General features: G+C 39.1%; 2 protein-coding genes across 2 annotated transcripts; both read right to left on the bottom strand.

Moving 5' to 3' along the window:
* Window positions 1-6,251: 6,251 nt before the first annotated feature.
* Window positions 6,252-9,900, bottom strand: TMCO2 (transmembrane and coiled-coil domains 2). The gene is made up of 2 exons (XM_030327524.1): window positions 9,658-9,900; window positions 6,252-6,615 (listed from the first exon to the last, which is right to left on the bottom strand). The coding sequence occupies exons 1-2, from the start codon at window positions 9,898-9,900 to the stop codon at window positions 6,301-6,303; spliced, it is 558 nt and encodes a 185-aa protein (XP_030183384.1). The 3' UTR covers window positions 6,252-6,300.
* Window positions 9,901-17,011: 7,111 nt separating this feature from the next.
* On the bottom strand, window positions 17,012-104,174 carry RLF (RLF zinc finger). Its single transcript, XM_030324371.1, has 8 exons — window positions 103,915-104,174; window positions 70,507-70,661; window positions 69,347-69,428; window positions 65,703-65,835; window positions 58,424-58,626; window positions 40,306-40,442; window positions 29,882-30,023; window positions 17,012-22,135 (listed from the first exon to the last, which is right to left on the bottom strand). The coding sequence occupies exons 1-8, from the start codon at window positions 104,149-104,151 to the stop codon at window positions 17,492-17,494; spliced, it is 5,733 nt and encodes a 1,910-aa protein (XP_030180231.1). The 5' UTR covers window positions 104,152-104,174; the 3' UTR covers window positions 17,012-17,491.
* Window positions 104,175-111,826: the final 7,652 nt, after the last annotated feature.

Raw genomic sequence — 111,826 nt, 5'->3', positions numbered from 1 at the left:
AGCGGAGAGCGAGACTAGGCATTCTTAGTGCGGGATTTGGGCCCATATTGGGGTGTTCCGAGTGCAGACCTGTTAGACAGTGGGCGGTAGTGATGATATTTGCGTTTAAAGATGTCGCCTCTGCCACCCCACGTGAAGGCGGGGTGGCATCTTGCCTAAGAGTGTCCTGGAACAAAACAAGGCGTGGGTTAAAAACACCTGAACTGAAAGAGCCTTACTTTCCTTAGGGACCAACCCCTGTCAAAGCCCAGTGCCATGTTTATCTTGGGATTGAGAAGTGACATGTGGTCACGGGGGCGCCTGTTAACACATTTATTTGACTTGAAAAGGGAAATTTTTTTCTCCCCAAAGAGAAGCCTAATTTGGTTAGTTGGTTTGTCAAAGAGACTGGCGTTGCTAATTTGCATAATTATTATTTACAATAAGTTGAGCTAAATCTGCAGCTGCAACTAAAATATATTTAAATTACAGTAATATTGTAATGCTAAAGATGTGTTGAAATTAACAATATCTCGAATTTCCCAACTCTTCCTAAATGCCTCGAAGAGAAAAGTAATCAGTATAATTAAAAATCACTTGAGAAAGTGAAGGACTCTAATGACTGGATAACAAGTTCTTTTGTTAGATTGTTTCCGGGTTTTTGCTTGGTTCGCTTTGCTTTTAACAGAATTAGTAGTAGGTCTATTTGAACTGCCCGCTGAGGAAGGAGCACTCTGACTTTTGGCATATCACTCAGAAGAAAACCAAAGAATTGATCGACAATTCTGTAACAGAATTACCAGCATTCCCTCGTGAGTCATATTTCTTGGCACTGTATCTATGAAAACAAAAAAGAAAATTGAAGCAAAACCCTGTTAATCTAGCAGTAAGAAACAGTCATTTAGATACATGAATTAATTTCTGGGGAATCCCCATCTATCTCACTGAGAGATGTGTTTCCAGTAGAATTTTACCTTTTATATTTATGTACTATCAAAATTTATAATCATGTCATTTTGAGCAGCTGTATATTAAAGATAATTGTAATATTACTCAGCTCAGAATAACTCAAATACATAAAGCCATACAATTACAAGGAAAAATGTTTTTTAATTTCCCTTGATACATATTTTTATCACCAATAAGTGATCAGTAAAAGGTTTTTGAAATGTAAAAATTATTGTCTTTGGATAACATTTTATGGAGTAAATATAATTTAGAGATGAAAGAACAATATAGAATTACCAAATATTAAAGAGCTCATGTGTAATTTTAAATGGATGATGGTGGTCACTAAATTGTAACATAGAGTCTGTTGGATACATTATAAAAAGTGATTTGACAGTGCTATCTTAAATTGTCATTATTTACAATTTGCCAGAGTTTACATTCATTGCAACTATTTAAATTTGTGATCGAGGGTCCCTGGGTGGCTCAGTCGGTTGGGCATCCCTTTGGCTCAGGTCATGATCTCGTGGTCTGTGAGTTCAAGCCCCACGTCAAGGCTCTGCGCTGACAGCTCAGAGCCTGGAGCCCACTTCAGGTTCTGTCTCCCTCTCTCTCTACCCCTCCCCCACTCACACTCTGTCTCTCTCTCAAAAATAAAATAAAAACATTAAAAAAATTAATACATTTGTGATGAAAACTTTAGCCATCAACTTAAAAATATGAGGGGATAAACACTTTTTCAAAATTCCCTGTCCCTTGAGCTATCATTGCCACGCCCTCTTTGTTTTTCTTGCCTTCACCTGTCTGGGTTCATCTAGCTCCATCCTGCTGCAGTTTGTCCAAAAGCCTCACGGAAACTCCCGCCAACCAAATGCTGTGACTAAAGCAAGCACAGGTTTAGAATCAGGCTGCTTGATTGCCAGCCACGTTTGCACCACATATTGGCAAATTACTTAACCTCTCTGTGCATTGGTTGCTCATCAGTGAAATGAGAATAATAGTACTTACCGCCTCCTATTGTGAAGATCAAATGAGAAAAATCATGTAAAGCTTTCAGCAATGTATACGGCTCTGAACAAGTGCCTTATAAAGACTAGCTACTCGGGCACCTGGGTCCCTGGGTCGTTCCGTCAGTTACGTGTCTGACTCTTGATCCCAGCTCGGGTCTTGATCTCAGGATCATGAGTTCAAGCCCCACAGCTCGGGTCTTGATCTCAGGATCATGAGTTCAAGCCCCACGTTGGGCTCTGCACTTGGCGTGAAACCTACTTTCAAAAAAAAAAAAACCAAAAAACAAAAAACAAAGCAGGGGCACCTGGATGGCTCAGTCAGTTAAGCGTCCGACTCTTGATTTTGGCTCAGGTCATGATCTCACGGTTTGTGGGATCAAGTCCTGCATCTGGCTGTGTGCTGACAGTATGGAGCCTGCTTTGGATTCTTTCTCTCTCCCTCTCTCTCTGCCCCTCCCCAGCTTGTTCCCTCTCTCTCAAAACAAAACAAACAAAAAAGACTAGCTACAGGCTCCCCCAGCTCGAGAGAACTGCATCACAGTGTTATCTGTCACCATGTATCTGAAGAAATGGAGGAACAGGAAGCTGCTAAGAGGTTGCTAAAAGTCAAGACTGGAATTCGCTCATTCATTCAATGAATACTGAATATCTGCTAAGTATTAGGCATTGTTTTGAGTGCCTGGGATATAACAGTGAACTAGACAAAACCCCTTTCTCTCCTGAAGCTTACGTTCTTAGTAGGCTGGGGTAGATAGAGGGGAAGACAGATTATAAGCAAACGCATGACAGTAGAAGTGGAGGAGGTGATAGGTACTGTGAAGAAAAAGCAGGAAAAGGGGGCTATACTATGTTGGCATGAGGGGCACCTTCTTTACATAAAATAAGCAAGGAAGACCTCTCAGATTGACAGTTGAGCATACACCCAAAGAAAGTAAGAGAAGAAGCCACATAGGTATCTGGGGAAAGTGCAGAGACCCTAAGGTCAGATAATGCTTAGTATGTGAGGAATAAGAGGGTGTGGAAAGAGGAGAGAGTAAGAAGGAGGGTGAGGCAGATCATGTCATCAAGCACAGTCCTTTAGACAAGAACTTGACTTCTTCTACTCAGGGTGAACTAAGAAGCCATTGGAAGGTTTTAAGCAGAGGACTAATGTATCTTTGCCCTCTGTGTGGAGAATAAATTGAATGGGGACACAGATGGAAGCAGGGAGTCCAGTTAGAAGGCCATTTTGAGAATCCAGGTGAGAAATGATGGGGGCTTGGACTAGGGTGGTAGCAGTAAAGGGAGAAGTGAATTATGGAAAGTGAATCCTTTCCTACCCTGTGCTGAGAGATAGTGTTTGTAAATAGAAGGGTTGGTGTGTGTGAAGACTGAAACGGGAGCCTCCCAACAGGCTGTCGTCAGGGTTTTCCCAAAGGAGGCAGACTGAATGTGGAGGGGAAGGATTCTCCTCCCTATGGAGTGGTGGAGGATAGTTGGTCTAGCCCAACTGACCTGAAAGACAAAGTAGCTCTCAAGCCCTTTCCCCATTTTGCCTTGATTTTCTGCTCGCCACACATCCAAGTTTCCTTAATTGATGCCCTGGACATAAGTACTCTGGTCTCAAGAATGACCCACTCCCCACACTGGGAATGAACACTTGGTATCAGTCTCTTGTGACTGTGGTGTGACCCACACACCCTTTCTGGAGAGCTGAGAGCCAGAAACAAGGTGATTCCATCAGTTTCTACCACACCGTGCATCCTCATACAAGCAGCCAGCCTGTTTTATCTTTTACATCTAGATCATTCTATTCTGTCTCCCATACGGACTACCAAATCTATCTCACTCTCCTGTCTAAGAACCTACAATGACCCATTTCCAACAATATGGTATGACCTTTAAGGCCCTTCATTACATGACATCAGTCTACTCTTCTGGGCCCTTCTTCTGACACTTTCTTTGAAATACCCCAGAAAAGTAACTGAAACAAGATGACTAGAACTATGTAGGAAGATACTTAAATGTGGACTGTGCAAAAATGGAGATAATGACTTCAATTAAAAAAAAATTTTTTTTGGGGGGCGCCTGGGTGGCGCAGTCGGTTAAGCGTCCGACTTCAGCCAGGTCACGATCTCGCGGTCCGTGAGTTCGAGCCCCGCGTCGGGCTCTGGGCTGATGGCCCGGAGCCTGGAGCCTGTTTCCGATTCTGTGTCTCCCTCTCTCTCTGCCCCTCCCCCGTTCATGCTCTGTCTCTCTCTGTCCCAAAAATAAATAAACGTTGAAAAAAAAAATTAAAAAAAAAAATTTTTTTTAAAGCAGTCTCCTATCCAACATGGGGCTCAAACTCAGGACCCCGATATCAAGAGTCACATTCTCCACTGACAGAGTCAGCCAGGTGCCTTGAGACTTTGACTTTATTTAAAAGATTGCATGGAACTCTTTAAGCAGCATAGTGAACAAACTCCTCACCTGCACTAACAGATAATGCATACTTGGTAACTTCCGTCTGTTCTGTTCACCACATCATGAATTTTTTTTTAATGTTTATTTATTTTTGAGACAGAGCATGAACAGGGGAGGGTCAGAGAGAGAAGGAGACACAGAATCTGAAACAGGCTCCAGGCTCTGAGCTGTCAGCACAGAGCCTGACGTGGGGCTCGAACTCACAGACCGCGAGATCATGACCTGAGCCGAAGTTGGACGCCCAACTGACTGAGCCACCCGGGCGCCCCCACCACATCATGAGTTAAAAAAAAAAATGTAATGTTTACTTATTTTGAGAGAGAGAGGGAGGGAGACAGAGAGAGACAGTGTATGAACAGGGGAGGGGCAGGAAGAGAGGGAGACACAGGATCTGAAGCAAGCTCTAGGCTCTGAGCTGTCAGCATGCACTGACATGAACTCACGAACCATGAGATCATGACCTGAGCCGAAGTTGGATGATTCACCGATTGAGCCACCCAGGCGCCCCACCACATCATCAATTAAAGCTGATCTGAGGATGAAGTTAGTGTGTCTTACCCTGAAGCCCAAATCCTTCATTGTAGCTTAGAAAATAGCCAGTGCTTTAGCCATCCTGAAACTCTCCTTCTCCAGCCAAGCCACCCCCTTTTTATATGGCTCTGTGGTGATTCACCAGCAGAAATACCTTCCATTTCATTGTCTGCCTATGTAACCCTTTATGGGACTACTCAGATGTCACTTCTTCTGCAAAGCCTTTCCTGGCCCTACCTTGTATTTACTAACCTGTTTTTACACTGAGTACACTATGCTGTGAGGTCTCATTTTACAGAGGTTGCATTTTAATGCCAGTGCACTGGAAAAAACTTATGATCAAAATTACCCTTGGAAATCCCTTAGGAAGATGCCAGCTTGGGAGATTGTTATATCGTATCCTGTTGAACAGCACAGCCAGTTTTTCTCCAGGATGGCCATAAATCACTGCTGCTTTGTTTGCCCAAGTATTTCATTTGGGTGGCAGAGAGTTGCAAAGTATTTCAATGACTGTAATCACATTTATTGTGGCAAAAATGCACACACTATAAGGCTTGGGGAATCTGAGACCCACCCACTGAGGGGATGATTTACTACCATCCCTCCCTCCGTGGGCCCTCCTTCCGATGGGGGGGGGGGCACACCCATCAAGTGAAATGGCAGGTAGGTGCCTCCTTCCCTCCCTGCCTAGATGGGATTCACATAGGAGAATTCAGCTAAGTTCAAGTTGGTATAACCCCACTGTATCACATATAACTACTTGTTCTGAAATTAACTGCCCAACCAGCCAAACTGGGTGCTCCTGAAGCACTCAGGACAGATTCCCAAGGGTTATAATGCTTAGCCCAGATTAAGTATCAATAAAAGTTGGATAAAATTATAGTGTCCTTTATGTCCACCCCACCCTTGTCCACCTCTGAGTAATTAATGAACACAGATTCCCAGGCCACATTATTTACCTTTAGACCAAACACCAGCACAAGAGCCAGCCTACCTCTACAGGACAGTCCACACCATTGCCCTTCAACAGCACTTTCTTGCTGTTTTTATCGTATCCAATCCAACCTCTTCAGCGTGGAACCCAAGGTTGCATCCCTGACCCACTTTCCCTTCTTTTCCCATCCCACATATTCCGGTTTGGTCATCCTTGTCCCAATATGCCTGTTTATGGTCTCCAGCCTACCAAGTGACATCAGTATCTCAGAGACATTTTTAACGACGACTATACCCCACATTACCCCACCGCACACGTCAGTAGAAGCTGGGCCCTAGTGAATAGAGAGCCCGTCCTTGCAGGGTAATTTCAATATAGTTCTCTATCTTTATTGATATACCACCACACACATGAGGGAAAAAACAGTGCTTTTCTGGAAGAGATTGGAGTCCGTCACATTTCAGATGTGGAAGTAAATCCTGATGCGGGCAAGGGACTCTGGCAGTCAGAGCAGCTGCAGTAGGGCTCAGAGGAGCAATCCCTCTTCGTGGCAGTTTTGTGGGAAATGATCATCCCCTCCAGGTCCTTCACTTTGTTTTCCACCGTCTGAAGTTTTTTCAAAATTCTCTCTTGCAGACCCAAGGACAGGAAGAAGTTATTGTCTTGACCCGGGAGAGCGTTCCCTTCTGGGTTGACCAGCAAAGCCTGAAAAAAATCTGTGCTCTTCTTGTAAAGTTTGTAGAGTGTGATGATAAACAACAATATTTTCTAAAATAAAACAACAGAAGTTGAACGTTACTTGTTTATTCGCACGAATGCCTCAGTTTACTAACAGAATCAAAACAAAAACCTAACAGTAACAATAATCCCTCATCCCTACGCCAAGGCTTCTGTTTAACAAAACACCTTCACATCTTTTTTGTCTTTTGATCTTTACCACAAAACAGTGATACGCAGGTCAGGGATTATTATTTGCATTTAATTAGTGAAGATGATAATAATAGATATCATTTACTAAAAATTTGTCACAGGCAGGGATCTGTGCTAGGAGGGCGTTTTGCCTATGCATGACCTGTTTATGTAGAAAAAAACCAGAACTGGGTAGCCATTTAAATACCTTCCAGTTTGGACCCTGCCATTGTCCAAGGTCGTATACTTGGGAATGGTAGAGCCAGGACTGAAACCCAGGAATTCTGATTTCCGTGTAGGTTCCCTCAGGACACAGTGGTCTGAAAAACTAGGTTTCCTGGTCCTGGGGGAAAAATTTTTTTTTTTTTTCAATTTAGCCTACCTTAACTTTTTAAAAAAAAAATTTTTTTTTAACGTTTATTTATTTTTGAGACAGAGAGAGACAGAGCATGAACGGGGGAGGGTCAGAGACAGGGAGACACAGAATCTGAAACAGGCTCCAGGCTCTGAGCTGTCAGCACAGAGCCTGACGCGGGGCTCGAACCCACGGACCACGAGATCATGACCTGAGCCGATGTTGGCCGCTTAACTGGCTGAGACACCCAGGCGCCCCTGGGGGAAAATTTTTAATGATCTAGGATAGATTCCTGTCAGGATAAAAAAAAAACCAAACAACCAATCATCTTTCTTCCTTGTTATGATAACTGGCCCTGTTTATTGAGTACTTACTGCGTGCTGAGCTTTACATACACAGTATCTCCTTTAACCCTCACTACCACTCTTAAGAGAGGCACTGTTAGCAAACCCATCCTACAGATAAAGGAAAGTGGGGTTTTGGAGGCTGGTTGCTGTCAGTCAACACAGCAAGCGACAGAACCAAGGTTTGAGCCCCCGCGGTCAGACTCCAAAGCCCTTGCTGTTAACCACTTGTTATACTACCTCTTTTTCTTGGCTGAGGTGTCCGGAGGGCTGCGGGTTCATCTAATTGAGCTGAACATTAACCAGACAAGAGCAGAACCCAGAATTATAGAAAACAGTTTGGGTTTTTGGCCTTATATTCTTCTATTAGCTAACTGAAGTGCATGTATACACACATATCCCTGTTGGGGATTTACGTTAGTTAGATTACATTAAATGAGATTTTGGAGATTTGAATTTGGCATCCTAAACGTTGGGTTCAAATCTCAGATTTGCCAGTTTTTACAGTCTATGTCAACTTGGTTCAGTGATAACCAAGTTCGCTTGCCTACAAAATGGAGGTGATAATGAAAATGAAACCTCTATATGAAAACAACCTCTATCCACTTCATGTTATTGTTGGGATTCTAAAAACATTTTGACTAGGGGCTTCTGGGTGGCTCAGTCAGTTAAGTGTCTGACTCTTGGCTGTGGCTCAAGTCATGATCTCACGGTTCATGGGTTCTGCTTGGGATCCTCTCTCCTTCTCTCTCTGCCCCTCCCCCGAGCACACTTTCGCACACACATTCTCTCTCTCATATAAACTTAAAAAAAATTGGGGGGATCCTGGCTGGCTCAGTTGGTTAAGTGTCAGACTCCTGATTTCAGTTCAGGTCATGATCTCATGGTTTATGGGTTAGAGTCCCCCATTGGGCTCTGCTGACAGGCAGAGTCTGCTTAGGATTCTCTCTCTCCCTCTCTCTCTGCCCCTCCCCTGCTCTCTCTCTCAGAAACAAATAAACATTAAAAAAAAAAAAGAAAGCATTTTGACTACCTTGTAAATATAGCTATTATTGCTGGTGATAAAACTATGAAGTTATTATTATTGGTGATTAGAAGTATGTAAAATCCTCAATGTTTCTTACAATCCCAGCCAATTATGCTCCTATTCCCCAGAAGAATCCCTGTTTATTGAGTCTGATATTGTTGGGTTTTTTTCAATGATTTATTTATTTATTTATGTATGTATGTATGTGTGTGTGTGTGTGTGTGTGTGTGTGTGTGTGAGAGAGAGCGAGCATGAGCAGGCAGGGGTGGGGGGCAGAGAGAGAGGGAGACAGGATCTGAAGCAGGCTCTGTGCTCTCAGCGGAAAGCCTAACGTGAGGCTCAGACTCATGAACAGCAAGATCATGACCCGAGCCGATGTCAGATGCTCAACTGACTGAGCCAGCGAGGTGCCCAAGCCTGATATTGTGAAAACAAAGAAATAATGAAAATATCGGTGCCTAATGAATATACATGCCTTGACATCAGGTACAGAGCAATGTCACAGTAAGAACGCAAAGCCAAACCCAAGATCCCAATTATCCTTGCCATGCCTATTCTATGAAAAGGTACCCCCCCCCCCCATGGGGCGCCTGGGTGGCGCAGTCGGTTAAGCGTCCGACTTCAGCCAGGTCACGATCTCGCGGTCCGTGAGTTCGAGCCCCGCGTCGGGCTCTGGGCTGATTGCTCAGAGCCTGGAGCCTGTTTCTGATTCTGTGTCTCCCTCTCTCTCTGCCCCTCCCCCGTTCATGCTCTGTCTCTCTCTGTCCCCAAAATAAATAAACGTTGAAAAAAAAAAAAAAAAAAAAAAAAAAAAAAAAAAAAAAAAAAAAGAAAAGGTACCCCTAATGGTGTCAGGCACATAGTAAAAACTCAAAGATGAATATGTGATCAAATAAGTTTGAGGTTAAGCTGCCTTCTCAGTTTATAAGCTTGTTTCATCTGTTTTATTCTAAAACAGGCCAAAAACCACTGTGAGAGAGAGAGCGCTTTATGCTCGAAACCTAACTGGCAAAAGTTTTTAAGGATAACCTAGTTTCAACCAATTTCAGAGATTAGGGTTCATCCTTTCCTCATCTGCATGGTCTTAGAATACAGGTATAGCAGCAATGCGGGAGAGAACTAACCAAGTTTCAATTTCTAACTATTTAAATTCCTCTGGAACAAAAGAGTATGACCTGAATTGACCGAACACTTCGTTTCCATAAGATATATACTCCTACTCCCAACAAAAGCAAAAAAGAAATCCCCAGGATAACTTGCACAATTGGAGCAAGGGTATCTAGTACTCCAAAATTTGTTTGCTGAGGTGGACTAGTCTCTCCCAGAAGAGTTGCTTGTAGCCACTTCCTTATTGAGCTCAGAGAGAGATATTCTACGAGGTTGTCCCAGACAGAAGATGAGGACAAAGATGTTGACATTTTAGTAAGACAGCAGCTCCTGGAACTACATGTGCAGAGGCTTCAGGAACCTAGATATGGGCTAGGGAGCGTGGCCTTGGAGCTGAGGTGTTCTGGAGCCATTGTGAACTGTACATTGTGATGTCACTGTTTCAAAGGTCAGCTTGCTTCCCACTCACCCGGTGAACTTTCTCACTCAGAACCAACCAGCTACTGGCCTGGATTTTCGGTTCAGTCATACTGCTTTCTCTGATCTTTGGCAAGTTCTAGCTCTAGCCCAGCACTGTCCAATCGAACTTTCTGCAATGATGGGAATATTCTATATCTGCTCTGTCCGATGTGAATAGTGTGGCCAAGGAATTGGATTTTACATTTTATTTAATTATAACTAGATAAATTTAATTATTTAGCCAATGTGGCTAGCGGTCACTTTCTTGGGGAGTGTAGATATAAAACGCTTCCAACAATACACTGAAGAGACAGCAATTATTAACTGAGGTTAAGTGGAGATTTGAGGATCTAAAGAAAGTTTTCCTGAAGAGTGAATAGTTTGCTCTTTAGGGATTAGGTAAATGTGGAGGGGGGATATTACTGGATCATTTTGTAGCATTCCCTTTTTTCACATGTCACTATTGTTTAGAAATTGTGATCTTTGGGAAGACTTTAAACATATTTGAGCCTCATTTTGCTCATCTCTTTACAGATGGGAATGCCACATCTTTTGCAAGGTTTATGTTAGAAACAAATGATATCATTTTCTAAACACTTGGTAAACAGTAGCGTGTTGTACAATAACTTAAATCACATGTTATCAAAACAATTATTTATTGGCTACTACCTATGTATTTTCAGCAAGGAGGTATGAAAATACAAAATGTATGGTCTGTACCTAAAAAACTTACATGAAAAGAGTTCACACACAAGCGTATGAACTGTGAGATCAATTGTGAAGACAGCCAAGAATCCAAAAGTGGGTTTGCACCAAGAAGAGGGAGAGGCAGAAAAAGGAAGAAAAGGGGTCAGTTATGACAATTTTTGGAAAAATATTGTGTGATGCTATTCCAATCTGCTCGTTCTGGTCGAAAGGACAGCAAGAGGGAGGCCTGGTAGAGGCAAGAACTGTTTTGTTCTTGCAAGAAGGGGAGGTAAGGCAAGTTGCTTGAGGTGCCAGAGACACATCCAGAAGACGGAGTCCAGAGTGCCGTTGGAAATGTACTTGCGTCAGGATGAAATGATCTACTGGTTCAGGAGTGACTGCTATTGATGTTAAACCCACAGTCTCCTAGTGACTGAACGCAAAATCTTTTCTAGCAAGGAATAAAAGGGACTCAGATAAGACTTTGGATTTGGCTATTAAAGGTTAAAATAGGTCAGAAACTATTAAAGAATGCCAATCAGAAACTTTTTGGAGAAAGATAGGGCTGTGACAACTAAATCATTGCTTGAGAATCTCTATACTAGCTTAGACCCCCTGTTACATGGCACCTCTCACTTTGCTTTCAAAGCACTTAACACAATTATAGTTATTTGTGAAATTTTTGGTTTCACATCTGTCTTTCCTATTATCAACTTGAAGACAGGGACCATGTCCCTTTTATTGACTACTGTATCCCTAGGGCTTGGCACATAGGAGAAGTCTAAATATTAAGTGAGGGGTGCCTGGGTGGCTCAGTCTGTTAAGTGTCCAACTTCAGCTCAGGTCATGATCGCACGGTTCATGAGTTCAAGCCCCGCATTGGGCTCTGTGCTGACAGCTCAGAGCCTGGAGCCTGCTTCAGATTCTTTCTCTCCTTCTCTCTCTGCCCTTCCCCTGCTCACACTCTTTCTTTCTCAAAAATAAACATTAAAAACTTTTTAAAATAAAATATTAGATTGGGGCGCCTGGGTGGCGCAGTCGGTTAAGCGTCCGACTTCAGCCAGGTCGCGATCTCGCGGTCCGTGAGTTCGAGCCCCGCGTCAGGCTCTGGGCTGATGGCTCAGAGCCTGGAGCCTGTTTCCGATTCTGTGTCTCCCTCTCTCTCTGCCCCTCCCCCGTTCATGTTCTGTCTCTCTCTGTCCCAAAAATAAATAAACGTTGAAAAAAAAATTAAAAAAATAAAAAAATAAAAAAAAAAAAATATTAGATGAATGCAAAGTCCCCTGGAAGAATTCAAAATATCTTTATGGCCTACACTGTTCATTCATCAAGTGCCTATTACCGTATCTGTGCGCTTGTTTGGGTAGAATCCTTTTATTTTTATTTTTATTTTTTTAAGTTTATTTGAGAGAGAGAGAGGGAAAGAGAGAGAGAAAGTGGGGGAGGGGCAGAGGGAGAGGAAGAGAGAGAGAATCCCAAGCAGGCTCCACACTGTTAGCTTATATCCCGCTGCAGGGCTGGAACTCACAAACCATAGATAATGACCTGAGTCGAACTTGAGTTGGATGCTTAACTGACTGAGCCACCCAGGTGCCCCTGGATAGAATCTTTATAGAGTAACTGTTAAGAGGATAGGCGTTTGGGAATACAATGGATCTGGGTTAAAACTTTTGGCTCTCCTATTCACTAACCTTGTTACCTTGAGCAAATTACTTAACTCAAGCCTTAATACCTTGTGACGTGGGGTAACTTTTACCTTGTAGGCCTAGAGTGAGAAGTTGAAAATTTGTGTAAAAGAATAAGCTACCCATAGAGGTAAGTGCAACTATTATTTGTAGTGACATTTACAAATGCAAGGTATTGTAAATCTCCATAGTATAACATACCTTAAAAGAACCTAGTCCAGGGGCACCTGGGTGGCTCAGTCGGTTGAGCGTCCGACTCCGGTTCAGGTCATGATCTCGCAGTTCGTGAGTTCAAGCCCCGCGTCGGGCTCTGTGCTGACAGCTCGGAGCCTGGAGCCTGCTTCGGATTCTGTGTCTCCTTCTCTCTCTGCCCCTTCCCTGCTCATGCTCTGTCTCTGTCTCTCAAAAATGAATAATACATGTTAAAAAAAATTAAAAAGAACCTAGTCCAAAAACCCATTTATAGTTTGACTCCCTTCTTAGACACCTGAACATATCCAAAGATGAATTATCACTATGCAAGACATCTCAGCCCACATTTTTAATTTTTTTAATTTGTTTTTTAATTTTTTTAAAATGTTTATTTATTTTTGAGACAGAGAGAGACAGAGCATGAATGGGGGAGGGTCAGAGAGAGGGAGACACAGAATCTGAATCAGGCTCCAGGCTCTGAGCTGTCAGCACAGAGCCTGACGCGGGGCTCGAACTCACGGACCGAGAGATCATGACCTGAGCCGAAGTCGGCCGCTTAACTGACTGAGCCACCCAGGCGCCCCCCACATTTAATTTTTTAATTTTAAATATTTACTTTTGAGAGACAGAGGGACAGAGCATGCCAGCTGAGCTGTCAGCACAGAGTCCGACGCGAGGCTTGAAGTCACCAGCCGTGAGATCATGACCTGAGCTGAAGTCAGACACTCAACCGACTGATCCACCAGGCACCCCTCAGCCCACCTTTAGATAGTGTCATCCATCCATCTATCTACTGGGCCAGCCATCAGTCACTTCCACATCAGACTGTATTAAGACTTTTTGACTTACATGCTGCAATTTATGAATCACGCAGTGCCTACTTTTAAACCTTCAAAAGGTTCTTCATTGACTTTCAAACAAAATCTGAAATCTAGAAGCTAGTTACTTGGCACTAAGATATGGTTGCTGCTTACCTATCTATCCAACCTTCTCTCTTTTCCCTTTCCCATTTTTTCTCTCAGCATGAGCTATACCAGACTTGTCAAGGTCATGAACACACCACAAAGCCTTTCCACACAACAGGATTATCCTCTCTGGATAATTCCTATTGATTCTTCAGGTTTCAGTTCAAACATGGCTTCCTCAAGGAAGCTCTTCCTGGCCTTTTTTGTTTTTTGGTGGGGGGGGGGGGGAGGCTATCGCAGCCACAGATTCTTCTGTAGCACTTTATGTAGTGTTTTGTTTATTCTCTTCTTTACTAGACTCTAATCACCATGATGCAGGAAACTCACTGCCTCATGTTCATCGCTCAGGAGCTAGCAGATAGTATGTGCTTAGTGAATACTTGGCTATAGCTTTCCTGTACCTCCAGTCTTCTTTTCCAGGCTAAACCTGTCGAATACAGGTGTACAGGTTTTTAAATCTCCTGACTATCCTGCTTCCCTTCCTCAAAGTGGTTCAGACCTCCAAAAGCAGTCTGTCACAGAATCTATTCGTGCAGGTATAGACCAAGCAGGTCAGACTAAGGCAGGCCCCTCTTTCCAGACTCAGCTCTACATAATGGGAGGCTTTGCCTCTGAGTCAGCATATAAAACCAGGGGTATCACAGTTTATTGTGGGGTGGCAGGTGGGGAGAAGGGATTGGGCAACCTTTCAGAAGTTTCTCTCTGAGAGAAACATGGACTTTTTAACAGTTTACAAATTACTCACTGAAACCATATGAACCAGTTTTCCTTTTTCCTCAAATGAGAAAATGTCAATAATAGATGTATGATTGGCATTGGATTTGCATGACCTTTTACTTACATTTCAAACTTTATTCTCCATTATTCACTTTTACAAACCATATACTCAGTTTAATTACAGAGCTAGGGTGTTTTTGGGACTTTAAATACCACCTGCAACCTTCTAATATTCTTCCTTCACATTAACTTCCCCTCCCTGATACCTTCCGTCAGATGAGATTGGAAACTAGGCTCCACCTATTCCTAGCTTTTATCAGCTAGGCAAAACACTTTATTTCTATCTTTTTAGTTGCCAAATAAGGGTAACTGTACCTACTTCATGAACTTACGAAAATTCAACAAGATAATTTTATGTAAAGTGCTTTAAAAAAGTGCAATTACCCTGAATTCTCACAGTGCTTTCCACTTTGTATTCTAGGCCACTGCTTCTCAAATTTTTCTGTGCCTATGAAACATCTGGAGATCGATCTTACTAAAATGCGATTTGGGTCCAGAAGCTCTGGAGTGGGACCTGACATTCTCCATCTCTAACAAGCTCCAGGTGATGCCCACGCTGCTGGTTCACTTACCACACTTTACAACGTTTAAAGCTACCCCAGCCCTCACATGAAAGCTCCACACCGCCAGATGCCTTGATAAATTTACTTTACATTTTTATCTTTTAAAGCATCTGAAACCATCACTCAATATGTGTGCACTTAAATATTTGGTTAATAACTATGACTATGTCCTTGGCAGTGCAGGGCAGAAGTAGGCAACCTGGGACTAAGAGACGATAGGTTTGGGATGGAATACTGTGAATACTAATCAAAAACTTTCTTTTCCTTCATTTCCCACTCCACTCTCTCACACGTGTTCATCAACATGGGGAAACACTGAAGTAAGAGAATTCTGGGTAAAAGGACAGAATGAAAGTGTCTGGTACTCTGAACTTCTACCCATTATTTAGGGGGCATTCTTGACTTTAAAAGGGCTTTGAAAACAAAGTCAATACTACCAGGTTTGTGCTAGCATTGGGACAAATCCCAAAGACACATCAAGTAAAAATGACAGTATGGAAAGCTAGAAAAATAACTGTCCGACCTTCTGTATTATCATAGAACTACACATGCTGGGTTTGACATAAAACGTGGTCTTATTAAAAAGTCAAATAAAGATGCTCCAACTGGAATAGAAAATAATCTTAGGATGAACCATTTAGGCTTGTACTTGAAGCAAACTTTCAATAGCGTTCAACTAGGGTTTGGTTCCACTACAAACGGACCTACTTGGCCCTTTCTGGGGGTAGAAATTAGGAGTGGTCGAATGGATGTAGTTCAGTCTTAAGCAAATTAGCAATCTTCTCTTGTTCTGGGCTAAAAATGAAGCCGCCAGCTGTTTCTCATGCTCAGATCACAGAAAGTGACCTGTCAAAATATCCCATACCTCTTCACTTTATAGGTGAGGAAACTGAAGCCCACAGAAACTAGCTAAAGGTCCCAAGGAGTCAGTAGTAGCCTCAGCCTCTAAGGTGTTCCACTGTCCACTGTTTCTGCCATTTTTTTCTTTCAACAGATGCTTATTTGAGAACCCTATGGTTACCTACTAGGATCTGAACCAAGAAAGCACTCAGGCATTGTGTGTCCATGTGTGTGTGTGTGTGTGTGTGTGTGTGTGTGTGTGTGTGTGTGTTCTAGAGGTCAGAGAAAAGGTCTTAAAATCCTAACGACAGACATAAGAAAGGGATATTAGGAGTGTCTGAGTCACTTCATTGCTAGCTGATGAAACTCACTGAGAACTTCACAAGAACAGAGAATAAAGCTGCTGTATTTATAAGAACACACTGCTTTGTCATTAGACATACAGGGCTCATAGTCCACTGAGGTTCAACACATCCAAAGACCAAGCTCACCTTGGCTTTCCATCCTCTTCCCCAAAATTCATTTCTTCCTTTTGTATTCCAACCTCAACTGGACGCATCACTACTAAATCGGTTTTGCTCAAAACGTTTTTTTCACCATCCAACCCTCTCTTTAAATTTCATCTCCTCTTCCTTGTGCTCCAACTGATAGTATAAACTCTCATCAGGTTTGCCTCAGTTACTTCAACAGTCTTAATATCTACTGTTTCCATTCTCAGCCTCTCAAATCACAATCATTTTAAGACATCTACAAATTGTTATTAATTTAACATTGCAATTAACGTCATGTTATTTTGTTCAAATCCTTTAAAGCCTCTCAGCTGCCTACGGACTCGAGTCCAAACTCAATAGCATTCATGGTTGGGTCCTTGCCCATCGATCTCTACAGTCATCTCATCCACCCCAGTGCTTCCCTTTCATTGCAGCCTACCACATTCTTTGTAAGTCCCTGGAAACATGACTGCATCCATCTATGCCCTTCATGTTCTCCTTGGTATTCTTTCTATCTGGACAGCCGCCGGGCATCCTCTTTTGGGAGCTATCTTGACCCTCAGAGCTAATTACTCAATTTCAGAATTTTCTCTACACAAAAACTCTATGACAACAGTCATTCAGAAAGAAACTTGATCTGAATGGTTTGGTTAATAAGAAACGAGAAACTACTGGGGTAAAATATAAGTGCACATTCCAGAAAATGCCCAGTGCAGTTTCAGTTAGTGTATGGTATGAAAACTCATTATGAGTAAACAAGAAATGGGTGAAAAATTGTAATTTATTGAAACTCAACTCAAAAAATATAAGATGCTGTAGTGTACAATATATTACACAAAGCACCCTCAGGTGCACATTCAAGTCAAGTAAGAACTCCATATCCCTTTCCCTAGCCCTCCCACCCTGGGATCTTAGTATTTGTTCCATATACAATCATGCACACTTAATTTGAAAAAGGAAGCCCCAATATATTTTGATGTATTAATTAGCACCAAACAAGAGTACAGTTCCATTTCTTTTTTTAATAAACAAAAACAAAAACAAAAAACCCCAATCAATAAACCAACTGGAGAGCTAATGGACTCAGCCAATACTGCTGACATAGATATTATACATTCATGTAAATACACAGCCTATTCTACCCTAAACAATGGTGTGGCTGGTTCGCAGCCTTTGTTCAAATTGGCAATTGTCCCCATGTTGCAGTGTTGGAGCCAGTCTGTTTCTAAAACAAAATTGCTATTTAGGAACTTCCTACACAAAGCTCATCTGTCTTTTTTGTTGGAAACAAGTCTAAAATTGGTGTGGAAAACTTAGATCTTTCAAGGACAACCACTGGCCGAAGATAATGAAGCTGTTTTAAGGCAAGCTCTCCACAGTCTGTTAATGCTTTGTCCAATACAACCCTCAGGTTTTCCAAGGAAGGAACTGTTGTTGTCTCAGCTACTATCAAAGGTGGGATTGCAGTCAGGTTCTCATGAATTGCAGAGTCACTGGAAGAATGAGGTATGTCAACTTCAGGGTCATTGTCATTCACCATATTATTTGCCATAACACTCCCTGTTAAGTCATTACTGGGTTGTGAAGAATTATTTAATGTTAAGTGCTCCGAAGGTTCCCAATCATCAAAATCGTCTTCTTTCTCTTCACTTTCCTGAATAAATTTCAGAAATGAAGATTCAAATCCCATAGGTTTATAAGTCTTCAAATCAAATGACCTGGGCTGCGGATGTTTCCTAAAATTCTCTTTTGGAACAGGGGTTGAATTTTTTACAGTGTTTTCTTGCCCTGAACTTGGCTGCCCAGTTTCTGAGTCTTTGATCCTTGGTAAAGGCAGCTGGAAACTCGTGAAGTAAGTCCCACTCTCAGTCCCACTAGGATTAGGTATGGAATTTTCTATTTTACAAGGAGGAGGCTGAACTATATTACATTGTTCCAAAGAAGTGGTTTCTGAACTATGGTTACATTTCAAAGTTCCTCTGTAGAGGAGAGTATCTGCATCAAAAACTGGTTTGCTTTCTGTACATCCTTTCTGACCTCCATCCCTTTCGCCTGGATGAAGGGAATCTGTGTTCTGGACAGGCACGCTGTCACCTGGGGAATGGCCGTGCTTTGTGTGCTCTGATTCACAGCTATTTTCTTCTTTCTTTATATAGGGCTCTGCTTCAGAAGGGGGCTCCTCCTTAATTTTGGTACCATACTTCACACAAACGACCAGGTTTTCCATCTGTTGCTCTAAGTAGGCACTACTCATCTGATGGGTGCGTTTATAATGCCTCACTATGCTGCTTTCCAACTTCACCACAGATAAGCATCCTTGAACCATGCAGGGGTACTGTGTGTGCTCAGACTGTTCCACACACATATGGAGGGCTTCAGCTCTTGTTTTAAAACTAATCGGAGCCTTCTTTTCTTTGATTAAACTACATTTTTTAGCCTTAGCATTAAATGATCTCCTGGTAGTCTGATGTTCATGCCCCTGAGTGAGAGCTGTCGGACACACCTTTTCACTCCTCAGTAGCCTTTCATTTGCCACTTTCTGACTTCTAAATAGATCATCGTAATAGTCCTTATGTCGGTAATATACATGTTGAGAATAATTACTGCGATGGGTGAAAATCTGGCCACAGCCATTAAGATCACAATGAATTTCATATTCTGAATGTATTTCTCCTTCAATATTATGCTGTTCCATCAAGTGGTGCTTCAACTTGCTGAATGTATAAAAAACAGCAGGGCACTGAGGCTGGTTACAGGAAAACCTTGCTGCAGATTCAGCTTCGGAAAGCACTTTAGGCTCTTCAATATGATCTAGGTTATGAGAGTCACTACAGTGCTTAGCAAGAGCTTTGGAACACAGGAAGCGTTTGTTACATTCCTTGTATTTGCAAGCAAATATCTTTTTACATTTGACAAGTTCCCTTTTGGTTCTTGCTTTGTCTTTTTCTAAACATAATTGTTCTTTGTTGTACTGATGTACAGTTCTGTAATGACGAATCAAGCCTTTTAGATTAGTGAAGGAGGAGTTGCAAGTTTTATGGATACAATGGAATGGTTTGTGGTACTTATTCAAAATATAGCAGAGGTTTCCTTTAGCAACAGTCCTCCTGCTACCTCTTCCCTCTCGTCCTTCTCGTTCTTCTCTATGGCTACCCATGGGTGATGAAATATCAGATGTTTTACTTTCTGTTTCTTCACAAGACGACTCCAAATCTGTTTCTGAACTGCATTCATCCTTTTTAGAGTGACAGTGTGGCTTCTCAGAGTTACTGCTGGGGTCACCACCGAGTTCTGTAGAGCAATCACCTTTCAATCTGTCTACTGAGCATGGGCCTTCATGATCACATTTTTCATTATCTAGTAGTTTGTGAGTGACTCTGTCACTGCCAATTTGATGTTTATTTTTATAATGAATCCTAAGGTGTGTTTTTCTTGTAAATGACCTTTGGCAAATATGACACTGGAATGGGGAATACCGATGTTGAAACATGGTTAACTGAAGGACTTTTTCTTTTGAGTAATTGTGTTTTTTAAGATAATGCATTAACAAAGCCTCTCTGGTCACAAATTCATATTTGCATCCTTGAAGCTCACAGAAAAAAGGCTTAGCTGCCAACTGTGCAAGGTACTGACTTGGCATGTTCTCGTCTTGATTCTGAAAATTAAGGTCGGAGATAGTAGGTGAAACCGACTGAAGAGACTTAGCACCACTGGATGGGTACCCCTGCAATGACCCTGAGAATGATCCATGCGTTATTGAGTTTTTCAAGCTTAAATGTTTCAAGCGTAACAGAAGTTCCAACATGGTATCCTCTGTACACGGCCTCTTAGAAGCACAGATAGAAGCTTCTGAGGAATAACCTTGATATTCTCGTTTGCATTTAGTATGAATATTGTGGTCTAGACCTTCATCTGGGGAGTCACTGTTTGTATCTGAACTGGGTTTAGGTTCTGCATCAAACTTTTCAGTTGCTTGATTGTGTTCATTACCCCCACAGGGAAAGAGATCTTTTGTCTTTATCTTTTTGGGTTTGAAGTGGTACGGATGGACCTTGCGGAGATGCTTTTGCATCCCTCTTGCATTTTTGTACGTGGAACCACAGCCATCAAAACCACAGGTGAACTTAGTCCCATCAAAGCAAACTGCCACATTGGAACATTTCTCTTTTAAATTGGAGGGCACAAAGACTTTCTCATGAGATAATAATATATCCTGCATTTCCGAGTGATCCAGTGTATCAATTAACTCTTCATTCATGGAAGCTGAAGAGCTATGACTTAACTGATCACTAGAATTACTGTCACTGTTTTCTTTCAGATTTTCTGCAGTTTCTATTTGAGAACTAGCTGATCCGGCACAGAAAAGAAGATCCTCGGGTAAATGTGATTTATCAGTTTGGTCAAGTAGATGGGGCTGATCAATACAATCTTGCTTTTCACCTGGTGCAGCCTCCTCAAGTTTCACCGATTTCTTCACATCTCCATTTGAACTTTCAACATTATGCATTGAGAGGTGATCCTGGTATTCAATTTTGGAATAATAGAATTTTTTACAGCCAACAAAGTTGCATGTGTAAGATGCATCCCTAAAGTGTTGTGCTTCATGGTGGTAAAGCTGTCCCAAGTCACTGAAAACAATATTACAGCCATTTAATTCACATTTATAACGCAGATCATCATGTTTTTGTTTATGGTTAAGTAGTTCATTCACTGATCCGAACCTTGCATAGCAATCTATAGATACACACATATAAGGTTGAGGACCACAATGCACTTGTTCATGCTCCCGCAGGTGAAAAGCAGACATGAAATGTCGTCGACAATAAGTACACTTCTCTCTTCTATTTTTCATATCCAAGTAGTGCTTGGCATTTTCATCATTATTTTGGTGTTCAGCTTTAAGATGCACACTTAAGTATTTAAACTGCTTAAATACTCGGGAACAGTCTGTGCCAGGACATGGGTACAAATCTCTGTCTTGCAGGTGGCAATCTTCTAATTTGCTGAATGTGACGTATTCATGAGACTCTCCTTTGGCTTGTTCATCCAATGATTGGTTTTGCTCCAGGGTTGCAGAGGGGCTCTTGGGACAAATTCCCTTCTGAGAGCCTTTCAACAGTAATTTCTTTCTAGAACGGTCCCTTCTGCTTGGTGGCATTTTAACATGCTCCATCACATGAGGAACAAAAATTTCTTTTCTCTTGAATTTTTTAATACAAACTGGACAGGTGTAAATTCCATCTTCCATATGCATCTTAGAATGATGAAGAATCCTGGCCTCTATACATTCCCGCTTACACAACAAACAGAAAAATTTATACTGAAGCCACCTCTGGTATCTTTCAGAAGAACCAATGGGTTTTTTGTCTCTTTTCTCCTTATGCTGATCTGTCAAATCTCTTCTTCTATATTGTTTATCTTCTTTACCTTCCTCATAGTCACTGAGAAATGACTCTAAAACGTCTGTGTCATTAATAGACATTTCATAGCCACTTAGATCATCATCAGAATCTGAGGCCTCTTGTCCTAGCAGTTGGTGGCAGTGTCGTTTTAAAGTTTTCCAGTCCCAAAATTCAGGATCAAAAGGCCAGTGGGCCTTTAAAGCTAGTAAGAGCTCACATCGGAGAGAATTTGGAACTGGTGCATTTTCTTCATCAAATTTTTGATCTGGTTGCAGATACAGTTCTTCCAACATATTAAATCCATCCAAACTAGGTTCAATTAAGAATTCTGTAAGCTGACAGGCTCGTCTGACCTCTAAATCTTCTGGTAAAAGACAAGCAATTGTTTTGCAAACTGATGCCTTCATTTCCTCATCCTCGCTTGATCTGAGTTGAAGAGCTCTGACACATAGTAAAATTGACACTCCGAGACCAGTGTCTTGTGCCTGCAAGACAAACAGGGGTGGGGGGGGGGAGTTATTACTTTTTCATTATGAAGTATTACCTAACTTTCACTGGTAAGATACATACTTCTCGAACCTTTTAGTGTTCTTAAATTTATCTTTAAACTTTCTTCCTCCAAGTTACATTTAGATCCTTCTCCTTTTTAATTTTTAATTTTTTTTTCAACGTTTATTTATTTTTGGGACAGAGAGAGACAGAGCATGAACAGGGGAGGGGCAGAGAGAGAGGGAGACACAGAATCGGAAACAGGCTCCAGGCTCTGAGCCATCAGCCCAGAGCCTGACGCGGGGCTCGAACTCACGGACCGCGAGATCGTGACCTGGCTGAAGTCGGACGCTTAACCGACTGCGCCACCCAGGCGCCCCTCCTTTTTAATTTTTTTTTTTTTACATTTTTTTTTTTCAACGTTTATTTATTTTTGGGACAGAGAGAGACAGAGCATGAATGGGGGAGGGGCAGAGAGAGGGAGAGACAGAATCGGAAACAGGCTCCAGGCTCTGAGCCATCAGCCCAGAGCCTGACGCGGGGCTCGAACTCACGGACCGCGAGATCGTGACCTGGCTGAAGTCGGACGCTCAACCGACTGCGCCACCCAGGCGCCCCTCCTTTTTAATTTTTAAAATGATTTATTTTTGAGAAAGAGCGAGAGCGAGCATGAGTGGGGGAGGGGCAGGCAGAGAGAGAGAGAGAGAGAGAGAGAGAGGAAGACACAGAATCCAAAGCAGGCTCCAGGCTCTGAACAGTCAGCTTAAAAGCCCAACCTGGGGCTTAGACCCACGAGCCTTGAGATGATGATCTGAGTCGAAGATGAACACTTAACCGACTGAGCCACTCAGGTGCTCCAATTCTTTTTGCCTCAACAAGCAAAGAAAGGACTGGATTAGATGTTACAATGTACATTTATAGTGTCCAACTTTACAAGACACTGCCTATTAAAGCACTGTCTAACCCTCAAGGAATTTATTTATATGCCAAATGTATAAATAATAAAGGTACATGAATTCAAAGGAAATCAGGATAAATAAGGTCACTGAAGGATTCAAAAAAAGAATTGTCTTAAGCTGGTTAAGAAGGACAGGGCTTAAATAAATGGGTGAAAAAGGAAACAGCTGTATAAAACTCGATTTAAGAAATTCAACTGTCATGAACAGCTGCGTGTTTTCAAAATCTCAAGGCTGAAATGATTCTCCCTCTTTTCTCCTAAAAGAATTAGTACTTTATAGCTATAGGTATACTCAATCTCAAGCTTCCCATGGGAAAAACAACAAAAACTTAAAATTCTTTCTATATAGTGCCTGGGTACTCGGTTGGGTGTCTGACTCTGGCTCAGGTGATGATCTCACAGTTTGTGAATTCGAGTCCTACGATGGGCTCACTGCTGTCAGTGCAGAGCTTGCTTCAGATCCTCTGCCTCCTCCCCCTCTACCTGCCCCTCCCTGGCTTGAGCTCTCTCTCAAAAATAAGTAAACATTAAAAAAAAATCAGGAAAAAGATCTGGTCATATATGATACAAGGCATACAAGAAGATGACTTACGTGAGAGGCTGAAATGGAATATGAAAATACTATGAGCAAAGAAAAGTAGGATTGTATGGCAGAGTGGCTTAAAATGCAAAACATAAAAGTTTTTTAAAAGTAATTTCTATGCCTAAAATGGGGCTCAAACTGATGACCCCGAGATCAAGAATTGCATGCTCTAGAGACTGAGCCAGCCAGGTGCCCCAATGGCATAGATTTTTGAGTCAGACTTTTACTGCTTTTGAACCCAGCTTCACTGCAGTGACAAGTTCTTAATTCCTAAGCTGTAGCTGCCTCATCTATAAAATGGAAACAGTAGTGGTAACATTAGATTTTCCTCCTAACATTGTTATAAAAATGAAATAAGCAATATAAAGCGATTACTACATTGCTGGCACATAGTTAGTATTCAACAGAATACCATGTAAAATAACAGGATAAACTCTACTCTTCAAATTGATAATCAATTTGTTAAGCAATTATACTGTGTTGAGCATCATTCATTCTAAGTTCTAGGAACACAGAGAAACAACTATCATCAATTTACAGAACCCTACCCTTACTATATTTTTTTTATTAAAAAAATTTTTTTTGGGGCGCCTGGGTGGCGCAGTCGGTTAAGCGTCCGACTTCAGCCAGGTCACGATCTCGTGCTCCGTGAGTTCGAGCCCCGCGTCAGGCTCTGGGCTGATGGCTCAGAGCCTGGAGCCTGCTTCCGATTCTGTGTCTCCCTCTCTCTCTGCCCCTCCCCCGTTCATGCTCTGTCTCTCTCTGTCCCAAAAATAAATAAACGTTGAAAAAAAAAATTAAAAAAAAAAAAAATTTTTTTAATGTTTGTTAATTTTTGAGGGGGGAGGGGCAGAGAGACAGGGAGACAGAATCCAAAGCAGGTTCCAAGCTCTGAGCTGTCAGCACAGAGCCCGACATGGGGCTCAAACCCATGAACCACAAGATCATGACCTGAGCAGAAGTCAGATGCTTAACTGACTGAGCCACCCAGGCATCCCTGAAACCTTACTACAGTCTAGGCACTAATCCAAATACTATTTTCCCACATTATCCTCATTTTATAGATAAGAAACCAAGGCTCGGAAGGTTAACTGCCCAAAGTCACCAGCTAGTGAGCAAAGGAACAAGGATTTAAACTTAAAGCTATCTTTGTGCATAACCTGAGTTCTTAACCAGTTTACAACCTTTATGAATTCCAAAGCTTGATATGGCTATATCCTATGTGCTCTTCATACACTATGTCTGCCACTCTTTGTTCCAGCTACCTGGTTTAAAATCAATTTAGTCTTATCTTCAAAATTCAGTTCCACATTTCATATCCTATAATTTATTCACTACTCTTTTAACAAGTAACTTCTTGGTATATCTGTTTAGAATGCATAATGGTATAAAGTCTGTTTTTTTGAAAAGTGCTCTTAGTGATTTTGTACATTTTACCATTTCATCCAGATTGGGCTATTTAAGAAAGAATGGACGGAGCCTGGGTAGCTCAGTTGGTTAAGCATCTGACTCTTGATTTCAGCTCAGGTCATGATCTCACGGTCTGTGGGATCAAGTCCTGCGTCTGGCTCCACGCTGAGGGTGGAGCCTGATTAAGATTCCCTCTCTGTCTCTCTGTCTCCCTCCCTCCCCCGCTAATGCACTTTCTCTCAAAATAAACATAAAAAAAAAAGAATATTCTTTGCAGTTTATCTCACTCTTCCAAAAAGAATAAAACTTGTTGAGAACCTATGAATTATTTTAAAACTTACCTGACCCTCCAAGACCTCTGTGCTCTGATTTACAAATGATAATCATATCACATTACGCAATTTGTCAAGATACCCATGGTCCAGTCCTGACTCTGCTGCAACTAGGTTTACAATCTTTACAAGTCATACACCTCTAATTTTCAGCTTCTCTATTACTAAAGAGAAGGAATTAAAATAGACAAAGTCATGTTTTGCAAAACAGTAAGCACTAGATGTTCCACCAAAAAGGGCCATATGGCCAAATAAACTGGATTCAAGTTTCTTGAATGTTGCCCTCTTTAACTTCCACTTCAAAATATAACCTCATCTACGTTCATTCATACTATTTTTAAAGTCTAACAACTCTAAGCACCTTTATTTTTTTAACCAATTAAGTAATTAATTAGAGAGACAGCATGCACGTAAAGGAGTGGGGGAGAGGAGAGAGGGAGAGAGAGAGAATCCCAAGCAGGCTCCACGTACAGCACAGACCCCGATGTGGGGCTCAATCCCATGACCCTGGGATCATGACCTGAGCTGAAATCAAGATCAGACACAGCCAACTGAGCCACCCAGATGTCCCTAAGCACCTTTAAATGATCTGGTTTAAGCTCTTCATTTATAGAAAATGGAAGCCCAGAAAATAAAGAGGTACTATCACAAGGCCCTCTCCATTATACACTGTTGCCTTCTGCCAAAGACCTAATGCCCACACAAGCTTTTTAGCATCATTAACCTGTTCCACCCCAAGGACTAAGTCATTGGTTATAAGCGGTCTCCCAATATCCTTTGCCTCTTCTGCTACAAAAACAGAATGCCTGGTTTCTATCTGGTTACAAAGTAACCTGAAATAATAAATATATCTCCTGTCTCCCTTGCAGCTACATGGGGCTGTGTGTATTAGAGGGGATGAGGAAAAGGTGTTATCATGGTGTGGTTTGCCTCCCCACTCCCAGTGCCCTGCTATCAGGAATGGACATGATAGCTAGGATTGGAATAGTCAGCTTTTAGAACATGAGACGGAAACTATGTGTTGATGGCAGACAAAAAGGAACCTGGGTTTCTGATACGTGGAACCAATAAAAGCAACCTTGGCCTGTCTGCCTGGATTATCTACCTACATGAGAAAAGGAAAAATTTCCACTTTCTTTAGAGCACTACTATTGTGGGATATCTACTACTCGCGGCAGAACTAGATCCTAACTGATACAGGTTAGATCCATCCCTCTTTAAAAACCCAGAGGTGAGTCTCTCAATTTGAAGGGAATTCTCCACTCACTGCCTTCCACCTACCAGTCCACATCTTTTCTACCCTTTAGGCCAGTTATCATGAATGATTATAGTGGAAAGTACCTGAAATGAGGATTAAAGAGGAATGGGTCTGGTTATGTAGGTGGACAGCAAATTCCTTGGTCTGTGTCAGAAACCCACTTTTTTTTTTTTTTTAAAGTAATCTCTATGAACTCACAACTCCAAGAACAAGTCACATGCTCCACCAAGTGAGCCAGCCAAGTGCCTCAGAAACCCACTTTCCCTAGTCCTCTAGCAGCTTTCCCATTTTCTGTGGTTCCTTGAGGTAAGCAGAATTCCAAAATGACCCTCACTTTTGTATAATCTCCTCCATTCAAGGGTAAGTGGATCCTGTAAGTATAATTCCTATGATTATGTCATATGGGAAAAAGGACTTTGTGGGTGTAATAAAGGCCCCAAATCAGTTGATCTTAAAACAGGTGGATTACCTAGGTGGGCCTGACCTAATCATTCAAGCCCTCTACATCTAGGTGTCTGGAAATCAGATTTAGAGAAGGTCAGATTCAAATTAGGAGAATTTCTTAAATGTCTGCTGGCTTAAAAATGCAGGTATGGAAAGAGGATGGCTTCTAGTAGCTGAAAACAGGCTGCAGCTGGCAGCCGGCAAAAAATGAGGGCTTTAGTCTTACAACTGAAAGGAAGAGAATTCTGTCAACAAGAATGAGCTTAGAAGTAGATTTTCCACAGAGCTTCCAGATAAGAACACAAGCTGGCAAAAACCTTGATTCCACCTTCTTGATACTCTGAGCAAGAAACTTGGCCACACTGTGCTACATTGTGTCCTACAAAACTGAGCTAACAATTGGGTGTTGTTTTAAGTGCTAGGTTTGTGGTAATTTGTTATGCAGCAATAGAAAACTAATACTCTCCTTAAAACTTACAAAATAAAACTTAAAAAAATTTTTTTTAGTGTTTATTTTTGAGACAGGGAGAGACAGAGCATGAACAGGGGAGGGTCAGAGAGAGAGAGGGAGACACAGAATCTGAAGCAGGCTCCGGGCTCTGAGCTGTCAGCACGGAGCCTGATGCAGGGCTTGAACTCACGGACCGTGAGATCATGATCTGAGCCGAAGTCGGACGCTCAACCGACTGAGCCACCCAGGCGCCCCTAACGTTTATTTATTTTTGAGACAGAGAGAGGCAGAGCATGAACAGGGGAGGGGCAGAGAGAGAGGGAGACACAGAATCCGAAACAGGCTCCAGGCTCTGAGCTGTCAGCACAGAGCCCGATGCGGGGCTCGAACTCACAGACCGTGAGATCATGATCTGAGCCGAAGTCGGACGCTCAACCGACTGAGCCACCCAGGCGCCCCCAAAATAAAACTTTTTAAAGGCCAATTCTAAAACTAATGAAAAATGTTTTAATGTTTATTTTTTTTTAAATATGAAATTTATTGTCAAATTGGTTTCCATACAACACCCAGTGTTCACCCCAACAGGTGCCCTCCTCAACGCCCATCACCTACTTTCCCCTCCTCCCTCCCACCCCCCATCAACCCTCAGTTTATTCTCAATTTTTAAGAGTCTCTTATGGTTTGCCTCCTTCCCTCTCTGTACCTCCCCCCCCCCCCATGGTCTTCTGTTAAGTTTCTCAGGATCAAAATAAGAGTGAAAACATATGGTATCTGTCTGTCTCTGTATGACTTATTTCACTTAGCATAACACTCTCCAGTTCCATCCACGTTGCTACAAAAGGCCAGATTTCATTCTTTCTCATTGCCAAGTAGTATTCCATTGTATGTATAAACCACAACTTCTTTATCCATTCATCAATTGATGGACATTTAGGCTCTTTCCATAATGTTTATTTTTGAGAGAGACAGAGACAGAGAGACAGAGCGCGAGTGGGGGAGGGGAAGAGAGAGACTGAGACACAAAATCCGAAGCAGGCTCCAGGCTCTGAGCTGTCAGCACACAGCCCGATGTGGGGCTCGAACTCACAGAATGTGATATCATGACCTGAGCTGAAGTCGGATGCTTAACCAACTGACCCACCTAGGCGCCCGGCACGTTTATTCATTTTTGACAGACAGAGAGAGACAGAGTGTGAGTCAGGGAGGGGCAGAGAGGGAGACACAGAATCCGGAGTAGGCTCCAGGCTCTGAGCTGTCCGCACAGAGCCCGATGTGGGGTGCGAACCCACAGACCACAAGATCATTACCTGAGCCAGTCAGATGCTTAACCGACTGAGCCACCCAGATGCCCCTAAAACTAATTTTTAAAAATAACACAAGTTCGGTAATTACTTGAACATGTTCTTTCTGTGACAGGAGATACAACTTCATTCACAGTGATTAGAAATAATTATCACCTAACATATCTGACCATGAATTTACTTTTTAATAACTGTTTTACCTTTTCCTATCTTCACTGGAGAAGACCAGACCAACACATTTCAAATAAAGTATAGGATATAGATGTTTACATTAAAGGAGAAAGGATGTATCAAAGATACAACTGTGCCTTGGCTTTAGTATAAACAATCCTTGGATGTTGTCAAAGAAGTAGCCCATGAAACATAGCCATGAGCCATTACAGCTATGGGTATATGGAGAGCTCAGTCATGAGCAGATACTAAAAACAAAACAAAAACAGGGAACAGTATAAGATTTGTGCTGAATCTCTAAGCTAATAGTCTTCTATATCTATAGGGCTCAACTCAAAAAACAAGGCTTTATATATAGCACTTCATTTCATTTTAGGAAATATTTACTTCCTAAAAATATCTAACTTGTTTCCTGTTGTGCACAGATTATAATTTTTGTATAGCTAATTCTGGAACTGTTCTATTATTCCAAAACCTAGAAAATGTATTACTCTATTCTTAAGGAAAATATAGTTATATTTTCTTCATTTTTAATAATTATGTTAATATGCAAACAAACATGCTTGCATAAAATATAGAAAACTGTTCTAGGAAAAGTAGATATAGGGTAGTTGAGGTTATAGCCCAGAAACATAATCTTCCCTTCCTCCAGTCACTTTAAATCACTATCTTCCATTAAGAAAACTGTGGATTCTAAAAGGTCAATCTGCAGAAACACCTAGGTACGTCCAATTCCATAATCTTTCCTCGTCTAAAAGGAGTTGTCTGAGAAGTAATCTCCCCACTCATTTCTTCAGTTCTAGGACAATCATCATAAAAAGCAAAATTACTCACTTCTGTTTGTATAACTCTAATCAGGCAAAACAAATGCTGCTGTGTTTTAGCTATGACACCAAACTGACGACAGCGCTCCAAAAAAGTGTCTAAAGATGGGTCAATTCTTCTCTGCAGTTTACTCCAAAAGAGAGTCAATTCCCTATAAAAAGAAAGATTAAGGTAAAACATTTAAAGCAACTGGTATTTGCTGTCCACCTCCCCACCCCACTTTGGTTTGTAAAGATAAATTGATAGTGAACAGAAACTAGAAGAAAAAAAAAACTGTCTACATTCCCTATTGGGTCCTCTCAAACTGGTAAAATCGTTAAACTCTATCCTAGTGGGCAGAGATCATGAGACATCCCGACACTGCTAACAAAATGTATACAACTAATAAATATTCTAACAGTACACTTCTCCACTTACCTGGCCCTTTCTAGCTCTAAAATGTCATGAAGCTACTTAGGCATGCATTTTGGAATGTTTAAATATTACTAATAAAATTAGCAAAATGGCACTTTTAGAAACAGCTAAGATACGAGAATCTTACAAATATTCATTATGGAAACAAAGAAAGCTTGAAAAGAACAAGTTAATTAAAGGCACTGAATGGGTTAAGAGAAAAAACTTTTTTTTTTTTTTAAAGTTCATTTATTTTGAGAGAAAAAGACAGAATGCACGAGCAGGGAGTGGCAGAGACAATCCCAAGTAGGTTTCACGCTGTCAGCACAGAGCCCAACATGAGGCTTGAACTCACCAACCGTGTGAGATCATGACCTGAGCCGAAATCAAGAGTCTGACGCTGAACCGACTGAGCCACCCAGGAGCCCCAAGAGAAAATTCTCAAGGAAAAGCACTAGTAACTCAAAAATGTCCAGGATAAAAATACTAATATGAATGCAAGGGAAGTTACTTAGTAAAACTAAAGAGAATGTTACCACTGTAAAAAAGTGACTCTTTTCTGTACACTGCAATACATACTGTAATTATTTCTTAAACAATTTTCACAAAAAAGTATTATTTTCACAAGCCAGTTTTAGAACACTAATATCTTACTGCTATTAACAGACTATTCTAGGAAGCTGGGTACAAATACAAAGCTTAATAAACGAACATACCTCAACAGATTGAAAATAAACATATTTAACAGAACTTATTTTATTATACTTTATTTAATTTAATTAATTAATTAATTTAGAGAGCATGTGTGTGAGCAGGAGAGGGGCAGAGGAAGACAAATCTCAAGCAGGCTCTGTGTTCAGCACAAAGCCCAATGCAGGGCTTGATCCCATGACCCTGATATCATGACCTCAGCTGAAATCAAGAGTTAGTTGTTCAACCAACTGATCCACCCAGGCACCCCTATTGTATTTTTAAAGAAGTAACTAGGATTCTCATATGGTGAAATTCTTATATACATACAAAACTTGCCTCAAAGATCTAAATGAATATACTCCTTAAAAGATACATGATTAAAGCTTTTAATATTTAATGATGGCAAATTTGAGCTATGATAAATAAAATTAACTTAAAATGCCTTTAAGTGTTTGTCTTTGGTGACTAGTGTTGCTTTCCTAACCAGGAAAAGTAAAAAATTGAGACAGGTCAGCTTTGAAAATAGCTACTGGCTAGGCAAGTAATTGGGGTGACTGTTCATTTTTTTAACTCACAAGATTGCTGGGCACCTGGATGGCTCAGTCAGTTAAGCATCCGACTCTTGGTTTCGGCTCAGGTCATATATGATCTCATGGTTCCTGAGTTTGAGCCCTGCATCAGGAATATCTACTATCTAAAATACGTCAACTAGCTATTAGTTTAAAGTTAGGCAAATCTGATAAAGTGGTAAGAGGCAAGTTGAGTATTAAAGCCTCTTAAATAATTTTTTTTAAGTTTATCTATTTATTTTGAGGGAGAGAGAGAGAGAGAAAGAAAGAGAAGGAGTGCAGGAGGGGCAGAGAGAGAATCCCAAGCAGGCTCTGTACTACCAGCACAAAGCCCCAATGCAGGGCTTGAACTCACGAACCGTGAGATCATGACCTCAGCTGAAACCAAAAGTTGGCCACTTAACTGGTGAGCCACTCAGGAGCCCCTCAAATAACTTTTAAAATATATATCAGAATGTTTATGGCCTGATTTATTCCAAATTAAATATTTCAAGCTATAGTTATTTTAATTCCAAATAACCATGATCAAAAAAGGGTATTTTGTTTTTAAACATACTTACACAATTATGATCCAACAATTTAAAACTACCACTCATTACCCAACCAAATATACAAATTTGCCTGAAAGCAAAACAACCAGCTCATGAAAATGCTACCATGTCATCCATTCAAATCTGTACACTGGAAAATGGAAACCACCAATAAAATAGTAACTCAGAACCTGTTGGATCATACATGCACTGGGACAAATATCAATTACTATAATGGTACGATTTTTTTAAATGGACAACCATTAAAGAATATACTGAAAATGATTCCACTGTATAGATGCTTCCAATTAGCCCACTGCCTACTTCAAGTCAACAAATTATATACAAATTCATAAAAACTGGAAAGGAAATTTAGTTCTATTAATGGTAGGAAACATACTTCAGCAGAGATCTAGCTACCATGCAAGAACTTTAAACTACACTGGGTTTCTGCATATCAGGAAGCCCAAAGTCCAGTCAGTATGTCACACGGTTATCTAGAATTCAGGCATTGTGGAAATGAGTCAAAGAAAACTTTGTGGCATTAAGGGATGACCATCTTTAAAGGTGGCTCCTGCAGATACAGTATGTGATTCTCATGACCACTTTTTACTTCCAACAAAATTCGGTTAAATAAAACATATATGGATATGTGGTCTTCGTCAGGTACTGAGGACAACACACACATTGACCCTGGCATATCACAGTCTAGCCTGGGAGAGAACAGGCATGAGATTACATCAAAGAAACACAAATGTACAAGATTTTTTTATACATATATTTCGAGAGAGAGAGCACATAAGCGAGTGTGGTGGGGAGGGGCAGAGAGAGAGGGACAGAGGATTGGAAGAGGGCTCTTCCTGATAGCAGCGAGCAGGTGGGGCTCAAACTCACGAACCATGAGATCATGACTTGAGCTGAAGTCAGATGTACAACTGACTGAGCCACCCAACATACATTAAACTCAGATCTAAGAAAGCAAAGGTCAACCTATCAAATACTTGCTGAAAGCTTTGTGTGGAGGTTTAAGGCTCACCTGTATGAACTTTATTTGTTTAATGTTTATTTACTTTTGAGAGAGAGAGGCACCCCTGTATGACCTTTAATTTTTTTTATATTTATTTTTGAGACACAGCATTAGCGAGGGAGGGGCAGAGAGAGAGAGAGAGAGAGAGAGAGAGAGAGAGAGAGAGAGAGAAACAAAATCCGAAGCAGGCTCAAGTCTCCAAGCTGTCAGCACAGAGCCCAACACAGGGCTCGAACTCACGAACCTTGAGATCATGACCTGAGCCTAAGTCGAACGTTTAACTGACTGAGCGACCCAGATGCCCCATGAATTTTAATTTTTTTAATGTTTATTTTTGAGAGAGAGAGAAGAGAGAGAGAGAGACTACAAGAAGGAGAGGGACAGAGAGAGAGACAGAGGGGGAGACACAGAATCGGAAGCAGGATCCAGACTCTGAGCTGTCGGTAGAGCTCAATGAGGGGCTCGAACCCACGTACCATGAGATCATGACCTGAGCCAAAGTTGGACGCTTATCCAACTGAGCTATCCAGGCACACTGAACTTTATTTTAAAAGCAGCAGTAGTAATTACACATCTATATGTACACTGTCCCATTCAAAAATGGTTATCTTTCTTATTTGCTTGGCTACTCTAATGGTATTATCACTGCAGACATCTATAGGAAACTCATTCCTCCAGCACATCTTTGATTTTTGCAGAGCCAAAATTCTTTTGGGGCCATGGTTAATTAATAAGCTGAGTAATATACCTTTTGAGATCAAGCATATACATGGTGGCTGATTTAAAGTAATAGGATATATTTTATTGTGGTTTGTAAGTATCTCTAAAGGAAATTTCTTTTTTTTTTCAACGTTTATTTATTTTTGGGACAGAGAGAGAGAGAGCATGAACGGGGGAGGGGCAGAGAGAGAGGGAGACACAGAATCGGAAACAGGCTCCAGGCTCTGAGCCATCAGCCCAGAGCCTGACGCGGGGCTCGAACTCACGGACCGCGAGATCGTGACCTGGCTGAAGTCGGACGCTTAACCGACTGCGCCACCCAGGCGCCCCTCTAAAGGAAATTTCTAAGAAAATTAAAAAAAAAAAACTTTTGGGTAACAGTTACATAGTTAACACTTCAAATACTATCTTCTGTGATGACCACATTCAAGAATGATACTTCCGATAAATAAATTCTAGTATATGTGTTTAAAAATAAGTGACTGCTTTTATCAGATTCCAACTTAGTCACATGTTTTACAGAATCCCTAAGTTTCAAATATCCCACTCCAATATCCCATTAGCAAAACAAACACCTATGAAAACAACAGAAGGGGTTAAAAAAAAAAGATTCCAAATTTCAAAATTTTAGATTCTATTTCTCTTTAAACTGCTTGGAAGAAGCTTACTTTTACCCAAGTGTGAAGTGACTAAATATTTTCTTTCCTTTACTCATTCTAGCTCCTCAGGAGGCCAACAAGAGGGAAATCCTTGTTAATCCCTTCCTGCTGCGAGGAGCAGCATTAATCCTACAGCTGCTAACATCCTTGGAAGGGCTAATGTGTCAGAGTAAAGAAAGGAAGAAGAATAAAGCTATAGGTCACTCTAGAAGGGAAGCTCTATTAGGAATATTAAAAGAACCGTGCGATTATAGTTTTAAAATTACTTTATAATCAAGAAAAATCTCAAATGACCTAAACTTACTCCTCGAGGAGCTAGAAAAAGAACAAAGCCCAAAGCCAACGGAAGGAAGGAAATGAAAAAGATTAGAGGAGAAATAAGTGAAATAAAACTAAAGAAACCAGGACGTGGTTCTTTAAAAAATGCAACAAAATTGATAAACCTTTAGCCAGAATCATTAGAAAAAAAAGGAAGATGCAAATAAATCAGAAATAAAAGAGGAAAAATAACAACCTATACCACAGAAATACAAAGGATTATACAAGATTATGAAAAACTGTATGTCAACAAACTTGATAACCTGGAAGAAATGGATAAAGTCCTAGAAACATATAACCTTCTAAACTGAATCAGAAAGAAATAAGAGCATTTGAACAGACCAACTACTAGCAGTGAAGTTGAATCAGAAATCAAAAAATTCCCAACAAACAAAAGTCCAGGACTAAATGGCTTCACAGGTGAATTCTGTCAAACATTTAAAGAAGAGTTAACACCTATTCTTCTCAAACTATTTCAAAAAAAAAAAAAAAAAAAGGAAGGAAAGATTACAAATCCATTCTACAAGGTCAGCATTACCCTGCTTCCAAAACCAGGTAGACACTACACAAAAAGAAAACTATAAGCCAATATCTGATGAACATAGATGCAAATATCCTCAACAAAATATTAGCAAACCAAATCCAACAACACTTAAAAAAAATTAGTCACCATGATCAAGTGTGATTTATTCCAAGGATGCAACGTGATTCACTATTCACAAATCAATCAATATGATAGGTCACATTAACAAGAGAAGGATAAAAACCATGTAATCATCTCAACAGAAGCAGAAAAAGCATCTTACAAAGTACTACATTCACTCATGATAAAAACTTTTCAACGAAGTAGGTTTAGCAGGAACACACCTCAACATTAATTAAGGCCATATATGACAAACCTACAGCAAACATCATACTCAATGGTGAAAATCAGAGCTTTTCCTCTAAGTTCAGGAAGAAGACAGGGATGTCCACTCTTACCATTTTCATTCAACATAGTTTGGACATCCTAGTCACAGCAGTCAGATAACAAAAAGAAATAACAGCATCCAAATTGGTAAGGAAGAAGTAAAATTTTCACTATTTATAGATGACCTGATACTATATACAGAAACCCTGAAGACTCTACCAAAAAACTACTAGAACTGATACATGAATTCAACAAAGTCACAGGATACAAAATTAATATACAGAAATCTGTTGCATTTCTATTTTTTTAAAATGTTTACTAATTTAGGGGCGCCTGGGTGGCGCAGTCGGTTAAGCGTCCGACTTCAGCCAGGTCACGATCTCGCGGTCTGTGAGTTCGAGCCCCGCGTCAGGCTCTGGGCTGATGGCTCAGAGCCTGGAGCCTGTTTCCGATTCTGTGTCTCCCTCTCTCTCTGCCCCTCCCCCGTTCATGCTCTGTCTCTCTCTGTCCCAAAAATAAATAAACGTTGAAAAAAAAAAAATTAAAAAAAAAAATGTTTACTAATTTAGAGAGAGAGAGTGTGAGTAAGCGCATGCATGCATGCACGCACAAGTGGCGGGGGGGGGGGGGGGAGGGAGAGAATTCCAAGCAGGCTCCTGACTGTCAGCACAGAGCTCGAAGCAAGGCTTGATCTCACGCAACATGAGTTCATGACCTGAGCCAAAATCAAGAATCCGAAGCTTAACCGACTGAGCCAGGCACCCCCTGTTGCATTTCTATATACTAATAAAGTAGCAAAAGAAAAATTAAGAAAATAGTCCCATTTACAATTACACCAAAAAGAATAAAATTCCTAGGAATAAACTAAACAAGGAAGTGAAAGACTTGTACTCTGAAAGCTGTAAAACACGGGTAAAAGAAACTGAAGATGACACAATGGAAAGATTCCATGCTCATGGATTGGGAAAACCAATTATTATTAAATTGTCCACACTACCCAAAGCAATCTACACATTCAATGTAATCCCTATTAAAATACCAACAGCTTTTCACAGAACTAGAACAATAATCCTAAAATTTACATGGAATGAAAAAAGACCTCAAATAGCCACGGACGCCTGGGTGGCTCAGTCGGCTAAGCATCTGACTTCAGCTCAGGTCATGATCTCAAGGTTCCGGAGTTTGAGCCCCACACAGGGCTCCGGAGCCTGCTTTGGATTCTGTGTCTCCCTCTCTCTCTGCCCCTCCCCTGCTTGTGTTCGCCTGCTCTCTCACTCTAATAAACAAACAAACAAACAAACATTAAAAAAAAAAAAAGACCTCAAAATAGCAATCTTGACAAAGAAGAACAAAGCTGGAGGTATCACAACCCCAGATTTCAAGATATACTACAAAACTACAGTAATCAAAACAGTATGGTACTGGCACAAAAACCGACACACAGATCAATGGAACAGAATAAAGAAGCTGGAAATAAACCCACTTTTATGGCCATTATATGACAAAGGAATATACAAGACTATACAACAGGAAAAAGACAAGCTCTTCAATAAATGCTGTTGGGAAAACAAGGCAGCTACATGCAAAAGAATGAAATTAGACCACTTTCTTAGACCATACACAAAAATAAATTCAAAATTGAGAAAGACCTAAATGTGAGACCTGAAGCCATAAAATTCCTAGAAGTAAACACAGGCAGTAATCTCTTCAATATCAGCCATGGAAACATTTTTCTAGATAGGTCTCTTTTGGCAAGGGAAACAAAAGCAAAATTAAACTACTGAGACTACACCAAAATACAAAGCTTTCACACAGCAAAGGAAACCATCAACAAAACAAAAAGACAAACTACTGAATGAAAGAAGATATTGGTAAATGATATATCTGAAAAGGGGTTAATATCCAAAAATATACAAAGAAATTACACAATGGAACACACCCAAAAGCAAATAATTCAATTTAAAAACAGGCAGAGGACACAGGCATTTTTCCAAAGATGACACACAGATAACCAAACAAACACATGAAAAGATGTTCAACATCACTAATCACCAGGGAAATGCAAATCAAAACCACAATAAGATATCACGACACACCTGTCAGAATGGCCAAAATAAAAAACACAAGACATAAAAAGTATTGGCCAGGATTTAGAGAAAAAGGAATCCTCATGCACCACTGGTGGGAATGCAGCCTGGTGCAACCACTGTGGACAACAGTATGAAGGTTCCTCAAAAAATTAAAAATAGAGGGGCGCCTGGGTGGCTCAGTCGGTTGGGCAGCCGACTTCGGCTCAGGTCGTGATCTCGTGGTCCATGAGTTCGGGCCCCGCGTCGGGCTCTGTGCTGACAGCTCAGAGCCTGGAGCCTGTTTCAGATTCTGTGTCTCCCTCTCTCTGACCCTCCCCCATTCATGCTCTGTCTCTCTCTGTCTCAAAAATAAATAAACGTTAAAAAAAAAAATTAAAAATAGAATTACCATATGATCCAGTAGTTCCACTACTGGGTATTTACCCAAAAAACATAAAAACACTAATTCGAAAAGATATATGCATCCCTACATTTACTGTAGCATTATTTACAATAGCCAAGATACAGAGGCAGCCCAAGTGTCTATCAACAGATGAATGGTTAAAGATGATGTGGTATATATATACACAATGGAATTTACTCTGCCATAAAAAAGATCTTGCTATTTGCAATGACATGGATGCATCTAGAGGGTACAATGCTAAGTGAAATAGTCAGAGAAAGACAAATACCATATGATTTAAAACATATGCAGAATTTAAGAAACAAAATAAATGAACAAAGAAAAAAGAGACAAATGAAAATATACTCATTATATAGTATAGAGGACAAACTGGTTGTCACCAGAGGGGAGATGGATGAAATCGGTGAAGGGGATTAAGAGTACACTTATTGTGATGAACACTGAATAATGTATAGAATTGTTGCATCATTATACTGTACATCTAAAACTTAAAAAAAATCCAAAAAAAACCCCATAACCCTCTGTAATGTATAACACATCTCATATGTAATTTAGTGTATTTCTTTGCCCTGAAAATCTAGCTATCACTAGCAGATATTTTTTCATTGTAGGCAAAGAAATTAACTGTAACAAGATAAACTGGGGTTTGTTCCTCAAGTAAATACATCTGTTTTACTGAGGCTAAAATCTCTAATCTCTAATGCATGGGGGGGGGGGGGAACCTCTTCTACTTAATTTAATGATCAAAACCCTCACTGCTACTTAATTCTTTTCATTTTTAGCACCGCTTTTTTGGTTTCCTAACAAAATGCCATAGTGATTATTACAAAATATATTTAACTCCCTGTTCCACTATCTCCCTTCTCACAGGAGATATAACTCTGGCATAGTGGACTCAGTGGTAGAAGACTGCAATCTGCATTCTGGCCCTGCACCAAGAAAACCACCACAGGAGAAGAAAAGCACTGGATTAGGAGTCAAAAACCCTGGATGTGAATCTCAGCTCTATCACTTTAGCCTTAAGACCCTGGGCAATCACAAGACTTCTCTGATTCCTCTGGTCATCCACTGCCTCATCTGCACAATGATAATTATGAGGATTATTATGCGATAATTTATAGCACACAAATAATATTTCTATATAAAATAGTAAACAGGAAGAAATATAGTAGCATACAATGTTAATAATAAAACTACAAATACACACAGATGCTCCAAAAGGAGATCAATGAAGGCTAAAGCACACGAAGGGCTTTACTGGGTTTTCCTACAATCAAAATGTTCGTTTCCAACTTCAAGCCATCTTTAGGTTCTAAATCTCTCCATGCTCCTCTAATCAAGATCATGCAAATCCAATCCATTCTTTGAATTAAAGCTCTGATATGACCTCTCCCTTGACACCTTTCTTAAACAGTGAGCACCTTCCACTAATATCCTATGGCATTATCCATATCACTAATCTGATACTTACTGGCAGTCTTACATTCTAGAACTCTCCTGTGTATCAAGTCTGCCCTTTTGGCCTAAACAGATTCTGCACAGTTGGAATGAAAGAACCGTAGGTTACACTTACTGTTTTCTTTTTAGCAACTAAGTACTCTGTAGGCAAACAAGATATAAACTGAATTAAAACCAAATTAATATAATTCTATATAGTACCAAAGTTTCAAAAGAGATTACCTATTCAAATGGATTTCCTTCTCTAGTGCAAGACTGACCTAGAAACCTAGATAATTAATGGGTTTCCAAATAAGAGGGGAAAATGACTACCAAAAGATATAGTAAGTGTAAAGGAAAATGACCTAACACCAATTTGTCTCATGTTGCCATAATTTTATTTCCAAAGAAGACCTATATTAAAGTTAACAGACAACCCTCCATATAAGATGATCAAGAGGAGCTCAAATTCTTTACCCTCTTTTTATTTCTGGACTCTTCTGGAAAAGATTAAACCAGTAACATTTTTTATTAAATGGTTTAGCTTCTAAGCAAGATGTAATTCACATGTCATCAATTAATTTGCTTAGGCTTTACATTTGAAAGAAGCCAATGTTTTACATAAACTCTAAATGCCATACTATGTACTAAACAAATAAAGTGAAACAAAGTAAATATACTTACCAAGAACAATATACACTTGCAGTTTGGAGCTGCTGAGTGAGGTAAGTCGTACAAAGAACAAATGCCGTGTTATCCTGACCCTCGGATTCCAGATTACATATGATGTCTAGTATTTCCTTACAGTCGACCTTTGCAATCTATCAAAAATGAGAAGATGGAGTCAAAATAAAAATGGTGACTTTCCTGTATATTTTGTTATGTAACAAGAAGCCTCTTTTAAGGTTTTCTATCTTTGACAATTGATGAGGCAATTAGAGGGACACAATTTTCTTCTATTAGCTTATGACTAAATCTCCTGGACTATATCATATTAGAAAATATTAAAGAGAAGTGAATAGACTGAAGTTCCACTGCAGTCCCAACACAGACAAAAGCATTTTTGTACAGTTCAATTATTCATGAACTTTGCTACCATATAAATAAGTCAAATTATGCATAATAACTTCAGATTATTTTCACTTGAAGTATAATTTTTTTTGTTTTTTCTTTCTTTATTTCCTTTACAGTTTTATTCAAGTCACTCTAGTTACAGATAGAAAAACACAAGGCTTATCCTCACAGCCAGTAGGGCTAAACGAGGCCAGTTGAGAAACTTGTATCACTTTCTCAGAGTTAAGGAGAAAAAATAATACTTGGTATAAGTGCGTTCAAACAGCTAAAACACTCAGAAATACATCTTTTTCATTAACACTATTTTTTTTAAAGGATTCAATTTTTTTAAAGCAATCTCTACACCGAATGTGAGGCTCAAACCCTCAACCCCAAGGTCAAGAGTCACATGCAGTACCAAATGAGCCAGCCAGGTGCCCCTCGTTGACACTAATTATAGAAATCTTAAAACCACCTCTGGGCAAATCAGAATTTTCTGGGGCTCTTTTTACATACTAATGAAACAGGAGATTAAGACCTCTAAAGAGATCCTTTCTCAACTCTATCACTTCCCTGTCTTAACAAAGAATATGATTAATCTCTTTGTCATATGTCAGCCTTATAAATGTGAATTATACCAGACACCAAATGTACAAAACAGTGATAAATTTCAGGATAAATGAAGTGAATATCAGGGTGAATGAGGTACAAAAGAGTTTAGTTCATCTTTTCCAAAGTGCTATTCAGTTCCAACAGGTGGTTGAAACATCTAATTTTAGTCATACCCTCAAGTAGGCACAGAAAGACTTTTTTCAAAGCTTAGCTCACGTGCTATTTTCTCATACAATCCTTTCACTTCTAAGACTAGGTCAGAATCTCCAACAAAAACTCGATTCTCATCCATTGAAAACAAAAAACAACTCCTCCAAAAGTCAACTGTACTTCAATTAAAAAACACCCCCACATACAAAAACTCTACTCTTAATTCCTCCTTTGTAACATCTCTCACAACTACAATTCAATCATTAGGCAAAGAACTTAGTATCTGTCTTCTCTGCTAGAATGTAAAATTAATGAGGTCAGGGACTTTGTATATCTTGTTCAAAACTCAGCACATAGCATTGTCTGGAACACGTTAAAAAAAAACAGTAAACAGGTGATGAGTGGGATAAACAAATCAAGTTTAATGAGGGTAAAATGTTCACATTTACAAAGTGAACCTCATACAAGTCTGTTTTCTAGTCTTTTAAAGACAATGTGATGACACAATAAGCAGTATGATATAGTGGTTAAAAGCAATTATTCTTTTTTTTCCTTTTAGATATTTTTATTAAGTTTATTTAGTGTGTGTGTGGGGGGGGGGGCAGGGGAGGGGCAGAGAGAGAAGGAGAGAGAATTCCAAGCAGGCTCTGCAGTGTCAGCACAGAGCCTGACGCAGGGCTTGACAAACTCAAGAACTGTGAGATCATGACCTGAGCCAAACCAAGAGTCGGTAGCTTAACCCACTGAGCCACCCAGGTGCCCCAAAAGCAATTATTCTAAAACCAGATTGTGTATATTCTTTTCCCAGCTCTATAGCTACTAGCTGTGTGACTCTGGGTAAGTCATATAACTTGTCAGTGACTTAGTGTCTGTTTCCTCATGTGTAAAATGGAAATAACAGAACCTCCCTCATGGAGTTATTTTAAGAATTTAATATGTTTTAGTACATCATGGTGACTATAATTAGTACTGTATTGCATATTGGAAAGTTATTAGAATAGATCTTAAATGTTCTCATCATAAGAAAAAAAACTTTTGTGACTCTGTATAGTGACAGACATCAACTAGACTTATCTGGATATCATTTCACAACCTATATAAATATTGAATATTATGTTGTATACCTAAAATAATACAATGTCAATTATGCATCAATTAAAAATGTGGTATGTGTGCCTATTAAAGTTACAGTTAAGGTTTAAAAAATATATATTCTAACAGGGATTGACAAATAGGGAGCACATCAGAAGAGCTCTTAAGAATTTTTCATGAAATATATAAATTTTAAAAATAAGAAAAAGAAAAAAAGAAAATCAACCTTAAGAATAGTAGAAAGCATTTCAAAAGATCACGCTCAGATGCAAGATCACACCTGATTTAAATTTATATCTAAAGAGCACTGGGAGGCAAAATTACGTTGGTAAAGCCTAGAACATAATTTAAATTCAGTTTTCAGGTTAAAAAAAAAAAAGACCGTATCAGACTTAATGAGGATGGAATTTTAATGATGCCCTCAACAACCATGTCCTCATCCATAGCTGAATGAATTAGAAGGGTCATCCAGAGACAAAAGGCCCACCACAGGGTATTCAGAACTGAAGTGACCAAAGGACTAAAATGAAAATTCCTCAGCAAATGAAAACAGCTATTTATTCCAGGGCAACCACCTACTATCCACGCCATGTTAAAGCTCCTGTCAAAAACCCAGAATTCTAAAATTTGATTTTGCAATGTAACAGCAACATATAACATTTCCAAGCTGAGAAATAGCATGAGAAACACTCTAAGCCAGACATATAAATTAGAATGGAAATAATATACAATTTGCATTTCTAGAACATTTTTTATCCTTTTCAAATACCTTGAATGAGATATCATCTCACTTTATCAGCATGATAAATCTGTAAGATTAGCAATGCAGGCAATATTATTTCTACTTCACAAGTAAAAGATGAGCCTGAGAAAAGACTGTTTCCTGTCTCTAGTCAACTGTGGCTAATAATAAAAAGTAACAGTAAATAAAATGAAAAACTAATCTCACGTCATTTTATTCCTACAGGGAAGCTCATTTTAAAAGGGTATACTTCAGAGAGATATGAGCTTTCACCTTGGAACCAAAGTATTAAGAAAAAGGGACAAAACTGAAATAAATTAGAAATGTAGATTTCAAGTCAAAAATCATTAACCTAAAATGATGGGGGAGGAGGAAATGATATGAAAAATCCAGACTAGTTGTTTAGAAGGTATACGTAGTTCTATTATTTCTATTTATTACAAACACGAAACATTTATTACAAAAATGATTTATTACAAAGATGAACACTACCAGTTAGTGTATAAGCCTAAACAAACAGCCCTCCTCCTCTTGCCTGCTGAACCGATCCTCCCCATCCTTCAACATTCAGCTGAAACTTCCTTCATAGACTACTCTAGCATCCAACGATCTCTTGCCTTACTCTGAATTCACAGCATCTTATCAACATTTTTAATTGGGCTATTTTTTATTCCATTTTGGGCCAACTTCTGAACTAGTGACTCACAGTGGCCTTTACCTTTTATTATTTTACTTTTTTTACATGTGCTTTGAACTTTGGCTTTCTAACTAGACTATGAATTTCTGAAGACGGTCTTATATCCAAAATCCTCTGTTCACAAAATGCCACAGGAAAAAAACATGTTAAAATTAAAATGCACATGTCTTTCAAAGCAGTGCTGTGTATTACTAAGTACCTGTGCTGTGCTAAGTACTGGGGATACAAGCCAACCTGATTTTTGCCTTCACGGAAGTCACAGTCCAGCCACAGATAACAAATGAGGCAGCAGCAACTGCTAAGAATTACAGTGTATATTAACTGTTACAATGGGGATGTACAGAGTATTTTTCCTACCTTTGATAAAAAGAGATCTAACCCAAATTTGGGGGATCAAAAACAACTTCCTGGATGAAGTCACATTTAAAATGAGAATTAAAGAAAGAGTAGAGATAAGCCATGGGAAAGGGTAGAGTGAAATAAGAAAACTGTTCCAAAGAGGAAGAAAAACACATCGCAAGGGCCAACAGGTAAGAATGAACGAGGAACTGGAGAAACAGAAATAAATTATTTCTAGTCAGCTAATGGTAATTTAGCAATAGTGTTGGAGTATCAACTCTAGTGGTTTCCTAAGAGTAGACGCCTTCTGCTCTTCCAGTATCTTAGTGCCTTTTCTGAGACTACCACAAAGGTTGCTGGTAACCTTGCCTGCTCCTGTACCAATCTAACCTCTACCAACTTCTCAAACTTAACCTCAACTTTCTCCAAATGTTACCCATTTCCTAGTAAATTTTAAGTACTAGCATGCTTTTAGTTCATGCTTAATATTGTTGTTTACCTGACATTTTAGAATATATGCCTGATAAAGAAGTTTCTAAGAGGTCCATAACACCTAATAAGAATGGTAACTTACATATATTTTTTTTTATTATCCATTACCTTCATTGTTTTACTTCCGTCAAGGTTTCTACTGACAAAACAGGACTGGTTTATAGTGGGGTTTCTGTACAACCTTCCAATTCAAGAACTCATTTGCCTCACACATACTCATCTATGCTAATAACACAGGGGCATCCATCTAGACTTTTTTTTTTTACACTCTCATTTAAGTAATGAAAAAAAATCTCATCATTCTTCCAAGTGAAGAAACTGAAGCCAGAGTTCCTTCAGTCTGTTACCTACTCTGCTTGATTCTAAGTCCTTTGAAAGCTGGTATCTTATCTCATGCTTTTAACCTACTTAGTGCCTGCTTTAGGATCTTTACGTGACAAATAAGCAAGCACTCAGATAATATTTTTAATTGAAGAGGATATCAGTATTTTGCCCCAAATACCTGTATTTTCTTGAATACAGAGGAAAAAGAGTTATGATAAAGTAACAAAACTAAATAAAAAATTTTAAAAATAGAAAAATCCAGGTAAATTAAAATGACATATTTTTTAACACTCCACTAATAAGACACAGTATGGTCCCCAACCTTTTCTAATAGAAAAGCTTAAGACCACATTAAAAACCAAATATATGCCACAAAATACTTTTCAGCTACAGTAAATTAAAATGAGGTCACTGACAAGCTTCTGAGAATTTCAGTGTCTAGGAAATTCCTGGATAGGTACTGAAATAATTTTTTAGTGCTTTTTTAAAAATTGTTTTAAAGTTTTTTTCCCCTTAATTTATTTAAACATCTCTACACCCAATGTGGGGCTTAAACTCACAACCCCAAGATCAACAGTCAGATGCTCTACCGACTGAGCCAGCCAGGTGCCCCAATACTTTTTTTTTGTTTACTATCCATCTTGCCTATGAGAATATAAGTTCCATTTGGGCAAAACTTTGTTTTTATTCACCACTGTATCTTCAGTGCCTACAATGGTACCAGGCACTTGGGGGAACATCAATAAATATTTGTTGGAATAAAAGAGAACCACAAGATAAATAACAGTGGCCACAGAATAAATAAATGGGACCAACTGGAGATAAGAATAATGCAGACTAGAGTAAGCAAAGAAGGCTTCAAAGAAAATAGCTCTTGGGGGGATATCAGGGTACAGTTTCATACTACACAGAGGTAACCAGCTAAGTATATTAATGGAGGCTGAAATTCAGTCATCTTGCCAAGCCCTAAGTTTTGGCATGAGGCTCTTCCTCACAGAAGGGAGACCTTTGGAAGCAATCGTATGAAGGAGGACATAGTGGAACATGGTCCTTTTTGCCAATTTCCATAAAGGATATAGGCTAATGATAGCAGGAGACTGGAGGACACGTTGATCGTTTTGTTTCTAAGGGCTGTCAATAAACATTTATTGAACTGGAATGGAAGGACAGTGAGCAGAACCAGCTAGGAACTTAAAAGGACCTGAAAGATTAGTCAGGAACATTCATTCCATACCATGTTCTCACCTTCAACCTCTTCAAAATCCTAACTAGTTCCTCCAGATCTTTCCTTACTAAAATCTACTTCATAACAAAGTCTGCTACACTTAATAATACAAAATTATAAATCATGCATAAGCACTATCAATGCTATGTGTATTTACAAAGTATCACAACTTACAGCATAAGGCAAAAAGTGGCTAATGCTGGAAATTCTGGTGGCAAAGATGAAACATACCACCTTACCCTGTGAATTTAATATATAATGATTACATACCTTCCTGCCAGTCCTGAACAAGAGTAATGCCTGAAAATTCTCCTGTGGCAAAGCACTTAGAAATCCTGGGTAAAACAGAAATGCCTTTTATAGAACATACAGCCGAACATTAAAGAAGTAAAAGAAATCATGAAGGGGGATAAAAGTGTTCAAGTGTGACTGGACAACCGCCCTAACTTGCTGGATCACTGCTAATCTCACTAAGAGGCTTGTGTTTTACAACTCATGGGTAGATGATAAAGCTTGGACCTGGAGACAGGAAGTTGGCAGTGAGACTTCTGCATACAATTGGAACCCCAATAGAGCTACAAACTCAGAGAACGGGTGGACCAAAATAAGGCACACAGCAGGAAAACTTGTATAGCAATCTCAACCTAGGTTCTGGTGGGATAAAAAAAATACTTGAGAATTTATAACCTGTCCTTCAAACTTGGAATTTGCCCTAACACTACTCCTGTTGTCTAATAATGCCAAACTGAGAAAAATGATACAAAATAAAAAGAAGGTTCTGGCTGGTAACATCTCTGAATCACCTGGCAGAAGGAAAACTGAAACTGATTTATAGAGACATATGCTAACTAAGCCCTATTAGAATTCTCAGAAATAAAGCACTCCTTGCTTCCACCCACTTCCATCAAAACTGAGCTCAGAATCCCAAACTATAAAAAGTACAACTAAACCAGCCATTCCAGAAATGCAGTATACATAATAAGCAGCACAGATAACAGAATGTACACCACAAAGACTGAACCCTAACCATGGACTTTGGTTTGTTTAAAAAAAAGAAAAGAAAAAGAAAAAAGAAAGGCAGAGAGGAATATGAGTTTGGTGAAGGAAGGAAGGAAGAAAAGGAGGGAGGAAAGAGAGGAAAGAAGGAAGCATGAAGTCATAAAATGATATGGTGAACCTTAAACGCATACTGCTCAGTGAAAGAAGCCAATCTGAAAAGGCTACATACTACATAATTCCAACTATATGACATTCTGGAAAAGGCAAAACTGTGGGGGCAGTAAAAAGATCAGTGGATGCCTGGGGAAAAAGAGGGAAGGATAAATAAGCAGAGTACAGGACATTTTCAGAAGAGGGGAACTATTCTGCATGTTACTGTGATGACAAATACACACAATTATATGTTTGTCACAACTCATAGAATGTGTAACACTGATAGTGAGCCTTAATGTAAACTACAGATTTTAATTAATAATATACTAGTTCAACAATTCTAACAAATGTAACACACTCATGGCAAGATGTTAACAGGTAAAATGTGGGGTAAGGGCTTTGTGTACTTGCCACTCAAACTTTCTGTAAACTGTTTCTGCTTTTAAAAATGTATTAATTTTTTAAAAAAGTCTATTAATTTAACAAAAAAACCTTTAACCATTTTTAATATTAGATTATTTGTCTTTTTACTGGTGACTTGTAAGAGTTCTTCATTAATTCTAGATTCAAATCCTTTATAAGATACATGGTTTGCAAATATTTTCTCTCATTCTGTGGATTAACTTTATGTTCCTTGATGTCCTTTCACAAAGTTGGATGAAGTCTTATTTTTCTTTTGTCACTTGTGCTTTTGGTGTCAAATATGAAACAACTGCCAAATCCAAAGCCTTAAATAATTATTCCTGTATTTTAAGATGTCATACTTTATATTTAACATTTATATATTATAGCATATTTACATATTATATGTTTATATTTTAATATGGATTATATCTAATATATTTTATAGATAATATATTTGTATATAAATTATGTAGTTATAATATATATTTGTACTATATTTATATATTTATATCTACAATCCATTTGGAGTTATTTTTTTGCATACAGTGTTAAGGATCAAGCTTCATTCTTTTGCAACTGATATCCAGTTGTTAAAGACCCGTTCGTTGAAAAGATCATTCTTTTCCCCATTGAACTGTCTTGGAATTCACATAGATAATCAACTGGTGGTAAGTGTGAAGGGCTTATTTCTAGATTCTGGATTCTAGTCCATCGATCTTTTTGCCTGATGGTTTAGTGACTTTCCTAGAATTAATTCTGTAAAGTCTACATTCTTTGTCATGTGTGGCCACTACAGCCTCTGCTTGGTTCGCTTAATGGTCAGCTACATGTTCAATGTATTGAAGACATTTACTTAAATGCCTGAATAAGTCTCTGCTTTTGCCAAGCAGCTTTGTGTATTGGGGCATACTTTCAATATTTCAGTAGGCAGTTTAAAACTCTGCCCTGCCTTTCATTTCCTACCTGTGCAGAGCCTCGAGATTAGGGCCATTTTAGGTCATTCCTCACCAGACACAGAGCCCTGTTACCTTCCAGAATCCTAGCAATACATCAAAAGTTTTCAAAGTCCTGTATGACGTCCCATATCCCAGTTTTTCTTTTTTAATCTTTTTGGGCAGTCTCTTGTTAGCCTGACTCATAATGCCTCCTCTGACCACTGTCACATTAAACAATTACCACTGATTGTTTCTGACAAATACATACTGAGGACACAGCTTTTGTCATTGTGAGCTCTGAGTCAAATAAAGACAAGTCTTGAGAATGGAACTTTTCAGAAGTTGCCACAAAGATCAAATAGTGACAATGCTAGGTATGGGCTTTTGCAGAGTTCCAAAGCTCATTCTGCTTCCTCAGCTGGTTGCTAGGCTGCTGGTTTTCATAGGCTACTACTACTGTAGCTTTGAGGCTGTTTGTTTTCAAGGTTACTGTGAAGCTGGGGAAGAGACAGGAAGTAGGACAAGTTAAAATGGCATCAAGTTGTTCTTAGGGAGATTCATCGGTTTTCCTTGAATAAAACCTCTTTGGATTGTAGTAAGCCTTTAGTTAATTTCCAGGGTTCTGAAATAGTTAATCTTATTTGCCCTGTGGTTTCAAATGCTGATGACGTGAACGCCTCATTTCCAACTCAGAACTCTCCCCTCAGTCTCACGGTGTATGAATACTGTTTGCTGTTCCTCTCCCTCGTGTCTTGTTCATCCTTGTATCCCCACTGCCTAACAGAGTCCTCCAATGAATATATGTTAAATGACTGGAAAGTATGTCTATATTGTTTCTTACAATAATATGTGAATCTAAAATTATCTCAAGGGGCGCTTGAGTGGCTCAGTCAGTTAAGTGTCCGACTTTGGTTCAGATCATGATCTCAGTTTGTGAGTTTGAGCCCCACATGGGGCTCTGTGAGGACAGTGAGGAGCCTGCTTCAGATCCCATCTCCCTCTCTCTCTGCCCCTTCCTCGCTCATACATGTGTATGCGCTCTCTCTCAAAAATAAATAAACAAAATATATACTTTTATTTTAAAAAGGAAAGAAAAAAGATCATCTTGGGTATTGTAGAAAGTGAACTGTAGGGACAAGAATGCAATCAGAAGACTTTCATAATAATCTGGCAATTAAATACCAATGGTCTAACAGGTAGCCAACTGGCATAAGAGAAGGGGAGTAGAGGCAGCATATCTGCCTTCTTATTTTCACTATTAGGCTACCAAGGTAAACCAGTATTCTGGCCAGTGCCATTACTGGAATATTTTATCATTTATCTTTCTCTAGATTACTGGTTTTGAATTTAGTATTTTCCTGATCTTTTTCCTTTTTTTTCCCCTGATCAGTTCTGAGGCACAATGCAAATCATTTGTTCCTCATAACAGACTCTTTAAACTGAAGCTGATGTTTTCTCAAAAGGGAATCAAAGTGGATTTCAGGTTATCCAGATAATAAGACTCTTGTCACGTGTATCCTCCAACAGGAAAAAGGTAGGAGTTACAGTTAGCAAGTCTACATTTCACATAAACCTGGGTCTACCTTTGGGAGAATCATCCCTGTTAGGTTCAGAGACACAACAAGGAAAAAAGGCCATGCTTCTAAAAATCAGACTTCTTTTAAACTGCAATAATACCACAGACCAGCACTAGGCTAACACCAGTGGTTACCTGCATGTAATGGTCATTGATGCTTCTAATTAAACCCTATCGCTGTGTGTATGTAAGCCTGAAATGTCCTACTAAATTCTTGAAAATTATACATCTAACTCTCCATGACTCACTAGTATAATCTTACATCAACCAAAATACCCACACATAACCCACGAAAGCAAGACTAGATGCAAGCTCCAGATGTAAACTGCCCTGGGAAGATGTCTCTTCAAAGCTATTTGAAAGACCTCTGCATTAGGAGAGAAAATATTTAAATACTCAAACCCTCAACATCTTCATACAGCCTTTCTACCTTTAATGTATTTAAGTTTATTTTGAGAGCAAGCAAGAGAGAGAGAGAGAAAAAGAAAGAGAGAGAGAGAGAATGAGCACAAGCAGGGGAGGAACAGAGAGAGAGGGAAAGAGAATCCCAAGCAGGCTCCATGCTGTCAGCACACAGCTCAACATGGGGCTCAGTCTCACAAATTGTGAGACCATGACCTGAGCCGAGATCAAGAGTGAGTCAGAAGTTTAACCAACTGAGCCACCCAGGCATCCCTTTAATGTATTTTTTGAGAGTACGTTTCATTCCCCGTACAATAAAGTAAAATTAGGGGCGCCTGGGTGGCGCAGTCGGTTAAGCGTCCGACTTCAGCCAGGTCACGATCTCGCGGTCTGTGAGTTCGAGCCCCGCGTCGGGCTCTGTGCTGCCTGCTCAGAGCCTGGAGCCTGTTTCCGATTCTGTGTCTCCCTCTCTCTCTGACCCTCCCCCGTTCATGCTCTGTCTCTCTCTGTCTCAAAAATAAATAAACATTAAAAAAAAAATTAAAAAAAAAATTATTTACACTTCAATTTTAAATGTAATTATACACTTTGTTATTATTCCTTGTTCAGGATCGATCTTAATCTTGATTCTTATTTAAGCTACACCTGAAATTTCTATGCTCCTGTTTACTTTTTCTTCTACTCCCAAACTGAATTCCCAATGGATCCTGCTTAAATGTATTTGCTGTTTATCATCTATACCTAGTGATTATGTCAATTCCCAACAGTGCTAGACTAGTGAGTAAATTAGGTACTGTTTGTCTTTTTCTTCCCACATCAAGAAAAGAAAGAAGCCTCTCCTTTGTGTCTATTAACATTAGACACTGAAGAAATAGTTCATTCAGGGATTAAAACAGAAATGGACTCCTGCCTTAACTGTGCCAAGAGTTCTACTGACAGATTCCTTGGCTCTTCGTAATAATAGAAAGGCTTCACGTTTACAATCTCATTATCCTTCATATTATATGTGGAAAACTTGATCTTTGCAAAGATTTCCTCCTTCAGTAATGAAAAAAATATAGGAAACATCCACTTGGGACACTAGGCCATGACCAAGTCTGTAACTTTCATTAAAAATCTTTCATGTGCAGGGGCGCCTGGGTGGCGCAGTCGGTTGAGCGTCCGACTTCAGCCAGGTCACGATCTCGCGGTCCGTGAGTTCGAGCCCCGCGTCGGGCTCTGGGCTGATGGCTCAGAGCCTGGAGCCTGTTTCCGATTCTGTGTCTCCCTCTCTCTCTGCCCCTCCCCCGTTCATGCTCTGTCTCTCTCTGTCCCAAAAATAAATAAACGTTGAAAAAAAAAAAAATTAAAAAAAAAAAAAATCTTTCATGTGCAGAACTAATAGTAATATCGTATCATTCAATTCTAAATGAAACTGAAACTTGAGGATTCCACTGAGGTTCTGAGTTTGGGGTTGTGAATTTTGGCTTTCAAGGTGATCCCCTCAAGTAATCTTAATTGTATGTGTCTGGCTAAATCTTCCCCAGCAGAGGTTTCCTATTACACACACCCATTATGGTGATACCCACAGGAGCCAACATACAAATACTCTTATTCCCAGCTGTTGCTCAAGTTAATTTGAATCTTCTGAACTCAGTTGAAGTAGATGGCAAATGTGTATAGAACTCTGCTACTTTAGAACACATGCTGATTTTAAACCCGATTAATGAACGTCTAGTGATTCATTATACTTTTCCAAAGCAAATTTTAAAGATTCTCTTTAATTCTATTGTCAGTTGCAAAAGAAAGCACAACTGGGTGAGACTAATTATGATGGTACCAGTGTTCCTTTTAAAATTTTATGATGTGTGCTAAATGTTTTTGGATTGATATATTTAAGTAATTAATCTCAATCATTATATAATGTTTTAAATCACACCTATACATAAATGTATAAATATGAATAGATGATATACCACTAAGATGTTTCCTATTATAACATGGCTCGTTGTATTTACCAACTGGAAATAAGCTGTACAGTGGAAAAAAAGGCTGGCCAGAAAGCAAGGAGATCTGTGTTCTAGCCTGGGCTAGGACTCTCTAATTAGCTTAATGCAGGTAGGGCCTTGGAAACATTATCATCTTGGCTTCAGTTTCATCACTGGTAAACCATGCAGGAGTAGACTAAATGATAGTCAATGTTTACTATACACTGGAAAATCTGATTCTTGTAGAGCAAGGACTAGCAAACATTTTTGATAAAGTGCCAGGTAAAAAATATTTTCAGCTTCGTGGGCCAGGTAGTCTGTTACAGCTACTCAACTCTACCACTGTAAACACAGCCATAAACAATAAGCAAATGGGCATGACTGTGTTCCGGTAAAACTTTATTTACAAAAAAAGGTAGTTGGGTGGATCTGGCCCACATGCCATAGTTTGCCAACCTCTGTTGTAGAGAATCAAATCACATTTCCTCTAACTTCGTTCCTTACAAACTCAACAAATTTGTTGAAAGGAATTAATTATGTAACTTCAGGAAGAAATCCTGTTTTGTTGTCTTGTTATTAATAAACCAGGAAAGTCATGGACAAAACAAAGCTGATTATTCTCCCAAGCCCTCCTTGTTGTCCATATCTTTCTTCTTTGCCATTCTGATCAGTTAGCGGAACACTGTCATTCTTCCAGTCTCCCAGGCCTCACGAGTCTCTTGACATTAAGTCCTCTTGCTAACTCCAATCAATCTCTTCTAAGCCTAATATATCTTCTTTCTAAGCTTCCTAAAATACTGTTTGTCATTTCAATCCCCACCTTCAAAACCTTTCTAATTTCTACTGCATCAAATCAGTTTTAATTCACTAGAGTTTCCAAGGCCTCCCCCTTCTCCCCACCCAACAGGTCTTATTTCTCACAAGACCTCAACACCCACTCTGCCATGGCAAGGTGTTCCCTAGTGGGCCTCAGCAACATACACATTCATTTCTCCGCCTTCACTACCAAAGTCAGCTATCCCCAAACCATTCTTTCTACCCATCCAAACCCTAACATTATTTCAGGTCCAAATCAAGGATCAATTTTTATAAAGCCTTATATGCCAGTCAACAAAGATTCTCCCCACTTCTATTGAATTCAGGGGCAGTATCATACAGCGTAGTACTTATCTTCCTGTATCTGTTTCTGGCAACCAAAGTAAGCCATACACACCCTTCTGTTTTTGTCAGTACCTCACACAATGCTACAAACAAAAGTTTTAAATAAACAAAGGCTGAGACATTAAAGGAAAAGTTGTTATTATTATAGAATGAAGAGGAATCAAGTCCATGATCTAGCATTTTTGCTTCTTCTGAAATTTTCTGGCATGTATCAGGTGCTGAATGTAACCATTACTACAACTTAACTCTGATTAGGTTTCCTTAACACAAAATACTACAACTGTTATTAGAGATAAGCAGTCTCCCATCTCCTTACCCTTCCCAACACTGCAAATAAAAAAATTAGCATATGGGCTTATAGTTAGTCGCTTATGAATAAATGCCCATTACGCTGCTAACTATTCTTCCAGAATGTAGAGATATAGTGGTGAATAAACCAATGTCTTCATCCTTACAATGTTTTCAACCTAGTGGGAGGAAACAGAAAAGAAGCAAATATGATGTCTAACAGAAGTAGTAATATAAACATAAAGAAGAAACAGGTAAGTAAGGGGACAGAGAGTGACAGAGGCCATTTTAGATGGACGTCTATATATTTATAATAACGATAACAGGTATTAAGAAAAAAAGGACAGAGAAGGGGGATAGTATAAATTTTCTTTTCTTTTCTTTACTCGAGACAGTGTGCATGCACACAAGCAGGGGAGGAGCAGAGGGAGAGAAAGAATCCCAAGTGGGCTCCACAGCAGCATGGAGCACAACCCAGAGCTCAGTCTCACGATGGTGAGATCATGACCTAAGCTGAAATCAAGAACCGGATGCTGAACCCACTGAGTCACCCAGGCACCCTGATAGGACACTATTTTAGATGGGACAGTGAAGAAGGTCTCTGATAAGGCAATATTGCAGTGAGATGTGAATGCTGTTAAGTGAACGAGCCATCCCAAGTATCTTGTGGACGGGCATTCTAGGCAAAAGAAATGGCAACCACAAAGATCTAAGGCAGGAATGTGTTTGGTTTGTTCAAACAACAGCAAATTGCTATGGAGCAATGAGCGTTACATGGTAGAAGATACTGTCAGAGATGTTTAGAGAAGTCTCCAGGAGCCATGACACATAGAATAAAGCCTTCTGGATTTATTATGAAAAAGATGGAAAGCTGTTGATCAGGGAGTGACATGACCCCACTTTAAGTTTTAAAGATATTATTCTAGTTAATTTTGGTAAGAATAAAATGTAGAGAGTGAGAGTAAAAAGCAAGTAGGTCAGTTCAGAAGTTTCTGAATTAATTTTTGTAACACAATGCCTAACACAGCATTCGGCATATAAACCCTTAGGTATTTATCACCTAGGATGATATATATTATCCTGCATTTTTAATACTAGTAGTAGTAGTATACCAAACTCAGGTTTGCATCTCACCTTAACCACTTTAAGCTTTGTAAGCATGAACATATTACTTGATCTGAGCCTCATTTTCCTCACCAATAAAAATAGAGTTAAGAGTTGTGAGAATTAAATGTGACAAAATATATATAAAGCATTCAGCATAGCATTTAACATACAGTAAGGACTCAAAAAAAAATGGTAGCTGGTTATTCACTACCTTCCCCCCTTCACCTGCAACACTGAGACTGGACAGCAACTGACTTCATTTGGAAGAAAGCGCATAAAAACAAAGCCCGAATATCAGGTAGATCAGGAGCTTAGTTATGGACATATGAAGTCTGAGATGCTATTAGCCATACCAGTAGAGATAGTGATTAGGTAGCTGGATATGTGAGTCTGGAGTTCAGAGGAGAGGACTGGGCTGGAGATAAAACATTTGAGATGCAGACAACAGTTGGTATTTAAAAACAGGATTTAAAAGAAGTCACCTTGTAGGGCATGCTTGTAGGTAGAAAAGAGAGGACACGCAAGGACAGAGTCCTAGAGTACTGTAACATTTACTCAACAGAGAGATGAGGAGGAAGAACAGGTTAGAACTAAGAAAGACTGACTAATCAGTTAGGTGCATAGAAAACCAGGAGAATGCAATACCCTAGAAAGTGCCTGGGTGGCTCAGTCAGTTAAGCAGCCGACTCTTGACTTTGGCTCAGGTCAGGATCTCATGGGTTCAGGAGACTGAGCCCCGTGTCAGGCTCTGCACTGACAGCTTGGAGCCTGCTAGGGATTTTTCTCTCTCCCCTTCTCTCTCTGTCCCTTCCCTCCTTGTGCTCTCTCTCAAAATAAATAAATAAACCTAAAAAAATGTTTAAAAGACAAAGTTAAGAAGTCAGATTGAATAAGATGAAAGCTGAGAAATCATCATTGGATTTAGTGATGTGATAGACTGGCAGGGGTGAATGCCATATTATAATGTGTTCGAGGAGAACGATGTTAGAACAGTAAATTCACACAATTCATTCAAGAAATTATGCTGAAAGGCCAGGAGAAGAATGGGGTGGTCGTTGGATGGGGAAGTGGAATCTAAAGATTTTTTTTTTTTTTCAACGTTTATTTATTTTTGGGACAGAGAGAGACACAGCATGAACGGGGGAGGGGCAGAGAGAGAGGGAGACACAGAGTCGGAAACAGGCTCCAGGCTCTGAGCCATCAGCCCAGAGCCTGACGCGGGGCTCGAACTCACGGACCGCGAGACCGTGACCTGGCTGAAGTCGGACGCTTAACCGACTGCGCCACCCAGGCGCCCCTAAAGATTTCTTTTTTAAAGATGAAAGAAGTAATAGCATAAATGCTGATAGGATGGTTGCAGTAGAGGGGGAACTGATGATACAGTAGAGAAAAGTCCTGTAAGCATTATCCTTGAGGGGGCAACAGCAGATGGGATATGATACTGAAGTCAGGGGGGGACTGGCCTTAGGCAGGAGAACAGATACAGTTATCTTTAGTAATGGAAGAGAAGGTGCGCACGCACAGATACAGGTAGGTGAACAGATGTCATGGAAGCAGCTTACAGAAACCCCCTTCCAACTGCCTCAATTTCCTCAGAGAAATAGGGAGAAAGTTCATCAATGCAAAGTGTGATGGGGCAAAAGGCATTACAGTATATATTTGAAAAGAAAGGATACAGTATGAAATAGTACTTTATGAAAGTGGGAGAGGGGCGCCTGGGTGGTGCAGTCGGTTAAGCGTCCGACTTCAGCCAGGTCACGATCTCGCGGTCCGTGAGTTCGAGCCCCGTGTCGGGCTCTGGGCTGATGGCTTGGAGCCTGGAGCCTGTTTCCGACTCTGTGTCTCCCTCTCTCTCTGCCCCTCCCCCGTTCATGCTCTGTCTCTCTCTGTCCCAAAAATAAATAAATGTTGAAAAAAAAAATTAAAAAAAAAAAAAAAAAAAAAGAAAGTGGGAGAGCAAATAGCCTAAAAAAATATAGTGTGACTGATTACTGGTAAAATCAGTAGGCTGGTTTTCTCCACCCCAGTTTGACCCCAATGGTGCAGGAAAAGATAGAGAGTAGGTAAAGATTTAGAGATAATCAAGATGGTGGTTAGTCAAATAAGTACAATTAAGGGAGAGACCAGTCGAGAAACTTAGGGATTGATAATATTGATTGACTATGGAAAAGCAGAGTTTAAGGAGGGAAAGGAGTACATGAGGAGGATGAAGGCAAGCAGGATCAATAGACTTTTGGTCCTGGAGTGAGTGAGCTGGAAAGAGAGAGTTGCATTTGGAGTAGGATATTATAAATAAAACTGTAAGTTGAAACTATCATTAAAGTTTAAGAATTACTACAGCATAAAATCAGATCCTTGGGATTATTACCTTTAATAGGAAAGGTTTAACAGAGAAGTAAAATGAGAATCCATGTACCAGATCTAGGAGAATTATAGGTAGATGACAGAATATAGCTAGAAATTATTCATCTTTTCCTATGTAATTTATCAAAAACGATTAGAGAAAACGAATTCCAACATTTTAAAGAAAAGGGTTCGGGTTAAAAAATGCAATGTGACTGATAAAATAATTTTTAAAAAAGATTCAATTATTTTATTATTTTCCACGGTACGCAGCTTGTGCATTTAATTATAGTTCAAAACATATTCACAGGTTCTAAAGTCCCATATTTCTCTGCTTACAGTTACATGTGTAAAGTACCTTAAATGAAAGCTAAGTGACATTCCTACTTTAGCTTATCCCTTGATGTTAGTATTAATAATTTCTGTATTTCCCAAACATATAGAAATCATTACTTTAAAAAAAAGAAAAACACCTTTTACATTTGAAAATTTCAAAGCAAACCATTGCCCTAGCACATAAATACCCACCTGCATATTCTTTAATTATCTACCTTCAAATCCACCTATAAGACATAACTTTATATTCACTCTGTTGAACAGTTATATACAATTAATACGGCACTTTTCAGTAGCCAGAAAAAAATAATTCTTGGTTTTCATCCTGGCATGCAACATTTATCAAAATCTATTAACTTCATAGTAAGCGTGAGTGACAACCAGCACTTATTTGCTTTACTCACCTCCTTAATAGCATCTTCATTCGGGAGAATGGAACATAAGCATGTGATATAGGCTTGCTGAAAAGATGACACATTTGAAATTTCCTTAGATTCTGCACACAGTTTTGATAAAGCAGTGGCCTGAGGGATGCAGTTAGATTTCAACAAATGTTTTATTCGCATTTGCAGAAAGGAAGGTCCTTCTTGTGCAATCAATTTATTGACTAGGAGAAAGGAAAAATGAAAGTCTGATAACATACCTCATAACATGTCAAGGTTAAGACGATAGTTTGATATCTTTTGTTGTTGGTTTGTTTTTAGTGAATAAAAATTCGGTTGATATAACTTGGGAAGTATATTCTGATCTCAATACTCATCTAACAGAGCAGATAGCAAGATAAATTAATTTTGCTAATGATTCCCACATTATTTGTAGTTTTATTCTAAACACCAAACCTCTTAATAAAACTACTAACACTTTATTAAAATTATTTGACTTTCTCCTCCCTCACTTTCTAATAAGGATATTAAGGAATATGGATATGAACAACAAGCATAAATGCAAGAAAAAGAAGTAGCCTATGTAATATTAACAACTACCACTCGAACACTTTTATGAGGTACCAAGCTTTAGGCTGAGTGTTTCTATATACCTCTCACTTATTCTTCACACCACCACCAAGGCAAGTATTATTATCCCCAGTTTAAGGTTAGGAAAATTAATATTCAGAGAAATTAGGTAACTTGCCAAGGATTCCAAAGCCAGTGGTGTTCTTTCCTCTAAACCAGGAATTTCTCAAAGTGTGTTCCACCGACCAAAAGACCTGAGAGATAGTCCTAGAAAAAAAAAGGATTCCTTGGTCAAATCTCTGAACAGTCCTGCAATAAAGAAAACTGTTCACTTTTATTTAACCCAATGTCTCCCAAACTGATTTGACCAGAGAACCCTTTTACACATATTATTAGCATAATGTAAAATATATGTTCCTGGTTCAGTACACACTTTGGAAAATGCTGCTCTGGGCAGTACTAAATATTAAGCATCTGAGCACTGATTTTTACAGTGTTCTAGACGATCCCACGACTTACGAACAGCATACACTCAACAAGTGTGTGGCATCGTTACTATTATTTAAAGAACAGAGGTGAGAATATCGTAGGTCAAGACAAGTCATGAGTAAACAAACTGCTTTAGATGTTCCATCTAAAATAGTGTTTCTCAAACTTGAAAGTGCCTTCTGAATCACCTGGGGTATCTTAGTAAAATGCAGATTCTAATTCAGTGGGTCTGGGATGGGACCTGAGATTTTGTTTTTCCAACAAGCTTCTCAGATGATACCCATGCTGCTATGTCTACAAGCATGAGATCTATGGAGTGGAAATCATTGTATTAATGATAAACCACTGTGGGGACAGGGATAAACTACTGGCCCAGTCTTTACATCCGAACCAACTGTACAGTTTCTGAAATTCTTTTAAAAAACAAGTAATACCATATATGCACATGACATAAAATTCAAAAACACAAAAAAAGTTTATAAAGTTGTCTCCTTTCTGCCCTAACTCCAGTCCCCCAGTCTCCTTCCCCCCAAAACAATAACTGTTTCCAATTTCTTCCAGAAATATTCTGAGTACAGAGGACCTATTTCTTTTACCACTAAATATATCATATAGGTCATTCTATATAGGTGGAAGGTGCCTATTTCCTGTGGTAGCTCAAAAAGGTCTAGATTCTAGAGCTCTAACTGCAGATTTTGATTTAGCAGGTGAAGCCTGGGGAGGGAGAGAGGGGGATAGAGAATGTGTGTCTGTGTGTGTTGGTTTTAAATTCCACAGATACTCTAATAATGTAGTCAAGGTCAAAAAGTATGGCTGGAAAACAGATCACTTTCACTTGGATTTTTCCGTTTTAGTCCCATAGGCACTAAATTCCACAAAATGAACTCATAATCACATCTCCCTCTCAAATAGCTCCTCATTCCTTACTTCTATTTTCAGTAATGGTATTCTCTCAATCATACAGAAATGAACGTTTAGCATTATCCCTCCTTGTCAATTCCATCCCTCAATTATTATTATATCCTTATTGTATGCTAGCAATTCTTTTTAAAACTCCCCAATCAGGGGCACCTGGGTGTCTTGGTCAGTTGAGGATCTGACTCTTGATTTTGGCTCAGGTCATGATCTCCCAGTTCATGGGATTGAGCCCCACATTGGGCTCTGGACTGCTTGGGATTCTCTCTCCCTCTCTCTCTGCCCCTCCCCCACTCATGTTCTCTTGTGTGTAAATAAATAAATAAGTAGATCTATATCTATATATCTATATACATATAGATACATATATACATATAGATATAGATATATAGATCTGTACAGTTTCTTAAATTCTTTTAAAAAATAAGTAATACCATATATGCACATGACATAAAATTCAGAAACACAAAAAAATGTTTATAAAGTTATCTCCTTTCTGCCCTAACTCCAGTCCTCCGGCCTTCTTCCCCCCAAAACAGTAACTGATAGATCTCTCTCTCTCTCTCTCTCTCTCTCTCTCTCTCTCTCTCTCTCTATATATATATATATATATATAAATACATTAGGGGCACCTGGGTGGCTCAGTCAGTTACGCGTCTGACTTCAGCTCAGGTCATGATCTCACGGTTCATGAGTTCACAGTTCATGGCCCCGCGTCAGGCTCTTTGCTGACAGCTCAGAGCCTGGAGCTTGCTTCAGATTCTGTGTCTCCCTCTCTCTCTCTGCCCCTTCCCCGCTCATGCTTTGTCTCTTTGTCTCAAAAATAATAAACATTCACAAAAATTAAAATAAATAAACATTTAAAAAAACCTCCCAATCTAATTCTTTCATATTATTTCCTGCCACATCTGTCACCCCAATATCCTATTCTGCCTAATCTGCCCTATAAGGCTATAAGCATTTTCACAAATCTCACCCTGAAGAGCTATACAACCCACCCTCTTCTAAATTCTTACAGCATTAAAAAAAACAATTCCCACAGTATTTTACTTCCTTCACTGTACTTACTTTTCTCTTTAACTACAGGAATAAAGGATTACAGTGTACAGAGACTACCACCTCATGTTTTGGAATCACATTCAATGTGAGGCTGAATCAGGACTCTGACACATACTAGCTGTGAGACCCTTGGACAATTAACTGACCTCTCTGAGCCTCAAGTTTCTTCATCTGTTAAAAAAAAGGGGCGCCTGGGTGGCGCAGTCGGTTAAGCGTCCGACTTCAGCCAGGTCACGATCTCGCGGTCCGTGAGTTCGAGCCCCGCATCAGGCTCTGGGCTGATGGCTCAGAGCCTGGAGCTTGTTTCCGATTCTGTGTCTCCCTCTCTCTCTGCCCCTCCCCCGTTCATGCTCTGTCTCTCTCTATCCCAAAAATAAATAAATAAAAACGTGGAAAAAAAAAATTAGTAATATCCACCTCACAGAGCTGAATGAATCATAGATGAACTACCGTAACACAGATAAGACACTTGGCACAGGGCCAAGCACAGAGTAAATGCTCAATACTAGTTGCTATTATCTGTTTCTGTCTTCTCCCTTACTACACCATCAGCAATTTGTGAATACCGTGTCTTGTTAACTTCTGTATTCCCTGCAGCACTAAACACAATGCCTTACATATTAGAGAGGTTTTACAAAACCATATATTTAGCACCTGAGTGGTTATCATGCTTCAATCAAAAACTTTCAATATCTCCTCACCTGTGTTCAAATTCTGCCTCCCAATTTTAACCACGTGGCCTTAGGCATGTGTAATGTCTCACCTGGTTTATGGACTAAATAAGATATGGAAAGCACTAATATGGTACTTATCACGTAACAAACACTCTAAATTATAGAGGTAAAACTAATTTACTCAATGTACTATAGTTAAACCACCATATCGACTTTGAACATACAGACCAATCTTGCATTTTAAAATTCATTTCAGGGCTGCCCGGGTGGTGCAGTCAGTTAAGCATCCAGACTCTTGGTTTTGCCTCAGATCATGGTCTCACAGTTCATGAGTTCAAGCACTGCGTCAGGCTCTACGCTGACAACTCAGGGCCTGCTTGGGATTTCTCTCTCCCTCTCTGCCCCTCCCCTGCTCAGGCCCTTGCATGCTCTCAAAAAATAAACATTTAAAAAAAAAAAAAAAAAAAACAGGGGCACCTGGGTGGCTCAGGTGGTTAAGCGGCTGACTTTGGCTCAGTTCATGATCTCATGGTTCAGGAATTCAGGCCCTGCATCCGGCTCTGCACTCACAGCACAGAGCCTACTTGGGATTCTCTCTCTCTGTTCCTCCCTCAGTTGTGCTCTCTCTCTCAGGATGGATAAACTTTATAAATAAATAAGCTTTATAGATAAATTCATTTCAAGTTATGTATCTTAACTTTGTTTTTTAAGATGAAATCCATCCATACATTCAATATTTAAAAATGATATAATAAAGTATAGAAATCCCCTTCCTAATTGGGACTCTTTCTGTATTTTTTTGGTCATTTTAGTATAAAATAATTTTTAATCATATATCCTTTCTTCCATCTAGATTCAACAAATGAACTGTTTTGTCATTTCTTTACTTCGCTTTTCTTTTCCTGAACCATTTAAAAGTAAACTGCAAACATCATGATACTTCATCACGTAAAAAATGGTTAACATTTAAGGTCCAATTAAAAACAGCCGTTTTTTTATTTTTTAACAGGAAAGCCTGTTTTTATTTTTACTGGAAGGCTCAAGTGGCACCTGACAGTTCATAAAATGGCTTCCGAGGTAGGGGGCAGAAGGGACACAAAAAATAAACTGGGGTGGGAAAGAAAAACAACCAGGAGGAGGTATAAGAGCTGGTTCCTTATCAGCCTGATTTGGGAAAGGAGTTGGTGACTCTGAACAAGGATGTATCCCTTCCTTCAACCTTTGGGAGGGGAGAGAGAAAAAAAGGAAAAGACTGTGGCTTTGGCCCTCCTGAGTCTCCTACTGGCATAAGTTATGGGAAAGGGCGGGGGCGGGGGGGCTGGGTAGGTGGGTAGGGTACAGGTCAGTTGGCAAAACTGGCAGATATCAGATGGTGGTTCTGGGTGTCCTTTGAGTTGTAGATGGAATCTCTCCATTATGGTAGTGGGGGCTCCCCACTGATGGTAGCTGAGGTCTCCTAGTCTGTAGGTTACCTGGATCCAGGTGGCTGCTGCCATTGCCACTGTGAGGAGGGGTAGTTTTGTGACTCCTGGAGCTCAGGACGGAAACTACGAGTGAGACCTTAGCTGGGCTTGGTCTTGCCATCCCCATCATCTGTGGCAGGCTGCTGGGGTAGCCTGGGGTGGAAAGGCCTTCAGTACCTGGGCTGGAATCTGGGTGGGAGAACCTGCTATTTCCCTGCTGATTATGCCAGGCAGAAGTGCCAACAACCGATACTCATTACATACTTCAGTAATAAACTTCGGGCGGGGGGGGGGGGGGGGGGGGGGGGAGAGGTCACAAAATTCAAGAATTCAAGGCAGGAAAAACAAAACCCTGATAAATCTTTTTTTTAAATCCACAAAAATAAACTGAAAAGCATTTATTGAGTTCCTTGGAGGCTTAAAATGTGTACTTTTATGCTTCTGATGACTACATCATTGAACAGAAGAGAATCAACGAGAGGATAATCACTGCTTTCTAATTTCAAATATATGTTAACACCTGGGCTACAAAGGGCAGTGGGGCTATAAAAGAAGCTTTCTTTAATTTCTGTAATGTTTATTTTTGAGCACATGCACGCGTGCACACGAGCACGAGCAGGGGAGGGGCAGAGAGAGGGAGACAGAGGATCCAACAGGCTCCATCCACACTGTCAGCACAGGGGCCGATGTGGGGCTCAAACTCACAAACCATGAGAGCATGACCTTAACCAAAACCAAGAGTCGGCTGCTTAACTGACTGAGCCCCCCAGGCTCCCCTAAAGAAAGCTTTCTAATCTTCTGACCTGAAATTAGAGTCAGGGCCAACTGAGAAAGCAGGCAGACTATATAGGCTGCCCACCATTTATATGCTAGTTCACAGAATAATTCCTTAGACATGTCACTGTTCTGTGCACAGTCTTACAGATAGTGGGCACTTCATCTTTACTGAATAGATAGGATACCACAAGATGTTAGGTGAACAGTGCTTCTCTCCATCTCTTGATTTTTTTCTATGTGAAAAGAAATTAAGTACTGTTAACTCCTGAGGTGGGGTGATGTATTTGACTCGTACATCAAGGGAAAATAAAGTGGGGACATTTAATGCTACTCTAGCCTTCTTCCTGTTGAGCTTAGGCCTGCCTCTAGAGAGTAACAGAATAAGTGCTCTTCTCTGCCCTAGTCAGACTTTATCTGGACTGGGATCTGCCTAATTCTGGGATTCTTCTGAAACTATTTGGCTCTATCCTCTAAGCAACTTATATTAATAAGAAAGGTGATATTTTAGCCTCCATTTGCCTATATCCACAAATGGGATGACATACACTGGGAACCTGAACAGAAAACAATAAAACCAACCTCTTTTCTATTTAACAGCTCTTTCCTTTATTCTTTTCCTCTTTTGTCAATGTGACTAATAAGCAGGAGAATTAGCAGAGGAAAGGGATCAAGAGAAAACTCTAAGTACCCTCCTTGCCAATCTTCTCACTATACGGAAAACCCAAACAGCATGTCTACAGTAGGCTGTCAAACTTGGTGAATGAATAAGCTAACTAGGATATTTTAAGGCATCAACATTCAAATGGTCTGTTCAAGACCTAAGTTAAAGATATACCAAAAGTATAAATAAAAACTCTTCTGAAGCCCATTTTTATTCCTGAAACATACTTAACAGAATGTGATCCTTTTAATTTTCTACTAACTTAAAGCAAATGAAATCACAATTGGTCGTGGTACCAAATGAAATAACTTTTTGTGTCTAAAATGCAAATACCAATTCAATTCCATAAATCTTCTGGTGTTAAACTGACAATTTTGTAAATAAAATTTTCATTCTTTGCATTTCTCTACAAAATGCTAAATTCCAATTATTTCATAAGTTTAAAATAAAAAAGCAATTTTTCCATGGTCCTTAGTTGTAGTAACCAGTGAACAAAACACGAGCAAAGCTCTACCATATACTAAAGACTAGGGAGACATTAAATGCTAACGGTTAGTTTTTACTATTCAAAGGAAAACAGACTGGGTAGGGATACACAGGTGATATTTACAAAATTTTAAGCCATAAATGAATTCTAATTCTCTTAGATCTAAGTCTTCCTTCAATATAGTCAGTAAAGTTTTATGGCTTACCTTCTTCTGTTTCTACTGGCTGTTGAGACAGAATTTTAAGAAGAACTGGGTTTTTCCACACTCCTTCCTTGGTAACATGAACCAATATTTGTAGGTTATTATTCCCAAATTCCAATAATGCATCATGTGACTCCTAAAACAAAAAACAGCATATCCAGAAAACAGACTAATAAGCAATATAAAATGTATTTTTTGCCTTTTCAATGTATCTGAATGTCTATGAAAGGAACTTAGATTTCCAAAAGAGAAATAAGCAGGAAAAAAAACCATCCTCAAAGCTCTGCTTATTTTTAAAAGTGAAACTAGAGGGGCGCCTGGTGGCTCAGTCATTTGAAAGTCTGGCTCTTGGTTTCAGCTCAGATCATAATCTCACAGTTGGTGAATTCGAGCCCTGTGTCAGGTTCCTTGCTGACAGTACAGAGCCTGCTTGGAATTCTCTCTCTCTCCCTCCCTCTCTCTGCCCCCCCACTTCTCTCTCTCTCAAAATAAACTTAAAAAAAAAAAAAAAAGAAACTAGGGTATTTTCACTAAAGAGCACCTTTAAAATGTTTTCCTAGGGGTTTCTGGGGGGCTTGGTTGGTTAAGTGTCTGACTCTTCGTTTCAGCTCAGGTCATGATCTCATGGTTTGTGGGTTCAAGCCCCGTGTCGGGCTCTGTGCTGACAGCACAGAGCCTGCTTGAGATTCTCTCTCCTTCTCTTTCCCTCCCATGCTCACACACACTCTCTCTCTCAAAATAAACTTAAAAATAAAATAAATGTTTTCCTAAATTCTCCTTAGGTAAAATTATGACCATAATTCAATTTACAACCTCACATTAATAATTTTATTTAAAAAAAAATTTTAATGTTTATTTATTTTTGAGAGAGAGACAGACAAGTGGGAACCAGGAAGGGCAGAGAGAGAGGGAGACACAGAATCTGAAGCAGGCTGAGCTTTCAGCACAGAGCCCGATGCAGGGCTTGAACTCACAAACTATGAGACTCATGAACCATGAGATCATGACCTGAAGTTGGAGGCTTAACAGACTGAGCCACCCAACTGTCCAATTACTAAATTATTTTAAGGCTATTTAATAGCTTTCTTTTAAAAGATTCCACAGTATTCACAAGGCACTTTGATGGCTCAGTTAGTTAAGCGCCAGACTTCAGCTCAGGTCATGATCTCGCGGTTTGTGAGTTCGAGCCCCACAATCGGGTTCTCTTCTGTCAGCAAACAGCCTGCTTCAGATCCTCTATCTCCCTCTCTTCCTGCCCCTGCCCTGCCTTGCACACTCTCTCTCTCAAAAGTAAACATTAAAACTTTTTTAATAAAGTGTTCCATGGTATTCACAAAGGCAATGTATTCCTTCTAATAGAAATATTAATTTAATGATGCCAACTGATAAATTTTTTCATTGTTTAAATTCTTCTATCAAAAGACATTATTTTATTATTATTATTATTATTTTTTTAATGTTTATTTATTTTTGAGACAGAGAGAGACAGAGCATGAATGGGGGAGGGTCAGAGAGAGAGGGAGACACAGAATCTGAAGCAGGCTCCAGGCTCTGAGCTGTCAGTACAGAGCCCGATGCGGGGCTCAAACTCACGGACTGCGAGATCATGACCTGAGCCGAAGTTGGACGCTTAACCGACTGAGCCACCCAGGTGCCCCTCAAAAGACTTTTTAAATGAAAAGTGGCTCTATATAAAATGTCATGGAAAGTCTAGGTTATCAGCTATCATTCTATCTCCTCAGAAAACAAAATATAATTGCCAATAGTTTGTTCTTTAAAATATTTATGTACACAAAGGGTCAGGAGAAAGGAGTCAGAAATTTAACTTGACATAAATGATTAAGTATATGTCTCCAATGTCCACTATTACTAGTGAGGATTACTGGTTGTTCCCATATTCTGAAATTTTAATGTGTTTGCTCTTATTCATTGTCTCCCTTCATCTCTACCCCTCCCCTGCTCATTCTCTCCCTCAAAATAAATAAATTTTAAAAAAAGTTGCAAAAAACAGGATTGCGGTTTTGTTTATTAGGAAATTCATTTCAGGATGTATTTTCATATTCATAGGCAAAAGACGTGGAAGGGTTACACAAGCTGAAAATAGGGAATGAGCGTGTTCTATTTGTGGCCTGCTCTGATAACAACTGTTCTCTTACCAAAAGTTTCCTCAAAACCATCTACTGCCTTGTTCATTTATCACTAAAATAAGAAAACTTCAGGGTTTTACCTTTTAGTGTGCAACAGGGACCACGTCTTACATTTATCTGTACCTCTACTACATTTATTTTATTGAACACATATTCAAAAATATATCCTGTATGATAAATACTGGAAAAAGTTACACAGGTGTAGGGGAAAGGCAAGTATTTTGTGCATACAATCTAAGAAAAGAATGAAGAAACAGGACAGTATTCTCTCTGCAAAGGATACTGATATAAATAATAGTAATGGCCTTAACAAGAATAGAGAGATTTGCCCTTCTAGACTGTTGTATGCCAGGACAAAACTACTGGCAAGCCTCAAAACACAGCATAACAAAATCAGTGTGTTATGTATGAGAGATGATTTTAGCACCCATAGGTGCTAAATCCCTGTTATAGGGATTAAAACAGGCCAAAGACATGAGAAAAAAATCCTCTTTTCCCCAAAAAGAAAAAGATTAACACTGTTATCATTTCATTTTGAGTTATACACCCCAGAAGAAAGAAACTGCCAGATAAAGAAGTATGTCTGTTAACATCTAAATATTTACTTGTGCCTACACGAAACAGGTCTGGGCTACTACAGAGTTATGTCCTCGAGGAAGCAGTTAGCAAAACAAGCTCTGGATATAAATCTGGGTGTAACTTTGGGTAAGCTAATCAACACTCTCCATGCCTAGTCTTCCTATTTGTAAATGGGGATTCAAATGATCACTACATTATAGGCTTGTAATTTGATTAAAAGACACAAAACACATTAAAAGACACAAAACACACAAAACAATGTAGAGCAGTATTTAGTACATAGTGATAACAAACTATTTTTTTTTAAATAGTTTTTCGGTCTCTGTCAGTAACAGGCAAATTTGCCTCCTGTTACTGGCATTTTACTTGCTTTTCCTCCTATCCTATTATCTCCTCCACAACTCGTTACTTTCTGATGTGCTGCTCACCTTTTACGAAAGTGGATAATCAAGCCAATATGAGAGCCAATGGAGCTCTTCTGCAAACAAAATGCATGAACAGAATCTATGATGACTATTTTGGCTGTTTGAGAGACTTACACTGCTAGACATAATCCCTAATGTTAGAGGGAAATTACTAGATAAGTGTACAAAGAATGATCCAAATACTGCTACCTTACAACCAACCATATACAACTTTACATTTTTAATAGCTTTTTTCTGTCTAAAACTTTGTTTTTGAATAATGAAAACTTCTATGTTGATTCCTAAGCTATATAATGGCTAACAAAACCAAATGAAAGAATAAAACAATTTTTAACACACCCCCTTCATTTGGAAGGCATCTTTCTCAAAATTTCATGAAATTAATATACAGTATGCTTGTTTTTCTTCCAAGTTTTCAATTTTATTTGCTGGGAGGAATTAACTAAGTGTCTTGGATATCTAAACAGAGAACTTTTTTGAGCCCAAATCAACTCACCTGTAGAGACTGAAGGAAGAGTACCCAGACTTCACATGGCAGTTCACTTTCAGACACTGAAAGCAATAATTCAAAACAGCTCCTATAATATAAAATAATGAAGTCAATATACAAAGGTGGTTATAGTAGTTATAAGCATAATCAAATACAGTACAACAGTGATACTGAATATACATTTTACATTTGTTTAGATTATTTGAAATTTGTTTCTCACTCTTCAAAATTTTCTTCAACACTGTTATATTGGCTTTTCAACTTTAAAAAAGAGAATAAAGAAAAACCAGGCATCTTTATAATTACATTGTGGCTTTAGAAGTCGGTAATAATATATTCCTTTTAGAAACCATATTGCAAGCAGTTTTATTTAGTTTTATTAGGATGTGGGGAGGGCACACAAATAGGAACCATTCTGATTCCTGAAGACAAAAATAGGAGCAAAATATTGTCAATGCAGCTGATAAAGAGATAAATATTGTAACTGTCATCTATATAGATTCTTGTCACTTGCAGAGGAAGCAGAAATATTGACAAGGCCAATTCTTTGTCTTTAACAAATCAAGACTACCCAGACTAGAATCCTTCCAAACAATCTGTAAGCTAAACCAATCTAAAAACTGAATAGTTGTACCTTTTCAATTTGCAGATGAAAACTTCATTAAAGGTGTAATTTTATCTGTTACTACAACAGCCAAATATTAAAACAACAGCTAAATTATCATGGACTCAGGGTAGCAATCTTATACTATATCCTGATATTGTCCGCTAATAAAATTATTCTTGGTTCAAATAATGTAATTGAATTGTAGAATTTCAGAGTATTTCTCCACAAAGTGATCCTCAAAGACCACTACAGTTTCCAGATACTGTCACTTAAATTGATCTATACCTAAGAACAGAGAGAAAATGTATTATTCTTGGATGCTAAGCCTGAGTAGAAGAGACTCTGGAGGCATTTAAAGATTACGTTGTTTGGCTGGAGCTTTGCTTGCACTTTATTTCCTGGAAACCAGAGTATGAAGGCTCAGAGCAAAGGAAATTTCATTCAAAGGTATGGCTTTAATGGTGCTCTGAATAATGTGATTTCATAGTAAAGAAAAGTCAAGCAAACATTACAACCAGAAGTACTCAATTTTAACAGTGACTTAAGTACTTAAACTTACAGTACTAATCTGCCAAGCACTAACAGGACATCTTCACATTCAGTAGTTAAATATGGGCGTGCACTGGCAAAGCTTTGGATGGCAAGTCGATATACCTCCAGAAGATACACCATATGTTCTGAGGCATTCTTGTTGCTTGCGTACTGCAATAAGGTCTAAAAAATAAAATTAGAGTATTAATTATTTAAGAAATAAAAACAATGAAACAGACTGTCTTTGTTCTCAAATACTGTCACTCCCCTTTTTTCTAACAAATGCACACACCTTTTATTTGCCTTTTTAGCCTCTCATTTGTTTACAGGATTCTATTCTCTCTCTTTTTTTTAAATGTTTGCTTACTTACTCTGAGAGAAACAGAGTATGAGCAAGGAAGGGGCAGACAGAGAGGGAGAAAGAGAATCCCAAACAGGCTCCGCACTGTCAACAAATTGCATGATGCAGGGCTCGATCCCATGAACTGTGAGATCATGACCTGAGCTAAAATCAAGAGTTGGATATTCAACTGACTGAGCCACCCAGGCACCCCGAGAAGACTCTATTTTCATCATTTAATGAATTGTTTCTGCTGAATTAAAGAAAAGCCAGAACTGCTCTTTTGACATGAGAATAAATCTAAAGGTAAAGCCATAAAATCTCTATAGTTATTCTCACTAGAAGTCTGGAGTTATGATCTCTGAAATTCAATAATGAGTTTCATTAATAGATTAAATTGAGCACCAGCCAGTAGTAAGCACTGGGTATATGAGAATAGGACTATGGTTCCTGCCTTCTACAAGAAGACATTTATTCCTGAGTATGGCCCTCAGCTCTATAGCTCTAAAAATCCATTTTTCTCTGCACACATAGAACTGATTAGGCTTAATTTACACCAACCAATTTATGAAAGAATGATGTTATATTTTTATTTTCAATGAAGTTTATTTTTTAAAAATCCACATATAGGCCAAATGCCAATTTATTTGTTTATAATAGGAGACAGTCATATTACCACCCAGAGTAATGCCTTACCCATAGCGTGGTTACCTAAGAGGGTGTATCTGGTGAGTATGAAATCTAAAACAAAGGAAAATGGAACTACAATCAAGCCTAATAAATTACATGTGTCCAACACGAAGAATTTGTTAAAATGATGGTGGAAAGCTGGCTTATGTTCTCTCTGGACAATGCTAGAAAATCACTGCAAAATTCTTGCTTGGGGACTCTAAGTTCCACAGGGTTGTGCTCTCTTCTATTAATATATATATCTTCCTTCCAACAACTGCTTAGGTTTTGCTTATGCTCAACTGATATATCTAGTTAGGTTACCACTTGAATTATGCATAGGCAGCATACAAGTTTTTTCCCTCAGAATACACATTCTGACTGGACCAGTGTCTTATTTTCAAAGGGTAGCTTTATCTTGAGCGAATTACATATGATTTGAATTCATTACCCCCAGTATAATTTCTTCAAAAAGTCCTAACTTCCTGTCTTCACTTTAATTTTTCTGCGTGAAGAACCACAAATAGTTATAGTAGCACTACAGGATTCCACTGGATTTTTTGCAGCTTCAGTTTCTAAAAAGGCCTTATATCAGTTCTGATAATTAAGAACTGACTAGTCTTGATTGCTTAAAAAAAAAAAAAACTTACAAGGAAATACATCATAAACAATTATACCATATATAGTAAAACTCTTAGCTAACACATTGGATTATCTGGTCTTTGCATACTTGAGTGATCAAGCCAGTTGTTTTAGTATACCAATTCAATTAGGTCTCTTGCTTCTTTTTAAATTTTTTTTTTTCAACGTTTATTTATTTTTGGGACAGAGAGAGACAGAGCATGAACAGGGGAGGGGCAGAGAGAGAGGGAGACACAGAATTGGAAACAGGCTCCAGGCTCCGAGCCATCAGCCCAGAGCCCGACGCGGGGCTCGAACTCACGGACCGCGAGATCGTGACCTGGCTGAAGTCGGACGCTTAACCGACTGCGCCACCCAGGCGCCCCGGTCTCTTGCTTCTTTATCACAGTTTAGATATGAGCTCCTTCTGTATTTTCAGAGGAGTATTATGTCCTCATTTAATCAAATCCCAAATTTTAGGGGCGCCTGGGTGGCTCAGTCAGTTGAGCGTCCAACTTCAGCTCAGGTCATGATCCCATAGTTCATGGGTTCGAGCCCTGCATCAGGCTGTGTGGTGACAGCCCGGAGCCTGGAGCCTGGAGCCTGCTTCGGATTCGGTGTCTCCCTCTCTCTCCGCCTCTCCCCTGTTTAGTCTCTGTCTCTCAAAAATAAATAAACATTAAAAATATATATTTAAAAGAAATCCCAAATTTTAATAAAATAAAAACTTAATAATATCAAAGGTTCTTAAAACTGAGCCCACAACAATCCTTTTTGCAGCTAAATGAGTACACAAAAGGAATGGAGATTATGTGATTATCTGTTATATAAATAAAAATTCACAGAATCTCTCTTAAGAAATTTATTAAAATCTATGTTACAAACAAAGTCTGTTTCAGGTCAGCAAATTACTTAATTGTCTGCATTGGTTAAACCAGAGAGCTTGATAAATTTATACTCAATACCAGATTTTATGCTCCCTGAGGTCAGATATTATGTGTTTTCAATCTTTACAGGACTAACAATTCTTCACCCACTCCCACCCCCATAGAACATTCTCAAGTCTCACTAAATGTTTGCTAATCCATTCATCATTTTATTCACTGGACAAATATTTACCGATAGCTTACTCTAACCTACACTGTTAGGTACTGGGGGGAAAAGACATGGGGGCCTATCCTCATGGAGCTTTCAGAATGAGTCAACAGTGTGACAGTTGAAACCACACATGCAAATTAACCAACTGCTACCTAAAGTATACAAAGGGAAGGGTTGAATGCATACAGATGAGGTGGGTCTTTCCAGTCCACCTTCCCACTAAGAATGCTCTTGCCACCAATCTAGTATCTTATGACACATTTCATGAAGACTTCCACAAGCTACACAATTTCAAAGATTCAATACCCCATGGATATTTATGTTTATAGCTTGCCCTATACTGATTTATATATTTTTATATTCCTAAATCTTTTCATCCTTATGTGTTAGTCCAATTAAATAGATCTTCTTAACATTATCCACTATGACATACTCTGAGCATTTGAAGATTCACTGAACAATTTTTCTCACAATCACCTTTTTAAAAAAATTCAAGATTAAGCTGAATTACAGCCATCCAAATAATATTTAAGTATCTCACGTAAACAAAATTCCATCAGAAGCAGTAAAGAAAAATAGGTCTTATTTCTCCTTAGAAATTTTATTTTAGGGGCGCCTGGGTGGCTCAGTCGGTTAAGTGTCCGACTTCAGCCAGGTCACGATCTCGCGCTCCGTGAGTTCGAGCCCCGCGTCGGGCTCTGGGCTGATGGCTCAGAGCCTGGAGCCTGCTTCCGATTCTGTGTCTCCCTCTCTCTCTGCCCCTCCCCCGTTCATGTTCTGTCTCCCTCTGTCTCAAAAATAAATAAACATTAAAAAAAAATTTTTTTAAAAAGAAATTTTATTTTAGACACCAAGAAAACTGAAAGAGAAAGGGAAGATAAATAATAAATATCACTTCCTCAAGCTCATTAGGATTCTACAGAGACCAAATTAATGTCCCCTCTCTGTTTCAATAAACTCATTTATTCCACAAACACCTACTATGTGGTAATACTGTGCTGAGTAGTAAGGATGGAAATTCTACTCCTGCCCTTAAACAGAAAGGTATACTGAGAGGTCAGATACACGTGCATCTCTATAGGCGCCATCTTTGATGATTTTAAACACTCTTACTGGGGTGCTCTCATGCATATCCCAGGCAGATTACCTCTCAAGTCTTTGTTAAAAACCTCAACTGACTATTAGACATTTCCATCTGAATGTCCTACTCAAATCGCAAACTCAACATGTCCAAAACAAACATCTTCCCCAGCAGATATGCTCTTCCTCCTATGTTCCATCTGCCTCTTTTCAGGAGCCAGAGCTAAAAAACTAAATCACCACCCCACAGTTTGTTGATTCAACCTCAGAAATACTTTTGTTTCCTACCCCTATGCTTTACTTCTATAGCTAGTGACCCTGACCAGGCCCCCAACATAGTTTACTATGGACTCATCTGGACTTCTACAATCGTTTACTTCTCCAGGCTAAATACCCTCCAGTTCTGTATGCTATAATCACAACATATATGTATATTAAAAAAAAATAATAATGCACAGGGGAAAACTTAGAAGGAACTCAACTAAAATGCTAATATGGTTAGCACTGGGACAGCAGTAGCATTATGAACAATTTTTTTGTTGTTTTCATATTTTTCTGAACTTCCCAAATTTCTTTTTAAAATTATTTTATTTTATTTTTAAAGTTTATTTATTTATTTTGAGAGACACAGTACAAATTGGGGGTGGGGGTGGGCAGAGAAAGAGGGAGAGAGAGAATTCTACGAGGGATGAGGGGCTCAAACCCACAAAGCTGGGAGATCATGACCTGAGTCAAAACCAAGAGTGGGATGCTTAACCAACTGAACCACACAGGCACCCCCAAGTTTCTTTTTTCTTAACTTTTTTTTTTTTTTTTAATTTTTATTTTGGAAAGAGTGCAGACACAAGCAGGGGAGAGGGAAGACAGAGAAGAGGAGAATCTCAAGAAGGCTCCATGCTCAGCACAAAGCCTGACTGGGGCTTGATCCCATGACTCTGGGATCATGACCTAAGCTGAAATCAAGAGTTGGATGCTCAACCGAGTCACCCAGCCACGTTCAAATTTTCTTTAGTGAACAATTATTATGCTTACAATGAAGGGGGAAAAAATCTCCCTTCATCTGAATTCTATCTACATTCCTCACTACATGGTTTCAAAGAGACTGGCACATCCTATTTTCCGAGAAACTATCTAAAAGGGAGCATTTTCTCAAGTTTATTTATTTAAAGTAATCTCTACGCCCAACATGCTCAAATTCATGACCCCGAGATCAAGAGTCACATGCTCTTGCAATTAAGCCAGTCAGATGCCCCAAAGAGGGAGCATTTCTTACAAAATAGTCATATTTTATGCAGGGATGTACTGTAATTTAAAACTCAAGTGGTTTAACACTATTTTCTTTAATAGAAATATTCCCAATGGAATTCTCATAGTATTTTTGAGCACACAGTATTACCTATGTATTCTCCTAGGAGTTTTCCATGCTACTAACACAATTTACAACAGCCCCTTTTTTTTAAGTTTATTTATTCCTTTTGAGAGAGAGAGAGTGAGAGAGAGAGAGAAGAGAGACAGCACGCATGCAAGTGGGGAAGGGGCAGAGAGAGAGAGGGAGAAGAGAGAGAATTGCAAGCAGGCTCTGCACCACCAGTGCAGAACTTGATGCGGGGCTCAAACTCATGAACCATGAGATCATGACCTGAGCCAAAGTCAGACACTTAAACGACTTAGTCCCCCAGGTGCCCCTATCATCAGCCCATTTTATTTATTCTTTTTTAAGCTTTATTTTAGTTTTATTTTTATTTATTTATTTATTGACAGCGTGTGTACATGGGGTTGGGGTAGAGAGAATGGGGGACAGAGGATCTGTGCTGACAGCAGAGAGCCTGATGTGGGGCTCAAACTCATGAACTGTAAGATCATGACCTAAGCCAAAGTCAGATGCTTAACCAACTGAGCCACCCAGGTGTCCCCAGCCCATTTTAAAACTGAAGAAACAAAAGGGTGCCTTGTTGACTCAGTCGATCGAGCATGCAAGTCCTGATCTCAGGGCTAAGTTTGAGCCCCACAATGGGTATAGAGATTACTTAAAAATAAAATCTTTTCCTTTTTTTTTTTTTTTTTTTTTAAAGTGAGGAAACAAAGAGGGGCACCTGGGTGGCTCAGTCAGTTAAGCATCTGACTCTTGATTTCGGCTCAGATCATGATCTTGTTTATGGGTCTGAGCCCTGCATCAGGCTCTGCGCTGACAGTGCAGAGCCTGCTTGGGATTCTCTCATTCCCTCTTTCTGCCTGTTCCTCCTCTGCTCGCTCAGTCTCTCTCTCAAAACGAATAAATAAACGTATGTACATACACACATAAGAAAGCAGAGACACAGATTAAGTTGTTTGCCCAAAGTCACCCACTAGCTAAGTGCAGGATTCAGAATTTAAATTTGAATTCAGAGGTACCTGGCTCCAGAGCCCACACTTCATCACTTTGCTGCATGTCTTCTCAGAATGCACAATTCTACAACTATTTTAAGTGTGCTTTTATTTTTTTAAGCTTATTTATTTTTGAGAGAGACAAGGAGGGAGAGAGGGAGGGAATCCCAAGCAGGTTATGTGCTGTGGGCACAGAGCATGACCTGGGGCTCAAACTCATGAACCGTGAGATCATAAACTGAGCCCAAACCAAGAGTCAAATGCTTATTAGCCAACTGAGCCACCCAGGTGCCCCTTTAAGTTGCTTTTAAATTCCTTTTTTCCCCTAAGCACTGTCTTTAATATTTTGTAGTATCATTAAAGTGACTGCTTCTGGGAAGGTTTTGCGGCAGTGATGCTAATTAATGCCCCACACTTTAGAATGCTGGTAGCTCACAAAGAAATGAAAAAAGGTATTTACTGTTAAGGCTGCATGTCCCAAGGCAAAAGGAAATTATGTCACTTTTAACAGAAGAGATTTGCATTATTTCAAATTTTGCACATAAAGCGAGAAACCTTATTGATTTTAATTTCTCAACATAAGAAATTCCCAGAATTAAAATAAATTTGAGTAAAATGTGATCGCACTATGACAGGCTTCCAACAAGACTAAGTCTGATTTCTGAAGTATGGCTCAAGTTTGAAAAAGCAAAAGGGAGAGGAACAGGAGGACTCCAAATAGACAGCAACTTGAACAGTCAGAAAAGATGACTAGAACAGATGGGGGCAAATGGTGACAAGACTTAACGTCACTTGGTGAGGAAACACTGGAGGTTTCCCACGAAGAGACTAAGCTGGGTGTGAGATGAAATGGAAGGGGAGGAAAATGGCTGGCTGCTCACACAGAAAAAGCGGGTAGAGTCAACTAAAACCTTTAAGTCTTTTACATACGTTGCTATCAGGCTCCACTTCACACTTTCCATATTGAGTATAGTTGGTTTTTCAAACCCAGAAATATGACTTACTTATTACTCTATCTTATCTACCTAATTCATCCATCCTGATTAAATTTCATTGGATTCAGTCCATCATCCCAGCCTACCCAGATTATTTTTAGATACTGATTCTGTCATAAGATTTAACTATGGTTTCTTGCTTCATTTCATTTTCAATTGTAGTGTATGTGCTGCTGAGGCAAGCACCATTTTCAATTCTAACAGAATACCTTTTCCTGTGTTGTCCTAAAACTAGTATCATTTACTGTTTAAAAAATAGAGAGATGGAGAAGTAGAAATAATATCAAGAATCCACACTACCACCACCCAGAAACAGACCACTGTTAACAGGTAATATTAAATCTGAGGGGGTTTTAATGCCTAAATAGAAACATTTTAATGGAATCATACTATACATTATTTTGTAACATTTTCCCCAACATCAGTATGTTATAGTTGCACAGGCTTGTGTATGTATCACAATTTATTACCCACTTCTCTTTTTCTGGACATTATAGTTTTTAACTTTGTACTGTCACACATAATGTTGAAGGCATTCCTCTAACTTCTTGCATGTATTCTTCATGACAATTTTCTTAGGATAATATCCTATAAATGGGATTGCTAGGTCAAAAGATGCATAATTTTTAAAGCTTTACATTGTGCCAAATTCTGCTCCAGAAAATTTGTTCCAATTTACATTCCTATCATTAGTGTTAGACAGTGACAGATTGGGAGCTGTCACAATTATTGTATATTACAATCTAAATATGATTTTTTTGAGGGTCAACTGGATAGGGGAAATACAATTATTTTGTTTATTCAATTTAACAATCCTTTCATTACTGGTGAAGTTGAATAAAATTTTCATATATTTCTTTTATGAGGTAATCTTAAGTTACTACACCATCTTATAAGGTATCTTCATCTGAATTATCAATAACAGTAAGGAAGAGAGCTTGGATGGGAATAGCTCCAACAGTTAACTTCAATCTTTCAAAAAATCAAAGAGGACAAAATACTTCTAACTCATTCTATATGGCCAGCACTATTCTGATACCAAGGCCAAAGAAAGACTACAAGTAGGAAAACTACAGATCAATATCCCTTATAAGCACTGATAAAAAATTCATTGGAGCACCAGGGTGGCTCAGTTGGTTAAGTGTCCGACTCTTGTCATGAATCCAGGGTCATGAGATTGAACCCCATGTCAGGCTCTGAGCTGACTGTGTGGATCCTGCTTGGGATTCTATCTCTCTGCCCCTCTCCTACCCTTGTGTGCAGGCTCTCTCTTAAATTTAAAAAAAAAAAAAAAAAAAAAAATCAGCAAAACACTACCAATCTAAATCCAATGGCATATTAAAATGGATTAGATACCATGACCAAATGGGATTTATTCCTGGAATGCAAGGATGGTTCAGCATATGCAAATCAATGTAAAAACTACATTAATAGAATAAAGGGGAAAAAACTTCACAAGATCATTTCAACTAATGCAGAAAAGGTGTCTGAAAAATTCAAGAACTTTTCATGATAAAAAATAATCAACAAGGAACAGAAGAAAACTATCTCGGTGCGCCTGGCTGGCTCAGTCAGTTGAACATCTGACTTCAGCTCAGGTCATGAACTCAAGGTTCATGAATTCAAGCCCCACATCAGTCTCTGGGCTGAAAGCTCGGAGCCTGGAGCCTGCTTTGAATTCTGTGTCTGCCCCTCTCTCTGCTCCTCCCCCATTCACACTCTGTCTCTTCCTCAAAAATAAGTAAACATTAAAAAAATGTTTGAATAAAAAAGAAAAAACTATCTCAACATAATATACACCAATAATAGATGAAAACCCACAGCTAACATTATACTCAATGGTGAAAGACTGAAAGCGTTTCCTTTAAGATCAGGAAAAAAGATGCCTATTGTCACCACTTCTATTCAACATAGTACTGGAAGTCATAGTAAGAGCAATTAGGCAAGAAAAAGAAACAAAAAGCAACCAAACTGGAGAGAAAGTAAAAGTTTCAATGTTTTGTAAACAACATGATTGTACATGTAGAAAGTGCTAAAGATTCCACATTAAAAAAATAATAATAAATTTGAATAATCAAATTGAGCAAACTTGCAGGATACAAAATCAACACACAAAAATCAGTTGATTTTATACACTAACAATGACATATCTGAAAAAGAAGTTAACTAGTCCATTTACAATAACATCAAAGAAATAGGAATAAACTTAACCAAGGAAGGGAAAGACAAGCACACTGAAAATTATAAAACTCTGCTGAAAGAAATGACAGAAGACACAAATAAATGGAAAGACATAACATGGAAATGTTCATAAATTGGAAGACTTACTATTGTTAAGATATCAATACTACCCAAAGCAATCTACAGATTCTATGCAATCCCTATCAAAATCCCAATGACTTTTTTTCCCAGAAATAGAAGAATCCATACTAAAATTATGGAATCTCAAGGGACCAAGAATTGCCAAAACAATCTTGAAAAGAATAAAGTTGCAAATCTCACATTTCCTGATTTCAAAATTTACTACAAAGTTACAGTAATCAAAGCAGTGTATATTGGCATGAAAACAAGATATACAGACCAATGAGACAGAAAGCCCAGAAATAAACCCTATACATATCCGGTCAATGAGTTTCCACAAGGGTGCCAAGACCATTCAATGGGGGAAAGGGCAGTCTTCTTAACAGTGTTGGGAAAATTAGGTAACCATATACAAAAGAATTAGGTTCACCCTATACCATATCCAAAAATTAACTCAATGCAGATCTAAGATGATTTCTTGAATATGATACCAAAAGCACAGGTAACAAAAGTAAAAACAGACAAATTGGACTATATCAAAATTTAAAACTTTTGTACACCAAAAGACACTACCAGTATGGTAAAAAGGCAACTCACAGAACAGGAGAAAATATTTGCACATCATATATCTGTTAAGACTGATACACAGAATATATAAAGAAGCCTTAAAATTCAACAACAAAGGGCACCTGGGTGGCTCAGTACGTTAAGCGTCCAACTTTGGCTCAGGTCATGATCTCACAGTTGGTGGGTTCAAGCCCCCCACTGGGCTCTGTGCTGACAGCTCAGAGCCTGAAGCCTGATTTAGATCCTGTGTCTCCCTCTCTCTCTGCCCCTCCCCCACTCATATTTTGTCTCTCTCAAAAATGAATAAACATTAAAAAAAAAATTTTTTTAATTCAACAACGAAACCCAAACAACCTAATTAAAAATGGGCAAAGGACTTGAACAGGCATTTCTCCAAAGATACACAGATGGCCAAAAAGCACATTAAAAGATGCTTAACATCACTAATTAAGAAATGTAAATCAAAATCACAATGACATAACCACTTCATTCCCATTAGGATGGCTATTACCAAACCAAACCAAACCAGAAAATACCAAGTGTTGACAAGGATATGGAGAATTTGGACCCCCTGTGCATTGCTGCTGGGAATGTAAATGGTGCAGCCACTGTAGAAAATGGCATGGTGGTCCCTCAAAAATTAAACAACTACCTGGGGCACTTGAGTGGTTCAGGAGGTTAAGCATGTGACTCCTGATTTCGGCTCAGATCATGATCTCATGATTTGTGGGATCAAGTCCCACATCAGGCTCTGTGCTGACAGTGCAGAGCCTGCTTGGAATTCTCTCTCCTTTCTCTCTGTGCCCCTCCTCCCTACTGCACCCACATGCAGGCTCTCACTCTCACTCTTTCTTTCTCTCAAAATAATTCTTTTATTTTTAACTTTTTTAAATGTTTATTTTCAAAAGAGAGAGAGAGTGTGAGTTGGAGAAGGGCACAGAGAGCAGGAGACATAGAATCTGAAGCAGGCTCCAGGCTCTGAGCTGTCAGCACAGAGCTCGACTCAGGGCTTTAACTCACGAACCATGAGATCATGACATGAGCCAAAGTCGGACACTTAACCAAGTAAGCCACCCAGGCTCCCCAAAATAAATAATTATTTAAAAAATAAACAATTATTTAAAAAATAAACAACTATCATATGACCCAGTGTTCCACTTCCAGATATATACCCAAAGGAGTCAAAAGCAAGGACTTGACAAGGTATTTGTGCCCATGTTCATAACAGCATATTTATAAAAGCCAAACCCATCAAGTGATGAATGAATAAACAAATTGTAGTATGAACACATAGTGGAATATTATTCAGCCTTAAAAAGTAAGGGAATTTGACACATGCCACAACATGGATAAATTTTGAAGCCATTATGCTAAGTGAAATAAGCAAATCACAAAGAGAAAATAATGTATGTTTCCACTCATACATGGTACCATAGTCAAATTCTTAGAGACAGAAAATAGAAGGGTGGTGGTTAGAGGCTAGGGAGAGGGAGAAATGGGGAGTTAGTGTCTAAAGGGTTCAGAGTTTTGGTTTGGGAAGATGAAAATGTTCTGAAGATAAATCGTGGTGATGGTTTCAGATCAATAGAATATACTTAATGCCACTGAATGCGTACTTAAAAATGGTTAAAATGGTAAATTTTATATTATGCATACTTCACTACAATTTAAAAAATTCCAAAAAAGAGAGCCAACTTTATGTCTTGAGATTTTAGATTAGCAACTTTCAAGAAACATAAGTGCAACAGGAAGACAGGGAGAAAGAAGAGGATAAACTCACATATCCTCCATTTCTACTTTAGTGAGTCATTACTGATACAAGCATTGACCTAGAATACCTAGTAAGTCTGGAGATTTTAAAATCCAAGCTTTATCATGTTGGGGAAAAGTATTACAATTCAGATGTAGCTATGTAATAGAGTGAAATAATATGCCTTTTGGCTGTGGATTCAAACTTCTTACCCTCATCATTTGCTAGCTAACCTCTTTGGGTCCTTTTTTTTTTTTTTTTTTTTTTTAAATCAGTCAACTGAAACTGAGTATTCATTCTGCCCCAGACATTGTGCAATATAGCTTGTAATAAATCATGGCCAAAAAAAAAAAAATCTTAGCCATTAGATGATAAAAAAATTTATCATCTCAGCCATTTAAAAAAAATACAGTTCTGTGGCATTAAGTATATTTATGGTATTGTGCAACCATCACCAACATCCATGCATCGAACACTTTTCACATTGCAAAACTGAAACTGAACCCATTAAATAACTCCCTATTATTACTACCTCCCTTCAGCTCCCTGACAACCACCTACTTCCTGTCTCTATGTGCAATATTGCTTTCATATTCTATTTTCTGTTTGAAAAAGCAACACAAGATAATAATAATGGCATTAGGGTAGACAAATAGATCAATGAACAGAACACAGTCCAGAAATACACCTATATACATATGGCTAAATGATTTTCAACAAGGTGCAAAGGCAATTTTTTAATTCAATGAGAAAGGAGTCTTCTTTTTCTGAAGTTTATATATTAAATTTTCAGAGAGAAAGAGAGTATGTATGCACGCTTGCAAGCAGGGGAGGGGCACAGAGAGGAGACAGAGAATCCCAAGCAGGTTCCATGCTGTGAGTGCAGAGGCTGATATGGGGCTTGAACTCATAAAACATGAGATCATAACCTAAGCCAAAGTTAGACACTTAACCAAGTGAGCCACCCAGGCACCCCAGAGAAAGCAGTCTTTTCAACTAACAATACGGAACATTCGGATATTCATTTAAAAACACAAAAAACTTCCATCCACCCATCATAGGATATATAAAAATAAGCTACAAATGGATCATAGATCTAAATGTAAAACCTAAAATAAACTTACAGAAGACAACATAGGGAAAATCTTTGTATGTAACATGAAAAGCATGTTAAAAGATAAAAGAGAAAGTTGATAAACTGAACTTTATCAAAATTAAGAATGTGTGTTCTTCAAGAGATACTGGTAAGAGAATAAAAGGAAAAGCCTAAGAAAAAAAGCCTGTGTGTTTATAGAAGGGTTCAACTTAATAGAAATTAACCATGGCTTGGCTGGCTTGTATGCCCACCATTAGTTATGTAGGACTTTTCATTCCTGTCTTACCCAGTATCCTAGTAATTCTTGATGGTATCTCACATGAGTTCAACAGTTATTCCAGAATGTGTGACATCCACGATGCTGTTCTGCCTTAGTTCATCCTTGTGATTTGCTCCCTATAAGCAGGTAGACAGTACCTTAGGCTTTCCCCATGGCCACATTACCACAATGGAATCTGTGTCATGGCGAAGGATGTTCCCTCCAGAGAGTCCCAAGTGATTCAGGGTCTGAATGTGTATACCTTGGAAGTGAAAATCACCATTCCTATTCTGCCCACTCTCTGCCATCTAAGCTTCAACATTAAAATAAAGAATAGGGGTGCCTGAGGGGCTCGGTCGGTTAAGTGTCTGACTTCAGTACAGGTCATGATCTCGCAGTTGTTTAGTTCGAGCCCCACATTGGGCTCTCTGCTCTCAGCACAGTCTACACTTTGGATCCTCTGTCCCCCCTCTATGCCCCTCCCCACTCTCTCTCTCAAAAATAAACATTTAAAAAAAGGAAGAAAGAAAAATATATTTCATGAAGGGTTTATGTCCAGAAAAAAGACAGACAGACAGACAGACACACACACACACACACACACACACCCTTCTCAAAACTCAACAATAAAAAACAATCCACTTTTTTTTTTTTTTCAACGTTTTTTTATTTTTGGGACAGAGAGAGACAGAGCATGAACGGGGGAGGGGCAGAGAGAGAGGGAGACACAGAATCGGAAACAGGCTCCAGGCTCCGAGCCATCAGCCCAGAGCCTGACGCGGGGCTTGAACTCACGGACCGCGAGATCGTGACCTGGCTGAAGTCGGACGCTTAACCGACTGCGCCACCCAGGCGCCCCCAATCCACTTTTTTTAACGGGCAAAAGATTTGAAAAAAATATTTCACCAAGAAAGATATGAGAATGGCAAATAAGCACATGAAAAGATACTCAACATAATAAGTCATTAGGGAAATGTAAATTAGAACCACAGAGAGCACCACTAATTTTAGAATGGCTAAAATTAAAAAGACTGATCACACCAAATGTTGATCAGGAGACAGAAAGCTAGAACTCTCATACATTGTTGGTGGGAATGTAAAATGATACAACTACTCTGAAAAACTTGTCATGTGATACAACCATTCCACCTACATATTTACCTAAGAGAAAAGAGAAAGCGTTTGTTTTTTTTTAAATATATGAAATTTATTGTCAAATTGGTTTCCATACAACACCCAGTGCTCATCCCAAAAGATGCCCTCCTCAATACCCATCACCCACCCTCCCCTCCCTCCTACCCCCCATCAACCCTCAGTTTGTTCTCATTTTTTAAGAGTCGAAAGAGAAACCATTTGTCCACACAAAGACTTATAAATACAAATGTTCACAGCAACTTTATTTGTAACAGCCAAAAAGTAGAAACATGCTAAATGTCTATCAACAGGTGAATTAGCAAAGCATGATAGAACCATACAATGAATACCCAGCAATACAATATATTAATTCCACACAACATGAATTTCAAAATAATTATTGTGTAAAAGAAGCCAAAGGCACAGCATAGTTTATAAAAAGAATGATATAAAATTTTTAAAAATGGAATCTAATCTCTAGAGAAGGCAGATCAATCGTTGGGTGAAGATGAAAGATGGTAGGAAAAGACAGACAAATGCAACGGGGTAGGAAGGAAATTCTAGGGGTGATGGATATATTATCTTGATTATAGTAATGGTTTCACCGGTGTTTTGCCATTAGATATGGCAAAGCTTATCAAACTGCACATTTTAAAAACAAGCAATTTACTGTATATCAATTATATCTCAATAAAGATTGTAGTTTTTCTTAAGTTTATTTATTTTTGAGAGGGAGAGAAAGAGCATGAGTAGGGAATGGGCAGAGAGACAGGGAGAAAAGAATCCCAAGTGTGCTCTGCGCTAATAGCATGGAGACCAACATGAGGCCCGAACCCACAAACTATGAGATCATGACCTGACCCCAAATTAAGAGTCAGATGCAGGGCGCCTGGGTGGCTCAGTTGGTTAAGCATCCGACTTCAGCTCAGGTCATGATCTCATGGTCTGTGAGTTCAAGCCCCACGTCGGGCTCTGTGCTGACAGCTCAGAGCCTGGAGCCTGCTTCGGATTCTGTGTCTCCCTCTTTCTCTGCCCCTCTCCTGCTCGTGCTCTGTCTCTCTCTGTCTCAAAAATAAATAAAAACATTAAAAAAAAAAAAAAAAGAGTCAGATGCTTACCCAACTGAGCCATCCAGGTGCCCCTCAATAAAGTTGTTTTTAAAAAGACACATGGCCCAGGAGGCATCTGGCTGGCTCAATCGGTGGAGCATGCAACTCTTGATCTCAGGTTTGTGAGTTCAAGTCCCATGTTGGGTGTAGAGAGTACTTAAAAATCTTTTTTAAAACTTATTTTTATTTCTTTGAGAGAGACAGTGCAAGCAGGGGAGAAGGGCAGAGGGAGAGAGAGAATCTTAAGCAGGCTCCACACTCAGTGCAGAGCCCAACGTGGGGCTTGATCTCACAACTGTGAGCTTATAACCTGAGCCAAAATCAAGAGCTGGACGCTAAGGCACCTGGGCGGCTCTGTCAGTTAAGCATCAAGACTTCAGCTTAGATCATGATCTCAAGTTTGTGGGTTCAAGCCCAACATCAGGCTCTGTGCTGACAACTCAGGAGCTTGGAGCCTAGAGCCTGCTTCGGATTCTGTGTCTCCCTCTCTCTTTGCCCCTCTCCCACTGTGTGTGTGTGTGTGTGTTTAGCACGCGCGCTAAACATTAAAAAAAAAGAGCTGGACGCTTAACCAACTGAGCCACCTAGGCACCCCAAAAATAAAATAAATTTAAAAAAAAGACATGGGCCAAGAAGTACACAAAATCATAAAAATAATTTAAATAAATTTTACGTTTCAGTTGTCAGATTTATAATTTTTACTGTAAAAAATGTAAAACCTCTGTGCATAAATATAAAAAAAAATGAAAAGATAAATTGGAGAGAAGATAATTCCAAGGTATATGGCCAGCAAAAGATTCATATTTCATAATACAAAATTTCATAAAAAACTATAAAGTAAAAGACAGTCAGCTCAGTCGGTAGAGCATGTGACTCTTGATCTTGGGGTTGTGAGTTTGAGCCCCATGTTGGGTGTGGAGATTACTTAAATATAAAATCTTAAAAAAAATTTTTGGGGGCGCCTGGGTGGCGCAGTCGGTTAAGCGTCCGACTTCAGCCAGGTCACGATCTCGTGGTCCGTGAGTTCGAGCCCCGCGTCGGGCTCTGGGCTGATGGCTCAGAGCCTGGAGCCTGTTTCCGATTCTGTGTCTCCCTCTCTCTCTGCCCCTCCCCTGTTCATGCTCTGTCTCTCTCTGTCCCCAAAAAAATAAATAAACGTTGAAAAAAAAATTAAAAAAAAAAATTTTTGGCTCAGGTCGTGGTCTCCCATGTTTGTGGGTTTGAGCCCCGCCTCCGGCTATGTGCTGTCAGCTTGGAGCCTGGAGCCTGCTTCAGATTCTGTGTCTCCCTCACTCTCTGCCCCTCCCCTAGTCAGGCTCTGTCTCTGTCTCTGTCAAAAATAAACATTAAAAAAAAAATTTTAAGGCAAATAACGCAACTAAAAAATGAGCAAAAAACAAGAAAAGGCAATTCACAGAAGAGAAAATATGAATAGCAATAAATATAACTAAACAGGTAACTCCTTACAAGTAAACAGAAAAAAGAAACAAATTAAAACCACAATGAGATACCACAGTCCACCCACCAGAATGGCTAAAATTAAACGAACTACACCAATTACTGGCAAGAATGTGGGGCAATGTTAACTTTCATACATGAATAACTGGCATAAATTGCTACAAATACTTTAGAGAATAACTTGGCAGTATTATAGTTGAAGGCAGGTCTATATATGAACTCAGCAACTCCACTTTAAGCATATACCCTAAAGAAATTCTTGTACCAATGTATCAAGATACATTGGGAAAATGTCAACCCCAAGAGTCAATGTAAACAAATGCCTCAGGGTGCCTGGGTGGCTCAGTTGGTTAAGTGTCCAACTTTGGCTCAGGTCATGATCTCACAGTTTGTTGAGTTCCAGCACTATGCTGAGCTCTGTGCTGACAGCTCAGAGCCTGGAGCCTGCTTTGGATTCTGTGTCTCCCTCTCTCTCTCTCTCTGCCCTTCCCCCAATCATCCTTGCTCGCTCTCTCTCTCTCTCAAAAAAAAAGGCATTAAAAAATAAAAATAAATAAATAAAAACAAATGCCTCTAAGTCCATTAATAAAAGAATGGACAAATGAGTTATATTTACATAATAAAATACTATACATCACTGAAAAATGAAGGTACCAAAGCTATCCATGCCAATACAGATAAATCTTAGAAACATTCTGTTACATTTATTTTATTTTTCCATTATGTTGAATTTAAAAAGCTTCAGAAGAGGGTACCTGGGTGGCTTAGTTGGTTAAGCACCTGACTTCGGCCTGGGTCTCACGGTTCATGAGTTTGAGTCCTGCTTCAGGTGAACTAGAGCCCCACTTTGGGTGAGCCCCACTTCTCTCTTTCTGCCCTCACTCACTTGTGCCCTCTCTCTTTTTCTTTCTCTCTCAGAAAGAAAGAAAGAAAGAAAGAAAGAAAGAAAGAAAGAAAGAAAGAAAGAAAAGCTTCAGAATATAGTACACCATTTAAGTAAAGTAGAAAACACATAAATGTGTTAAAATGCACAAATACTAAGTAAAGAGATTCAGGACAATGATTAAATACCAAAATCAGGATGGTGGTAGGAGGCAAATGAATCTATGAAAGGGTACACAGGTAGTCTCTATCATTTTATTTCTTAGGTCATGCTCATTTTAATATACTCTCTACTACTTTGTATGTTGGAGATATTTTGTTTTTAACATATGCTGCAAAATTCTGAGCAAAACTGATTTTCAACCTAGATTCCTACACCCAGTCTAACACAAACAAGAGACAGGAGAGATCTCAGAAAGCTACCAGAGGGTGGTATTCCTTCAGATCCAAAGCAAGCGAGTAAAACAAGAAAAAGACACAAGGGCTAGGAAACAGAAGGGAGAGAAACAAAGACAAATACTAAAAAAAAAAAAAAAAAAAAAAACACAAAACAAAAACAACAACAAACAACAACAACAACAACAACAGAGGATAAAATGAAAATTAATTTGAAAGGGTAACAGATAGGGGCACCTGGCTGGCTCAGTTGGTGAGCTGATCTCCAGGTTAAGTTTGGGCCCCAAGTTGGATGTAAAAATTGCTTAAAAATAAAATATTTTAGAGGGGCACCTGGACAGCTCAGTTGGCTAAGCACCCAACTCTTGGTTTCAGCTCAGTCCATGATCCCAGGATTGTGAGATTGCGCCCCGCACTGGGGTCTATGTTGACAGCATGGAAGTGGCTTGGAATTCTCTCTCCCTCTCTCTCGGTCCCTACCCTGCTCATGTGCTCGTGCTCTCTCTCTCTCACAATAAATACACATTTGAAAAATACTTTGAAAAATGATATAAAAGGGTAACAGATTAAGTACAAACTGTATAAAAACACAAGAAAAATGGATGTTCCACTAAATCTTGACTGAAATGCAACACATAACATTTTAGTAATTCAAAACTTTTTCTATGTACCACTGCTTTATATAATGAGATAATTTTCTTTTCTTTAAAAAAAAACATCTTGGGTATCCTTTCCTATCAATACATATAGCACTACCTTATCATCTGTTTAAATTTTATTTGAAAAACTACTGAAATACAGCAAAAAGGTAAAATTCACCTACAATCCCACCACATTAAAATTTTGTACACAATAAAGAAGTGAAAAATCACAACTGTATTCCATCTAATTTTACTCCCATTCCCCACATCCAAATAACCCCTATAAATAATTTGGTACAGGGGCGCCTGGGTGGCGCAGTCGGTTAAGCGTCCGACTTCAGCCAGGTCACGATCTCGCGGTCCGTGAGTTCGAGCCCCGCGTCGGGCTCTGGGCTGATGGCTCAGAGCCTGGAGCCTGTTTCCGATTCTGTGTCTCCCTCTCTCTCTGCCCCTCCCCCGTTCATGCTCTGTCTCTCTCTGTCCCAAAAATAAATAAACGTTGAAAAAAAAAATAAAAAAAATAATTTGGTACAAATGCTTTATAAACATAAGCAAAAGCTTTCTAATTCTTTATAATAATCTCCTGGGCGCAGATGTCTTATGGTTTTGGGATGTTCAAAGGGTATTTATTTTTTGGCATTTCCAAACCTAAAATAAAAAAAATTTCTGGCATTCTACTCCCCTTTAAATTAGTAAGGTCTTCCCTTCTTTTTTTTTTTTACATTTATTTTTGAGAAACAGAGTGAGACAAAGTGTGAACGGGGGAGGGGCAGAGAGAGTAGGAGACACAGAATCTGAAGCAGGCTTCAGGCTCTGAACAAGCGGTCAGCACAGAGCCTGATACGGGGCTTGAACCCACGAACTGTGAGATCATGACCTGAGCCGAAGTTGGACGTTCAACCGACTGAGCCACCCAGGCGCCCCAGGTCTTCCCTTCTTAAAAATATACTTGCTTCAAATTTTCAATTTGGCAACCAAGATCAATGAAACTGATTATAGAAAAGTGGCATGAAAAATTGTTTCTTTATAATCTATACTAATTGGAAAAGAGAAATCATGTTCAATATTCAAATATTCAATGTTCAAATATTTAAAACCACTTATATTAGACCTCAAAATTATTATGCAATAATAATAGTTCCTGTTTCACTTATGTTCCTCTTACCTAAGGACAAACTAATTAGAAGGTGGATAAATATATATGATCAAACACTGACTACTGCTCTACTGTATCAATAAGCAAACATAATACAAAAATTGTTTAACGTTTATCTTCTCTACTAGATAATAAACCCAGAGGGCAAGAACCACATCTGTTTTGTCATCAGTGCAGATCAGAATCCAGCAAACTGAATAGTATATAGCAGGTATTCTTATAATTACTTGCTTTTGAGGCTTCGCACTATTATTAAAGGATATGCTAAATTATTTTTGAAGTTTGATTAAGATAGTTTCTCAGATACATATCTTTGAAGAGAGTGAAACAATTGTATATTAAAACAGATTTGGGGTACCTGGGTGGCTCAGTTGGTTGAGTGTCCAACTTCTGCTCAGGTTATGATCTCATAGTTCATGAGTTCAAGCCCTGCATCTGGTTCTGTGCTGACAGCTCAGAGCCTGGAGCCTGCTTCGGATTCTGTGTCTCCCTCTTTCTCTTTCCCTCCCCTGCTCATGCTCTGTCTCTCTCTCTCTCTCTCAAAAATAAACATTAAAAAAAAAACTTAAGGGGCGCCTGGGTGGCTCAGTTGGTTGAGCGGCCGACTTCGGCTCAGGTCACGATCTTGCGGTCCGTGAGTTCGAGCCCCGTGTCGGGCTCTGTGCTGACAGCTCGGAGCCTGTTTCCGATTATGTGTCTCCCTCTCTCTGACCCTCCTCCGTTCATGCTCTGTCTCTCTCTGTCTCAAAAATAAATAAACGTTAAAAAAAATTTAAAAATATAACTTACTTTAAAAAAAAAAACTTAAAAAAAAAAAAACAGATTCAACTAAGCAGATTTGGTTCCAAATTCTTACTGCTTCATTCAAATCCTTGTAAAGGAGGAGAGCAGCATAATGTTGACCAAACTGCACTTCTGGGAGTTTTTAAAAGAAAATGCTTAAAAATAAATAAATGAATGAATGAATGAATGAAAATGCTTAAACCCTATTTTTTACAAGGGTGTTCACATCAGATTAATGACACACTAGTCATGAATTTTGTTTGGTGGTAAATAGATATGTCAACGTTCAGAATTTTATTGATATTATCACCTATTCTTATCCTCGGCTAACATCCTACACTGAGAGGGAGTTTCCCCCTTAAAAGTTTTAAGCTGAAAGGGGAGTGAACTAAATAACTTCTAAACTTCTTCCCTCAAACATGTTTATAAAAACATGGCCACCTTTTTTCAGGGGCTCAAATCCAACGTGTTATAAATTCAAATCACTTTTTTAAAACGTTTATTTATTTTGAAAGAGAGAAACAGACAGACAGACACAGAGGGATTGCGAGTGGGGGCAGGGGGCAGAGGGAGAGAGAGAATTCCAAGCAGGCTCCGTGCTGCCAGTGCAGAGCCTGACCTGGGGCTCTATCTCAAGAATCATGAGATCACAACCTGAGCCCAAATCAAGAGCTGGATGCTTAACCAACTGAGGAACTACCCAGGCACCCTTCAAATCACTTTTGATATGCACAGATTTCAATAAAATGAAATACATAATTTATATGGCAAATAATAAGCCAAGTTAAAACCAGTAGTCAAATGAATCAAAGAAATTTTTATATAGAATGATTTGTTAGTTACAACAGGTCAAATCCATTATATCCACTATATGTGGATCCCAAAGGACATCCATATTGTTTCAACATAAAAGAAATTTACTGGAAATTACACTTCCAATCTACAAAGCTCATCATAGGCTCTCTAAAACTATATTAGCAAATGCTCTATAAACATCTAGGAAACCTTTTTTTTCCCCAATGGGCTGTACATTGACAGGAAAATGGTGGAAAGCTGCTCTACATGAAATATTTCTTTAAAACATTATTAGTGATGAAATGGATATAAAGAAATTGATACACTAGGTACCTATCTGCTACCAAAAGTTATGCTAAGAGCAGTGTTATACTGTCCTACCTGATATTCACAACCACCTATCAGGGAGCTTTCTATTACCCCCAATTTTAAAGACAAGAATAGAGATCCAAGGCAAAGTTTAAAGTCACAAGAATGTTAGAATGAAATCTCCTAACTTCAAATCTACTTTCTATTAGATATGTTCTTCATGTCATAAGATAGTAAAACATTAAGATTGCCCAAATTTGATGTCATATCCACACTTACTGTTAGAACTTTATGGGATCATTTGTTCTAGATTTAACATTTTCATTTACCAAGACCCTTAAAGACTGTAATCAAGATTTCACTTTGAAGAAAGAAGCCAAATAAGGATAGTAAACATAACTAATGTAAACAAATAACTTCAGTTCAAATCAGTAGAGTGGTTTCCACTGGGATAGGCATTTACCCTACAGAGAGAAGTAATAACCCATCGGGGGCAGAAACATAATACTAACACTTATTTAAATGACTTTCAAACATCTTACCACTTTTATGTTTTTCTGTGGTTGCTTATAACATATAGGTACTGCATAAATAAAACATTATTCATTTATTTCAATAAGGATACGTAAGACCAAAGTCTGGAGATGACTTAGAAAATAATCCTTAGCAAACATTTTTCAAACGAATTATATAATTTCTAAGGAGAATCAAACCTTAAAGATCATCTGATTTGAGCAGCAATCTGAAGTCCCCAAAACAAACTGATTTGGCCCAAGGTCATACATACATTCAGTGACACCTTATTTGGTAACATAAAAATAACAATATAAGAAAAATTTAGCTAATGGAAAGCACTAGGGCCTTTCCAGTTATTCAGCTATGACTTAAGTCTTCCTAGAGTCTAATAGCATTGATATATAAAACATCAATAAATGTCTGTTGGAAATGAGTAGGCCGACAAATTTCCCACAGCAACAATCACTAATTTGTATCATACATTCCAATGGCTTCAGATTCTTGAGAACCTCAAAGCAGCATGGGATCTTAAGATTACATGATCATACTCAATGATTAAACACAATCAAATTTTAATGACTTTTAGCCGGGAATACTTTAAAATACAGTTATGTAAAAAATAGTAAAGACAAACCTCACAGAAAAAAAAGTTCAAATATCTAATACACATGAAAAACATACAAATGCTACTCAACTTTTTGTAGGCTAGTATCCACCAAAATTTAAAATAAACATTCTCTTTAATACAGTAATTTCAATTCCAAGAATTTATGCTATAGGTATAAATAACTAGTGTTTGATGTTTAAGGATATTCACTGCAACCTTACTTATGATAACAATAAAAAAGAACACAACGGTTTAATTATGGTACATGCTCAATGTATGTCGATATAGAAAATTGTTCTCATTAAATTAAAATATAAATCACAGAAGAGTATTTGAGATTTTAAGAATACACAAGAGACTTAACTCTTTTGGGGAGTGACTGGAGGGACTGAAGGCAGAAAAGGGCTTTTATTTTTTCCTTTCTGTAGCAATATATTTTTCTAGGTAAAAAAAATTTTTTTTTCAATTAAGAGTGTTGAAGGTTTTGCTACCTGCAGAATTTAAAATCAAGGCAGTTTTCAGGGCACCTGAGTGGCTCAGGACCTTAAGCGTCCAACTTCGGCTCAGGTCATGATCTCGCAGTCCGAGAATTCGAACCCCGCGTCAGACTCTGTGCTGTTAGCTCAGAGCCTGGAGCCTGCTTCAGATTCTGTGTCTCCCTCTCCCTGACCCTTCCCTGCTCACACTCTGTCTCTCTCTCTCTCAAAAATAAACATGAAAAACATTTTTAAAAATATTTAAAATCAAGGCAGTTTACAATAAAATATTATACAATTTTTAAAGTAATAAACGTGTGTATTCCACAAGACAGATTATCTACAATATCAATATATTAAGTTTTAATATATAAGCTCAACATTATTTTTCTAAAAATATATACATATATAGAAAAATTCTCTAAGTATATATTCCCAAACTGTTAACCTAAGAAAACTATTAACCTAGAAAAATGTAGTACTGAAGTATTAGGGTATATGTGACAGTTTTCATCCTTTGCTCTCTTCTTTTACATTATTCTAATTTTTTTTACATGAATTTCTTGGACAATTAAAAAATCTAATATTTAAGCAATCTTGAGAAAGAAAAACAAAGGTGGAGGTATCATAATTCCAGATTTCAAGATATACTACAAAGCTGAAGTGATCAAAACAGTATGATACTGGCATAAATACAGACACATAGATCAATGGAACAAAATAAAGAGTCCAGAAATACATGTACGCTTATATGGTCAATTAATCTATAACAAAGGAGGCAAGAATATGCAATGGAGAAAAGACAGTCTCTTCAGTAAATGGTGCTGGGAAAACTGGACAACTACATGCAAAAGAATGAAACTGGACCACTTTCTAACATACACAAAAATAAACTCAAAATGGATTAAGGACCTAAATATCCTAGAATCCTAGAAAAGAATATAGACATTAATTTCTCTAACGTCAGCCCCACCAACATTTTTCTAGATATATCTCCTAAGGCAAGGGAAACAAAAGCAAAAGTAAACTCCTGGGACTACATCCTTTTGCATTTCAAAGGAATAAGTCAACAAAACAAAAAGGCAACATACTGAATGGGAGAAGATATTTGCAAATAACATATCTGATAAGGGGTTAATATCTCAAATATATAAAGAACTTATACAATTCAACACCAAAAAACAAACAAATCCAAATAAAAAATGGGTAGAGGACCTGAACAGACATTTCTCCAAAGAAAACCTACAGATGGTCAACAGACACATGAAAAATTGCTCAACATCTCTAATCATCAGGGAAATGCTAATCAAAACCACAATGAGATATCACCTTACATCTGTCAGATTGGCTAGAACCAAAAAGACAAGATATAATAAATGCTGGAGAAAAAAGAACCCTTGTACACCATGGGAATGTAAATTGGTAGAGCCGCTGTGGAAAACAGTATGGAGGCTCCTCAAAAACTAAAATTAGAAGTACCATTTGATCCAGTGGGCACCTGGGTGGCTCAGTTGGTTAAGCATCTGACTCTTGATTTCAGCTCAGCTCATGATCTCTCGTGGAATTCTCTCTCTCTACCCCCCCCCGCCCCCGCAAAGACAAATAAACTTAAAAAAAATCTTAAAAAAAATGACATACCATTTGATCCAATAATTCCACTTCTGGGTATTTACCTAAGGAGAAAACATTAACTGAAAAAGATAGACACTCCTAAGTTTACTGCAGCATTATTTACAATAACCAAGATACAGGGACGCCTGAGTAGCTCAGTCGATTTAGCAACCGACTTGGGCTCAGGTCTTGATCTCACAGTTCGTGGGTCTGAGCCCCACATCAGGCCCTGTGCTGACAGCTCAGAGCCTAGAGCTTGCTTCGCATTTTGTGTCTCCCTCTCTCTCTGCCCCTCCCCTGTTCATGCTCTGTCTCTCTCTCAAAAATAAATATAAAAAAAAAAAAGATATACAAGCAACTTAAGTGGCCATTAACAGACAAATGCATATACATACACACAATGGAATACTACACAGCCATAAAAAAGGGTAAGACCTTGCTATGTGCAACATGGATAGACCTAGAGGGTATTATGTTAATTAAAATAGGGCAGATTGAGAAAGAAAACTAACCTATGATTTCACTCATATGTGGATTCTAAAAAACAAAACAAATGAACAAACAAAAAGCAGAACTGGACCTATAAATACAAAGAACAAATAGATGGTTGCCAGGGGGAAGGGAGGTAGGGCAAAGGAAAAAAAGGGTGAGGGGGATGGGAGATACAGACTTCCAGTTATAGAATGAATAAGTCATGAGAATAAAAGGCACAGTAAAGGGAATATACTCAGTGACACTATAATAGCATTGTATGGTGACAGATGGTAGCTACACTTGGAGTAAGCATAGCATAACATATAGAGAAGCTGAATTACTATGTTGTACATCTAAAACTAATGTAACACTGTGTGTCAACTATACTCAAATAATTTTTTTAGTTTTAATCCTTTTATATACACGTATACTATATACATATTTTCCCAAAAATCAGAACAATACACCAAGCTATTCACAGTGAGATTACATGGTGGTTTCACTTTCTGCACTTATACATCTTGTCTTAAGCTTTTAGAATGAGCACATACTAGGCAGGAGTCACAAAACTTTAAATATATATCTATCTATATATACATATATATATTCAGTTTTATTATTTTAAGATACTTTATGTATTCTAAGCATATATGTTAAAAAAGCAAATTAAAGTAAATAAAATTATGAATAAAAATACACCTATTTTATATAACCATGTATCACAAAAATGCAATTCCCAAGCTAGGCCATTCATTCCAATATACCCAGTAATAATTCTTAACGCGTGTCCATATTAATAAAGCATTATTGTGCTGGCTAATGTGACACACTCCGGCTATTTCCCTGGGAGTAAAAATACTATGAAATCAAATGTCAGCATGCTGAACTAATAGATCCCTCCCAAAAAGGACAAGAAAGGCATTAAAAAAAATATATATATTAAAGAATTCAGACATAGCACAAAAGTGAGAAGAAATAGACAAATACATTAGTTCCCAAGCTAGCTATGTTGCAGAGATAAAGGTAAACCCAGATGAATAACCTTGACCTCAAGATATGTCTAAATAGTATTCATTTCTAATTTACAAAAGTTATAATACATTGAAATACTTTTCATATGTGACAATAAGTATAATTCAAAACCTGCAAAAACTTGGAGGGAAATTTTTTTCATAAAAAGCTCACAGTCATGTTTTAGGCTGAAAGTAGGGAATCAAAATTCAGTGGTATATAGAAACATAAAGCAATCCACTCTTCCACACAGTGTTTTGCTTTACTATAATGAAAGAAAAACATGTAATTTGGGGATGATATCAGGTTTAGAACACAGCAAAATATTAAATGTCCCAGACCTGCTAAGTTTGGCAAATGCTGCATAACAATGTCTCTCTAGGAGGTTCACAATGCATCTTAACATATATGACACATAAAAAAATATTTATCCCAACATTATCCTAACTTACATGAACATAGAATCCTTAATTCAGTAAGTACTTACTAATACATATAACTCATGGAACAAAACAGTTTAGGAAATGCTGATATAGGAAAAAGAGCATGGACTTTGGAATCTGAAGACTCTGTCACAGCTTACTCGCTGTGTGACCCCGGGAAAGTTTATTTCCCTGAGCCTCAGTTTTCTATCTGTAAAATGAAAATAAAAAATAACACCATCTACCTGAGAGCTTGGCACATAAAAGATGATTGATTAGTTGATAGATAGAAAGATTGACAGATAAATAAATAACCCCTCTAATTTTTCATGTAATGGTTTATATGTTGGCTTTAGGGATCAACAAAAGTTTTAGGAATCTATTTTTTTGTATACAATCTTGCTCAATCCCTTATCTATGTTCAAATTTTCCAGTATGATATCAACCATATCCAAAATAAATGTTTCAACCTGGCTCAGCAAACCCTGTTGAAAAGCTCTTTAAATATTTGTGGAATACAAGCAACCATGGGAAATTCTTAGAAAACATAAATAAGGGGCACCTGGGTGGCTCAGTTGGTTAAGCTCCGACTTCAGCTCAGGGCATGATGTCCTGGGTTCGCGCCCCATGTCAGGCTCTGTGCTGACAGCTCAGAGCCTGGAGCCTGCTTCAGATTCTGTGTCTCCCTCTCTCTCTCTGCCCCACCCCCCCTCAAAAATAAACATTAAAAAAAAGAAAGAAACCATAAATAAAATTTAGTTCTACTCTTTAGTAATTAGGATACAAAGAACAGTAAGACCTGATCCCTGCTCGGAAGCAGCATAAACTGGCTGACAAAACATGTCCCTATTTCTTAATAAAGAAAGGTAAGACTTGTTAAGAAGTCTAGTCAGAGATTTAAGGAAGGAAGGAGATAAAAGATCAACAAATATTGACTAAGTACCCATTAAGTGCCAGGGACAATTCTAGGCACTGGGTAAACAAAACAGTCAACACCCTCTTGATGCTTACATTCCAGGTGCAGAGACAGATAAATAGACATATTTGTCATAGACATCAGATAGTAGTCGGTGATTTAGAGAAATATAAAGCAGTGTTCAGGAGTTGAAGATGATGGGGAAGTGTTGTTTTAGACAAGACAGTCAAGGAAGGCCTCTGGGAGAGGTGACAGGTGTCTAGAACAAAGCGAAAACAAAGCACACTTTAGTTGACCAATGCCTTTGCAGGCTTGAAACAAGTGGTGCTTTCTACTTAGATTTTTTATTAAAATTGTTCAAAAGAGCATGAAGCACAGGTAGACACAAAAATCACTAGTATGAAAGAGACTGGGTGGTACCAAGTAAATGACAGCATCCAAAATTCCCACTGCTTCATAGTCACATTTATAATTATGTTTTGGTCATATGTGGTGCAAAGCTAGTTTATGCCATTATAACCACCTGTCATCTAGTTTCTATTTAGAATGCACAAAAAGAAAAGGTAATGTATTAAAAATCCTTTAAAATAAATGAGAAGTAAATCTCAAGAGTTTTCATGGTCACCAATCTCAAGGAATTAACTGATCCTCCCCATCTCAACATTTCCAAACTGTTGCCTTATTAGGCTGCTAACTCTTCTTCAATGCTATAACGCCTCTAATTTTCTCCCTCCAACACTACTCCTCATTCCACACATGTAAATGTGTACATTGTATGAATGTAGGCTAAGTTCACAAGTACGCCTCCAAGAGATGAGCAAAGAGTGTCTATCCTGTTCCTTTATCCTGTTTCTTATGATAAAGTTGCTTTTTACATCAGATTTTACATCAGGTGTTTCTTTTGAAGTACTAACCTCTTCAGTATATCATGAAGTTCTACAATATAATTCATTCAACAAATTAGCTTTGTGTGCCAGGCACTGTATTAATTGCTAGGTGCCAAGTATACAAAAAAGACTAAATAAGACCTCTACTCTTGTTGGTTTGGTGGCCAATACAAGAGACAAACATGGAAACAACTATTCAGGTACCACAATTATGTACAAGATGCTACCGGAGTACACGAAGAATCACCTCATTATGTCTGCTGCAATCATAAAACACTTCTCAAAGACTTAATGTTTGAGCTGGTCTTAAAGGATAAATAAGCAGATGGAGAAGGGAGGACCCTAGGTTAATCAGGCAGACTTAGAGATGGATACTGTAGTAAAGGTATTAAAAAAAAAAAAAAAGGAAAAAAGGTTGGAAAGGTGGGAGCTGGGGAAGGGGAGTGGGGGCAGTGTCCAAATTCTAAAAGGCTTTGTCTGCCAGGTGAGGCTGGTAAGTCTGAATTCTATCTTGTCTTTGGGGTAAGAAACCATTGAAGAATTTCAGGGAACAAAGTGACTAACGAGATTATATTTACAATTTAGAAAGAATACCAGAATGGAGTGTAGATAAAGTCAGTCAGAAAGCAAGGGAGCTTGGTGAAGAGGTTGCTGCAACAGGACATTATTTATGAAACCTGGACTAAGCCAGTGACAGCAAGAAAAGCAAGAGTTAAAAGTATGTACAAAGCATCAAAAGAAGACAAACATCTAAGAGGAAGTCTAGAGAAATTAGAGAAAGCTTCACAGAGGAGACGGTGTTTGCACTGGGCCCTAAACAAGGAAAATTCGCCATATAGAAAATGAGAGAAAAAAGGAGAGAACAGCACAATGAAAGACAAAGGCAGACTACTTGACCTGAGATCTTGCTAAAGTATCCTTCTGGAGATCAATCAATTGGTAAATATTTACCGAAGCCTAATATGTATCTTGGATCTTGAGGAATCAAATGAAAATTAAAGTCAGCTTTCCCAAAATAATGTACTTGGAGAAATTTTGGTCCAAGTACTCCAAGTAAAATACCTCTGAATAAGAGTAGGATTATGGTGATGGGATTGGCTAGGTAAGAGCTGAAAAGTAAACTGGAGGTAAGGGGGTGAAGACTTTCTATTCGAAGGCTAAGAAATCTGGAAAACTAGGACAATTCCGGGAACACTGTTTTTTAGATTGTCTTATTTAGTCCATAAACAATATGTTTACATAGATAATAGTAAGTACTATTATTGTTCCATTTACCAATGAGAAAACTAAGGGTTAAAGAAAATAACGTACCCAAGGTCACATAGCTAATTTAAATGGTGAAGCCAGCAGACCCTTTGCATTCAATCACAAATCCAGGAGAAACTGAAATATATGCAGTACTCACTTTAACACTTAAAAATCTATAAAGTCACTATTAGTCTAGAACCTAAAAGTTTCATATCAACAAGATTTATTCATAAAACTACTTTGCCTGGTATTCTCAAAGTATAATCATTCACCCAATAATTTCAAGTCTGTTAATGTTACTTAAAAAGCTTTCAAAATGTGTATTACAAATAGAACTACCAGTTGTAAAACTTTAGGAATCTTGATCCCAAAATATAGCAAAAACTTGAGAGGATAGCCATCAATTTTTCAACAAAACAAAGAAAGACTATTTTCTGGAGTTAATCCCATCCACACTGTTTGGCAGACAGTGTTTTCAGAAAAGAAATTGAGGGAAAAGAGGGAAAAGCCACATCCCATTGTCATTGAATACAAATGTTCACTGAATACAAGTTGATCTAAGTATCATTTTCTTAGTAACTATTACTTTTCAAGTTTCATTTTTATCATCTTCACAAACTTCTGAAAATTGAAAACATGCCCAGAATGAGACAAGCTACTCTATCCTTTCATATGTTGGTTTATTTCTTGATTTGGTGCAATTCCAAAGACAGACCCATTTCTTTTAAGTACTGCAAGAGCTGGAGAAAATATGGTCCCAGCCTGTTGCAGGAGGGATGTGCTTGGTACATCTAAATCTCTAGATTTCTAAACTAAATACCTGATGAAAATACTTTTGTGGCAGTTAAGTATCCCGGAGAGCACAAATCAGGCCTTTATGATGCTACTACCTATCTTTACACATTAAGTGCTCCTAGAGGGCATGTTCCTATATCCAGCACTTAGTGCAATGTCAGGCACACCACAAAGAGTGGATGAATAAATCTTAGTCTGCCTTTCAAATGTGAAACCAAGAGCTATCCAACCAAATCTGAATGGTGAAATTGTTCCTCCTTCATCATAAAATGTTGAGTTTTTTTTTCTGTATTTGGTGAACAAGGGCACCATGAGTTGATTTTATCTGGACTACTGGGAAAAAATGTGACCAAAATATTCTGACAAATATTGTGAAGAGTTGTATAAAACTTTCTCTTCTACTGTTTGTATAAAGCATTATAAGGAGATAAAGGCCAGGAAACAAAATAAATTCCATAAGCACAGTGTGTCCAAGGTTATTAACTAATAAGCGGTAGAGTCACAAATAGGACCCGACTAGCTCCCAATCCAATGTGCTTCCTATTATAACACATCATGATTACAGGAACATCTTTTCTTATTACATTTATTAGTCCAAAAAAGTGTTTGGGGAAAAACCTCAGGCCAAAGGAAATCTTCACAGAAAAGACAAATTACAGAAGTACTTTGCTTTTTAAATTCCTCTGTGCCCTTACATTTCTAGGTGTCACCAAGACTCAAGACATTAAAACATTCAGTTAAAATGAGATGAGGGCTGCAAGCACTAGGCATAAAGCAAAATATATAGATATGTAGATATATACATGGTATCCTCTGACAAGCTTCAACTTAAGTAGTTACATCCATTCTTGTTATCTTTCTAAGATAATAACACAAGCTTAGAAGACTTCCCCAAACCCAGATTTCTTCTCCTGTCGTCCTCCCCATTACTCCTGTCCAATCAGCTTCCCATTCTCCCAAAGCTTCAATTTTCCTTCTCATCTCTACCTTTGGCATTCAAATGCTCCCTTCCCCTCCCCCTACAGTCCCAAGACTCATTTTTTACCTTTCAGCCTTAGGGCCTTCCTGGACCACCCTATCTAAAGAGGCCTCTCCCAGTTACTTCTAAGTACATAGTACGGTCCACAGTTAAACTTTTAATTTGTTTTTACTAGTTAATTGTCATTCCATTCCATTAGGATGTGCCATGATGGCTATCCCCTTACCACTGTCTCTACAACACCTCCTTTTCCATCATTACCAAAACTGTTCTGGAAATACTGTTACGTCTACCACCTCCTTCCAACTGTACGCTCATCATGGGTAAGTGCTGTCTTACGTTTCCTCAGCACTCGAGGAAGTGCCTGGCATCATCCAATGCAGTCAGTAAAAGTTCGCAGAATAAATGTATTAAGCACCAACGCTCATTACTAGCATAGAAGCAAAGAAGAATTACACCGGGACACTTCCTAGTGCAGACAAATGCTGCAGGTTGTAGACATAAAAACTGCTAATGATACAATGTATAGAAAAGATGAGCATGGACAAAATTCCATTCAAAGAGATGAGGTGTCTCTGGCTCAGCAAAGAGGAAGGAGAAAAGCAAGAAAGCAAGCCAATTTTTTATTTTCCACTGGACTAAGAGAGCAAAATTGTCCCCCCCAATTACAACTTTGCAACAGCGCAATGTATTCGGCACACTCAACTACTCATCAAGAGTCCAAGTACCAACATACTACCATTATTTTGCATTCTCTCAGATACACCAGGTGAGGAGCAGAGTGTTGGTCCTGAAACCCGATAGAATAGCAGAAGTAGAAATAATAACGGCATATCTTTAAATTTATAGACAAAAATCTGGAAGTGACCATGGAGACTATAAACTAAACATACCAATAAATATGTATGTAACCACAGGTTAGGACCCACTGTAGCACAGAAATGGTCATACCACTGCCAAGAGACCACACTCCACATCTTTCTCAATCCTCTTCCACTCAAAGACCCTAAATAGCCACCACTAGCTCACTAGCCTCACTGCTGATAGCACAATCCTCAAAGGAATCCAGAAGAAGAGAAAGAACAGCTTAAAAGTCTCCCCACCCCGCCTCTCAAAAATAAATAAATAAAATAAGAAAGAAAAAAAACAACACAACCAACCAATGGGCTCCGCAATCACTAATGAGAAAGCCCAAGACGCCTTTCAAAGCCAACTGTCAGACCTTTTAGGGGCCCAGATGACGTTGACTCCAAAGAGAAGTCTCTGGCCCCAACACATATCTCCGGATTATTCAGGAAAACTCAGGTTTTCCAGTTTGGAGATCTGTACTCAAAAAAGGATCTCCCAGCAGGAACGAGCAATCAATCTCTCTGGAGGCAATGGCGCTCCAACCAACCACCCGGCAGGGGGACAGGCAACGGAGACAGGGCACGGCCCTTCCAGGGAGCCGCCGGCGCCCTCCGGGCTCTCAGTCTGGCCCAGCGCAACCCGCCCTGGCGGTGACCAAAGTCGGGCAGTGGTGAAGGGGGGCCAGCGGTCGAGCTTCCCGAGCTGGGCCTTCCCGGCCTGGGGGCGCGGCGAGACACGGAGGTGGCGCCTCTCAGTCCAGCCCCGGCTGCGGCAACCGATCCGAGGCCTCTTCCCCTGGCCTCCCCACCCCGCCGCCTTCAGCCAGCCAGTCAGCCCCTCACCTGGCAGAAGCTCCGGCAGTAGTTCAAAGATGAGACCTCCGACACCTCCTGCTCCCTCAGCTCTGTCTCCAGCTGCCACAGACACGGTCGCAGTCCCGGGGCTCCAAGAGCCGGAGATGCAGGGCGATGACCCCGAGCCATGGACTCAGTCTCGGTTCCGTCCCCGGCTCCGGCTCCTGCCGGAGCCTCAGCCCCGGCCCCGGCGGCGGCGGCGGCTTCTCCCTTTCCGTCCGCCATCTTCCCACGGCCCAGCAGCGCGTAGGCAACCAAGCCACGTGATTCAGCCCTGGCCCCGCCCCCGTTCGACCACACGTGGTGACGCACTCCTTGGCGACGCGGGCGCGGGCCGGATTCCGTCACTGGGTTTCTGGGTGCTCCTCCTCTCGGCGGCCTTCCCGACAGCCGCCCTGGCAACAGCCTGGCGGCAGCTGGCCAAACACCTACTTCTCTCAGCCTTTCCAGACTCTCTGGAGTCACGGGGTCACCGAGCCGGACATACATGTAGACATAACCTAGACAGGAGCGGCCTGACGCTTAAGCTGCGATCGGAAGGAAGAGAGAATAAGGATCCCCCGGTGGAAAGAAAATAAGCAAAGGTTATGAAGACTAGGTCCGTGGGAAGGTGGTTTATAAGAATGGGCACTACAAGTCAGTAGGGAAAGGATGACCTCTACAGGAAATGGGGCTGAGGCAACTTTTTCAATAGGAAGAAAATTTAGATTTCTACTTTAAACCATATCCAAAAATAAATCCCAGGTGGATTACAGGCCCCGAAATATTTTTCAGGAAATATTTCTTTAGGATATCAAAATAGGGACGAATTTCTTAAATAAGTCCCAAAAAAGCACAAACCGTGTGAGAAAATATTGTTAGATTTGACTGCATTAAAATTAGTTAATTCTGTAACAACAGAAGTTTAAGAAGATGCAACACAAAGACAAGCCAAAAACTAGATGGTATTCAAATATATAAAACCGCCAAAAGATTAATATCCGAAAAGTTCCCCAAATCAAAAGGAAAAAAAGCAAACAATCCAGTAGGAAAGTAAATAAAGGATATACAGAGCTAGTTCACCAAAACACCAATAAGAATGACCAATAAACCCGTGAAAAGATGTTTAACTTCACTGTGACCATCAAGGTACAAATTAAAACAATATATGGGGCACCTGGCTGGATGAGTCAGAAGAGCATTTGACTTTTGATCTCAGGGTCATGAGTTCCAGCCCCATATTGGGTGTAGAGATTAAATAAACATATATATATATATATATATATATATATATATATATATACATATATAACATATATTATATACACATAATATATATGTGTATATTATATATATACATAATTTTATACCCATTAGCACCATGTTTTAGGATTTAGAAATATGGAACTTATATATTGCTGGTGGAGGCATTAATTGGTAATCACTTAATAAAATTGAATATACACATGTCCTGTGACTCAGCAATTCCTCATAATAATAATAGTTGATATTCATTGAGATAAGGTTTTTTATATATTTTAACCCGTTTAATCCTACTAACAATACCATGAAAAGTTACTATTTTTACCCTCATTTTATAATTCAGGAAACAGACATGGAGACTTTAAGTAACTTGACCAAAGTGACACAACTTGGAAATTATGGTGCCCGGAATTCAATCCCAAGTAGTCTGCTCCAGAAACGGATCTCTTAGAGGTGCCTGGGTGGCTCAGCTGGTTAAGCAACTGGCTCTTGATTTTGGCTCAGGTCATGATCTCATGGTTCATGAGATTGCCAGGCATTGGACTCTGCATTGGGCTCTGCGCTGACAGCATAGAGACTGCTTGGGATTCTGTCTCTGCCCCTCTCCCGCCCAAGCTTGAGTGCTCTCTCTCAAAATAAATAAATAAACTTAAAAAAAAAACTACCATAGAATCTGACCTCTTAAAAATTTTTTTTAATGTTTATTTATTTTTGAGTGACAGAGCACAAGCAGGGGAGCAACAGAGAGAAAGAGGGAGATACAGAATCCGAAACAGGCTCCAGGCTCTGAGCTGTCAGCACAGAGCCCGACGCTAGGCTCAAACTCACAAACCGTGAGATCAAGACCTGAGCTGAAGTCAGACGCTTAACCTACCCGAGCCACCAAATCTGACCTCTTAAACACTATGTTGCCAATGTTCATTGCAACACTATTAGTGTTCAACAGTACACTAAATGTTCAACAGTAGAAAGATGGATAAACAAATTACGGTATATTCACACACAAAAAATATACAGCCAGTAAATTAATGAATTAAAACTTCATACATCAGCATAGTAAGCTGCATACATCAACATTGATTGATTAGCACCTATTATGTGCTGGGCTCTTTCCCAGCTAACAGAGATTCAGAGAACAACATATTTTAATGGACAGATGTGGCTAAACATTAATGTGTTAGATGTAGGTAATAGGCACATAGTTTTCTATAAAATTCCCTGTACTTTTTTGTATCTTTGGCATACAAAATAATTAGGCCTAAAAAAAAAAAGGCAGGATGAGGTGGGGTGGGAAGAAGGTCAGTGTATCTGTAATGTGGTGCAAGGCAGGGCAGGTGGTGGAGATGAGGTTGGAGAAGGAGAAGAGGGCCAGATAATATAGGACTTTATAGCTCAAGGCAAGCAGTGGGGATTTAAAGTGTGACAGGTAACCACCGAAAAGCGTTAAGTGGTCATATGATATCATCTGATTTACACTCCTGCTGCCACCACGTAGAGAAAAGGTGGTGGGAGGCAAGAAGGAAGACAGAGAAGCTATTGCAGCAGTCCCAGTAGTAAAGGTGAACAGATTAAGGATACATTTTGGAAGCAGAACCAACAGGCCGATGCTTTGTTTATGAGGAGTGAGGGAAAGAGAGGAATCTGGAATGGCCTTCAGTTTGAATGGTTGGCAAAGATGCTTACTGAGAAAGATGGAGACTAAGGAAAGAAACAGATTGGGAAAAGAGGGAGAGAGAACCGAAAGTTCTGTTTGGGACGGGTTAATTTTAATTTCCCTATGAGACATCCAAATGGATGCGCTTGGATATATGTCTGTGGGCAGGGTTGGAGATGCAGAACCATCGGTGGTCATGCCACTGTTACAAGACAACAACAGACAAAAACCACAAGACTTCTTTCACTCCACCACATCCTCCCCTAGTTTCCGTCCCACATCTCTGCTCTTTTGTAGAAAAACTCTTGTAAAGAGCTGGCCAAATCCTCTATTTGCACTTTCTTCTCATTTTCTCTTGAACCCTTTACAGCCAGGCTTTCATCCCCAGTCCTCGCTGAAACTGCCTTTTTTTTTTTTAATGTTACCAGTAATTTCTACTTTTGTTGTCTCAAGTGGCAAATTCTCAGTCCTTTATTTAGTCCCTTGGCAGTATTTGGCCTTGTTGATCATTCCCCGGTATTGGATTTCACTTGGCTTCCAAGTCTCCATGCTTTCCTGGTGTTTCTTCGTGGTTTCTTTTCTTGCTCTCCCTTCTCTTTCTGATTTCTAGCTGTCCCAGGCACAGCCCTTCAACCTCTTTTCTATCCACACTCATTGCTGTACCCATCCAGTTCTTTTTTTTTTAATGTTTATTTATTTTTGACAGAGATGACAGAGCATGAGCAGGGGAGGGACAGAGAAAGAGGGAGACACAGAATCCGAAGCAGGCTCCAGGCTCTGAGTGTCAGCACAGAGCCCGACACAGGGCTCAAACTCACAGACGGTGAGATCATGACCTGAGCCGAAGTCGGACGTTCAACGGACTGAACCACCCAGGCGCCCCTGTACCCACCCAGTTCTAATACCATTTACATATTTAGGCCCATTAAAACCATCCAAGAAGGGCCCTGCCCTGGCAAATCTCTCTCTCTCTCTCTCTCTCTCTCTCTCTCTCTCTCTCTCTCTCTCTCTCTCCACACACACACACACACACACACTCACACACACACACACAATAACTATATTAAAGAACACATAGATTTCTCTATCTTTCAAGATCCAGCCCTCATCACAGAGTACAACCCTAGGGGTGCCTGTGTGGCTCAGTTGATTAAGCATTCAACTCTTGATTTCAGCTCAGGTCATGATCTTGCAGTTTGTGGGTTCGTGTCTTGTCATGGTCTGTGCTGATGGTGAGAAGTCTGCTTGGGATTCTCCCTCTCTCTCTGCTCCTTCCCTGCTTGCTCGCTCTCTCTCTCTCTCTCTCTCTCTCTCTCTCCCTCTCTCTCTCTAAATAGAATAAATAGAATAAATAAATAAACTTTAAAAAAGTACAACCCTGGGGCGCCTGCGTGGCTCAGTCGGTTGAGCTTCCGACTTCGGCTTAGGTCATGATCTCACCGTCTGTGAGTTTGAGCCCCGCGTCGGGCTCTGTGCTGACAGCTCAGAGCCTGGAGCCTGCTTCGGATTCTGTGTCTCCCTCTCTCTCTAACCCTCCCCCGCTCATGCTCTGTCTCTCTCTGTCTCAAAAATAAAATAAAACATTAAAAAAAATTTTAAGTACAACTCTATTTACTTTTATAACTAGCATTATTCAAACTCCATATCTTTTGCTCTGTGTCCTCAAACGGAAAGGCACCAAAAGAATTGAAAGCAAGGATTTGAGCAGATATTTGTATACGCATATTCACAGCAATATTATTCATAATCACCAAGAGATGGGAAAAACCCAAGCATTCACTGAAGGATGGATGGACAAACAAAATGTGGCATATACATACAATGGAATATTGCTCAGTCTTAAAAAGGAAAGAAAATCTGACACATGCTACACAATAGATAAGCCTCAAATACATTATACTAACTGACATACATAAATCACAGAGATAAATACTGTGTGATACCACCTATCTGAGGTACCTAAAGGATTTAAAATCAGAGACAAAGAGTAGAAGAGTTGTTGCAAGGGGTTGGGGCAAAGGAGAACGGGGAGTTAGTTTTACATACATACTGAGTTTTGGGGCACCTGGGTGGCTCAGTTCTTTAGCACAGGTGCAACATATTCTTGCATAACCAAGTATTATTTCCCAGTAGTAGTGAATGTTCCTTTTTACTGTTGTTGTTAAAGTTTATTTATTTACTTTGAGCGAGAGAGAAAAGGAGAGGGAGTGGCAGGGGGAAGGGGAAAGAGAATCCCAAGCAGGGTCTGTGCTGTCCGCACAGGGCCCAACTGCATGAACCCTGAGATCCTGACCTGAGCCAAAATCAAGAGTCAAATGCTTAACCAACTGAGCCACCCAGGTGCACCATGCAGGAAGGTTTTTTTTTTTTTTTTTTAATTGCCTCTTTACCTGTTCTGATTCAAGGTGTGGAAACAATTGGTGATTTAGTACCATTTCCCATAGTGGCTGAAAAAAAATTCCGCAATGCTAAACAATTCTTTTGACCGTGAAATTTTACATCATGTGTGTATTTGTCTAGTTGTAATGAATGGAAAAACTGGTTCTTTACATTGTCAATACTCAATGAATTGGGAATGCATTGGGAATAACTTTGTATAAAAATATTTAATAAGACAATTTGGTTTGTAAAGGCTAACTTTCTATTTCCTGCATTGTTTATACAATTTTGATTTAAAATTCTGATATTTTGGGGGGTGCCTGGGTGGCTCAGTCGGATAACCGTCTGACTTTGGCTGAGGTCATGATCTCATGGTTTCTGAGTTCGAGACCTGCGTCGGGCTCTGTGCTAACAGCTCAGAGCCTGGAGCCTGCTTCAGATTCTGTGTCTACTCCTCTCTCTGCCCCTCCCATGCTCATGCTCTGTCACTCTCTCTCTCAAAAATAAATAAACATTTAAAAAAATTAAGAAGGGGCACCTGGGTGGCTTAGTCGGTTGAGCGTTCGACTTCAGCTCGGGTCATGATCTCACAGCTTGTGGGTTCGAGCCCCGCATCGGGCTCTGTGCTGACAGCTCAGAGCCTGGAACCTGCTTCAGATTCTGTGCCACCCTCTCTCTCTGCCCCAACCCATTCGCATTCTGTCTCTGTCTGTCTCAAAAATAAGTAAACATTTAAAAAAATTTTTTTAATTAAGAAAAAAAAAGAGTCAGATGCTCTACTGACTGTGCCAGTGAGGCGGCCCAACAGTTTCATTTTAAACTTATCAAAATATATTTACACTTTGTACATTTTGAATACAATTATCTTTTATTCTCAATCCTTTTTTAGCTCATTATTCCCACAGATAGAAACTATGTGAAAAATTTTATTATAACAATATGATTAGTGATTTTGCTAAGGCAAGAAAAGTTAATTGTATGGAATAAATATGTAATCATTTATCATGTATTTTATAATTTATCTGAACATCCCTGATCCATCAATGGAACAGTCAGACAGGTATGATAGTAATCAAATTCAGTTTTTTTGTGATATTTAGCCAAAATTTGGCCACAAAAATCACAATTTCATTATGTGTCCTTTTAGGTTTTATTGTTGTAGAGGTATATTTATCAAGACAGAAGGATAGAACATGTTTTATCTAACAGTGTGATGTTAAGTTAGTTATAACTTTATATAGTTAGACATGTGGTATATGGCCACCATTTGTGCTCTTGGTCGTGACCCTGCAAATACTAAGAGTGAACCTGGTAACCATTACCACTGTACTGATGTCCAGACTCTGCCTCCTAACTGTCTCCGCTACATATCTAGCAGGCAGCTCACACAAAACTTATCCAAAGCCTTTCCTTTGTCAGTAAATGACAGTGGGTTCATTTGGCTGCTTAAGCCAAAGATTTGGAGTCGTGCTCATCCCCATTCTCTCTCTCACATTCCACATCTATTCTAAGCTCTTGATTGAAAATGTGCTCTCTGGGAATGCAAGCTGGTACAGCCACTCTGGAAAACAGTATGGAGGTTCCTCAAAAAACTAAAACTAGAACTACCCTACGACCCAGCAACTGCACTTAGGTTTTTATCCAAGGGATACAGGTATGCTGTTTTGAAGGGACACATGCATCCCAATGTTTATAGCAGCACTATCAACAATAGCCAAAGTATGGAAAGAGCCCAAATGTCCATCGATGGATGAATGGATACAGAAGACGTGGTATATATCTACAATGGAGTATTACTTGGCAATCAAAAAGAATGAAATCTTGCCATTTGCAATTATGTGGATGGAACTGGAGGGTATTATCCGAAGTGAAATTAGCCAGTCAGAGAAAGACAAAAATCATATGACTTCACTCATATGAGGACTTTAAGAGACAAAACAGATGAACATAAGGGAAGGGAAACAAAAATAAAAACAAGGAGGGAGACAAAACAGAAGAGACTCATAAATATGGAGAACAAACTGAGGGTTACAGGAGGGGTTGTGGGAGGGGGGATGGGCTAAATGGGTAAGGGGCACTAAGGAATCTATTCCTGAAATCATTGTTGCACTGTATGCTAACTAATTTGGATGTAAATTTTAAAAAATTAAAAAATTAAAAAAAAAAGAATTGTTTCAGAGTGAGACAGGAAAGAATACTTACTAAATGTGTGCAGGAAAATTGAAGGGCAGTGTTGAGTGGCATTCTTCATTTGCTTAACAAATATTCATTGATGGCCTGCTATGTTTCAGGTACTGTCCTAAGGGCAGAAATATGTCACAAATACAGGCGTGGAATGGCTCAATTAAGCGTCCAACTCTTGATTTCAGCTCAGGTCGTGATCTCATGGTTCTTGAGATGAAGCCGTGTATCAGGCTTTGCACTGACAGCTCGGAGCCTGTTTGGGACTCTCTCTCTCTCTCTCTCTCTCTCTCTCTCTCTCTCTCTCTCTCTCTCTCTTTCTGCCTCTCCCCTGCTTGTGCACTCTCTCTCTCAAAATAAACTGAAAAAATGTTTTAATAAATAAATATATATATATATATCTCATAAATAAAAGATGTCCCTACTTTTGTATTTTTTCCCAGA

The sequence above is a fragment of the Lynx canadensis genome, chromosome C1 (assembly GCF_007474595.2).
Source record: "Lynx canadensis isolate LIC74 chromosome C1, mLynCan4.pri.v2, whole genome shotgun sequence".
NCBI lineage: Eukaryota > Metazoa > Chordata > Mammalia > Carnivora > Felidae > Lynx > Lynx canadensis.
Note: the sequence above shows the minus strand (reverse complement) of the source record. Positions and strands in the feature narration are given on the sequence as shown.

Coding starts and splice junctions, on each gene's coding strand:
- TMCO2 (XM_030327524.1), bottom strand. CDS start 9,900: ATGTCAACATCTTTGTCCTCATCTTCTGTCTGGGACAACCTCGTAGAA. Junction 6,616..9,657: donor GAAGTGTTCGGTCAATTCAG/GTCATACTCTTT, acceptor GTTTTATTTTAG/AAAATATTGTTGTTTATCAT.
- RLF (XM_030324371.1), bottom strand. CDS start 104,151: ATGGCGGACGGAAAGGGAGAAGCCGCCGCCGCCGCCGGGGCCGGGGCT. Junction 58,627..65,702: donor GCCAGTAGAAACAGAAGAAG/GTAAGCCATAAA, acceptor CCTTTCTCCTAG/TCAATAAATTGATTGCACAA. Junction 40,443..58,423: donor ATGAAGATGCTATTAAGGAG/GTGAGTAAAGCA, acceptor CATTTTTGATAG/ATTGCAAAGGTCGACTGTAA.